The sequence below is a fragment of the Cervus elaphus genome, chromosome 12 (assembly GCF_910594005.1).
Source record: "Cervus elaphus chromosome 12, mCerEla1.1, whole genome shotgun sequence".
NCBI lineage: Eukaryota > Metazoa > Chordata > Mammalia > Artiodactyla > Cervidae > Cervus > Cervus elaphus.
The window spans coordinates 21540307-21684485 of record NC_057826.1 but is presented as its reverse complement, the minus strand read 5'-3'; the positions used below and the strand labels follow the sequence as shown (position 1 = coordinate 21684485).

General features: G+C 41.8%; 1 protein-coding gene and 2 non-coding genes across 5 annotated transcripts; all 3 read right to left on the bottom strand.

The window, feature by feature from the left end:
- Positions 1 to 878: 878 nt before the first annotated feature.
- On the bottom strand, positions 879 to 985 carry LOC122705986. The gene has a single exon (XR_006344254.1). It is a non-coding gene; the product is annotated as a U6 spliceosomal RNA (small nuclear RNA).
- A 44910-nt stretch (positions 986 to 45895) lies between these two features.
- On the bottom strand, positions 45896 to 137766 carry DCAF5 (DDB1 and CUL4 associated factor 5). Of its 3 annotated transcripts, none has more exons than XM_043918834.1 (9): positions 137344 to 137766; positions 112901 to 113044; positions 111135 to 111171; positions 110034 to 110170; positions 108112 to 108241; positions 87733 to 87946; positions 72047 to 72113; positions 56248 to 56375; positions 45896 to 50559 (listed from the first exon to the last, which is right to left on the bottom strand). In XM_043918834.1, the coding sequence occupies exons 1-9, from the start codon at positions 137555 to 137557 to the stop codon at positions 48790 to 48792; spliced, it is 2841 nt and encodes a 946-aa protein (XP_043774769.1). In that variant the 5' UTR covers positions 137558 to 137766; the 3' UTR covers positions 45896 to 48789. The 3 variants fall into 3 exon arrangements, with proteins under 3 accessions (XP_043774769.1, XP_043774768.1, XP_043774770.1); XM_043918833.1 differs by having other exon boundaries at positions 110034 to 110173; positions 137344 to 137765; XM_043918835.1 differs by having other exon boundaries at positions 110034 to 110173; positions 137523 to 137764.
- On the bottom strand, positions 59310 to 59416 carry LOC122705963. The gene has a single exon (XR_006344232.1). It is a non-coding gene; the product is annotated as a U6 spliceosomal RNA (small nuclear RNA).
- Positions 137767 to 144179: the final 6413 nt, after the last annotated feature.

Below are 144179 nucleotides of genomic sequence, written 5' to 3'. Positions count from 1 at the left end.
CTTAATTTATATAAAACCTCATTTGAAGCTCTCTTCCCAACCCATCCTATTCTCTGTAACTTCAGTCTGGAAAGACCTCTCCTTTCCACCCACATTATCTCCTCTCCTCTAAAATGCGACTCTCAGAACACCATACCTTCACTGGACCCTCTTCTGGGAAATGTCATCATTAATGCACGCAAAACAATGTGTCACACTGTATAGACTTAGGTTTAGGAACATTTGAGAGAGAATTAACTCTTTAATTTTTATTGGAGTATAGTTGCTTTAGAATGTTGTGTTAGCCTCTGCTGCATAGAAGGTGAATCAGCTGTATGTATGCACGTCCCCTGTTTTGGACTCCCTTCCCATTTAGGTCACCGCAGAGCATTGAGTAGAGTGCCCTATGCTACATAGTACGTTCTCATTAATCATCTATCTTCTAAATAGCATCAACTGTATATGTATGTCGACCCCAATCACCCAATTCCTCCCACTCCCCTCTTCCCTCTTTTTTTTTTAAATTTAATTTATTTATTTAAATTGGAAAAATAAAAATTGGAGGCTAATTACTTTACAATTTTGTAGTGGTTTTTGCCATACATTGACATGACTCAGCCATGTGGGTACATGTGTTCTGCATCCTGAACCCCCTCCCACCTCCCTCCTCATCCCATCCCTCAGGGTCATCCCAGTGCACCAGTCCTGAGCACCCTGTCTCATGCATCGAACCTGGACTGGCGATCTGTTTCACATATGATAATATACATGTTTCAATGCTATTCTGTTAAATCATCCCACCCTTGCCTTCTCCCACAGAGTCCAAAAGACTGTTCTTTATATCTGTGTCTCTTTTGCTGTCTCACATATAGGGCCCCACTTCCCTCTTGATGCCTATAAAAATCATGGAACACTTGACAAACTTGCACGTCATCCTTGTGCAGGGGCCATGCTAATCTTCTCTGTGTTATTCCAGTTTTAGTATATGTGCTGCCAAAGCGAGCAACATTTGAGATAAAATATAGATAACAGGCAGAGCAGGGTGAATGAGAGAGTCTAGAAAATCTGTCTTGAGAAGCCACTAGCTTGTTGAGATGTGGATGAAGAGGGAATTCATTTCAGATGGAAATTCTTTTAGTTCTCATTCCTTTGTTCTAATCCATCGCATTTTTGTTTTGTTTTCTGGACGAGTATCCCAGCTTGTGAGATCTTGGTTCCCTGACCAGAGATCAAACACAGGCCCTCAGCAGTGAAACCATGAAGTCTTAACCACTGGACCACCAGGGAATTCACTAGTCTATTACATTTAAAAATTTGCTAAGTGCCTTTCCATGTACTATTTCATTTAACTTCCTGAACAATTCTGTTAGGGAATTGAGAACTTAGTCGGATCTTTCTTCTCATTGGACAAAAAACTGAAACTTACAGAGGATGAAGTGACTTGTCAAACATCAGAGCAGGCCAGAGCCTGAACTCAAACAAAGAGGCAAAAATATTAAAGAGGAAGAATGGTTGATATTTGTGCAACAGTGGTGAAACTATCACATTTAGAGCTAGCTGGCAGTGTATAAATTAATACATTTTATAAAAATCAGGTTTTTAGTATGAAATACTTCATACATATAATGGAGCTTAAATACATATATATGATATTTAGAATAATAAAACACTGTATCTACCACCCTGCTTATGTCCAGTGTTCTAAAACAACAGGTCGCTTCAAGCTATAAAAATGACATACGCTTGGCTCAAAATTCAAATCACTCAGAAGATGGAAACTTTTTTTCTTTTGAAGATGGAAACTTTTAAGTCTCTTTTCTCATCCTGTCAACCTCTGAATCCTACTGTCCAAGGATAACTGCTGTCAACAATAGGACACAAAATCTTAATTACATTCATTCTGGAAACAATCCAGATATATATATATATATATATATCAAGAGTCATAAAAGTGTCTAACTTTTGGTTCCATCACCCCACTGTAGGCATTTATCTCAGGAAAAGACCTCCCAGGATGCCCTTGTTGCTTAGAAATGGCCAAGCTCATTCCCACACAAGTCCTTGCCCTTGTTATTTTCTCTGTCTGGAAGCCTGTCCCTCCAAATTTGCTCATGGCTGGAAGCCCTTCAAGTCTCAGCTCAGATGTCAACACCTCTGACAGGTTGCTGGTGGTCACCTCTCTAGACTGGTTCCATCACTCCACAGAATCAAGTGGCACAGAGTAGGAACATACATTCTGAGTTGAGAGGATAAATGTCCACTCATGAAACCACCTCTAGACTACTTAGATAAGGAGTATTACTTGACTCACTTTGGAACCCAGGAAGCTATTTCTGCAAAGAAACAGTCCTTGCCGGGGGAGGGGGGGGGGTGGGGGGGGGGGGGGGGGAGTGTTTCAAGACTTTTAAGTAACTGGCAGTGTGGGAAGCACCAGCCAGGGGCCATCCTGTCCTTTCTTCGAGCCTCAGAAAGGCTGCCTTTCAGATGTAGATAGTGCCTGGTGGGCCATCTGCCCTCCTTCTCAACCCTGTTCATTCTTGGCTTCTAAAACAAACAAGTGGTAAAGAAAATCTGCTGGGTGAGAGTCTCCGTCAAAACAACACCTAGTCCTACTTAATTAAGATGAATAATTTGAACACTCTCAAATCAGACAATGGAAACATTAAGAGTTTCCACCAAAACAGAAACTTGGCCAAGTGGGAGGGATCCCCAGAAGCCTCCACAGCATTCTGAGTTGGGGGTGGGGGGTGGAATTTCTTGCTTAGCCTGAGGGTAGGGAGGTAGGGAGAAAAGGTGAGAAAGGGAAGCCTAGATCTTAATCTAGCACCACAAACCCTCTTTTTTTCTCACAGCAAAGTAAAACATATTTACTATAGAGGAGTCAAAAGAAATATCAAACCTCACATAATCGGGTCATCCAGAAAGGTAATATTTTGTAGTGTGTCCTTGCGGTGTTTTGTTTTTTTTCAATATAATTATATTTTAAAAAACTAAAATGTGGTTATGTTACATACTTACTGCCTTATAAACTGCTTTTTTTTACTTCATAATATATTGTGAACATTTTCCCATGACATCCAATACTACTCAATGCTGTTGTTGTTGTTTTTTTATAGCTATTTAGTATCTCATTGTATAGCTGTATCATCAACCAGCACCCTGTCATTGGAGATTTAGGTTGTCCCCTGTTTTTATAGGCGGCTTGTTAATGGCTGTTTTTGTGATGCATCCTTGATTATTTCCTTAGGACTAATTCCCAGAAGTGGAATTTCTGTGTTAAAGGGTATGTTAAATTCTAAGAGTTTTTATATACAACTGCTGTGGACAACACATTTATATGTTGAAGAGCCTTAATAAATGTGGTTGACTACCTTATTTTTGGTCTCTTCACCTCTATTTTTACAGAATGTAATGACAGTGAGCTAGGAATAGTACACAAAGTTTACATTCAGATGGGAATTTCTGTCTTCAAAGGAACTTATATTTTAAAGAAAACCTTTTCATTTTTGATCTGGACAAACATGAAGCAAATCAATTAAACAGAAAAAAAATGATTTATTAATTGATCAGATAAATTAAAGACAGAAAATTAATGGGAGACCCTGATCTTCCTTGTTTTCTCTCATTAAATAATTACTTAACTAATTACTTAATTATTTAATGTGTTAACTTTGCCATATGTACACTTAGGTTTCATGTTTGCCTTTTATGGCAATGCTAATGACTGGTTGCTCTGTAGCCCTTTCCAGCCTCCTCTATTTTCTGCTTCCTACTGTGGACAATGAAAAAGCCAAAACATCCCAGACTCCCTAGCAGGAAAGGGTGACACATTTTTGCCCAATAAGAACCAAGGGGACATCTCTTGCAGGGATCTGGGAAAGGTTTTCCCCTGTTTGACAAAAGGAGAGAGTTCACAAAACAAGCTCTTATCACCTTGGCCCTGCACCCCGTTCCCTGTCTTTGAATGTTGTCATGTTGGTGCATAAGATTCTAGGAGCTGTGGCAGCCATTTTATAACCATGAGGCAGTAAGCATCAGAATTTTGAAAAAAAATAAAAACAACTCTAATAATGGTTAGTCCTCAATTATATCAGGGAGCCTGTTGAATATACCCTAGATTTAACTCTCCAAATAAATATCTTCTTGGCTTAAGTTAGTGGTTCTCAAAATTAGTGGTTAGATTAGCACATCAGAATCAGTTGGGAATTTTGTTCAAGTAAGACTGATTCCATAGGTTTGAGATTCTGTATTTTTATCAAAATCCCAGGTGATGCTGATGCTGCTGGTTCAGGGACCACACTTTGAGTAGCACAGCATCACCATTTCATTGGCTCGAGGCTTCTTAATTGGTACATCCTTTTTCTGGGTGCGAAGGTCACCCTCATTATTTCACAGGTGTGGCTTTGGAAACAATGAAATGGAAGGAAGGATTCTTTCCCGCTGAGGGTCCATTAGCCCCTCTGAATCACCAGCTCCCCAGTCAGGACTGGAGGATTCCTAAATTAATGCGACATCCAGGAGTGAAGTCCTGGGTCCTGAAGCTGTAGATAGGCTGTCTTGCACTTGCTGTCCTGGTCAGACAGGCTTTTCTGACCAGACCCACCTAGACAGATTCAGCCTTAGAAAGAGGGGCTGTAACTAGAGCTCACCCTTTCTTTCAGGACCTTCCTCAACCTGCTGCCATCTTGGCTCTGCTGTTCAGGTAACATCGTCCTCTTTGGTTGCTAAAGTCAGGCTTCTGAAAACAGTGATGGTAAAGCATAGGCCACAGAGAAAGAATGCTGGCAGAAACCCTCCACTTCCTTCAGGTTATCTACGTGTTTACCCTTTCCTCCCTCTTTCTTTCCAGTCTCAGGGAAGACGTGCCAGCCTCCTGCCTGACACAGCAGTCCCCAATCTGTCACCTCTGCTGCTCTGAAACCTCTCGGCAAGGTCATCAGTGACCGTTCCAGTTCTCCTTCTCCCTGCAGGTCCAGTGGGCTAGTTTATCATCCTGTTTCTCTATTCCCTTCTACAGCAAAATCCCTAGGGTATATTGGTCTGCCCTTGCACCTCCATCTCCTTCCCAGCTCACTTTTGTGAGGCCTAAGTCCCCATCACTCCTGCCTATCTCTCCACCCCCATGGTCTACCACACTCTGCTTCCCTCCGCTGGAGCCATCCTGGCCTCCTCATTATGCCTCAGACATGCCGAATTCCTTCTGTTGGCAGAACCTCCACACCTTTCCCGGATCCGCATGGCCCACCTCCTTCACTCAGGCTTCTGCTCACTGTCTTTATTTTATTTTATTTTTCTTTATTATTATTTCTTTTTCTTTTTTTCTTTATTTTATTTTAGGCCACACCACGCAGCTTGTGGAATCTTAGATCCCCAACCAGAGACTAAACCCAGGGCCATGGCAGTCAAAGCGCCGAGTCTTAACCTCTGGACCACCAGAGAGGTCCCCTTCACTGTCTTTACTTCAAAAGTCTTCCTTCGCAGGCTGGAGAACAAGATAGCAGAGGAGTAGGTGGACATGGAGTACATCTCTCTCCACAGATGCATCAGGAATACACCTTCAGACACAGAGGTACATGCAGAACACCAACTGAGAGCGGACAGGAGTATCTGACAAGTAGAAAAGCACACATAGAACCACACAAAACTTGGTAGGATGAAGGAACTAGGGGGAAAACAGGAGTGTTAGTAGGACTGGACCTGGCCTCAGAGGGTGGAGGAACTGAAGCAGGGGGTCCAATCCCCACATCGGGGCAATTGTCCGAGTTAGAAGAGAAACATTTAAGGCTGAGAGGAAAACAGTTGATCTGTGGCAGCCTAAGTGGAATGAGAATCGGACAGTCCTTGCCGCAGACATACATACCCCAGACAGGGATGCTGGTCCGCTGGAAGGTGCAGTGGCTGGGAGCTGGAGTTTAGGAATTGTGGAGCAATCCCAGGGCAAGGACTACTGTTGACTGCGGAGAGACGGATCTAGGGGATGTACGGGAGGAGATGGTGGTGGGAAATGTCTGTGGAGAAAAGTTGGGCAGCCATGGAAGCAAGGCGATACTGCCGAGTCACGTGTTGGGGGTGGAGCCACCACCATAGCCTCTCCCCACACCACCAGCATCTGCAGCTGAACGATAGAGAGGCTGGCCCATCAAACAGCTGATGCACTGAACTACAGAGTAGGACCCCAGCCAGGGGGCCCCTCTATGTGCCTGATGTGCAGAACAACAGAGAAAGCCCCAGGCGAGGGAGCCCTCTAAGTGCCTGAATGGGCGGAGCCATGGAGAAAGGCTGGCCAAAGAGGCCTTCTGAACACCAGCTACAAGGGGCTCGAAAAAAGACTCTGATAGAGCCATAACTCCTGCCACCAAGGCAGTTCGTGTCCCTGCACACTAGGCGCCACCAGAGTCCCCGCAAGCCAAGCAACTGAGCCACCTTTATGCTCAACTCTCACTGGGGCAGAGCTGCCACAGGCAAAAATTGTCTTGCATCTATGCATGAAGGGTCGCTTCAGCAGCGTCTGACTCTGCGACCCTGTAGACTGTGGTCTCTCAGGCTCCTCTGTCACGGTGGGGGGTTCTCCAGGCAAGGAAACTGGAGTGTATTGGCCAATACTGGTTGCCATACCCTTCTAGAGCCCTATATTTCCTGCTGCCCGAGCCGCCAACTCCCCTGAGTACCTGGTGCTGCCAGAACCCCTGCAACCCAAGCAGCTGCACCACCTCCACACCTGGCCCTCACGGGGGCAAACCCAAGTCCTCCAGGGCAGCCTCAGGAGCAAGCCCCAGTGGACGACCCACATGCAGAGGTGCAAATAAAACCACAATTGAAAAAAAAAAAACCAAACCACAATTGAAACCCAGGGGCAGTGTGGCTAAGGAAGAAGACACAAAACCTTCCAACCAACTGTACAAGCTGCAGATTAAATCCACACGATCAACTAGGCACTCCGTGTCTATGGAAAATATAAAAGGTCATTGAGAGCTCCCACAAAAGAAAATGCACTAGTTCTGATGGCTGTGGACATTGGAGGCAAGAACACACAGGAGTAGGACCAGATTAGAATCTGAGCTGCCCCCACAGCAGGTCCAGAGACCAGCACAGGGTTGGAGGGCATCCTCGGGAGGTGAGGTGGACTGTGACTCCCAGCGAGGGAAAGGACTCTGACAGTAGTGACTCAAGAAAAACATTTATTACTCTTATGATTTGACTTGTTCTGTAGATTCTTTTGGATATTTTTTTCTTTTTTATTCCCCTACTCTGTTGAAGTTGTCAATTTTATTGGCACTATGAAATCTAATTAAGCTTTTGAGCTTTTTTTTTTTTTCTCTCAGCCACATTTTTTATTGTTGTTTTAAACCTCTGCCTCTACGTTGGGCTTTTGCAGCTCTGTGGAATTTTCCTTTTTTTAATTTTAATTTTTTAAAACTATTATTATCTTTTCTACCTTTACTCCTTTGTCTTTCCTACTGTTCTTTTCCTCTTGCAGTTAATATTTAATGTATATAAATCTTCTTTATCTACCTCTATTTAACTTTGCATATGTATTTTTTCTTTCCTTTTCTCTCAACATATTTGTTACCTTTATATTCACTGCTTTATTCCCCAATTGGCACCTTGCTTTAGTTTTTTTCTCCAGTTTGTGCTTTAGTTAGTTTTGTTCTTAACTGGTAAATATAATTTTTGATTTCCTTTGTTTTCTGGGTCAATCTACTGTACTTTATTTTTGTTTGACTGTTTTGACTTTGCTCATAGGTGCATATGTATATGTGTATATTCCATTATTTTAATTATTATTTGCCTGATTTTGTAACTGTCATTTGTCTGGGGTTCATCTTTGGTTTCATCTTTGGTTTTTGGATATTTGTTTTAATCTTACTTAATGCCATAACAAACCACTTGTGGAATCTTCATTCCTAACCAGAGATCAAGCCCTGAGCCTTTGGAGTGGGAGCGCTGACTGCAAGACCCCAGACCACCAGAGAACTCACCCCGGGGAGCATCAGACAGTGAGAACTCACACAGAGGAAACCACCTGAATACAAGACCCAGCATCACCCAGCCACCAGTAGCGCCCTGTGCAGGATGCCTCATCTAAACAACAAACTAAACAAAAATACAAACCAATCATCAGCAAGCAGGGTTACCGCTTCACTCAGCCTTGCCCATCAGAGGAAAAACAAACAAACACAAACTCAGCACAAATCTCACCCTATGTGAAGCTTACACAAACCACTGGACCAACCTTAGGAGGGCAGAAACCAAAAGGAAGAAGGAATTCAACCTTGAAGCCTGGGAAAAGGAGAGCTCAAACACAATAAGATAAAAAAAATAATGAAAAGGCAGAGAAATATTACACAAATGAAGGAACAAATTGAAACACAAAAGTCCAAATAAGTGAAGAGGAAATAGGCAAACTCTGAAAAAGAATTCAGAGTAATGACAGTAAAGATGATCAAAAACCTTGAAAACAAAAATGGAGAAAGTGCAAGAATCAATTAACAAAGACCTAGAAGAATTAAAGAATAAACATAGAAACAATACAATAGCTGAAATTAAAAATACTCTAGAAGGAATGAATAGCAGAATATCTGAAGCAGAACGAATCAGTGAGCTGGAAGATAAAATGGTGGAAAAACCTTTTGAAGAGTAGAATAAAGTAAAAAGAATGAAAAGAACTGAGGATAGTCTCAGAGACCTCTGGGGCAACACCAAATGCACCAACATTCAATTTACAGGGGTCCCAGAAGAGGAAGAGAAAAAGAAAGGGTATGAGAAAATTTTTGAAGAGATTATACTTGAAAATTTCCCCACAAAGAAAAGGAAATAGTCAATCAAATCCAAGAGGCACAAAGAGTTCCATACAAGATAAACCCAAGGAGAACCACACCAAGACACATACTAATCAAACTAACAAAGACTAAACACAAAGAAAGAATATTAAAAGCAGCAATGGGGAAACAAGTGATATACAAGGGAAACCCCATAGGCTTAAACAGCTGATCTTTCAGCAGAAGCTCTGCAGGCCAGAAGGGAATGACAGGATATATTTAAAGTACTGACAGGGAAAAATCTACAACAAAGATTACTGTACCTGGCAAGGATCTCATTCAAAATTGGTGGAGAAATAAAAACCTTTCAGACAAACAAAAGTTAAGATAATTCAGTACCACCAAACCAGCTTTACAACAAATGTTAAAGGGACTTATATAGTCAAGAAATACAAGAGAAGAAAAAAGATCTACAAAATCAACCCCAAACAATTAAGAAAATGGCAATAGGAACATATATATCAATAATTACTTTAAATGTAAATGGATTAAATGCTCCAACAAAGACACAGACTAGTTGAATGAATACAAAAGCAAAACCTATTTATATATGCTGTCTACATGAAGCCCACTTCAGACCTCAAGACACATATAGACTGAAAGTGAGAGGATGGAAAAATATATCCCATGCAAATGGGAAGCAAAAGAAAGTTGGAGTAGCAATCCTCATACCAGACAAAATAGACCTTAAAATAAAGAATATTATAAGAGATAAGGAAGGACACTACTATTGATCAAGGGATCAATCCAAGAGGAAGACATAACAATTGTAAATATCTATGACCCAACATAGGAGCACCTCAATACATAAGACAAACATTAATAGACATAAAAGGAGAAATGGACAGTAACACAATAATAGTAAGAGACTTTAACACCCCACTCACACCAATGGACAGATCATCAAAACAGAAAATAATAAGGAAGCACAAGTCTTAAATGATACATTAGATGAGATGGATCTCATTGATATCCTTAGGACAGTCCATCCAAATGCAGAAGAATACACCTTCTTCTCAAGTGCACATGGAATATTCTCCAGGATAGACCACATCTTGGGTCACAAATCAAACCTCAGTAAATTTAAGAAAATTGAAATCATATCTAGCATCTTCTCTGACCACAATGCTGTGAGACTAGAAATCAATTACAAGAAAAAAACTGTAAGAAACACAAATACATGGAGATTAAACAACATGTTTCTAAATAACAAACAGGTTACTGAAGAAATCAACAGGGAAATAAAAAAATTTATAGAAACAAATGACAGTGAAAACATGACAGCTCAAAGCCTATGGGATGCAGCAAAAGCAGTTCTAAGAGGGAAGTTTACAGCAGTACAATCCTTCCTCAAGAAACAAGAAAAACATTGAATAGACCTGACTTTACACCTAAAACAACTGGAAAAAGAACAAAAAAACCCCAAAATTAGTAGACGGAAAGAAATCATAAAGATCCGAGTGGAAATAAATGAAAAAAAAGTGAAAGAAACAATAGTAAAGATTAGTAAAACTGAAAGCTGTTTCTTTGAGAAGATAAACAAAATTGACAAACCTTTAGCCAGACTCATCAAGAAAAAAAGAGAGAAGAATAAAATGAACAAAATTAGAAATGAAAAAGGAGAGATTACAACAGACAATGCAGAAATACAAAGGATTATAAGATACTATTATGAACAAATATATAGCAATAAAATAGATAACCTGCAAGGATGGACAGATTCTTAGAAAAGTTCAGTCTTCCAAGACTGAACCAGGTGGAAATAGAAATTATGAACAACCCAAGCACTAAAATTGAAGCTGTGATCCAAAATCTCCCAAAAAACAAAAGCCCAGGACCAGATAACTTCACAGGAGAACTCTATCAAACATTTAGAGATGGGCTAATGCCTATCCTTCCATAATTTTCAAAAAATTGCAGAGAAAGGAGCACGTCCAAACTCATTCTATGAGGCCACCATCACCCTGATACCAAAACCAGACAAAGACAACACAAAAAAAGAAAACTACAGGCCAATATCACTGATGAACATAGAGGCAAAAATCCTCAACAAAATTTTAGCAAACAGAATTCAGCAACACATCAAAAAGCTCATACACCATGATCAAGTTGGGTTCATTCCAGGAATTCAAGGATTCTTCAATATATGCAAACCAATCAATGTGATACACCACATTAACAGATTGAAAGATAAAAACCATATGATAATCTCAATAGAGCAGAAAAAGCCTTTGAAAAAATTCAGCATCCATTTATTATTAAAGCTCTTCAGAAAATCAGCATAGAAGGAACCTACCTCAGCATAGTAAAGACCATATATGGTAAGCCTAGAGCAAACATTAACCTCAATGTTGAAAACCTGAAAGCATTTCCCCGAAGATCAGGAACAGGACAAGGGTGTTCACTTTCACCACTATTATTCAACATAGTTCTGGAAGTCCTAGCTACAGCAATCAGAGAAGAAAAAGAAATAAAAGGAATCCAGATCAGAAAAGAAGAAGCAAAGCTCTCACTGTTTACAGAGGACATGATAGTGTACACAGAGAACCCTAAAGACAGTATCGGAAAATTATTAGAGCTAATCAGTGAATTTAGCAAAGTTGCAGGATACAAAATCGATACACAGAAATCACTTGCATTTCTATGTACTAACAATGAAAAATCAGAAAGAGAAATTAAGGAATCAATCTCATTCACCACTGCAACAAAAAGAATTAAATGTCTAGGAATAAACTTTCCTAAGGAGACAAAAGAACTGTACACAGAAAATTATAAGACACTAATGAAAGAAATCAAAGATAACATAGACAGATGGAGAGATATTCCATGTTCCTGGGTAGGAAGAGTCAATATTGTGAAAATGACTATACTGCCAAATGCAATCTACAGATACAATGTGATCCCTATCAAATTACCAATGGCATTTTTCACAGAACTAGAACAAAAAAATTTCATAATTCATATGGAAACACAAAAGACCCTGAATAATCAAAGCAGTCTTGAGAAGAAAGAATGGAGCTGGAAGGAATCAACCTTCCTGAATTCAGATTATACTACAAAGCTGCAGTCATCAAGACAGTATGGTACTGGCACAAAACCAGAAATATAGACCAATGGAACAAGATAGAAAGCTCAGAAATAAACCCATGCACCTATGGGGACCTTATTTTTGACAAAGGAGGCAAGAATATACAGTGGGGCAAAGACAGCCTCTTCAATAAACGGTGCTGGGAAAACTGAAGAGCTTTGTGTAAAAGAATGAAATTAGAACACCATACACAAAGATAAACTAAAAATGGATTAAAGACCTAAATGTAAGACCAGAAACCATAAAACTCTTAGAGGAAAACATAGGCAAAACACTCGATGACATAAATCAAAGCAAGATCCTCTATGACCCACCTCCTAGAGTAATGGAAATAAAAACAAAAGTAAACAAGTGGGACCTGATTAAACTTAAAAGATTTTGCACAGCAAAGGAAACGATAAGCAAGGTGAAAAGACACCCCTCAGAATGGGAGAAAATAATAGCAAATGAATCAACTGACAGAGGATTAATTTCCAAAACATACAAACAGCTCGTACAACTTAATGCCAGAAAAACAAACAACCCAATCCAAAAGTGGGAAAGAGACCTAAACAGACATTTCTCCAAAGAAGACATACAGATGGCTAACATACACATGAAAAGATGCTCAACACCGCTCATTATCAGAGAAATGCAAATCAAAACCACAATGAGGTATCACCTCACACCAGTCAGAATGACCATCATCAAAAAGTCTACAAACAATAAATGCTGGAGAGGGTGTGGAGAAAAGGGAGCACTCTTGCACTGTTGGTGGGAATGTAAACTGATATAGCCACTATGGAAGACGGTATGGAGATTCCTTAAAAAAACTAGGACTAAAACCACCATATGACCCAGCAATCCCACTCCTAAGCATATACCCCAAGGAAACCAAAATTGAAAAAGACATATGTATCCCATTGTTCATTGCAGCACTATTTACAGTAGCTAGAACATGGAAGCAACCTAGATGCCCAATGACAGATGAATGGATAAAGACGCTGTGGTGCATATACACAATGGAATATTACTCAGCCATAAAAAGGAATGCATTTGAGTCAGTTCTGATCAGGTGGATGAACCTAGAGCCTATTACACAGAGTGAAGTGAGTCAGAAAGAGAGAAAAATATCATATTCTAACACATATACACGGAATCTAGAAAAATGGTACTGAAGGATTTATTTACAGGGCAGCAATGGAGAAACAGAAATAGAGAATAGACTTATGGACATGGGGAGAGGGGAGGAGAGGGTGAGATGTATGGAAAGAGTAACATGGAAACTTACATTACCATGTGTAAAATAGGCAGCCAATGGGAATTTGCTGTGTGGCTCAGGAAACTCAGACAGGGGCTCTGTATCAATCTAGAGGGGTGGGATGGGGCGGGAGATGGGAGGGAGGCTCAAAAGGGAGGGGATATATAGATACCTATGGATGATTCATGTTGAGGTTTGACAGAAATCAACAAAATTCTGTAAAGCAATTATGTTTCAATAAAAAAAAAAAAAAGCCTTCCTTCCGAGCAAAACAGCTCACCTCTTCCAATCATCCCTCCACTCTCACCTCCCTCCTCCTCACACTGGGCTCTGGTGATGAAGGGCAGGAAGTGGCTGCTGGTGAGGGACATCACCCAGTACCAGGCCAGCTCTGGCGCTGGCTGTGTCAGGCTGGTTCAGTCTTCCTGGTAAACCTGCCAGGAAGGCTTGTTACAGGTGAGGAAGTGAGGCCCACAGAACTGGAGTGTCTGGCCTTGAACCCAGATCTTAAGTACTCTTCTGTCTCCATCTAAGAGCTATATAGGGGCAGAAACACGGCCCAGGGAGCCCCTTGAAGGCTTGGCAAGACAGGACTTGACCTAATTCATATTCAGGCCTCAGGACTCAGGTTAAAACTCTGTGCTAGGGCTGTTCCGATGGGAAGGGATGATCTTTGTACTCTGAGGAAATCAGGAAGTCACGCCCACAGAACCTGTCTGCTGTCCTAGGCCAGGATTAGAGTCTAAGGAGGGGTGAGAGCTGAATTACAGGGAAACCGTCATGGTAGAACCTTTGCCTTAATCGACATGATTAATAAATAACCTCTCTGAGCTCCCAAGATATGCCAAGCGTTTGACATACTTTGTCTTGCCAAGTTCTCCCAACAGCCCTATGAATTAGGTACTAATGTCTTCAGAGACAGTATCTTCATTCATTTAAGATTTTTTTTCCCCCCTTAGGCCACACCATTTAACATGTGGAATCTTAGTTCCTGACAAGGGATTGAACCCATGACCCTGGGATCAGGAACATGGAATCTTAACCTCTGGACCATCAGGGAAGTCCCATTCAAGACTATTTATTGAACTCCCACCATATGTTCAGTCTTTTTTTGAGAGCCAATCTAACACAATCCTTGCCTCATGGAGTTTACCATCTAGCTGGGAGACAGACTGATAGTGCATAGATAACACACAGATCAATGTATTAGAACACTTCTGGCCTCATGCCAGATTGAAGGATTTCAGGTACCCCTCCTCTTGCTATCATATAAAATAGCTCCATAAAATGTAAGTGAAACACTTGGAAATACACAACTGATTTCAAAAAGAAGAAAGGAATTCCAGAGATAGTGTGAGAACTCAAAGCCAGCCTGAGGAGGGAGAACTGAGCCTATTCATGGGGTTTTGACTAGATAAAGGCCATTTAAGTCCTGGAGCCTAGAGTTCTAAGGCCCGTTTAAAGATAGGAGGCAGCCCTAGGCTGTTTGAGGCAGGAAAGCAGGAACCTATCCCTCTAAACTTATCCTTTTAAGGCTTAGAGACTTAAAGGGAGAACCAGTCAGGAAAAAAGAAGGCTGGGAAAACTCTAGCAACCAGGCCTGCAGAAGGAGCAAAAAAATTTTCTCATTGTCATGAGCTTGGGTGGGAGAAAAGTTCCTGCGAAAGATAGAAGGTCCAGGCGTGCCCCACATAGCGGGGATAGCCACACTGCTCCCACTGTATCCCCTCCTTGGTGTGCCCTGGTCCTGGGACTCCTGTGCCAGAAAGTTAACTTAAAAGTTAGTCCAATGAGACAAGTTCTCCGGCCTGGTGCACTGGGAAGACCCAGAGGAATCGGGTGGAGAGGGAGATGGGAGGGGGGATCGGGATGGGGAATAAGTGTAAATCTATGGCTGATTCATATCAATGTATGACAAAACCCACTGGGAAAAAAAAATAAATAAAAAAAAAGAAAGAAAAAAAAAAAAAAAAAGTTAGTCCAGAACTTAGGGCCCTGACAGAAGCAAAATCTAAAGTACTCTGTGAGGATGTTTTCACAGACATCCCACAACAAAACAACTCCCACTAAAGATGAGATCTCACTCAAAAATTACAGTTCCCAGATGGAAACAAGCCACCATAAGAAATTAACAGTAAAAAAAAAAAAAAAGAAGAAGAAGAAGAAGAAATTAACAGTAAATACAAAAACATTAAAAAAAAAAAAAAATTCACCCCCTAAGAAGTGGCAATAATACAAAAAACTTGAAAACATACACATTTGAAGTGATTATTAAGAATTTTTTAAAGAAAAGAAACAATTACAAAGAATAGGATACTATGGAGAAAAAAAAAATTGATGGCACACAAGCCAAATAGAAGTTTTAGAAATGAAAAAGACAGTTTTAACAAATCATTTATTAAAATGGGAGAGATTGAACAGCAGAGTAATGCACAGCTAAAAAGAGACATTTAGCAAGTTGGATGATACCTCTGAAAAAAAATCACTCTGACAGTATTACAGTGAGAAAAAGAAAAATAGAGAACCAGCCAGGGCTAAGAGACACAGAGGGGAAAATGACAAGACCTAGAACACCTTAGCTAGCATACTCAGGAAAACAGAGCAAACAGGAGACAAGCAATACTTGAAGAAATAATGGCTGCTGCTGCTATTTAGCCACTAAGTCATGTCCAGCTCTTTGCGATTCCATGAACCCCATGGAGCTTGCCAGGCTCCTCTGTCCATGGGATTTCCCAGGCAGGAATACTGGAGTGGGTTACCATTTCCTTCTCCAGGGCATCTTTCTGACCCAGGGATTGAAACTGGGTCTCCCGCTTGGCAAGTGGATTCTTTACCACTGAGCTACCTGAGAAGCCCAAATAATGGCTGAGAATTGATCAAAATTGAAGAAAAACCTGAAATTCAGATAAGCACCCCAACCCAATTTCTGAGAATAACACAAATTCACACCTTAAGCACACAGTGGAAAATGAAGAGAACAGCAAAGCTAAGCAGATAATATTAGAAAATGTCATAGTTCTCTGAAGGAAGAATTCACAGTCCTAGAATAGCATGTAAGTAGGAAGTAGAAGAGGGCAGAGGGTGCTGATCTTGCCTAGAGGTCAGGAAAAGTGTGATGATTAATTTTACTTGTTAACTTGGCTAGGCTATGGCACCCAGTTGTTTGGTCAAACATCAGCTTAGATGTTTCAGTGAAGATGTGATTTAACATTTACAGGGACTTCCCTGGCAGTTCAGTGGTTGACGCCCCACTTCCACTGCAGGGAGCATAGGTTCAATGCCTGGTGGGCACACTGATCCCACAGGCCACAAGGTGTGGCCCAAAAAGGAAAAAAAAAACACATTTACTATCAGTGAATTTTAATGAAAACAGTACTTCATACTGTGGGTGGGCCTCATCTAATTAGTTGAAGCCTTTACAAGCACAGGCTGTGGTTTCAGAAGGAATTCTGCCTCAAGGCTGCAACATAGACACCTTCCTTGTCTGAGCTTCCAACTTGCCTCCCTGTGGATTTCGGACTCAAGACTGCCACATGAACTCTTGCGAGAATTTCTAGTTGGCCGACCTGCCCTACAAATTTTAGACTTGTCAGCCCCCACAATGTGAGCAAATTCCTTAAATCTCTCTACATGTCTGTAGAGATAGAGATGGGGATGACAGAGACCCTCTGTTTCTTTGAAGAACCCTGACTCATACAGAGGGCTTCCTCGGGCAGCTGGGGGTTTGAGTGGGTCTGAAGGCTGGAGACATATTAATTATTCAAGAGATGAGGGACAGAGGGAGAGGACGAACTTTGCAGGAAGAAGTGATGGCTCAGGCCCAGGCCATGCATCCAGGGATGGATGAGAGACCTGAAACATGATCACACCAAACCTCGAACATATCTGGGGCTTTTTCCTAGGAGCAGCCAAGGTCTGGGTGCAATTATAAGTGGTGGGTGCCCACAGTTACAGAGTAGACGTGCCAAGGCTGGGGTCTTAACCAGATGTCTCTGCCCCAGAGTCCATGTTGAAATTTCTACAGCACCACCCTCCTCTCACAGAAACCAGTTGAGGACTTTTGCTGTTATCCATCTGTCCAGCATATACTCTGCCCTGCTTTCGAAAGCAGCACCCAGATTTTCTTTATAGGAGGAATTTCTCTCCTCATGGGCATCTTGGTGGGGCTGTCACTCCAGCTCCCTCCCCCAGGAGTTTGAGCTCGGAGTGGAGCAACTGAAAGATGGACACGGGGCCAGAGTGCTCTGCCTGCAGTGGTGGGGCGCAGCACTGTCCCGAAGGACCTGCCATGGACAGCGTTGTACCATCCCTAGTTTAACAGGCTTGTCATTTTCCTCCATTTCCTATGAAATTACATGCCTAACTATTAATTCCCTGGAGTGATTCATTTCAGTTTGAGAATCGCTGAATGAGAGGAACGCAGGTCCTTAGGCGGAAGTCCGGGGCCTTCCAGATACCACCCACCCTGAGCTGACCACCATCTCACTTGCCACAGGGTTGACTCTACATTCTTTGAAGGGAAGCTTCTTTAGCCTGAAGAGTCTATGAAACATTTGCCATTTGCCGAGTCCAGGAGCCGACCTGAGGGCCCTACGTGCACAGTGCCTCTGCCCGGGACCCCAGGCAGTGACAGTGGTCTGGGTCCCAGACACTCAGGCACAGTGCCCTGGACCAGAACTAAACGACTCCTCCACAGCCTAGGACTGGGGCTGGATTCTGGAGAGAATGTCTCTTAGGAAAGGAGGACTGGGGACTTCCTGGTGGTCCAGTGGTTAAGACTCTGAGCTTCCACTGCAGGGGGCACAAGTTCAACCCCTGGTCAGGAAAGGAGGACAGGAGCTCCTGGGGTGCAGGCAAGGATCTGGAATCTAATGTCTTCAGCCTCTAGCATTGTCCCTGACACTAAGGCTCAGCCCACGATGCAAGGGCACAGGGTATAGAGGAAGGACAAAGAGAGGAGCTTCCTTACCTTCTCCTTCTGAGAAGATTGAAAATACCGGGATCCTTTGTACAAGGCTGACATGCAGCCAGAATGTGCCAGAATTATTTAAATACTGAGATGCTACCATGCTGGTTGGTAGGTAGCCACAGCCCTGAGCTCCCCAAACACCCTCAATGATCTGGTTGCCCCTGTCCCTCCCCAGAGGCCCTCCCCCACCTCCAAGACCCTGCAGTTCTGTTTGATCACTGCCCTTGTGTGCCAGTTCCTGTATGGCGTGTCAGCCTGCTCATGGGCTTTCCGTACACAAGACACCAGCTGTTTCCTGGCTGAGGGGTTTGGCATGGGAACTGGCAAAAAAAAATCCCAAACAACCCACTTAGCTAAGACCCATATGATAGCAGCCATGGTGAAACCTTGGCACTTTTATATAGGTTCTCATGTGCCGGGAATGGCCGGGGTGGGGTATGGGGGATACTGTACTGCCTGAGCTTTAATGGAAAAACCCTGGCCCTGGGTCCTGCTCTGGTTCTGAATATCCTAGCGGTGTGACCTTGAGCAATTTATTTAACCTCTCTGAGCTCCTACAAAATATCCATTGCACAAGGTTGCCAAGGAGATGAGCATATTGAAAACTTAGGAGCTCGGCCCCCCGCCTCAAGGTCCTGTGCTAAATCCAGACCTGTAAATATAGCAGCAGAGGACTGCCCCCGCCTGCTGGCTCCTGCGGTTCCCAGAAGTACTACCAGTCGCTGGTGATGGTTACCAGGACGCAGGCTGTATCCAGGTGCTCCCTTGGCTGAGAAGAGACTCCCTACCCCACCCCCACCCTACCCTGCCTCCTCTGAGAGCCTGTGGATAATAAGCAGGAAGCAGTTGGAGGGGCTGGTGGCCCACATGCCTTTTCTCTGCCCTGCCTGTTTCCTGGTGATCGGGGCTCGTTGTTGAGGGGTAGGGAAAGGTGGTCACCTCCCACTATGACTCATCACTGCGTAGTAGGTCTAGTCTTCCTCCAGCCCCCTCCCACCCAACACGCACACACACTCTACAGTCAGGAACACGTACACTTACATTCAGATAAACGCTCACATATTCATATACACTCACACATATACACAGGCACAAACTTACACTCAACTGCCATGCACCCACACTTAAACACACACTCATACATATTCATGTTTATACTCACCCACCCACAGATACCTTCAGATGCACACACATCTGCATCTGTTGTGGCTCGCTCACGTATTCACAAGAACACGAAAAAAGTGCAGTACATGAAATAGGTTGTTTGCACATTTAAAAAAAAAGTATGTTAGGGATTTGTTTTAATATGTAATAGAAAAATGACAAACCTATCAAGCTAGGGATTTCACAGCACAGATTGTTTAGGACAAAGCTAAAGAAGATAGGAAAAGATTTAAGTAAAAGGGAGTGAGTTGCTTTAAAGGGAAATGCTGAGTAAATCATGGCAAAATTTGCATGAATGATTCCCCAAAGCCTTAGAAACATGGTGGAGATGGGGGTAAAGGGTGAGGGCTCTGCATAAAGTATGTGGGGAGAGGGGGCATGCCAGCCATGGAGGGAGACTCAGGGACCTCTAGAAGGAGAGAGGAGAGAAATTTATCAGTGTTTTTTTGTTTTTTTTTTTATGGCTATTGCCTTCTGTACCCTATCTAAAAAAATCTGCCTGCTCCAAGCTTGTGAAGATAGTCTCCTATGTTTTCCTCCAGAAACTGTAAGTTTTAGCTTCTTATGTTTAGATTTGTGATACATTTTGAACTAATTTTTGTGTGTGGTACGAGATAGGGAGATTCAATAGCCATGAATTTGAACAAACTCCAGGAGATAGTGGAGGACACAGGAGCCTGGCGTGCTGCAGTCCATGGGGTCACAAACAGTCCACAAGTTGGCGACTGAACAACAACAAAACTGTTATTCTAGCACAATCTGCTGATATACCCACTGAATTGCCTTGATGTCTTTTCCAGAATCAGTTGACTGTATTTTGTCTGGATCTGTTTCTGGACTCTCCTATTCCACTCATGTATTTGTTTATCCTTTGCCAATACCACAGTCTTGATTATAGTTTTATCAAAAGTCATCAAATCAGCAATGTAAGTGCTACAATTTTTTTTCTTCTTTTGCAAGATTATTTTGTTTCTTATAGGTCCTTTATATCTTTATTCGGACTTTAGAATTAGATTGTCCTGATGGGGTTTTGATTAGAATTGCATTGAATGTATTGCATGGGATTTGAGAACACTGACCTCTTTACAGTATTGATTCTTTGAATCCATGAGCATAGCATATCACTCTATTTAGTTCTTTAATTTCTCTCAGCAGTGTGCTGTTGTTTCTAGTGTATAGGTTTTACACGTCTTTCATTTTTATGTCTGTCTCCCTCCCTTTCTCTCTTATTATTATTTTTAAGATTGTATGCATTTTTTACATGACCTAAATGTCATGGTGTTAAGGATCTCATTCAGTTTCTTAGTTTTTACTCTCCAGTCTCTATTTTAAGATCTATCTATGTTGCTGTGTGTACATTTAGTTCACTATTTGCAACTACGGCATTATGTGTCTGATTGATATTCTGTGTCTGCCCCTTCACCCTCCTCCTTCCTGCTCTGTGCTCTCTTACTCTCCAAATTCCCATTGGATTGGCCAACAGGGGGCACTATCAAGAGGTCAGAGGGCAGGAAGAGGTCGGGTATTTGCTGCCTGACTCCTTTCTTGCTAGTCCAGTTCGTCACTAGCTGCAATCTTCCATGGAAGCCAGAGCCTTTTGTCAGGGCTCCAGTTCCGGTTGATTCAGGTTGTGCTGTCCACTGGTCCCTCTTGCTAGAGACTGGGGCTTTCCCATTCATTCCTTACTGGGTTCCCTGAACCATGCCCATACCTTGACTGAAGACTGTCTTGAGTCACCCCTTTTGAAGGCTGCATCTGCTTCCTGCAGGGACCCAATTGATACAATCATCTATGGTGTAAACCACACATTACCTACTTATTCCATTGAAACAGACCTTCAGTGCTCCCAGTTCTCCATTATCATTAAACATTACTATGTTGAACTGCTTCATACAGTGTTGTACAAACTTATGCAGCAGTTTGAGAATTTATATAGGCTACTTGCCCAGGAGCAGGTCCTAGGTAGGTCTGTACCTCATTTAACTAGACACCGTGTGGTTATGCTTCAGAATAGTAGCATCGGCTGATACACTAACCCGAAATTCATGGGAGTTCCTGGCTACTCACATTGGATACTGATGCTGGGCATCACTCAGCTTTCTAATTTTGCCTGTTTCTTAGGTATAAAGGGAAATCTCATTACTGTTTTAGCTTGCATTTTTCTGATTACTCATGAGAGTAAACATCTTTTCAAGTGCTTTCTAGTTTGGGGATTTTCTCTTTCTCTATTTGTACACTTATCATTTTCCTCAGGGTTTTAAAATTTAAAGCACCACGCAGGCAGCAGTGGGTAGGCTGGACCTTGGGGAAGTCTGTTTGTGATCTTTACACTTGGCAAAGGTTTCCTCTGCCTTTCCTTTACCCCTTTAACCCTTACTCTCCAGTCGTTCCCCCCTTTGCTGTGCAACCCTCTCCTCTGACCCTCAGCATCGACCTTACCGGGACAGGTTCAGTCATTAGCGAAAAGTCACTCCATCTCAGACACTCAGCAGTTTTCATCTATAAAATGGAAACTGGCATAATTACTGTGAGTAGCTCATTTATTCATTTAAGTGAACTGAACACTAGACAGGGTTAGAGATACACACCCTTGAAAAGCTCATGGATAAGTAGATCAGTCAGTAAAGAATCTGCCTGCAGTGCAGGAGACCTGGATTCGATCCCTGGGTCAGGAAGATCTGCTGGAGAAGCAAATGGCAACCCACTCCAGTATTCTTGCCTGGAGAATCCCACGGACAGAGGAGCCTGGCAGGCTACAATCCATGGGGTTGCAAGAGTAGGCCACGACTTAGTGACTAAAGAGAGAGAGAAGTATAATCCAGTGAGGCTCATACTACGAAGGCAGCCTTGGCTAGAGGTGGTGGGTACAGAGAAGTCATTGTAAGATAAAATACGTGAAGTCATTTTGAATAATAAATAGAATTGCTAGCATTTAAGCACTTAGAGTGTGTCAGGTACCATAACAACTGCTTTACATACATTGTTTTATCTAATCCTGACAACAATTCTTTAGCAGTGATTCTAAAAGTGTATTTTGCTGGCCTCTGGTGGGGGGGGGTCCCAAGACTCTCAAGGGATCCTGTAAGGTTTAGAGTATTTTCATTATAATACTAGGATATTATTTGCTTTTTTTTTTTTAACTGTGCATTTATGGCACAAAAGCTATGGTGGGCAAGACTGCTAATGCCTTAGCATAAATCAAGGCAGTGGCACCAAACTGTACTAATGGTCACTGTTTTCTTCACCACCACACAGCTGTGAAGAGAAGATTTCAGTTTCACTGAAGAATGTCCTTGATGAAACAGTAAACAGTATTAATCTTATTAAATCTCCCCGAGTACACGTCTTTTTACTCTTCTGTGTGACAAAATGGGAAACACACAGCTAGCACCTCTACCGCCTTCCAAGTACAACCATTATCTCAGGGAAGAGTACTCATATGACTGGGCTGTGAGCTGTATTACCCACCTTTTACATGGAACATCATTTTTATTCAAAAGAATGCCTCAGAGACAAACCATGGTTATTCATATTTGAATGTTTGGCACATGTTTTGTTGAAAATAGACAAAAATGAGCCTGCTACTTCAAGGAAAACAACAGTATAGTAGAATTTTGTAAAACTTGTATTTATCACTATGATCTTGACAGCTTGTCATGCTTAAAGACTTTTCTGATGAAATCACGGATATTGTTAGCCATGTGGTTTTTCTAGGTCGATTAAAAAAATGTGTCAGCTTTTGGAAGATCTGGATATTCAATAAAAAGTACTCTCTAAATGATTAACGCACAAAATTGTAAAACCATGCATAGGAAAAAAAAGATCCACTTAAAGTATAAGATAAGTAAAGTCAAAGTCAAGTCACTCAGTTGTGTCCGACTCTTTGCGACCTCATGGACTATAGCCTACCAGGCTCCTCTGTCCATGGGATTTTCCAGGCAAGAGTACTGGAGTGGATTACCATTTCCTTCTCCAGGGGATCTTCCCGACCCAGGGATCGAACCTGGGTCTCCAGCATTGCATATAGACGCTTTACCGTCTGAGCCACTAGGAAGTCCAAAGTATAAGATAGACCCATGGATTTTAATATGACAGGCTATGAAAAGATTATTGAATAGTTTTTCTCAGTAAATTTTTTTGTTTTGGAAGGTACAAGTAACTTTGAAGAATTAAAAGTAATGTTAACATATAATGGATTGGATTGTTTGTTTTTTTTCCATTTATTTTTATTAGTTGGAGGCTAATTACTTTACAATATTGTAGTGGTTTTTGCCATACATTGACATGAATCAGCCATGGATTTACATGTATTCCCCATCCCGATCCCCCCTCCCACCTCCATCTCCACCTGATCCCTCTGGGTCTTCCCAGTGCACCAGCCCCGAGCACTTGTCTCATGCATCCAACCTGGGCTGGTGATCTGTTTCACCCTTGATGGATTGTTTTTTAAATTTTATTTATTTCTTTTTTGGCTGCACTGCATGTTTGTTTCTGTGAGCAGGCCTTCTCTAGTTGTGGCGAGTGGGCTCCTCATTGTGGTGGCTTCTCTTGTTGCAGAGCACGGGCCCTAGGGCACATGGGCTCAGTAGTTCTGGCACATGGGTTTAGTTGTCTCTTGGAATGTGGACCCTTCCTGGACCAGGGATTGAACTCATGTCCCCTGCATTGGCAGGTGGATTCTTTATCACTGGACCACCAGGGAAGTCCTGGATTGGACTTTAAAATTTTTATTTTATTTTATTGTTTTTTACTGACGTATGGTTGATTTACAATATTATATCAATTTCAGGTGTACAACATGGCTATTGCTATTTTCAAATGAATAAAGATGTTTTCATTTCTCAGTTTTAATGTTTAATATTGTAAATCTATGAGTAAATAAATATATATTATTTATAAATTATAAATAATTAGTAAATATATGGATATCTAAATACATAGCTATAAACTAAACAAATACAAGCTCTTTGTGGTCTTTCACACTCTGTGTTCATAGTGTTGTTTTCCTGGAAGTCACAGGTCCTAAGGCCAAACTGCTGCCTTTGAGGTAAAATTATTAACCAAATCTATGACTGAGGAAACTGAGATTTAGAGATTAAATCACTTGCCCGGGTCACATAATCCCTGGTTCAGTTCAGTTCAGTCGCTGAGTTGTGTCTGACTCTCTACGACCCCATGAATCGCAGCATGCCAGGCCTCCCCGTCCATCACCAACTCCCAGAGTTTACTCAAACTCATGTCCATCGAGTCGGTGATGCCATCCAGCCATCTCATCCTCTGTCGTTCCCTTCTCCTCCTGCCCCCAATCCCTCCCAGCATCAGGGTCTTTTCCAATGAGTCAACTCTTTGCATGAGGTGGCCAAAGTATTGCAGTTTCAGCTTCAGCATCAGTCCTTCCAATGAACACCCAGGACTGATCTCCTTTAGAATGGACTGGTTGGATCTGCTTGCAGTCCAAGAGACTCTCAAGAGTCTTCTCCAACACCACAGTTCAAAAGCATCAATTCTTCGGTGCTCAGCTTTCTTCACAGTCCAGTTCTCACATCCATACATGACCACTGGAAAAACCATAGCCTTGACTAGACGGACCTGATGCTGTGAAAGTGCTGCACTCAATATGCCAGCAAATTTGGAAAACTCAGCAGTGGCCACAGGACTGGAAAAGGTCCGTTTTCATTCCAATTCCAAAGAAAGGCAATCCCAAAGAATGCTCAAACTACCGCACAATTGCACTCATCTCACACACTAGTAAAGTAATGCTCAAAATTCTCCAAGCCAGGCTTCAGCAATATGTGAACCGTGAACTTCCAGATGTTCAAGCTGGTTTTAGAAAACCAGAGGAACCAGAGATCATATTGCCAACATCCACTGGATCATCGAAAAAGCAAGAGAGTTCCAGAAAAACATCTATTTCTGCTTTATTGACTATGCCAAAGCCTTTGACTGTGTGGATCACAATAAACTGTGGAAAATTCTGAAAGAGATGGGAATACCAGACCACCTGACCCACCTCTTGAGAAACCTGTATGCAGGTCAGGAAGCAACAGTTAGAACTGAACATGGACCAACAGACTGGTTCCAAATAGGAAAAGGAGTACGTCAAGGCTGTATATTGTCACCCTGCTTATTTAACTTATATGCAGAGTACATCATGAGAAATGCTGGGCTGGAAGGAGCACAAGCTGGAATCAAGATTGCGGGGAGAAATATCAATAACCTCAGATATGCAGATGACACCACCCTTATGGCAGAAAGTGAAGAGGAACTAAAAAGCCTCTTGATGAAAGTGAAAGTGGAGAGTGAAAAAGTTGGCTTAAAGCTCAACATTCAGAAAACTAAGATCATGGCATCTGGTCCCATCACTTCATGGGAAACAGATGGGGAAACAGTGGAAGCAGTGTCAGACTTTATTTTTTTGGGTTCCAAAATCACTGCAGATGGTGATTGCAGCCATGAAATTAAAAGACGCCTACTCCTTGGAAGGAAAGTTATGACCAACCTAGATAGCATATTAAAGAGCAGAGACTTTACTTTGCCAGCTAAGGTCCATCTAATCCCTGGTAGTGACATCAAAATCCAAGCTCTGTTCACTGCATTATGATTATTTAAAGGCATGGTGTACTCTAGCCATTCTGAAGGTCTGAGCTATGCCCCTGTCTTATATAACCTGTCTCCTATTTGTATAGGCTGACAGCTTGCTAATGAAGCATTTCTGCACAGGTTATTTAATTTGATCTCTGTGAAAACTGTGAGTGGGAGGCTGGGCAAGTGTCACTGTTCCATTGTACAGAAGAGGAAATTGAGGCTCCCAAGATTAAGTAAGAAATTGACCATTGTGGGCACTGATAACTTATGAGAGAAGGGTAGGAGGATAATTATTTTTACTTTATATTCTTTTATGCCTTTTGAATATTATACATATGCATGAATTAACTATTCAAACAATCCAATTAAATGGCTTTTGCAAATGAGGTCAAGAAACTTTATGAAGGTCCCAGAACTAGTAAGTGACGGCACACTGGGATTCCAGCTCTAGTCACTGGGCTCCAGAATCACATCTTAACCATAATGCTTTCTGGCCTCCTAGAATATGCTGTCTTCTGGCTTTAAACACTGTGAAGCATGGACATGAATGCAAAATATTTGTATCATCATTAATAATAGCACTAGACAGAGGGCCTTTTGAGAGGCTGAGACTTGGAACTGTCAGGAGCTGCTTTTGTCTAATGAAGTGAGTTAGGCCAGTTAAAGGGGGCAGGGGTACCATCCTTGGACACTGGGGAAGGACAGCTCCTCTCCAACCCAATGGTGATCAAGCAGAGAAAGCTGGTCCACTGAGAGAGCAGGTGAAAGACCATGGACCACTGAGATCCATGAAGGCGGGTCATCCAGTGATTTGCTGGTTCCCGAATCCAGATTCCCTTCCATCCTATTAACTACCACCTACAACCAATTAGGGCTTCCCTGGTGGCTCAGATGGTAAAGAACCGGCTGCAAAGTGGGAGACCTGGGTTTGATCCCTGGGTTGGGAAGATCTCATGGAGAAGGGAGTGGCTACCCACTCCAGTATTCTTGCCTGGGAAATTCCACGGACAGAGGAGCCTGGCAGGGTACAGTCCATGGGGTCCCCAAAACAGCTGAGCAACTAACACACATAGACAGAGACACAGATACACACACACAGAAACATACACACACATAATCAACTAGGTGATGGGTTTCTGCTCCTGGAAACTAACCCAGTCCTGACAGAGTCCATGCATTAGGCATCTATTGGCCACATACTTTGCTTTCACACTTGATCTGCTTCTCTGGCCACGATTATTATTACAGCCTCCCAGCTGGTCTTCCTATTTAAGGCCTTGCCCTCTGCTTATTGTCTACATAGTAGCACACACAGGATGATTCTGCTGAAATGTTGGTCAGATCATTTCATTCCTTTGAACAAAATGCCCTAGTGGCTCTATCTCACTCAGAGGAAAAGCCAAAGTCCTTTCTACAGCCTGTAAGACCCTAAACATTCCAGGTCTTGACTCCTCTGACCTCATCTACCATTACTCTTCCCTCACTTAACCACAGTTATATGGGCCAGAAAGAGTCCAGAAATAAAGTCATATATCTATGGTCCATTGATTTTCTATAAGATTATCAAGCCATTCAGTAAAAGAACTGTCTTTATAACAAATGGTGCTGGGACAACTGGACATCCACATGTAAAAGAATGAAGTTGGACCCCTACCTCACACTTTATTTAAAAATTAACTCAAAAAGGGTCAAAGATCTAAATATAAAACTATAAAATTCTTGGATGTAAATGCTTATGACCTTGAATTATATAGTAGTTTCTTAATTATGACACCAAAAGGCCACAAGCAACCAAAAAGGGAAAAAAAAATATTAGACTATTATGCATTAAAAAAAACCATCAAAAAGTGAAATGAAAAAAGAAAGTGAAATGAAAAGCCACAGAATAGGATAAAGTACTTATAAATCATGTATCTAATAACAGTCTAGTATTCAGAATACAGAAAGAACTCTTAAACTCAACAATAAAAAGACAAACCACCCAATTTAAATATAGGCAAAGGATTTGAATAGATATTTCTCCAAAAAGGATATAAAAATGGCCAATGTCAGTAATCATCAGGGAAATGCAATTCAAAACCAAAATGAGATACCACTTCACACCTACTAGAATGACTATAATACTTTTGTTTTAAAGAAAGAAAGTGGAAGATAATGAGTGTTGGCAAGGATATGAAAAATTCAGAAGCCTCATACATTGCTGGTAGAAATGTAAAATGGTGTGTATGGCCACTTTGGAAAACAGTCTTTGAGGTTCCTCAAGAAGTTAAAACAGAGAGTTACTATATGACCTAGCAATTCCGCAAGAGAATTGAAACATATGTTCACACAAAAACTTATACATGAATGTTCATAGTGGCATTATTTGTAATAGCCAAAAAATGGAAATAACCCAAGTTATTATTTATCCAGTCATTAAGTGATGACTGGATAAGCAAACTGTGGTATGTCCATACAATGGAGTATTACTCAGTAATAAAAGGGAATGAAGTCCTGATACATGATACATGTGGATGGACCTTGAAAATATTATGCTAAGTGAAAGAAACCAGACATAAAGGCCACACAGTGTACTATTTAATTTATATGAAATGTTCAGAATAGGTTAATCCATGCAAACAGAAAGTAGATTACTGGTTAACAGGGGATGGGAGAAAGAGGGAATTGAGAGGTATGGGGTTTCTTCTTGATGTGATGGAAACACTCTGGAGTTCAGTAGTGGAAATGGTTGCAAAATGCTGTCAGTATAGTAAATACCCAATGAATTATATACTTTTAAATGGTTTCAATGTTGAATTTTATGTTATGTGGAATTTATCTCAATATAAGAAAACTTAAGTAAATTGATTAAAAAAAGAATGTTTCCATAAAGAAAATTCCAGGTCCAGATGGCTTCAGTAGTAAATCCTACCTAATATTTAAGGAAGAAAATGTATCAATTCTACACAGAAAATGAAAATGAAAAAAAAAAGGAACACTTCCCAACTCATATTTTGAGTGAAGTACTACTCTGATACCAAATCAGAAAAAAATTTGATTATAAGATTGCAAGAAAAGAAATAAATCTCTAATGAACATAGACCCTTAACAAAATTCTAGCAAATCAAATCTAGCAACAGATAGAAAGGGAAATGAGGCATGACCAAATCGGGTTTATCCCAGGAATGGAAGGTTTGTTTACCATTTGAAGATTAATCAGTGTAATTCAGCATACTAGCACAATTAAAAAAAACAAAAAACACCAAACAACTATATGATCATCTCAATACAGTTGCAAAGTTTTTTGACAAAATTCAAAAGCTATTCAGTAAACAAGAAGTAGAAAGAACTTTCATAACTTAATAAAGGACATCTATGAATAATCTCCAGCTAACATAATACTTAATGGTGAAAGACTGAATGCTTTCCCCCAAAGATTGGGTAAAGGGCAAAAATGACCACCTTAGCCCTTGTTTTCAACATTGTACTGAAGGCCCTAGACAGTGCAATAAGGAAACTAAAACAAATAAAAGACATATAGATTGAAAAGGAAATTATCTTTATTCAAAGACAACATGATTGTCTACTTTGGAAGTCCTAAGGTAGCTACAAAAAGCTATCAAAACTAACAAATAAGTTTGGCAGGGTCACATGATACAAAGTCAATGAACAAAAATCAAATGTATTTTTGTATATTAGCAATAAATATTTAGAAATAAAAATATAAAATACCATTCACAATAACACAAAAACTTAGTATCTCAGGGATAAATTTAACAAAATATATGAGGAACCCTATATAGGAAACTATAAAATATTCCTATGAAAATTTTAAGACCCAATTAAATGAATGTTAAATGGACAGATACACCATGTTTATGGACTGAAAGCCTCAATATTGTTAAGATATCAATTCTCCTCAAATGAAGCTATATTTGAAAAGCAAATTGTTCTAAGAAATCCCAATAAGATGCCAGTTGGCTTTTTTCTTTTTTTTCAAAGAAATTGAAAAAAAGCTGACTACATCTATATATAAAATAGGTAAACAATAAGGTCCTATTGTATAGCGCGGGGACCTATATTCAATATCCTGTAATAAATCATAATGAAAAAGAAAAAAAAGAAATGAAAATTGAAAACGAAAAAAGAAAATAAAAAAAGAAAAAAAATGATTTATTTTGCTGTATACCAGAAACATGCACAACATTGTAAATCAACTTTACGTCAATTAAAAATTTAAGAATTGGGAGGGGACATGGGTAAACCTATGGCTGGTTCATGTTGATATTTGGTAGAAACCAATGCATTACTGTAAAGCAATTATCCTTCAATTAAAAGTTTATAAAAATGAAATAAAAAGAAAATGTATGTGGGAATAAAAAATACTTAGAATAACCAAAACAATTTTATAAAAATTGAAGAACACAGAGGGACTTCCCTGGCAGTCCAGTGGTTAAGACTCTGTGCTTCTACTGCCAAGGGGCACAAGTTCAATCCCCGGTCTGGGAAATAAGATCTCATATGTTGCACTAGTGCAGCCAAAAATTTAAAAAAAAAAGAAGAAGAAGAACAGGGAATTCCCTGGTGGTCCAGGGGTTAGTACTCTGTGATTTTACTATTGAGAGAGTGGGTTTATTTCCTGGTCAGGAAACTAAGATCCTACAAGCTGCGAAGTGCGGCCAACAAGTAATTTACGAACAAAGTGCAGCTAAAGAAAAGAACAAAGTTAAAAGACTTACTTTATCTGATCTCAAGACTTATTACAAAGCTACATAATCAAGACAATGCGGTATTGCTATAAAGATAGATTATAGATCAATGGAACATTATAGAGCCAGAAATAGGCCAATACATATATAATCAGTCAGATGTTTTACAGAAGTGCCAAGGTTATTTTATGTAGCAACAGCGTTTTCAACAAATGGTGCTGGAACAACCTGATATCCAACTAACTTCAACCCTTCCCTCACACCTTCTTATACAAAAGTTAATTAAAAAATTAATCCTAGAAATACAATTGATTTTTGTACATTGACTTTATATAGTATGACCTTGCTGAACTCACTTGTTAGTTTTGGCTAAGGAGATGGGCAGTCAGGATGGGGGAAAGTGGGGTGGGGGGCTCATGTGTGAGGCTGGCTAATTTAGAACAGGTGGTCAGGGAAGACCTCCTAGGAGAGGTGACATCTGAACAGGTTTGAAAGAGGCAGGGAAACCAGACATGGAGTTCTTTGAGAGGGGGAGTTGGGGGTCTCCCAGGGCTGCCAGAATTTATACCCACAACAGAGCTGGCAGCAGAATCAGGGGCTGAGCCCAGGTCTGCCCGTTGGAAAAAGTCTGAGAGAAGAGGCTTCTTTGGGGTGGGGGCAATGCAGCCAGTAACTCGAGACACAAAGACTGACTCAGGTAGCAGGCTGACTGCCTGGGGAAGGGAGTGCCTATCGTCTGGGTGGAGCGGTATATGGAAAGCCGTTTGTCACCTCCCTCGGGTGGCAGGGACACCAGCACTCTAGCTGGGGGGCAAGCAGCTTCCCCAGTGTCTACTTGGACAGAGCATGTGCCACAATGTGATACTCTACATATTCATTCACGTAAGTTCCTTGGTGGCCCAGTGGTTAGGACTCTGCGTTTCCACTGCAGGGGCCCCGGGCTCAATTCCTGGTCAGGGAACTAAGATCCCACAAGACAAATGGCACAGCCAAAAAAAAAAAGAAAATATATATTCATTTACTTATCTGTCATCAGTGTCATGAAAACATGAGCTCCATGGGGACAGAGACCGGCACAGAACAAGCAGGTGATTCACACAATTTCTTTGTGATGAGGGACTTCCCCGGTGGTTCAGTGGTTAAGACTCTGCACTTTCAATGCATGGGACATGTGTTTGATCCCTGGTCAGGGACGTAAAATCCCACATGTTGTGTGATGTGGCCAAAGGCAAAATAAAACAGATTCATGTGATGAGCAATCTGGCAAGCCCTCCATCCCCCTCTTAAGAAAGGAAGTCAAAGTGGAAGGCCAGATGGCCTGGCCCAGGGGTGGTTCAGGCTCTGGGAAAATACTTGAGCTGAGGGTGATTCATCATTCCCATCCCACACAGTGAAACCGGAGACTAGGTTGCTTATCCTTTACTTCGTTCAGGACTCACAAATTCCCTCTAAGGTAGATTATACCCTCACCATTCCCAGATGAAGAATCCCCGGCTCGGAGTTGAGATACGTTTACAAGTTTACATGGCTGACAGATGGCAAAGCTGATTCTCTCCAGGACCCAGAGTCTGTCTTTCCACGCTGAGCTTTAGAATGGGGTTTGAAGCCACAGGTGGTTGTTACGGTGATGGAGTGGGATGGCAAAGGTGAGCTCCAATAGGTGTTCTGAGTGACTGCTGGCATCTGTTAGACACCAGGAGCCCTTGGGCAGGAGAGGAGACTTGGGTCAGATCCTGCTCCACTCGGACAGCTGTCTTGCCCTAGAAACACTGAGCATCACACGACCTTCTGATCTGGCCAAGGGTCCCAGGTCCGAGGGTAAATACATTCAAATGGAGGGAGAATCCTGTGACAAAGGGGACATTACACAGGGGCCTAGCTTGTAGCACCTGTGAATTCACAAGGGGACCAGCACACCTAGTGAGTCATCAGGTCTAAAGTGCCTGGTAGTGCATCTGACACGCAGTAGGTGCTCAATCTTGGGTTGCTATTATTATGATAAAGACAATATTCTTACGCAGAAATTAGTAATAAATTGGAAGCTGAATTTCCTTCTGGGCTGAGTTGGAGAGCTCCCCAGGGCCAGGGTTGTGGGAACCAGATGAAATTTGTTCCTAATGAGGGTTCTGTGGAAGCTCAGCAAGTAGTTCTATCAAATTAACAGGCCCAGCGGACACAAGGGAGCAGATTTCTTCCTGAGCCTGGGTCCTGCCATCCCTCAGCCCTTGGAAATCAGATTATCGGGTGGGCAGGGCCAGGGAGGAAACTGAACTAAATACAATTACCAGCCCCAGCTTGTCCATCTCAGCCTGGAACAGGGCAGGCAGGAGGGGAAGGCAGAGGGGAGTCAGAGCCTTGCTCAGGAAGTTACAAATCCAAGGAAGTGGACAGGACAGGCCCATCCCTGCTGGAGGGCCTTGTCTCCATGAGCCCATCCTGGGATTAATTGTCTCATCCCCATGCTGTTCCCACAAAACACCAGTAACCCAGGCCTCCTCCCTTGGAGATAAGTGCAGTAATTCCTTTTATAGCTATGATCCCATCCAGCCTCGGCTTGAATCTCCCTAGTGATGGGGTGTTTGTTACCCAACAAGGTCTTCCGTCCCATTACTGATTCAAAAGCAGCCAACTGTAGGCAAAAGCCACTGATATCTGGCCTTAGATCTGACCACAAAGTCGATGTAGAACCGTGGGCGGGCTTGGCCACCTTTCCTCACCTGTGAGGTTTGTGGCCTCGTGGGAGGCGCTGCGCGCATGTGCTCCGTGGCCTTCCATGCTCTCCCATTGTGAATTGTGATTTCCCAGGTGGACTCTGACTCATCGAAGGACATCAGCCCATCACGGTCTCAGGAGTCGACCTGGGCATTTCCTTGGCTGTGGTGGTCCAGGCAGAGCCACCCCTTCAGACTTTCCTGCCATGACTGCCCGAAACTGCTCTTGCCATAACTCCAGATGAGAACAAGGCAGCGTTTTCTCTGAGTGCTGAGCACTACCCCGCCGCCATGGCGGAAGCCGGCCTGACACAAAGCAGACATACATGCAGGCAGAGCTGAGAGAGCTGCAGGGGAAACGATAGGGCCTGAGAAATGTCCAGTGTATCCCAGAACCTTTCGGTTATGGGGGAGCCAGTAAATTACCATCATTGTTCCATGCGGTTGGTTTAAGCTGCCTTTTCTGCCACTACCCATCTCTTAATGGGCGGAGACTCCTTTCAGGCTTAAACGTGTGGAGGTTTTTCCTATAAACCAGCTATACCTCAACAAGGAAAATAATAAATTTTATTTAAAAAGTGAAAAAAAAAAAAGTGTTGAGACTTTTCCTAATAGGAAACTGGCTTCTCTGAGTTTCCATTCAATGGCTGTGGTTACAGCACTGGCCATGTGCACTATGTTTCCACAGGAAGCGAGACCAGGGATCTGCTGAGAGAGTCTCTCATCTCCCACCTAGGTCAGTAGTAAGCTAGGAGAGAGAGTTTTTCTCAGCTCATCCAGAGAAAATGCATCAGAGGAAGAGGAGGAGGAACAGGAGAGGAGTCCCAATAGCTCAGCTCATTACTGAGCCACCGCATTCCCTTTTCAGCTGCTACCGAAGTTAGGTTTCTGTCGCTTGTATAGACATCTGACTCCTAAAACCATTCTTTCCATCTCTGCTCCCCAGCACCCAACACTGTCTGGCACATAAGAGACTCTCAGTTAAGATTATGACTTTATTTCCCATGATTTGGAGCCTTCTACTGATTTTGCCAAATTCAAGAATGTGTTAGTGTATGTGGTTGTCTCTTTGGAGGAGCAGGTTCAATTTTTGGAAGGCAGATTCAGCAAACGTCTCTCAAGTACTGTGCCAGGGGTTTTCACATATATTACTTTATCTACTATCCAAACTGCTCTAGGTAATTCTATGCCCATTTCCCAGAGATAGAGAAACTGAGGCTCAGAGCAAGTTAAGTAGCATTTTAAAGTCACCCAGCTAAAACTGACAAGACCGGGAAGAGAAGGTATGTCTACTTAGAGTGACACTGTTGACTGATGATAAACTTAAATCTACTTAAGAGAACACCAAAGGCCTTGCAGGTCCTTTTCAACTTCCACTGTGAGAAAGCCCTCCCCCACAGGCTGCCTGTGACCCTCTTTGGGCAGTGGTAGACATGGTCTGCATGTGGCTAGTCAGTCCTGCCCTGGAGTCAGCTTCGAGTCAGTCCCAGGGAGGCTTTGTCAGTGCTGGATTTGTGAATCAGAAGTTGTTCATTGTGTTCTTAGCAACTTCAATTTAGAAGCTGCTAAGTTGTGTCTGACTTTGTGCGACCCCATGGGCTGCAGCATGCCAGGTTTCCCTGTCCTTCACTGTCAATGTCCGTCGAGCCAGAAGGGCCAGAGGCAAATGTGCACGTTTGAGGGAAATGGCCAGCGGGCAGGGTTAAGGTAGGTGAACTCACCCAGTTCCCTGTGAAACCAGAAGCACAAAGAGGAAGAAGTTACTGGCAACCATGTGAGCATGCCCTCCCCCTCTGATTTTTCTTTCTAAATGTCTCTATTGAGATATAATTCACATATCATAAAACTGGCCCATTTAAAGTGTACAATTGTTTTTTAAATATATATATATATATGTATGTATGTGTGTATATATATATATATATATATATATATATATATACTGAGTTGTACAACCATCACTACAATCTAAGTTTAAAACATTTTCATCACTCAGAAAGAAACCTTATACCCATTAGCATTCACTCCCCATTTGCCCTCAATCTCCCTTCCCCCAGTGCTAGGTTACTCAATCCACTTTCTGTTTCTTTAGATTTGCTAATTCTGGACATTTCATAAAAATGGAATCACACATTATGTGGTCTTTTGAGCAGGTTTCTTTCACTTAACATAATGTTTTCAAAGGTCATCCATGTTGTAGCATGAATCAGTACTTTATGGCCAAATATTACCACATTGTATGGATATACCAACTGATATAGTCATCAGTTCATGGACATCTGGGTTGTTTCTACTTTTTGGTTATTAGGAATCCTTCTGCTATGAACATTCATGTACAAGTTTTCGTGAGGTTCTGGTTTATTTATATATTCATCTCTGTTCCCCATTCTCAGGTTCCTTCCCACATAGGTAACCATTTCAGTTTACGGAATGTTTTTTAGTTAATGTGTTTCTGATAAATGTGTATTCCTCTTGGGTGTGTGCATTTTTAATTTGCTCACATGGTGGTATTACATTGCAGTTTGTTTTCTGTACTTTTCTTTACTCAGCTCTGTGGTTTGGGGATCCATCTATGTTGCCGTGAGCAGCATCTGGTTCATTGTGCTGTCTGCTGTGGGTCCTCAGGGGTGGGCTACAACCACATTTTGGACCCCGACTTCCACTTTATTGTCCACTTTGCTGGCACCACGCCCAAACCCACAGTGGACATCTGGTATGTGTCCCCTTCAGAACCTGGCGAGAATGGCTAGAACATATGTCTGAGACAGGATTGCTGGGACACAGAATACGTGCATACTTTCTTTGAGTGGTGCCTGACTATGAACAGTCTCCACTGCTGGCAGACAAGACTGGGGCTGCAAGGAGTCGGAATTGTTCTTTTCATCCATTTTCCCTACACAGAAATAATAGCCTAAACAGATACTCGCCATCCCGACTTGCAAAGCCTCAGTCATCAGTACTGAGATGCACCATGCCTACTGAATGACAGAGATAGACACACCTTTTTATTTCCTGTCTCACATCTCTTTACTAAGTTCCTAGGACACTCACTACATTTATACCTCCTGAGATCATACAGTGAGATGGTTCTTTAACCCTTGTGGATAAAATTTCTGAAGAAAACCTGTTATAAAATTTTTGTTTTGCTCTTGGGGTGCAAAGAACTTTGACCCTATAACGACCTTCTTCTTTTTTTGCATCCAGGAGGTGAGTGGGAGGGGACTGGCTCCTTAAACTCTCCCAGCACTAGGAGCACCAAGGAACTGGGGAAGAGAAGGGAGGATTCAAGGGATCGGCTGGGAATTTTCCCTTCGGTTTCTGCTGACTTCCTAGAGAGGCACTAAAATCCTTATGGATAGTGGAAACTGTGAAATTTCTTCCCTGGGAAAATTTCCTACATTTTGGGAGGATCAACCATCTGGGCAAAGCTCGAAGTTAACACATCCCTTGGATGACTGGTTTCTTTTTGTTTGTTTGTTTTGGCTGCACTGTGGGGCATGCAGGATCTTAACTCCCTGACCAGGGATCGAACCCATGTCCCCTGCATTGGAAATGCAGCAGGAAGTCCAAGTGGTTTCTTTTTAAGGGACTGGCTCAGAGCTTACTCTACATCCCTACCCACAGGGGTGCATCTTTTCACAAAGCACGTGGGCGTCATCAGAAGTCTTTTGCAAAGAATCCATTTGTATGTCATGTGAATCCCTTTGTCCTCATTCTGGTTCCCTAAGTTTGGATTTCTCATAACTGGCTTTTCCTAAGTGAAGGCCATCCTCCTACTGGACAGACCAAATCCCTGTTGGACAGTCCCAGTGAGTCACTGGAAGGGCCTGGTGGACAGCTGGGAGTGGTTGCTGCGCCTGTGAGGGTCTAGTGCTCTCTCTGCCTGTCGTCACTTCTTCCCCCTCACTGGCTTCTGGTTTTCAAATTCTAGCTCTGTGGAGTGGCTTCTGTGGCTGGCTTTATTTGAAAGTATTTAGGACAAAGAGAGAACCCAGCATTTCAAAACACCGAGCTTCACTTCCACGTCGCTTTCTCATAAATGCTGAGAGGGAACAGATTAGGAAGAGGAGATGACGCCTTTGGAGAAGTCACCCTGATTTCCCACTGCCACTTGTCCTCAACATTTTGCTCAATACTGGCATCATAGACACGATGTCAAAGATCAGCAGGTTACTGGACCTGGAAGAAGACAAGATTATTATTATTCCTTAAAGCAACCCATTTTTAAAAGTTGTATTTATTTTTTTAATGTATTTTTGACTGCACTGGGTCTTTGTTGTTGCGAACAGGCTTTTCTCTGGTTGCGGGGAGCAGGGGCTATTCTCTAGTTGAGGTGCGTAGGCTTCTCGCTGCGGCCACTTCTCTAGTTGTGGAACACAGGCATGCGAGTGGCTCGCTGGCTCTAGAGAGGAGCCTCAGTAGTTGTGGTTCCTGGGCTTAGCTGCCCCACAGCATGTGGGATCGTCCCCAACCAGGGACTGAATCGTGTCCCCTGCATTGGCAGGCAGATTCTTAAACGCTGGACCACCAGGAAGCCCGGAGACAAGATCATGACGAGAAAAACAGTGGCACTCTTTATCCAGTGCCTACTCATGATGGATGCTGTGCTAATACTTGGGCCACTGGATGTGAAGAGCTGACTCATTGGGAAAGACCCTGATGCTGGGAAAGATTGAAGGCGGGAGGACAAGGGGACGACAGAGGATGAGATGGCTGGATGGGATCACTGACTCAACGGAGATGAGTTTGAGCAAACTCCGGGAGATGGTGAAGGAGAGGGAAGCCTGGTGTGCTGCAGTCCGTGGGAGTCACACGACTGAGTGACTGGAAAACAACAAATATATATATATATATATATATATATATATATATATATATATGTATCCCTTTCCCACTAACCGTGACCATATTATTGCAGGGTAAGCCTTATCTCAGCTTTATGTACCCTACAAACCCAGGCTACCCTGGACACCACTGTCTACCCCACCAAGACCCTCATCTCTCCCTGACTCACTCTTCTGCTATTCGAAGGTGACTGGGCTCTGACTCAGAGCATGGGAGGAAGGAGATTCCTTGGCACCAGGAAGGGGAAAGGGACGCAGGGCTGTTAGTTCCCTCTCTGTGGGACTGGAGGGAAGAGGCAGCAGGAGAGAAAGGCCCAGGAGTGGACAGAAAGGGGCAGAGCGGGTCTGGTCACCAGAAGGCAGCGATGGTACAGAAGCTGTTTCTCAATCTCGCTCTCTGACCCCTCAGCCCTTCACAGAGCAGGGCCCAGAGAGTGTCCCAGGGGGAGGGCTGAATAGCAGAAGCACCTGGGAAACCATGCAGCTGACCCTCTCCTAGGCCTTGAAGTCACCCTGAGGACTGAGCAGAGGATTCCCATGACTGTCAGCCTGGCACAGGTCATGGATGTGCAGTGGGCTCGGGTTCTCCCTCTTGCTCGCTTGTGCAATGACCTGGTCCTTGTGCTAAGGGCTGGTCAGGAGAGGGGAAGGAAGGGAGACCAGGGAAGGGAATGCTCTAGGGAGGGAGTCCACTGTGCACTTAGCATAGGGGCGAGGAGAGAATGAAGGAGGCTGGGACTCACGTGCCTCCTTTTCTGGACTGGGAGCTCCACTGGAAGGGGCCGACAGGACCACAGTGTGCAGCTGAGCAAATGGTGCCTCCCACTGCACTGGGAGGTGCCAGTCATGTAGACCACAGTGCAGATGGCAACCCTTAGGGTCAGGCGCTCCACGGGCTGCATGGCATAGGGGTAGTCCTGCCCTCTGCTAGTCGCTGTTGCTCAGTCACTAAGCCATGTCTGACTCTTTCAGACCCCATGGATTGCAGCAGGACACACTCCTCTGTCCTCCACTATCTCCCAGAGTTTGCTCAAATGCATGTCCATTGAGTCAGTGACGCTATCTAACCATCTCTTCCTCTGCCGTCCCATTCTCCTTTTGCCTTTAATCTGTCCTAGCAAGCAAGAGGGTCTTTTCCAATTAGTTGGTTCTTCGACTCAGGTGGCCAAAGTATTGGAGCTTCAGCTTCAGCATCAGTCCTTCCCATGAACATTCAGGGTTGATTTCCTTTAGGATGGACTGGTTTGATCTCCTTGCTGTCCAAGGGACTCTCAAGAGTCTTCTCCAGCACCACAGTTCAAAAGCATCAGTTCTTCAGTGCTCAGCCTTCTTCATGGTCTAACTCTCATATCCGTACATGACTACTGGAAAGACCATAGTTTTGACAGTATGGACCTTTGTCTGAAAAGTGATGCCTCTGCTTTTTAATACACTGTCTAGGTTTGTCTCTGTGCCTAGAGAACATTTTAGAGGCTACCGGCTATTCTAGACTTTGAAGATGGGAGCGCTCAGACTTGAGCATTGTCCAGGAGTTGAAGAAGCCTCCTGAAGAGGCCATCATCAGTCATAAGGTCAAGTGGTCCTGGCAGGGGCCTGGCCAGAGAGATCTTCCTGACTGCCATTGTCTTGTCCCTGGCCCCATAGGCACCCAGGACTGAAATGGCAGTCCTTGATCTTTCCCTGCATCAGCAATCACAAGAGTCAATCCCAGCTAAAAAGAGAAAGTCTAAATAATCTCGGGCACACATGAGCCAGTCCTCTAGAATGAAGACACAGTGTTGCCTCTTAGGCCTGCTGCTCCAACCGTTCCATCTATCTTCTAAGTTTGACTTCTTTCCAGTGGAGACCCCAGAGGCATGCTTGCCATTGGTTCTTTGCCTTTTCGGGTCCCCATCCCTCCTCCTGGATTCTCATCAGTAAAACTAGTATAGATGTTTAGTGGGCAGGGGGTCCAAACCCCACCCCTCAGGGATATCTCAAGTATACTCGCCCATCTTAGGGGGAAGCGAGGTTGCCCACTGGATCCCAGATGAGGGGACCAGAGATAGGAAGTCAGTAGTCAGATGGAGCTTCTCACTGGACTCAGTTGACCTAACAAGGAAGACACACAGCACCCCGATTCAGCAGGAGCCAAGCCTAGGGCGTCCTCTCCAGTCTCCCGGCAGAAGGAAAAGCTGGGAGAGTTGTAGGGTTTGGACACTGGTCTGAGCAGGACAAACTTGCCTTGGTGTCAGCTCTTGCCCCCACGGTCAGACAGATGTGAACAAGGCAGGGTCTCTGCCAGCTCTTCCACCTGTTGGGGCTGCCCTGCTGTCCCCAGACAGGCTAAACTAGGTGGCACCTGCTCATGGAATGCCAACCCAGGCAGGTGCTTGCGGAGCAAAGTGCTGGAGTTTCCTTTGAGCAGGGAAGTTTAAAACTGAGATAAAGATGAAGAGATCTGAACTGTAAGCTGCTTCTCACAGCTAGTTTAGGAAGAAGATCTTACCAGGACCCCATAGCCAAGAAGAGTACAGAGATTTGGACCAGTCTTCTTTGGTCTCCAACTGGGTAGATTCCATTTGAAATGTGTTCCTTTCTCTTCTGGTACTTGGGTGCTTATAACTGGAAAGATCTTCTCCCATTCTTGAGCGCCAACATACCTAAAACCTAATGAGCTTACATCAAAAAATCTACAAACAATAAATGCTGGAGAGCGTGTGGAGAAAAGGGAGCCTTCTTGCACTGTTGGTGGGAATGTAAATTGATACAGCCACTGTGGAAGACAGTATGGAGATTCCTTTAAAAACTAGGAATAAAACTACCATATGACCCAACAATCCCACGTAGGCATATACCCTGAGAAAATCATAACTGAAAAAAGTTACATGTACCCCAATGTTTACTGCAGCACTATTTACAATAGCTAAGGGCATGGAAGCAACCTGGATGTCCATCAACAGATGAATGGATAAAGAAGCTGTGGTATATATACACAATGGAATATTAATCATAAAAAGGAACACATTTGAGTCAGTACTCATGAGATGGATGAACCTAGAGCCTATTATACAGAGTGAAGTAAGTCAGAAAAACAAATATTGTATATTAATGCATGTATATGGAATCTAGCAGATGGTACTGATGAACCTACTTGCAGGGCGGCAGTGGAGATGCAGACGTAGAGAACAGACTTACGGACATGGGCACGGGGATGGTGGAGAGGGTGGGATGAATGGAGAGAGTAGAACGGAGACATATTCACTAATATGTGAAATAGATAGCCAGTGGGAATTTGCTATATGACTCAGGGAAGTGAAAGTGGGGCTCTGTGACAACTTACAGGGGTGGGATGGGGTGGGAGGTGGAGGGAGGTTTAAGAGGGAGGGGACATATATACCTAAGGCTGATTCATGTTGATGTATGGCAGAAACCAACACAATACTGTAAAGAATTATCCTTCAATTAAAAATAAATAAAAAACCTAATGACCATACTCTGATCCCTTTGATCTTTTCTTCCAGTCTCCCAAGATGTTTATTGCTCCCCTCTGAAATTCACCCAAGAGACTTGTTGACCTTTCTGGGCACTGAAACGTCGGGCTGGCACTCAGTAACCTACGAGCTGTCAGAGTTGCTGAGAGGTGCAGCAAGTCACGTCAGTCTGAGTGTAAGGGCCCTGGTGTTGATTTTCTGAGGGTGAGGGTGGCCCAAGCTCAGCAGACTCTGGTTTTCCTTTGCATAAGGCTCTTCCCTCCTCGCCCTGCCTCCTTACAGGCCATCTTCAATCCCTCACTAGGGCTGTATACTATAGTCAGAGCCCTGCTGGAGTCACACTGGGGGTGGGGAGACCAAGGTAAGTGCCCCACTTCCTCCTCCTCCAAAGAACTACATCTCGGGACAGCAAGATGTAAGGCAGGTGCCAGACTCAGAAGCCAGGCCAAGCCACTAACTGGCCTTGGGCTCTCCATTTCAGAAACGAGGGGGTGGACGGGACAATGCAGCTGCCCACCCCACTTCTTCAGGACCAGCCCTTCCTACCCTTCCTTCTGCTTCCCTTCTGGCAGATGTGTTTTGAGAAGTCCCCCGCCTCACCCAACCGCAGTATAATTCCACTGTCTTTTTCCACCAGCAGTTCAGATCCCTCCTTTCTCCTATTCCTCTGCCTACCCTCTCCAAGGGCCTGTGCTCTGAGCTCTATTCCAGATGTGGCCTGAGGCTTTAGTGGGCTCTGACCCTTTCCCCTCTCGGCCTAGTCGGACTTCTTTTGTTTTTTTTTATGGTTGAGCTTCCTCTTGAATTAGATGTTACAAAATATTTAACACACATACACATGTGAAACAATCCTGCATGGAAAACTCTGGTCAAAACTTTTCTTTGGCACAAACACAGAACATTTCCATGGCTTCCCACTTTCTTGATTCTCCAGGGCTGGCCCATGTCCAGGTGGAGGAATTTTGGCTCTCAAGGCCAGAGAGAGGTTTGCTGTCCCAGCTCCTGAAGTCTGGGTCATCTCTAGTACCACCATATTAAGACTGTAGTTTAATAAAATCTGCCAGTATCCCCCACCCCCTAGCCCCAAAGGCTTGCTAATAGTTAAGCAAGGATCTATGGGCCCTGTCAGCCAAGTCTGGTTCTTTTTTAGAAGCTCTTAGACAAAGCCTTTAGACAGCTGTCTCCCAAGTTGGAGGTAGTGTCCAAGGCCTCAAACTCAGCTTTAGTCTGGTCTACTATACTGGGGAAAATTTACTCTTTTCTATGATTTCAGAGTAAGGTTTGCTTTTGTTGAATCTGTGTGCATGCTCAGTGTACGAATTTTTGCGACCCCATGGACAGTAGCCCACCAGGATCTTCGGCCCATGGAATTTTCCAGGCAAGAATACTAGAGTGGGTTGCCATTTCCTCCTCCAGGGGTTCCTAACCCAAGGAATAGAACCCATGTCTCTTGTGTCTCCTGCATTGGCAGGTGCATTCTTTACCACTAGCACCACCTGGGAAGACCCAAGGATTGTTAATAGACAGTAAATTCTTTCTCTGAAGGAGAACTTTCTATATTCCTTGGCAGACCCCATTCAAAAAAGTCTTCTTCGTGGTTGCTATCAACAAGCAATGGGGGCAGAATAGAGAGGATATGCTAATGACTGCAAACACTTTAGTGCTTTCTATACATCAGGCTCTAAGGCACACAAATACGCATGCACCCATGCATGCCCATGTGGGCACGTTTTATCCTTTAACAACGTATTGGCATTTCCCCCCACTTTACAAATGAGGAGCTTGAGGTTCCGAGCAGCTGTATACTTACCAAAGATTTTGGCTCACCGGTAGGTTCTGGTGGGCACCATAGTGATGTCTCAGGACTGAGAACTCATAGGAATGGGATGTAGACAGTACACGGAATTGTTAGGGGAAACACCCTGACTGAAACCACCCACCCTGGCCAGGCACCAGAGTAATCACTTGCATGTTATTTTATGATAGGAGGTCCTTGTAAGGAACACAGAGCTAACCAGCTACTACCAACCAGAATTCAGGAACAGTCAAAAGCAGATGTCACGTGTCCTGCCACCTCCTGGAATCCTTCTCGCTGGCATCCATCTTGGCTGAGCAATGTGCGGGGTACCAGGAAGGACCCTGAGTTGAGTGATTGGCCAGAGAAAACCCAGAAGTTAATCCCAACACAATAAAAATGGAAGCGCCAAGCCACGTGACTGAGCAGTCCTCCTGGGTACCCTTACCTTCCTGCTCTCCACCCAGGTGCCCATTTTCCCAATAAAGTTTCTAGCTTTGTCAGCACATGTCTCCTCAGACAATCTCCAAGAGCCCACTCTTGGGCCCTGGAAGGGCCCCCCCAACTTCCTGCAACAGGATGGAAAGAATGACATTTTAGAGTTGGGAGGGACCTCGATTGTACAGTTCCCAAGATCTGAGTGATCTGCCCAAGGCTCATGAAGCTACTCCACTGAAGAATCAATACAGAATCCTCTTCTTTTGTTATTTCAATACTATTTCCATCCTGCTCATCCCTTATGAGGAAGGGAAAACAGACATTAGCTTTAGCAATTTAAGGTGGGGTCTTGGATAGACTAGGAATGTTAAAAAACACTGACTCTGAAAGAAAAAATAAGTTTAAGAAGTGGTAAGGGGAAGCCCCAAATAGTGTCACTGACCATAGCATCTACGAATAGTCCAACAGGGAGATGTTACCCTCTGAAAGCCTATACCAACCACCATCAACTGCATACTCATCTGTTTTGGGTACTTGTTTCAGTGTGCTGGTTCTCAGGATTATTTTTTCTTGGCATGTATGCATTCCAGCCAAGCGAATTTCTCCCAAACCAATCCTTCACTTTTACTGACTTCCATTATAAATTTGGCAGTTTTCAAGAATCTTGATGACCCAGTGTTTGAGGCCAAACTGTGGCATGTTCAACGCTAGTTCTGTGGATCTGGAAAGCAGTGTGAAGGTACCTAGCATTTCACTCCTTCTACTGCAGCCTTCCTATTCTTCCCTTCAAACATCTTCCATGCCAGCTTCCCGACCACAAGAACATCTCTCATGGCTAAAGATCTGGGTTAGCACCCAGCTATCTTTCTGTTTTACTGCCTTTCTCCAGCCTTAGTGGAGGTACTGACAAAGTCAGATACAGGAAGACTTGAAAGCTAGCCTTCTACATTTCAGCTGGAATATTCCATTAGCTCATGGCTTTGGGCTCCAGAAAGGAGTCATTTCCCAGCAATTTGAAATACTAGATACCCGACTTCCTTACAATGTGACTGTCTTGTAGATAAGCACTGTGGGCCCCTGCTCACAGCTCAAGTAAACTCTGTTGAGTGAACAGGACTGACCCACTCTTCCTGCAGTCCCTGGCCATGTCAGCGCTGGCCCGGTGAAGTTTATCTTTGCCTTTCAGCCTCCTTGCTGAGGAGCATCTTACCACCTTTGTGCTAAGAGTGAAATGCAATTAGGGTGCAGATGGCTTAGATTTTCTTTTCATATACATTTTTCTTCTGCTGCATGTGGGAAGCACTGTACTTTGAAGAAATTCAAAATTACTCCCAAGACACTTAAATGTTATTTTTACTCCAGCATGAGTGCACAAGGACAAATGAGCGCTTAGACTGAAATATCCCGCCTGAGAGAACCACACAGCTTGTCCAAAGCCCTTATCCTGATGCTGTGGGCAAGTCTGGACTCATCAAGCCTTACTTCACCCTGGTATTTCAATTGCTGGCACGTTGCCTTGCTTAGGTCATAAGGGACGGATAGTCTTCCTTTGGCAGTATAGATTTTCCTCACAAGAATTTTGGTTGGCAAGAACTTTTCAATTAACTGAAGGAGGCAGCTTTATAGGCAGGAGATATATGATGGGTTGGGTTTTTTTTTTTTTAAATTTCTGTTAGAAAAAGTTTACCATGCATGTCTGGGACAGGGCAGGAAAAGCAACTTGATATTTGGAAACATCAGAAAACATAATTCTTTGGAGGCTATTTGCAATGTCACTTTGCTGCATCTTTCCCTCAGTTCTGACTAATAAAAGGGTCAATTCCAGGATTTCAGTATCCTGAGTCCATCTAAGCCTGGGAAAGGATATCAAGTAGATACTTCCTCCAACTCTAAATTTTGTGGTCCTAATGTGACCTTTGTCCCAATACCTAGAAATGACCTTGACCACTGGCATCGAGGCAGTGTACCACAGCTTTTCTTCTAGTATTCAGGGTGGCTTTGAATCAAGTTTCCAATTAGGCAGGAATTGAAACAGGAAAGGAATAAAGGAGGAGGGGTGTCTAAGCAACCAAGTCTTCCCTGGAAGAGAAGAGGAAGCCATGAGAAGTGAATAATAGGTTTATTTGCATATACATAAGAGAAGAGCTAGCGTTGCTGGGAGAGAGGCAGGGCTTGTGAGGAGGTAAGGCTTCAGCAGAGGAAGGCACCTTGACAAACAAGGACTCCGGGCTCAGTAAACCAAGCACAGTTGCAACCTTCTTTTGCCCCAAGCCCACTACTCATTTAACTCATTTACCTGTTGTCAGAGAGACATGGGAATCACTTACAAAACCAGGTGGAAAATAAAGTGGAGGGAACCAATTTTATAAATTTGGACCAGCCACTTAAAACTTTATGTACAGGATGCAGAAAAAAACCCATAAGAGGCACCTTTGAATAGTTCAAACCTAATCAAGTGCCATCTGCCCTGTTAGTAAAAATAGCTATCACAGAAGAATCTGGGGATTAAATGTGCCTCCAAAGTTGGGGCCTCAATCCTACAAGTTTAGGCAAAGGGACCCTAGAAGTGGAAGTTCCTGCCAGGTTTGCAGGACCATGATCACAGACAGGAGATCTCTGGGGATCAGAGTGGAATGGCTACAGAGACACGCATTTCTCAGCTTGCTTCTGTGGGTACACTGTGGGGCCGAGCTCCTGGGAAGCAGAATCTGGGGTGTCTCCCAAGGATGGAAGGCATCCTTGCTAAAAACATCTTTTCTTGGACTCTAAAGTTGAACCAGAATGAACTTTGACTTCTCTTCTGAGTATCCAAATGAGATAAAGGCTCTTAACATGAAAAGATCAAGTTCTGCATTTGGGAACAGTAACTACCAACTGGCTAGTTCTCAAGAGAACTTTACCTACTTCTTCTTCTCCAGGAAGATATGTGGATTGTCCTTAGAGAAGTCAGAAGTGGCCAGCTACTGACTAGATGCAGTAATATAAAACAAAAAGATTGGGCATGCTGACTAGGAAGGGGAAGAGAAACACACACTGAGTGATTATATCTTTTTTTTTTTTGTATATAAAGGATTAAAAAATTCCAATTTAATAATAAATTTTGGAAAAGCAAATGTAAAATGACTTGGGCTTATAAAACCAGAATTTACAATTATCTGTGTATAGTCAAAAACAAATCATAGAACCGTTCTGATTACAGATTAAAGTAATTCTACTGGTTACAGAATCACTGACCCACTCCCCGGTGAGATTACAGTTGTTTAGTTGTAAGCATCTCCACTGCTACTCACACTCCTTTGTCTCCTCCTCCTCAGTGTTTTCACACCCAAGTCATGGCACACACACCAGGCACGTCTTTCTTTTCACAAAGCTTAGCAAGATGATCCCTCCTTCCGGCTTAGATCAACAACCTTCCTTTATAAATAACCCCCCTTCCCCTGGTCACTAAATTCGTCCACGTCTTCATCCTCCACAGGCTCCCTCCCCTTGGTCCCAGTTCCAGTAGGACATGTCCATTCCTAAAAAGAATGCTGGATTCGTGAGGCCACACCAGTCACAAGCTAGGACCTCTCCAGGCCAATGGCATTGGGCTCCTAGCTGTCCAGCACCTTTGTGCTCAAGAAAGCTATAGTGTTCTCTCTCCCTCATTTCTTCCCAGCATTCTCCTGCCCTTTCATGACATCCATGCCAACAAGCTATCTGTCATTCTAGGTTTCCCTGTCTCGTACAAGCCTTCATTAATAACCAAGTGACTGTAACTACCACGCAATGCTGAAAAGATCCTTGTCTTTTCCTCTCAATCTTTATCTACCTTCATGAACAGAGTCTCCTCTAGAAGCCACTGACCCCTCTTTCCACACTCTCTGCCTCCTGAGAGACCTACTCAGTAAGAATCTGTTACTCTGAGATGCCTACTCTGCAAGATCCAGTCACAACACCACAGCCTCTGTGGACTGCAGGCCGGAGGGAAGATGCCAGGCCCACCAATTCTGATTGATCATTTCAGGTTAAATTAAATGAATGCAGTACCACACTCTGCTCTTCCCTACACTTCTTCATTAACACACCTGTAACATCCACTTTAGTAGTCTGAGCACAAAGCTCTTGAGAGCTGTCTCTCCCCTTCTTTCCATAGGCCGAGATGCCACCATGTGGGGCCAAGAAAGTGCCTGCTGGCCTTCTGAGTGCCTCTTAGGAACTAGCACCTAACTTGTTAAAGTGTTACCCACAACTAGTTATATTTTACGGCCCCCTACAGTATGGTGTTGCACCATTGCTCAATTTGCAACCAGTGAACTTTATCAGGGATCTATGTTCTCTCAAATCTGATCTTAAGTGCTAACCTCTCATTAGCATGAAAAACGCTCCACTTTTAGTACACCTACTTTAATGCTCAGTGAAGAAGTGCTACTGAGAAAACATGGAAGATTTCTTTAAGAAAGGAACCATGCTTTCCTTTCCAGCAGCCAGTGGGCTGAAGGCCTGTTTCCACTTGTCTCCATTCTTTTAGCGTAAATCCACTACTCACTGGCAACACAATCTGATTTAGCAGGCACTCAACGTTAAAACCAGAACACCTATGGCATGTAAACGAGGTGAGATGGCAAAAAACACAGATCCATAGAGCCTTTCTGACGGAGAATGGAAAGAAAAGTCTGAGACAGTGAGCTCACGCGTGCCAGTGCACACACATGAGAACAAGTCAAACATCTCAACAAGGATTTACTGTAACAGAATCTGCACAGGTACACTATGCTCAAGTCTTACTAGAAAGGACTCACTTGCATTTTTTCCCTTTCTTAACGCAGCACGACCAATGGCCAGCTAAACATCAGACCCATTGTTGAAGAGAAGGGAGCAGCATCAGACACAAAATTTCAGGCCCTGGTTTTACGTGCCTTTAATACTATTTTTCCTTTCCTCTGTGTTCACTAAACAGGATTTAAAATTTTTGTAAAGCTACTTTTCATAGCTTTTGGTTTTCCCTTTGTATTTATCATGTTTTTAATTTCTTCTCTGAGGAGGAATTCTCTGAATCTGTGTCTTCCAATTCGATTCGGTGCCTCTTGAGGCCACTATGGCCATGAACAGCCCTGCTGCTGTCTGTGTCTGGGGGATCAGTGGGGTCCTCTCTCGTTCCAGCACTGGGGGACTCACAGGCCATTTCAGACCCACAACAATCTTTGTGTAGGAGTATCCCTGTCAGGGACAAGTTATCGTGGTCAGTGTCCACACATCCTGGGGACGAGCAGGCCAGTGCCTCCAGCTCCGCGAAGTTCTGCCCATTGTTGTGGGGGTGCGGGGGGCGGGGGTGCAAGCGTCCATTGTTGTGGTTGGCACAGATGGTTTCGAGGCTCCTCTCCTCACTGTCATCAGACTGGGTTCTGAGGCAGTTGCCAGACCCGCTGCTCAGAGTGGAGCCAGATGCCTTGGGGACAGGAGGGGAGGGTGGCTCCTCCGCCCGGCTGCTCAGGGCCTTGCTTAGGGCCTTTCCATTGAGCTTCTTGGTTTCAAAAGTGTGTTCTACAGTGCCACCATTGTTGGAGTCCTGAGAGGCATCCTCGGGTGCCTCTGCCCAAGGGTGGCCACTGGGCTCAGGGCCTGGGCCATGGCTGGGGCTTATGGCAGAAGTCCCTTCTTTAAAAGCGTCCTTGCTGCGGCCTTCCGGAGGCAGGTCCTGGGTCCTCTGGGCCGTGGCCGCGTTTAGACAGGCTTCCTTGCTGGAAGAAGGGGCTGGGTTGTCCTTGTGGCTGGTTCCCGCCCTCCCTTCATCGGCCTCCCCAGACACGAGCGAGCTCTCTCCATCTTTGTTGTTTGAGTAGGAGATGTAGGAGTAGCGGAGCCACTTGTAAGCTTTATAAATCTTCCGCTCAACTGACTCTATGTCGGAAGTTGGCGATGCTCGGCTTGGCTGAATCTCCAGAGTGGACGCGCTCCGCTCAGGGGAGGAAGTGGGGGAGGAAGAGAGGTCATCTACTTTGATCTGGGGGTAATCATAGTTGTCTTCGCCGATGTAGGTGTCCGTGGGCTTGGGTGGGGCGCTGGGCCTCTCTTCTCGAGGCGTCTTCTGCCGGCGCCGCATGGCGTTCCGCTGCCGGGTGGATGCGCGCCGTTCGTTCAGCTCCTCCTCGTCCTCGGAGCTGCTGGAGCTGCTGGAGCTGCTGGACTCGTCTTCGGGGCTGGGAGACCGTGGCCGGGGGAAGAGGTCTGTGTCCAGTTCCACCTCACAGGCATTCTCTTCAGAGTCAGACTCGTTGGAAAGGGCCAGGAGGCGTTTGTCCTGGTAGCGCCGCAGGGCAGACAGGCGCTGCTGGCGAGACGTGGCATCCTCGCATGAGGGCAGCGGCGGAGTGGACGCCACCACGTTTGTGGCGGTGACCCGCAGGGGCCCCAGGTGGAAGGCGCTGTCGGCAGACTCATCCACTGTGGGCGGGGGCGAGCGGGGCAGCGAGGCCGAGGACTCGGAGTCGGTGTAGCCCGAGCGCTCACTGACCCCTGCGTGCAGCTGGAGGATGGTGCTCTCGCTGAGGTCACTGTCCGAGTCAGAGCTCCAGCCCTCGATCTCGCGACGCACCAGGGAGTCAAAGAAGGCCATCATCCGGGGGTCTTCCTGCACAGACTGGTTGGCGTAGTCGTGAGACAGGCCACTCCCACTGTTCAGCACAAGGCTGATGTACTCTTCGTGGGTATAGAGACAGCGAGAATCATCCTCAATCCGACCATCCAGATCTCCGGTACATCCTGGCTGCTTGTACGGGCTCCAGATCTGCACAGAAGGTGAAAACAAAACCAAGGAAGCCTGGTTGGAATGTATTCTAAAGCTGTTGGTCATAAAGAGCTTCCCCAGACTCTCCCTGTCATTTAGCCGGGACTTGCTAACCAATGTTAGGCCCAGGATAAACACATACCATGACTCCCACTGCCCGCCTGCCTCCCCTTTAGCTTCCTCTACCAGTAGCCTGGAAATCACAATAACCCCCTTCATAATCTCAGAGGACAGAGGATGACTTGAAGACTAGCCAATGTGTTCAAAACTCTCAGAAGATTGGAGAGGTACCACTTTTCCAAAGTGAAAACAGACCTAGCAGTCAGTCCTCTGCAACAGTTAATATTTCAGCCTATAACTACTTCTCCCCAAATGCAACATTTCTATTTTTAACTAATGGGAATTGCTTACTGGAGCTTGGTAAGAATAGCCAACTGCCTACACTGCAGTTCCCTCTTGGACATGCAGGCATCAGTTACCCAGGAAACTGGGTTCTCTTAACCAGGGATCTGCTGGCTTGCTCCCCAACTATTCTGTTAGCTATTGGAATAGGCAGGACTCACCCTCCAAGCCCACAGACCCATCTCTTAATACCCCTCCACTCCACAGTCAGACATATGTGCTCATAGCCAAAAAGTAGCAGAACTAGGATTCAAACTAATGTCTGTCTGAATGCAGAAGCCCAGCTTTACGAGCTGAATTAAGTTATGCAAAAGTGGAGTTCAAGGTAATTAAGCTATCACTGCAGATGAGAACGATTAGCTTCACCTGACTCTGCCAGACTGGTCCTGAGCAGCACAGAGAAGCTCGGTTCTATCAGCTGGTAGTTATGGCAACTCAGATGAAATTCCAGGTGATTTTCTTGCTTTAACAGGCTGGTGTCTATCTTTAGATGGCACCCAACCCAGAAAGTAGTGGCTTCTCGTTCCCCGTCCTCTATCAAGCCAATGGCTTCGCTTCCCCAAAGTTATCCAAGGACAAATTTGCCTTCCTGTGAGCATGCTCCTGAGGCCCACTCCCTCCATGCTTTACTTTGATCTCCCAGGAGGCAGCATCTCTCAGGAGGATCCCAAGTTCAAGACAGGCTGAAGAACCCTTCTAGGCTAGGTCTCTTCACCAATTCCCAATTCAGATTCATTCCTCCTTGAACTTTGTCCCCTGCCTACAACTCCTCAGATGTCCTCCCACCCCCAGCTTCACAATCTCACCCAGGGGAGTGTTAAGGCAGTGATTCTCAAACTTTGATGTGAACGTGAATTACCTGAAGAATAATTAAAATGCTGACTCCTGAGCCCCACCCTCAGAGATTCTGATTCAGTAAGTCATGGGGAGGTTACCAGGGCTCTGTACTTTTAATAAGCACTCGAGGAGTTGAGAAAGTGGAGGGACCAACTTTTAAGAAACACTGGAATATATTAATAGTTAGCATAAAATAAGTTGCAAAAAATAAAGGCTTTGTCTGAAACAATTCTCAAATTCTTTGTGAGACTCAATGTTTGGGAAACATTTAGATATGGTCTTTAGCAACAGGCTCAAGCTATAAATGACTGTCTTTGCAAACAGATGTCTCTGGGAATAAAAGTTTGGTGGCTTAGGAAAAAACTGAAAGGTTCAACAAGCAAAGCCCTTATGATGTTTCAGAGTCGTAGTCTATACGCTGGGCTAAATCTCACTCCCCCAGTTAAAAATGGAAAATGTTACTAGCCATGTTATATAATATGAAGATAAATCCTTATGTACTTCCCAGAAACTCAGAATTTAACAGAAGAACAAAACATTCATGGTGAGATGCTTGCTGGCTCAACTATCCAACAAGCCTGGGTTTTAGTCTATTACCCAGCCCCCTACATCTTCACTTCAGGAATGAAAATCATAATACTGAAAGTTGGCATTTATATGCGCTCTGGAATGTATTAAGCTGAGGTAGACTTTCATTCCTGAAGCCTGGAGTAATGGAACAAAATGCTGGATCAGAAGGCAAGAGGCTTGAGTGCGGGTTCCCACACAGCTCTAGTTTGCTCAGCTAGCCATCTAAACAGTGAAATTAGACGGGTCTCATGCAACCCAAAGATTCAGAGCAAAACAAAAGATCCATCCCAGACGGTCAGTCTCCAGTCCTCAAGGGACCTAAAGCACAGAGCTGTGGGAGAGGCAGAACAGGTAGGAACCTGGGCCACTCACATGGCCCAGAGCAAATGACTTTACCCTTGAAGCCTCTTTCCTCAGTTGTGGACATGAGAAGGATGAAATGATGTAACATATATCAAAGTACCAATAACTATAGTGCTTCCTCCTTCATTTGGCAAACAAATACCTCAACTAGAGGTTTTAGACTCATCCTCAAACAGACTTCTGAACACCAGAGGCACTGACCATCCCAATTATGTTAATCCTTATCCTTAAAACATCAATTTCAAACATTTGTGAAATTATCTTTTTAATACTGAAAGTCAACAACTCAGAAGTGAAGCAATGAAAACACAGCTTCCTGTTGCATGTGAACTGTGGCTAGATATCCCTCTTCGTGGGACAAGGTTCATGAGAAAAGGAGGAGGGTGTACAGCTTTCTCTTGAAGCCCAGTGACAGTGACAAGTTTAGCTCAAGAGGCTGTTGAGCAAACAGATGCAGTTCAATTCTTATTAAATCATCATCGAAATGGAACGCAATTTCAGTAATAAGTGTTCTGACCCACACAGGTGACCGTGACATGCTTGATGTAGCAACTCTAAACCCTTTTCTCTCTCTGCACTACTATACTAAATTCAGACATTTGGCCACCTACCAAGAAAAACGACACAGACAGAGACTTAAGTTGTTATTCAGGGGTGCTTCACACTCTCTAATCTGGATTCCAAGACTCCCTGGGCCCACCTGTGGCCTACACCTTCCCAGCCTTACATCCAAGCCCTCCCCTTTCTGTGTTCTTCATTTTGGCCAAATGATCATTTCCTAAACAGGTCCTACACTTTGCTGCTTGTGAGCATTTACTCATGAGCATACTACCTGGAGTGTAGTAGGTGATCAATAAATATTTATTGATTCAATAAAATAACTAAACATCCAATCTCTCTCTTTAAAATGGCCTTCCCATCTTATTCCTTTCTTTTCTTTTGCAGACTTTTTCCTTCAAAATCTAGTTCAAGTATTACTTGAGATAGTTCAAGGGTACTGAGATTACCCCAGATGGGGGAAAAAAATCTCTGCCTCCCCACACTGCAATGTTTCCCTTATGTACTTTGCATTTTTTGTTAATTTCTTTTCTCTCTTACTGGGTTATCAACTCCTATGGGGACCTGCATTACCTATCTTTGCATTCCTCACAGGGCCTAACGCAAACTACACACAGTATGTACGGTTCACAAATACTGGGTGAATAGACAAATATTGGTCTTTGAGGGAAAAAGAAAGCCAGTAATTGTTCCATCTTTCTCTCTCTTATGTTTAACTACAAAATAACCTCGTTTTTTTGCTAAGTGTGGGCATTCAAAGGGATATAAGATCCGTTGTGGGTGAGAAGAGGCTGGCCCTGACTCCTTTCCTCCAGGCTAGTAAGGCACCAGTAAAGGACAAGTCAGGGAGAAGGTGGAGCAAACAGAGACAGGTGGAGAGAGAGGCTGGCTGGATTCAAGTATGGTGGAATGATGCTCTTTGAGCCACTGACCCTCTCAGAAAAAATACAAGAAAGATAGATTTTTTTAAAAGATTTCTTTTTTTTTTTAAAGGTGGACCATTTTTAAAGTCTTTATTGAATTTGTTACAGTACTGCTTGTTTCATATTTTAGTGTTTTGGCCATGAGGCAACTGGGGTCTTAGTTCCCCGACCAGGCACCAGACCGGCCCTCTCTGCTGGTAAAATCTGGAAGGTAAAATCTTAACCACTGGACTGCCAGATAAATACCTGAAAGTGACTTTTATTAAAATAGAAACTGTCAGGCACAGGTAACCTGTAAGGCACTCCTAGGTGTCATTAACTTGAAAGAAGGGAGACAGACTCGAAGAGCTGCCCAAGGGTACTAACTGCACTGACTTAAGGTTTCCAGTGGCTAAACATGCCTCCTGGTGGGGCAGGGTTCAGACCCCACTGGAACCTGGAAGCAATGAGTTCTACAGTTTAGTTGGAATATTTTCACAGAGAAAATATTTTCTCATTTAAGAACTTGGCTAGTCTCCAACCTCTGACCTCTCGGGTAAGGACTCCAACTGACTAAACAATGACTGGGAGACTTAGCACAGAAGCATCCTGGGGTGTCAGCCAAGCAGGAATCTCTCTTCTAAAGGAGATGCTCAAGCAGAGCTCCCTGAGAAAGAGTATGATGTCAACAGGACTACGGAGGACACGCTGCTGTGCCAACCTGTGAGTCACAGGCTAAAGGAAAAGGGAACGCAATGCAAGGGACAGGGCGGTTCAATGATCACCCAAGTGAAGGACTGCTGAGATGAACAAATACGGCAGGAGCACCAGGCCACCTGCTGCCTTCCCACTAGCATGGGAAGGGTGCCTAGACATTGAGAAGAACAAAGAACAGGGCCCTGTGCTAGCCTTACCACTACTAGCTATATAATTAACCCCAAACAGTAAATTTATAATTTACATCTCATCCTCTGCAAAAAGAAAAAGTCAATAAAAACAATCTATGTCTAGGTCTAGCCCTGTTTATTTATGGGTAAATAAACGTATGCAATCATGAAAGTCAGCCCTGACCAATAAGACCAACAAAACCTAAATAAAGGGAGTTGGAATAACGACAAATAAAAATACTGACGGATATTCCAACATTACATTTCTGATAGTTTCCTCTGCCTCAGACATAAGTTGGATAGTTTTTTCAAAAAGAACAAAAGAAAATGAAAACTATCCATTTGTTACAAATCAATCTTCACATTTCCCCTGAAATCTCCCTCAAGTTTTCAACTATTATTTTGGGGGAAAGTGAGGAGTTTTATGTTTTGCTGGGGGGAAGAGGGAGGAGAGATCACTTATCCTTATTTAAAAGTCAAGTTATCACAGGGTCCTCAGGAATTCATCATTTGCCTTGAGCCCTCATTTTCTCAGCTGTGGATAAGGGTTACTAGCAGTCCACTGGAATGTGAGTGATGGGCAGTGGGCCATCCTTCCGTGGACACAGGCCAGGCTGGGTCTCTCATTTACAAGCTCTAAAAATATCCCTTGGCAGGGTTATGTTCATTCAGTCAATGTGCAGTTGATCCAAGTGTTCATCCTCAATCACAACCACATGAAGGGGCTTTTGATATGTCCTGAGACAAGTTAGCTGTGGTTCTGGCAGTCACTCGTTACATCTGTGCCATATGAGGACAGCAATTAATGCAAAGTGCACACCCAGTAACTAAGGGGATGGTAGCTTTCTCCAGATGGGGTTTGGAAAGCAGAATTCAGCAGACTCCAGATCAAACGCCACCGGAAATACAGCAGCATACAGGTAGTATCTGGTTTCAAAGCCTCATGACTAATTTTTAAGAAAAGAGTCCCTCCTGAAAGGAGGGTTTAAAAACCACTCTATTTATTATAATATCAATTTTTCCATATTTTGTAATATGTCAAAATAATTGAGAATTCTGATAGACCTTTAGTATGTTTAGCTATGACGTGCTACATACATTGTTTTGTTTTCTCCATTTATGAACTTTCAGTAATTTCTCTCAAAGGACAAAAGGGGAAGGTGCCTCACCTTGATAATCTTTTCTACACCAGAAGAGCAGATCATGTAGGTGTGGGGGTTAAATCGGACCTGGTTAACAATAGACCGATGCCCTTTCAGGACCATGAAGGCTCCGTTGACCACCCTACCAATGCCACCTGGTAAGACAGAAGGAAACAAAAATCAAATGATGAAACAGATGGAAGTAAACAGGCTACAGTAATGGCAAACAAACAGTTCTGAACCAGAGTTGAAATTTTTTACTAACTGTATCACCAGCAGAATGCTTAATCTTACAGATAAAGTTGCTATGGAAAGAAGGAAGATGAAATATCTCTCAGCATATGTGCTCTTACCCAGAGCCTTTATTTAGCCTTTAAGCATTGCCCACACCCACCCACTGCAATTCCATTGTCAATGAAGCTACAGCCACTTAAAACATTTCTCAAGTTTTTGATCCCTAGGATAGAATCCCAGTGTTACCTTAGAAAAGACCAGTCATAAGCAAAATGAGACTGATCTGCTTGGGAACAGTTAGGCAGCTAAGTCAGGGACATGCAGAACCAGAAGCATATAATTACTTAAGTGTACCCAAAACATCACTGATCCAGTTGCCCTGATCCAGTTGCCCTCAGTTTCTATGATGAGAGTAGCAAACAAAACATAAAAAAACCTCTGGGAAAATAATGGAGAAAATTCTTTCTTCACTCTGATAGGGAGAACTAAGGATAAAGCAAGGAGATACGGGTCACCTTCATAATAAGCAGAGTCCACGTATGGAAAATTACAGAAGGTGGGCCTTGAAGACATCATGTATGGAGGCCACCGATAGAAAGCGGTATCTTATGGACCACCCTGTAGGCTTTCTTTTTCAATGATGAGAAAAATACCAGACGCCTAGAACTTGTAACACAGATGAAAATGTCATCATTTATGAATGTGGGATAATCTTAAAGGTTCAACTTCACTGGTAAGGGCATCATACTCCCACAGGACACATGCACCCATGTCTTGAAAAAGGTCACTAAAGCAGCCATCAACAGCTCAGTACACACAGACTGACATGTGCTCCTGGTCAACTGGCAACATGTGATGCATACAGACACAGACAAATGAGTGCTCATTTATTTCAGCGGGGAGAGCCTTTGCAGACCTTGTCAGGAGCATGGCATCGCTGGGGCACAAAGTACCATGAGTACCACCTCAGCTCCTTGTGCTCCATCCCAGGGCCAACTTCACTCAGTTCAAACATTCCAGCCAAACATTTCTCATCTCACTATCTGCAGGGAAAATGGCTAGAACAATATCCCTTTTCCAGGGATAATCTGGTTCTGCAGAAGGTGTCTTCTGCTTTTGGCCTCCTGACACAATTCCTTTTACCTCTCCTGCCTCATGAGATATTCCTCTCTACTGACATGTATATACATATCTTTTTTTTTTTTTTTTTTTTTTTTACAACAGCAAGAGGTTGGAGACTGCACTGATTTGCTTCTGAGTGGTGTCAACTTGGCTAACACCAGGTGCTTACTCTACTTGCCGAGTGACAAAAATGTCCTTTCCCTAAATTTTGCCCCATGTCTGACATTATTAATATCTGAATAACTCAGGATGGACAATACACTTACAGCTATTCATATTTCAGCCCAACATCATCACATTTGCTAATAAACCATAAAAGAGAAGAAAGTAACTAGGACATAGGTGTGTTTTTATGGAGACAAAAGAGTCAGGAAAGGTTTAAGCATCAAGGTAGGCTGCCGTGATGGCAACACCTAGGCATCCTGGGTGCACTAGGTTCCTAAGGTGGAGAGGGAAGAGGGGAAGGTAATCTGAGCCTAGTCAAAACAAAAAGAAACTTGAGAGAACTAAGAGGGATACATGGGAATCTAAAACAGTTGTCTCAATACACCCTTAAAGAGTTCCTTTGGGTCTGTTTCTTTTCTATAAATGGTTGATTCAACAAGCAGCTGTCCGGCTCACGGATCTCTTCTCAATCCTGCATTTCAACAGCCCACTCCTATCCATACCTCCACTGGGGTGGTCACCAGCAAAGAAACTTATGCTTGAACCTAGTACCAATCTCGTTTAATCCTTCTGCTTCTAAGAAAAGGAATTTAAGTGACTCAGAGAATTTCAGTGACTTCTTCCACCTAGCTTGGCAGAGCCAGAATTTGAACCAGAGTCTGTTTGGTTTTAATGCCCAATATCCTTTCCTTAAAGTGGCCTTTAAGAGATGAAAAGGTTTGAATAGGGATAGAGTCAGAAGGTCATAACCAATTTCTAAATCCTTCTGGCAGTCATCATATAAGTTGGTTTTCATTTTAAGTCCTAAATTTAATAGGGGGTGGGGTGCTTCCCAGGTGGCGCTAGAGGTAAACAATCCACCTGCCTATGCAGGAGACCAACAGAGGCGGGTTCGATCCCTGGGTTGGGAAGATCCCCTGGAGGAGAAAACGGTAACCCACTCATGTATTCTTGCCTGGAAAGTCCCATGGACCAGAGGAGCCTGATGGGCTACAGTCCACGGGGTTGCAAAGAGTTGAACATGACTGAACAACTGAGCACACGCAAAAGTGGGTAAGGAGAAGATTCTATCCAATGGTATCCTGAGTGCAAGGTCTATGGTATCAGCACAGGACATTTCATCCCACTGCTAACACCAAATAGTCTATGAAGTAGAATTGGATCTCGTGTACACCTAGAACCTGGAGTGCAATGCCTGAACTAAAGCAGGTACTTGCTATAACTAAAGCAGGTAACCACTGTTGAATGGACAGTGTTTCAGGAGAGGGCAATTCTAGAATAAGTACCACCAAAGGAGGACAGACAGAAGGTCTCATGTCTTAAAGAAACAGCGACCATAGAACCAAGGTTTATTAACTAAACCAATCTTTCTGTCAAAGATGACTTAGAATACAATTACACTAACTTTCAGATCTAAAGAATAATTGAAGGGTATCAGTGCTTGAAAAATTCAGACCACGGAAAATCTTTCTACTGCTCTTTCACATGCTGTGACCTCATTTGGTTTCTCTTCTTTGGCAGTAATTTTATTTTTATTTTTTTTTTCTTTTTTTTTTTTTTTCTCTTTTAAAAATATGGAACGCTTCACGAATTTGCGTGTCATCCTTGCGCAGGGGCCATGCTAATCTTCTCTGTATCGTTCCAACCCCAGTACATGTGCTGCCGAAGCGAGCACTGGCAGTAATTTTAATACAAGAGTTTCTCCTTCCTACCCAAACGTGTACCCAAGAAACCTGAAAAAGAGGAGGAAGTCAATAAAGCCAAGAGACTGAAGGTGAAAATAGGTTCAGAAAGAATTACTGCTGCCACCTGCATAAAGTAATCCAGGCTATACACAGAATCACAGCAATGAATAGGCTTCAGAGAGGTTCTCTATAGTCCCTCTCCAGTTTTTAGGTTTCAAGTGATTGAAAACAGCTGCTACTGTACAATTTACATAGAATGAGTTTAGAGAAGAAATTTTTATCAGTTCTGGAGATGTGTATAAATCAGATAGATTCCTTGTGTCTCAAATGACTAATGTCAAGATGCCAATACCAGTAAGAACTTGGGTTCTCCTCTCCTCCATTATCTAACCAGAGCCTGCCTATCAACAGCAAAATCAAGCTGAAAATACTTAGGCAGGGAGTATTTTTGACAAGAACTACATAATCTACATAATCTCCCTTTAGGGTCATCACTCATCTGTGGGTAAGAGGCCTGGTAAGGATCAACTCCACCCCATGGTTACTAAGCCGGGTCACAACACTATTACTAATAATGGTACCAATAAATAAAACAGCACATACTCAAGAATAAGATCCTTGGTCATTCTTGAGCTGTCATTTGTTTATAAAGTTCTGTACAAACCAACGGTCATTTCTCTAAACCATCTGCTCTGGCTGGCTCAGCGAAACATGCTGGTACCATTTTGTAGGTTTCTTTTTAAGTTGAGGTCAAAGTTTCCACATACCCATCTTTCCTTTGTTTCAGAAGGGATACTAGGGAGGTGGGGAATGTTATATCTTATCTGTTCTACGTCTCTATTCTACTGCAAGACCTCAGAAAAGAAAATGAGTGAGAGGGTCATCTCATAAGATTCCAGCATTAGTGATTCACTCACTATCTTGGGATTCTAGGAAACACAAGGGGCTCAGAAAAAATACCTTGTTCAGAACCCTGATAAAGACCTTTCTAAAATGCCATGGCCAAATGTTCCCACAGAGAAGACAAAGGACTAAGCCTAGATGTGCTCACTGCCTTCTTTTCTTAACTATGCTCTTTTCATAAGATTCAGCCAGAGATTTGTCCCCTCAAGCCTCTCAAGAGGGTCAGGACACCACTCCCACTTCTTGCCATCTTTAGTTACTTCTGTTTCTTGTCAATTTCATTCATTTTCAACAAAGTCCTCCAAGAATGAGGATGTTTTCAACTCAAAAGCTAAAAGCACCCTGGGCAGGATTTCTAGATGCTTTGGTTTAAACAGAAACTCATCTATTGTGCCAAGGCGTGATCCTCAACAGCACTTGGGACTGACTACAGAACAGGACACGGAAATATTCTGTTCTGAAATAAACTCCGAATCAAACTGGGTAAAATGGCAGTATTAATTTTCTTGTTACAGTCTTGGGATTTTCCACTCCTTCCTAATAGTCCATTAATTAATGGTAGGACAAACACCTCTGTGAGAATGGGAAGGAGAAACAATGGACAACACAGAGATTAAGAAGGCGGGGTCTGAAAGCAAGAGTGAGGAACCAGGACCAGGGACTAGATGACTGGAAGGGTCTGTTGGAAGATAAGACATTTAGGACAGCAGGAGATAGATTTGTGTTTCAAAAAAAAAAATGAGAGCACTGGGTCCTCATGAAGAGGGTAAACATCTTTGATCGTCCAAGGTTTATATGTTGACACGTCCAAGGATAATAAGAGCTGGGCATATAAGGACTTAACAAATGACTGAGATTAGTGGAGAACATGGTTAAGAGTGGTGCTTCTCAGGTGGCTCAGTAGTTAATAGAATCTGCCTGCCAATGCAGGAGGCACAGGAGATGCAGGTTCATTCCCTGGGTCGGGAAGATTCCCTGGAGTAGGAAATAGCAAGCTATTCCAGTATTTTTACCTGGAAAATTCCATGGACAGAGAAGCCTGGCAAGCTGCAGTCCACGGGGATCACAAAGAGGTGGACACAACTGAGCACTCACGTGTGTACTGTTAAGAGTGGTATTTAAAAAACTTAATACTCAGGTTAAAAAAACACAGATTATGGTCCAGGAAATGCTTTCAGCATTTCATGGGAGAACTTCATTGGTAGCTCTAGAACACACTGATGGGGCAAGGTGGTAAGCAAGGACATAAAAGAGTGGTACTATTTTATAGAGAAAGAAGTTGAAAAATCAGGTAACAATGGTTATTTCAATGATGCAACTGACTTCAAAACTCTGTAATTACCTAGGTCCTCCCCTAAGCAATAAGACTTGGACTTGGTGTTTTTCACCAAAGAATCCAATGGTTAATTCAGTTTTCATCCTACTCATCTCATTTGACTTACTGGCAAGATTCAACAGAGCTGCCTCCTCATGTGATGTTTTTTTCCACTGTCTTCCTAGGATCACCCTCTTTTGGTTTTCCTGCTACTTCACTGGTCACTCCTTTTTTTTTCTTTTAAATTTTCTATTGAAGGATAATTGCTTTACAGAATTTTGTTGTTTTCTGTCAAACCTCAACATGATGGTCACTCCTTCTTGATTTCCTTTTTGGCTCTTCTCCCTGGCTTCTTGACATTGGACTGCCTTAGGTCTGTCTTTGGTCCCTTTCTCTAACTAGTTATACTCACTTCACCCACTGCTGACCTCATACAGTCTGTGGCTTCAGATACTACTAATGTCGTACCAAAACTTCAGACACTACCTATGATACCAAAACTCAAAATGTTATCTCTAGTCCAGGTCTTCCTTCAGCTCCATACCTCTATATCCAAACTGTTTATTCAACATCTCTAGAGACATCTCAAACTCTACCTGCTCACCTTTTCTCCCAATCTAATGAATCAGAAATTCTGATGCTTTACTTTCAAAACCTATCTAGACTCCAACCCCTATTACCTTGGTTCAAACCACCATCACTTACTCACCTGTATTATGAGAGAATCCTATTGGTTCTCCTCATTTCTATCGTTGGCAGTCCCACTCCCAACATTTACCCTCAAAACTCAGTAGCCAGAGTGATGCTGTTAAAACAAGTCAGATGAAGTCACTCTTCTGCTCAAAATTCTCTAATGGCTCCCACTTCATTTATAGGAAGAGCCTACATGACTGGACACCCCTATATCCCACTTACCTCTATGACTAAGCCCTGTTCTTCTCCCCTCTCTCATTCCGCTTCAGCACATTGATTTCCATGCCATTTCTCAAACACAACAGGCACACTCTCACTTCAACACCTTCATGCTGGTTCTACCTGAAATGCTCTTACCCTGGATTTCCTCAATGCTCCCACACCATCATGAGGTTTTATTCAGATGTGACCTTTTCAATAAGGACTATATTGAATATCCTATTTAAAATGACATTTCCCTGATTCCCTTCCCCATACTACTTCCTATCTCCCTCACTCTGTTCTAATTTTTCCTTTTCCAAAGCACTTCTAACCTTTTACACATACTATATAATTTATTGTATCTATTGTTCATTGTCTGTTTCCCCCACCAGAATGTAAGCTCCATTCTAGCAGGGCTCTTTTGTTCTTCTGCTGTATCCTAGGTTTTTAAAACAGTGTCTATCTAGCACATGATGAGTTTTCAACAAGTATTTGACGAATGAATGTAAAGGCATGTGTATTAGACTTTGGAATATAAGAACGCAGGAAAAGAACCCAACCTCCACTAGTGGGCTTCAACACCCAACATGCGGGTTATCCAAGTGTCTCTCTCCATCTTCCTGCTGTCAATTTTGAATGTTTCTTTTATAGCATTTTTGACTACAGTAGGAGTAGAGAAATAAAGAAGCTAAGATTCTATTTACCCTTCATGGTCCTTTGAAACACTAATTCCATAAAAACTTGACTGATTACCCAAATCTGTTCAAGCTCTCCTTGATTATCTTTTTTATAGGCCTTGGAACCCATTTTAAAATTTAGCATGCACACACACACACACACACACACCCTTTTCTCATCTCTCTTGGACTAGAAGTTCTTGGAGGGCAAGAAAGTGTTTATCTTTCAATCACCCATAGGATTTGCATAACATTTTATCTAAGGGTACTCAGTAAGTGAACAAATTAAAGTAAATCTCATTATTTTCTCTGGAACAAGGCTTGAAGGAGAAGGCTAAAGCTATTATCTACTAAAATGAGGTCTGGTAAGTACCTGTTCAAGCAATTAATCTATTTCATTCCTGACTCTACCAGCAGAAATTAAGAAGGGCTGTGAGGGGCAAGAGACTACTACTTTTCCTCACTATATCTAAAAGAGTTGTCCAAACAATCTCTTAGTAATTCCAAAAAGTCTGCGTGAACATTCCCAGGGCTCCAAGTTTCCAACCGTAAAGAGAAATACAATCAGGGTACTGACAATACGGAGAGAGCAGTGGCTGCTTCCTGGGGATCATGTAACCACTTAAGAGCTAAGAAAAGCCAGATGGGGAAAGTCAGTGCTGTCAGTAAAGCTCAAAGAGCCCCACAGACAGCAACGCTTAATTGTACAAAAAAGTCAATTACACTAAATTCTTCTTTCATCATCTGTGTTTCACATCTGTTTGCAACCAACTACTTGTGAACAATTAAAAACAGTTGTTCCACCAATTACTTGGGAGGAAAAAGCAGATGCCCAGGTCTGACTCCCTGAGAGTAAATGCATCTATGAGAGTAATGAGAGGAGAGACAGAGTATGCACACATATGCAGGCTCATGGAGATGCATCGACAGCTTTTCCAGCCTATTTCCTCAGCCTGCTGGAAGTGGGAGTGGCTGCAATGAAGAGGGGTATGTTTCCCCCTCCATTCAAGGAAAAATCTGTCATAGAAATCTCCCCTCTTAAACTACCAATGAGTCAAGAGCAACCTTCATGCAAGAAAAACGGAACTGACCATTCAGGAGGGTACCAGATAAGGCCCATGTCTTGGTCTCTAAGGAGTTTTTTAGAGGAAAGTTAAAAAGGAGAAAGCTTCTGAAATGAAAAACAGCAACACTTATTTATTATAAATTGCAACTCAGTAGCTACTGAGTACACTTAAAATATCCCTAAGAAACTAGGTATTATTATTACTGTTGTTATCATTTGCATTGTTAATATTCTTATCTTACAGATGAAGAAAGTTTTGGCAAGATTAAACAATTTTTCCAAAGCCTCCAAATAGAAGATGAATGTATCAGAAATTTTAAGCCCGGGCCTACCAACTCTATTACACTGTGCTTCTTTCCATAAATAGTACGGTCTTAGTGTAGAGGCATATCTGAGCGGAAGCAACTCTATCAGTGAAAACCCTAAAGCCCTTTCCAACAAGAATTAGGAAAAAGGGAAGGAGAAGGCCATATAAATATTTTCCAGAGACACCCACCTCTACCACATGTTATCAAATCCTCCATTACTTCTATTACCTAAGTTACTACGAAGCAAATACTTTGGAAACTATGGACCTATGAGCACTGATCTTATCCATAGCGGTAACAATGTCTTCCATTTGAACACACCTAGTTTTTAGAAAGCCTCCAAGACTGTTAAATCATTCCATGATATGAGATGGTAGGGTGAGGGGTGGGGGTAGCAATTTTACAGAAGAAACTCAGACCCACAATTGCTGTTACATAACCTGCCTAGAATCAATCAGTTATTGGAAGTACTGGACTTGAATCCAGGCATGATTTTAAGCCTAATGCTCCTTCCTATATACCATGCTGACTCTATACATAACTGTCAGTCTGTTTATCTTCAGAACTGTCACATAAAAATAGATGCTCTTCCTACGTACTTCAGAGGTGTAAAACATATTCTCATCGGTTTTTTTTCTTTGCGACAGTGAAATTTCCAGTTCTATTCCTTCCTCTGATTTTTAAATGGGTTTTTAGAAATGAGTTGTTATTTGAAATCAATTGAAAAAATTGAGCCTAATCTTCCAGGTAAGAAGTTTTACCCTGAGTATTAGGTCTTACATCTTGAAATTATTTCCTCAACCTACTAGGAAGCCCTATGTGAATTACTTAGCCAATTGGCTAATTCTTTTTATATAATAATACTAAATTCTGTTTATATAAATTTATAAATAAATTTCATCTCTTTGGCGTTTGTGTAGCAAAAACATCTCCCCAGTGTTTGTCAGTCTTTCTGAACAGGAGAGTGGAGAAGAAAAAGATGCCCTTGTTCTTGGCTCACACTTAGCACTGCTCTCCGTCTAGTTCTCTCAGCATTTGGCATGCATTGAGAAGCACACGGCAGGCATTCAATAAAAAATGTCGACTGCGTGTCATCTGATTATGCCATTAAGGCATACAATAGCAAGCCAACTTCCCCACATAGCCTGCCTCAGTATCTTACTTTGAAATGGCATGAACAGAGACAGCAACTCAGCCCCATTCCAGATCTGTTAAGTCAAAGAGGCAGTAGATTAGATTAGGAATTTCCTGACAGACTTTCCATCATCTAAGCATTCAAAGCTAAAACTCAAGGCCACTTCAAGCCCTTATATGTTATGTCTGGCTCACTGAACCTTGCTAAATGTTTCTTAAAACTACAAATGGCCAACAGTTAAAAATAGAGAAATTACATAGAAGAAACTTCTGATCACTGGAGCTGCCCTGGGGCAACAAGCATGCCGTCACAGTGGGGAACCTAGCAGAGGGTTCCGGTTAAAACTCCTCAGTAAAAGTGCACTTGAATATATGGTAAGTCATAACTCAAAAAAATCATTGTGGGGATGGGTATGTGAGCAGAAAATCCTATAGACCACTGATCTGTGCTAAATAAACTCCAGCACGTAAATGCCTCTGCTGGGATATCATGTTTTCATTTTTATTCATTTAATAAAATTTTATTTCTATTGTGATTTTTCTTTGACAAATGTTTATTTACTAATTTTTTATTTCTTTTCATCAAGGAATAAAAAAAGGATACTGAAAATAGCATAAAAAGTATAAATTAGGGCTTCCCTGGTGGCTCAGTGGTAAAGAACCCACCTGCCAGTGCAGGAGACACAGGTTTGACCCCTGGTCTGGTCTGGGAAGATCCCACATGCAACTGGGCAACCGAGCTCACGCGTCACAACTATTGAGCCCGTGCTCTAGAGCCCAGGAGTTGCAACTACTGAAGCCCCTGTGCCTAGGGTCCCATGCTCTGCAACAAGAGAAGTCACATAATGAGAAGCCTTTGCACCACAACTAGAGAGTAGCCCCTCCCGCTCGCTGCAAATAGAGAAAAGCCCACACAGTAACGAAGACCCAGCACAGCCAAAAGTAAATAAAGGAAAACCATAAATTAAATAAAATTTTAAAAAGTATAGCTTCATGAAATTTTGTAAGATGAACACCTATATAACCAACACCCGGGTCAAGAAATGGAATTTTTCTTGGCCATTCAGAGGCCTCTATGTGCCTCATTCCTATTACAACCTCTTCCCTTCCCTAAAGAAATCATTATCCTGGGACTTCCTGGGTGGTCTAGTAGTTAAGAATCCACCTGCCAATGCAGGGGACATGGGTTTGATCCCATATGCCGCAGAGCAACTAAGTCAGGGCACGGCAACTACTGAAGCCTACACGCCCTAGAGCTCAGGCTCCATAGCAAGAGAAGCCACCAGAATGAAAAGCTTGCACACTTCAATGAAGAGTAGCCCCCACTTGCCATAACTAGAAAAAGCCCACACTCAGCAAAGACCCAGTGCAGACCAAAAAAACACCCCACAAATACATCATTACCTTGACTTCTATTCTTTTTCTTTTTTTATTTTTATTCTTTTTTTAAATTTTTATTCTTTTTTTTTGCTTTTTAAAATAATTTTTTATTTATTTTAGTATACATTCCTAAACACTTTTCATTTGGGGTGGGGGGAGGGGGGCGGTGGGCACACCACACAGCTTGTGGGATCTTAGTTCCTCAACCAAGAATCAAACCCGGGCCTTCGGCAGTGAAAACGTGGAGTCCCTAACCACTGAACTGCCACTCAATTTCTCCAGGGAATTCCCTCCTAAATAGTTTTGCTTGTTTTTTGTTTTAGTTAATATATCTTTTGGATTTTTTATACAATAGGTTACCCCGTCCATGCTTTCTTTCATCATCAGAATGTATCTGTTGAAGAACACAAGACCATTTCACCTACAGTCTCTAACAGTCTGGGTTTTGTGGATTGTACCCTCACAGTGTAGTAGTACTACAATACAGCCCTCTGTCCTCCGTGCTACCTGCAGATTAAAGCTGGACCCTGAGGTCTGATCAGATTCAGGGTTTCTCATCAGCACACTCATAATGTCTAGCTGCCTTTCTTTTTGTAATGCAAATAACCGGTCAATGCTCAATGTGTAGACGTATCAATTCATGAGGGCTGCAAAGTAATTATATAAAAACTGTAATTTCTTTTTTAAAAATGCCTTTTATTTTACCTATATTTTTGAAAGATATTTTCCTTGTGTATAGAATTCAAGGTTGGCAGGTTTTAATTCTTTAAGCACTTCAGAGATATCGTTCTATTACAGTCTGGCTCCCATCGTTTGATCATCAATCTTATTGCTGTTTATTTACAGGTAATTTGTCCATTTTCTCCGGCTGCTTTTAGGCCTTTTCTCATTATCTTTTGCTTTCAACAGTTTGACTTATGATGTGCTTAGGTGTGTTGTATTTACTCTGCTTGTTTGAATCTACATTGTTGTGTTTACTCTGAGTTTTTGAATCTGAAAATTGGCATATTTCATTTGTTCTGGAAACTTTCAGCTATTATTTCTTCATGTATTACTTCTGCTTCACTTTCTCTTATCCTTCTGGGATTTCAATTTCATATGGATATGTTAGATCATCTATGTCCCTCTTGTCTCTTACACTCTGGTTTAGCTCTTTCCATTCTCCATTCTCATTGTCCTTCAGTTCAAATGTCTTCTATTGACCTGTCTTCGATTCACCAAACCTGTCCTTTCACAATTAAACCCAGCCAAAAAATTATTAGTTTTAGACATGTTTTTCAGTTTTAGAATTCTACATGATTTTTTTTTCTAAGTAGATTCCAATTCTCTGTTGAAATTTTCCATCTTTTAATCAATTTTATCCATCTTTTATATTTTATCACACTTACAATATTTAAAGTTCCTGATTATTTGACTTCAATATCTAGATAACATTGTGGATTGGCTTCTTTTGATCCCTGACCACATTTTCCTGTTTCATAACTTTTTTATTGCATGCTGGACATTGAGGATAAAGAACCACAGTGACTGTTATGGACTGAACTGTGTCTCTTGCAAATTCATATGTCGACGTCCCAACCTCCCAAAGTGACTATTTGGAGACAGAGGCTTTAAAGAGATAATTAAGGTTAAGCAAATTATAAGGGTAGGACTCTAATCCAATAAGACTGATGTTCTCATAAGAAGAGGAAGGGACATCAGCAATGAGACATTAGCAAGAAAAGGCCATGTGAGACCACAGACAGAGGACAGTCATCAGCAAGCCCAGGAGAGAGGTCTCCGGAGAAATCAAACTTGCCAGAACCTTGATCTTGGACATCCAGAACTGTGAGGAAATACAGTTCTGCTGCTTAAATAACCCAGTCTGTGGGATTTTGTAATGGCAGCCGTAGCAGACCGATACAGAGATGAAAGTCACTTCCTCCATCTAGCATTCACCCATTCTACTGCTTTTCTCAAGAAGGTAAGGGGCTGGCCACCCTCATCCAAGCAGGAGGGCCAGGCAGGGCTGGGCTGCTTCTTTAGTCAGACTAAGTCTGCTTCTCGTTTCAAATCTCTCAAAGGCAAGACCTGTAGCCCGCATGTTGCAGGTATCTTCCACCAGTGGGAGTTTGTATTCTACATACCAGGAGATTGCAAGAGACTACACTTTGCCTTTCTGGTCCAGCTCCATCCTCGAGTGTAGCCTCTTGGGCTTTTGATGGAGAGCCTGTGAAACCTCTGTTCTCTGCTTCTGTCCTTTGGAGGTTTTAAGCTTATCTCTTTATTATCCTTTTCCAAGCAGGTTCAAAATACCCTGTGGAGCAGACCCCTCCCACTAGGGGAACTCCGTCTCCTAAGCCCTGTATACCATAGGCACTTCATTCTGCTTTCCAGTCTAGTCCCCTAGCTCCCAGTACAACCCCAGCACCCAGCAAATGTCCTACAGAGAAGACTGGTCATGTTTGGGGTTCCTCTGAATCTAATCTATCCCATCAACCCAAGTGGCTGTTGAAAACTGATTTCTTTTGACCCTGGTAGAGGCTGTCCATGGCAGCTCCACTGACAACCTGGGCACAGATGCCATCAGGACAGAGCACAGCCAGACCTTCTGCTCAGTTGGGAAGGCTCTTCCTTCTTCAGAACTTTAGTTCTCACACACTATTACCACAGCTTTCTGACATCTTTAAAAAGGTGGCTTTTGTAATTTGACTTTTGTACTTATTGCAGTGGGAACTACCTACTGCATCCTATGTGGAATCTGAAGTCTAACTATTTTTAAATAGAAATTTTACATCATTCCTTTTCCCTCTTTGAAATAACATTTCTACTTTACTTACTTTCCCCCAAACTTCAACATAATATATTTTAATAAAAATTCTATCAGAATCACCAACAAAACTATAAATACAAATTCAGATTTTTTTTATTTGCTGTGACTGTAAGGCTCTAAGTGTTAACATTTTGGTACTGTATCGGATTAGAGTTACCATTACAATTCTGTTCAGTCGCTCAGTTGTGTCTGACTCTTTTGTGACCCCATGGACTGTAGCCCGCCAGGGTCCTCTGACCATGGGACTTTCCAGGCAAGAATACTGGAGTGGGTTGCCATTTCTTTCTCCAGGGAATTATAATTCTTACTGGAACACAACTGATCAAAACAGATATACATTTAATGTTTTATAAAAACCAATTACTATAAAAATAAGCAATTTATTGCATAAGAAGATAGGGGAGAAGGGAGGGGGTGGGTTGGGCTATAGCCCTATGATTAAAGAATCCTTCAGTTGTTTTTTTGGCCACCTTAAGAGATTTTTATACCTTAAGGGCAATGCACCATGCCAAGGTTCAAGTGGTCAGATATTTCTGGAATATTTCTGATTTTCTGGTATTTTTTGTTTATCTGTTTGCTTGCTTCTTTTTCTGTAAAGTGGGAGAAGGACAAAGGGGAAAGGGGAAGTGGGAAAGGACAATACACATGGAATTTAAGAATCTAGAAATGGATTCCTTTAAACTAACTGTGCCTATACAACCCTTGGAAGGTCCAGGCACCCATTTCCCAGTTTCAGTATTGGAGTCCTAAATCAGTTCTGAGGGTCCCTGCCAACCCAGAGAGCGCATAATCATCTACGTATAAAGGCAGCCTAACAGTGGCCCATACCCTAAGCCAGTACAGAAATCAGCAGGTGAAAAAAATCTACAATACTACTGATAATTCTTTCCCCTTCTCTCAATACAAACATGAAAAAGATTCCAGAGAGCAGTCCTAGGAGAGGGAAATTATCTACCTTCCATTTTGAAAGTCACATAGACTTAATAATGAAGTCTTCAAGATCATGTAAAAGATACAATTAAGCCCAAAGATTATTTCTCAGCTAATCAATCCAGGATTCATGGGGGTGGGAGACTTAATACAGGATTAATTCTAGAGATAGAACATCATTTTTTGTTCAGATAGACTGTTGCTGTCCCATCTGGTTGTACGTCAAAAGTAAGATGCTTCATTCATACTTTCCAAATTCCATAAGGGGAAAAAGGCCTTTTGTAACTTGTTTAGTAACCAGAGCATAGCAATAGGATAGTTTTTCCAAAAGTAAGCCTCATCAAGTTCTGAAAGGCAGATGTTTGGTAACAATATTGTTAATTCAGCAATAGGCAAGCCAACAACTTTCCTCAACTCTAAGACCTAGACACATTTTGTGTAACATTATCAGCACAGTCCTCTATTCCTTTCCTGCCATTTTCCAGTTTGATGCCATGTGTCACCTGGAGCAGATGGCTGTATTGAAGTGTCCCGAGAATAAAAAACAGGTATTTTTCTACCAGTAGGAAGCCACCAGTGAAACACTCATCTGAGCACATGAGGACACTAGTATCAAGAATGATCCATGCTGTCTGAAAGCTCAGATGGCCTAGATCCAAACTCATGGAAAGCTTTTTCAGAATACATCTCGAGCAAAGGCAGAAACATTTCTTCCTAATTTCTCTCATGTCTGGGATCCGCCAAACTCCAGGGAGTACATCTGTCCATTAATAAAGAAAGCTTCCCTTTAGTTAACATCACCAGGGAGGCCAAAGGGAGGGCAGAGGCCCTAACAACTGTTTGTAGAGGAACACGCGGAGCAGGAATGCACACCGATAAAGGAAAAGCAAAGTAAAAAACACTCCAAGTGTGAAACAGGAGAGAGGACAATGAAGAGGAGGCGACCCAAGAAGTCTAAAGAAAAGTTCTTAGGAGAAAAAATCTGAGCATGATTATGTCAGATAAGGGTATGCATGAAGGTTATAGCTAAATCTGGCTTCTAATTTTTATTTTAAAGTTTACTTTGGTCACTCTCCAATAAATTTATTATATTAAAGGAGAAATACCTTCTGTTTCTACAGATCTGCCCTTTCAGGGCACAGCATGCAGAAGGTCAATAGCGCCAATATTAGCAGCAGGTTCATATTAAGGATATGCTCACCTGCTTCTGGATCTGCAGGAATTCTCCACATGTACAGGTTGAAGTCATCAGAGCCTGAAAGGATATACTGTTGAAACAAAAAAAATATGTATTTATTACTTATGTGCTGATTGATAATATATGTATCCACCTATCTATACAGGAAAAGGTTTTTTAAAAATAAACAAGATAAATGAACATATAGTCATAAGGCACAGCACAGCACTCTCTTAAAAGTATCTACAAATCAAAAGACTAGTTGGCTAAAACTCAGCAACAAACAACCAAACTGATTTAAAAATGGGCAAAGGACTTGAATAGATATTTTTCCAGAAAAGTATAAAAATAGCCAATAACATGAAAAAATGCTTAACATCACTAATCATTAGGGAAATGACAATGAAAACCACAATGTAGTACCACTTCACACCAATTAGGATGGCTGTTACGGAAAGCAAATGGACAGAAAACAAGAGCTTGTGAGTATGTGGAGAAACTGGACCCAATGTGCACTGCTGGTGGGGCTATATAATGCTGCAGTCACTGTGGAACAGAAAATGGAGGCTCCTCAAAAAGTTAAACACAGAACTACCATACAACCCAGAAATCCCACTCCTAGGTATATACCAAACAACTGAAAGCAGGAACTCAAGCTATCAGTACACTAATGTTCACAGTGTAATGCTCACAACAGCCAAAATGTGGAGACAACCTAAATGTACATCAGTGGATGAGCAGACAAATAAAAGGTGGTATATATACATATCCATACAATGGAATATTATTTAGCCTTAAAAAGAATTCTGACACGTGCTACAACATGGGTGAAAACTGAAGACATTTTGCTAAATAAAATAAGCCAGATACAAAAAGACAACTGTTGTATGAGGAACAGAGAGTAGTCAAATTCACAGAGACAAAAAGCACAATGGTAGTTGCCAAGGACGGGGAGGGAAGAGAAATGGGGCACTACTGTTTAATGAGTATAGAGTTTCAGTCTAGAAAGATGAAAAGGTTCTGGAGATGGACAGTTGTGATGGTTACACAACAATGTGAATATACTTAATGCCACAAAACTGCACAGTTTAGATGGCTACAGTGTTAAGTTTTATATTACATATACTTTATACCACATTTAAAAAAAAATTAAAATTTAGGAGCTTCCCAGAGACCTTTTATGCAAGCCCAAGCATCCTGAACTTGCCTGTTGTCATCTGACATCATTGAGTAGGAAGCCACTGTCAATCCAGCTATGAGTTAGCGCCCCTTTCATGGGGTGGCTTCAAACTGCCTGATCTCAAAAAGGCAGGTCACTAAGCCAGATCTATTCTAATTAGAACTCATAAGAGCATTGTCTAACACTGTCTAATGGCAACCAGTGAGCAATTCTGTGAGTTCACTTATTTCCAAAGATTAACAAAAGTGCTCTACCTTACATTTAGCTCAGCATTACTTTCTGCCTTTTGGTCCCATCTGCTTATTTACCTAGAAAAATAAAGGCCTACAGTTTTCTAATGAAAATTTCTGACTTAAAAATGACACTATGAACATTCAAAAAAAGTAAAAGTCCAATACAGGCACAACCTCGTGCCTAATAAAAATGTTATTAAATACATTATAATCATTAAAAATCAATTTACCAGTCTTCAAAACACCAGTAGTGACATGATAAAGGAGATACAGAAACTTGTATTCAAAGATGAAGAAAATGTTATCCACGGGGACTAGGTGATTTGGCCCAGGGTACAGTGGAAAAAGAAGTGGGTTCAGTTTCCTCATCTGGTTGCTCGTTGCTCTGGTCTAAATGTTTGTGTCTCCCCAAATTCACATGTTCAAATCCTAATGCCTAATGTGGTAATATCAGAAGATGGGGCCTTTGGGAAATAATTGTGTCTTGAGGGTAGAGCCCTCATAAATGGGATTAGCACTCTTTAAAAGAGACCCTACAGAGCTCCCTAGCCCCTTCCACCATGTGAAGAAACAATGAAGTCAGCTGGCTGCAACCATGAAGACAGCCTATACCACAATCCAATCAGGTTGGCACTCTGACCTTGGACTTCCAGCCTCCGTAACTGTTAGAAAGAAATTATTGAAATTATAAAAATTATAAGTCACCCAGTCTGTGGTATTTTGTTATGGCAACCAGAAGAGGCTAAGGCTCCTTTAGTTCTAGGATTCTATGATTACCCTGTGAAGGAATGACGGAAGCCAGATCAGGGCTGAAAGTCCCTAAACTCCTGGCCCATGGTTACTTGACAAGTCACTACGTAAGTATGCTCAAAATAAAGAAACTCAGTCTAGTCCTACTACACTTCAATTAAAAAGTTTCCTCAACAACAAAAACCAAAGATTTTAAAAATGGGCAAAGTACTTGAACAGACATTCTCCAAAGAAGAAACATATAATGGCCATATACAAATGGCCAATAAGCACATTAAAAAAAAGCTCAACGTCACTCATCATTAGGGAAAGGCATATCAAAACCACAATGAGATACTGTCTCACACTCATTAGGATGACTACTATCAAAAAAAATAGAAAACAGTTCCTCAAAAAATTAAGAATAAAATTACTACATGAGTCATCAATTCCACCTCTGGATATATATCTAAAAGAACTGAATGCAGGATCTCTTAGAGATATTTATATAACAATGTTTATAGCAGTTTTATTTATAACAGCCAAAGAGGGAAGCAACCCAAGTGCCCATCATCAGATGAATATATAAACAAAATGTGGTGTATACACATGGTGGAATATAATTCAGATTTCAAAAGGAAGGAAATTCTGACATGAGCTACAACACGGATGTATCCTGAACATTGTGTGTTCATTACAAAAAGACAAATACTGTATGCTTCCACTTATGAGGTTAATAGAATAAGTGAGTAGTCAAATTCATAGAGACAGAAAGTAGAATGCTGGTTTACCAAGACCAGGGAGCAGGGGAGAGTGGGGAGCAGTGTTAACTGGGTACAGAGTTTCAGTTTTTGTTTTTTTTGTTTTTTTAAGAATTACAGTTTTATAAGATGAAAAACTTTTAGAGACAGATGCTGGTGATGGTTACAGACCAATGTTAATGTATTTATCACCACAATATTATACACTTAAAATTTTTCCCTTAAAAATAAAAGAAAAAAAGAGAAGATGAATCCTCTTTGTCCTGATTTAAGGTCCATTCACTAACTCCCTGCAGTTTATGACACTATCTTATTTGAAGTTAGGAAGCTGGAATTCAAGAGCCCAAGTCTTTCCTCTCACAGCCTGTTTTGCTAAACTACCTAGTAGTTAGGGGGAAAAATTCATTAATTACACAAGAGCCAAGCACTTACATGCCAGGCACTCTGATGTTTACAAAGAAATATAAGGTAATATCCAGATTCCCAAGGAGCTTAATTTAAGTAGAAAACATACACGTAAGTACACAACTACCATGCCATTAAGTAGACATCACTAGGTGCTGTTATGAGAAATAAGGTGCCTGGTGAGTCACAGAAGTCAAGGCAAGACAGATTTGAGCCCTGAGCCACCCCCAGATAAAGATGTGGTAGAAAAAGGATAAAGCAAAGAGCAAAGATAAAGCTATGGTACTCACGTCGTTTTAACAGAAAGCGGAAGCACGGGTAACTCCCTCCTGCATACCCGGCTCATGTCCCTCATGCCTTACTGCTCAGTGTACCTGACTGCCAAGTGCCAGTATTCATCTCTCTCTATCTAAAGTATTCTCCAAGGCCCAGGAGGCTGCAGGCTGCTCTAGGGAACGAACCTCCTCGGGAGCAGGTTCCCACAATGACTCAAGGAAGCCGGCACATCAATATTCTATCTACCTTGTTCCCAGGTAGAACAGCCTGAAGCGTGTGTCCTAAAGGATTTCCTGGTGGCTCAGTGCTAAAGAATCCACCTACCAATGCAGGACAAGCAGTAGATGTGGGTTCGGTCCCTGGGTTGGGAAGATCCCCTGGAGGAGGAAATGGCAACCACTCCAGTATTCTTGCCTAGAAAATGCCATGGACAGAAGCGCCTGGTGGGCTACAGTCCACAGGGTCATAAGAGTCAGACACAAGTCAGTATGCACACATGTCATGTGTTCTATACCCCTTCCCCTCAGGATCAAACTTCAACTGCCCACAGTTGTAGCTGGCTCACTAAATCATCCTTCCTTTTCCTATTTCTCTTTTCCACTCCTATGATATTTCCTGCATTTCCAAATAAACTACTTGTATCTGATATCTGAACCCAAATTAAGACACATAGGAGAGGGGGGACAGAACACAAAAGAACTGTGCACTAATAATTTATATATAAAATACACGTATTATTCAACAGCTCATCATTTCATGTTCTGTGTTTAAAAGAGGCTATAAAACTTCACACAGAGAATTCCCTCTACCCTGTGCCCACCCCCATACTTTTCCCAAACTAAACAAACAAAAAACAAATATTAAAAAAGGAGTGAGCTGAGGCTGGGCTTTTCAGAGGTTTTACTATTAACACATCACTGCGAAGGATCAGTGCTTCCCTCCTCTGTTCAACTATTCACCAGGGAAAGCCATAACAAGTTAAAGGGGACTCCCAGACAGAATGCTGACTCAGAAGATTGCCTTAGAAGGAAGAAAACTCCCGCAGAGCTAAGGCCTCTTGGATTTAATATGACAGCTCCAGAAATACAGAGAAAATGAGTACAACGTACAGGCTTCCTCTCAGGGATAAGGGCAATTCCTGACCCTTTTTTCCTCTTGCAACCACCACAAGGGAACAGTTCGGGATAATTTCCAAGGAGGGGGTCTTGACCCACTGCCGTCTAGTCAGACCGTTTAAGTGTTCACACACACTAGAATCACATAACTGCCCTGAGGAATTCATTTATGGCATTTCTTGCTTGTCTGCTGGGCCCCTTCCAACATTAAAAGTTGGCTGCCTGGGATACTGCTGACTGTGGGAGAGTAAAATAAAAATGAGTTCATCCATTTATTCATCAAACAAATATTTACTGAATGTCTACTATGTGTTGGGCACTGTCCCAGGGAAAGGAGCACAGTACTGATCAAAAAAGACCCTGTCCCTACCTTCATGTGAGTTACATTTTATTGGGTGGGAAGAGGAAAAGAATTTTACACATATATACTGGAGAGTGAACAGGGGGGAAAAAAGTTTAAATATATATATATATATATGTAACATGTCCAGAAACAGTGTTACAGAGAAAAATTAAACAACAGCTTAGAGCATATAGGGAGTGCTGGGGGTGGTTAGTTCCATTTTACATAGGGTGGTCACAGAAGGCCTCTCTGATAAAACGGCATTTTGAGCAGAGCCCCAAAGGAAATGAGGGAGCAAGTTACGTGGATATCTGGGAGAGGAACATTCTAGGAGAAAGGCTAGAGCCCTGGGCTATTTTAAAATACAAGGAAGCCAAAAGAGATCTGTTTCTTCTCTTTTCCCTTTCTCCCTTACTTTCTGTCTCTTTCTTTCTTTCTCTCCCTCCCATCCTCCTTCCCTTTCTTTCTCTGTTTAAAGCTTTGCAAAAATAAGCATCATTTCAAATGGGCTGAATCCAGAGATACATTTAACATCATCAGAGCAGTTGGAAAGATCCCTCTCCTCCCAGGTTGAGGGAGGGTGAAGCCTCTGACTGAGGGGTGAGTGACAAATTAAAAACTCAATTCCCATGAGTGTCTCCCCTTGTATCCTAACACAGACATATAGGGCAGGGTTCCAAAGGCGAAACAATGTTTTAGGGAATCCGTTTTTTAGGCAATAGAAGTCCCACTTCCTAAAATGCTGAGTTATGGGGGGGTGGGGGAGGTGGGAGACCCACAGGCTACTTCAGATCAGCGAGTAGAAGACATACTCAGTTTTAACTTGGCTTTGTGGGTTAAGACAGGTGATACCAATGCAAAAATGAGCATAAGTTCTTGTGTGGATGCACACCATCCATAATCCTTCTCAGCTGGCCACAAAGCTTCAAGGTTGGCTACACTTTAACCTCATCTCTTAACTGTTCATTCATTTCACATCCCAAGAGGAAAGCCTGTTTACTGATCTTAATGCAACCCAGTCATCTTAAGCAGAGTTAACCTGAGGCCAGTGCATTTTATCTCACCCACTGTCAGTATGGAGATACTAATTTGTTCAAGCATACAAGAGCAACAATTGTTCCTCCTAACAGGTTCAAGGAACCACCAGCATGACCACCATCACCACCAACCACCCCACCCAAGTCACCATACTAGCACTCTGTCACTATTTTATTCACCCACATGTCCTCTGTCAATCTATTAACCTTTAGAGAAAACAGGCACTCACAAAATACCCCCTCTTTTGGTAGACTGCCATAATGCCCTCCAACAACTCCTGCCCCTTTCTTCATCTTTTAGCATTCTCAAACCAAGCCTACAAACCAAGCATGCTCTCAAGAAAGACTTTTTCCTACGTGCAAAGGCATTTTGCTAGTTGAACTCCCAGAGAGGCCCATGCCTCTAAATATAAAGACCACCTTGGTAGAGTGACCTAAATCACAAGTAATTGTTAATAACTTGAAAGTTCAAACAAGGATCTAAATATGGCCTGCCATGGCAAAAATGCCTACTAAATAGAAGCTTACTGGGAAAAAAATTATTTATTAGCCATCTTCAAGCAAAGCAATAATTTCTTTTTCCCTAACATCTTTATTTAAGCCTTAAGGGTATGGAAAACAAACTTATGGTGACCAAAGGGGAGATATGGTAGAGGGAGGGATGAATCAGAAGCCTGGGATGAACACACACGCACTACTATTTGTAAGACAGAGAGTCAACAAGGACCTCCTGTATAGCACAGGGAACTCTACTCAATATTGTGTGACAACCTATAAGAGAAAAGAGAATCTAAAGAAGAATGAATATGTGTACATGCATAACTGAATCACTCTGCTGTACACCTGAGACTACTACAACACTGTAAATCAACTATACTTTAATAAAATTAAAAAAAAAGAAAATGCATCAGTAAAAAATTTAAAAATAAATAAATCTTAACAGTTAAACAAACCAAATAAAGGGACAAATTTGGAATATAGATAACTCCCTATCAATCATATTTTAAGGCCTCCCTGGGTTTAGAAACAAACAAACAAAAAAAAAACCAAAAAAGCCCCCCTCTTCACACCAACCAAAATCTATATTAAAAAGAGGAAAAAGTTCTTGAAGGCAGGAGGAACAGACCATCTACCTGATACACTCCAAAAATAACCCAGAATATGTCTTAGGTTCTTTACTAACACAGAAATCTCTTTCTGCTCAATTTCTCTGCCCTACTTCTCTCTCAAAATGTATACACACACACACACACGATGTGTATGTTTAAGTGTAAAGTGTGTGCATACATGTGTTTGCACAGTATTTTATATTCCCCAATATCTCCTAATGCTGGGAGTGGTTGGGGGTATGAGGAGAAGGGGACGACAGAGGATGAGATGGCTGGATGGCATCACCAACTCGATGGGCATGAGCTTGAGTAAACTCCAGGAGTTGGTGATGGACAGGGAGGCCTGGCGTGCTGCGATTCATGGGGTCGCGAACAGTAGGACACGACTGAGCGACTGAACTGAACTGAACTGAACTGAATATCTGCTAATGGATAAAGAAACATCAGTCAGCTACTATTCACTGAGTACTGATCAGTTTACACAGTTCTAAGGTTCTTCCCATAGTAATTGATTAATTGTTTCTCCAGTAAATGGCATCCTGTCTAATTAACTGTATTGACTAGGACAGAAAAACCAGATGGCTCTCTGGCCTGGATTAGCAAGAGCAGAGAAACTGCTACTAACATTTAAATCAAACACAGTTCTCATTTCTCCTTGACCTTTGTCAGAAGGGAAAAAAAATGTGACTGAACAATTCTGTGATGTGCTCTCTATGAGATTATTTTCAGTAAAAGGCTTGCCTATTGGTATATAATATACCTTTGATCATATCATTTATACTGAGTGCCTGCCACAAATACCATCTAAAGCAAACGAGAAAATTTTTCTTTAGAAACGGCCAAAGCCATAGGTTTATGTGATTTTATTTGGTAAGAGAAAATAGAGGTCTGGTGGCTCTCAACAAAAGCAAACAAATATGCATACTCATAAGATTAACACTATTTTTTGCATGTGAAGTGATATGATTTTTGCTTCTTTGGATCATTTGCCATGTCAGCTCCACTAGGCTCCTGGAATTCTTTGGTTTATTAAAGTAACTAACATTCATGGTTCTGAGTAGGAAAAATTCTATTAACAAAGAAATGTTCCATAAAGACAGCCAATAATTGTGAAATAATCAGTAGGAAAGAAATTTTTAAAAAAAGCTCTAAATCTCTAACAGCTGCTTGTAACAAAGTAGCCTGAATTACTTAAAGATGAATCTTTGGCAAAACTCTTTTGGAAACCTGGGCAAGAAGATGTGTCATCAACCAAATGGCCTTCAGCAATCAATTTCTCTTCTGTGGTAAAGCTACTTAACGTAAACTCTACAAGGAGAAAAGGGCAAGTAGGCAGGTTATACTCTGTTCCCATTATTAACATCTACCAGGGATTTCCAAGTGGAGCCCAGACTTCTAGTCAGGAACTATACATTAAAGGAACACCATCATGCTGCGTTAGCAGATCACATCAATTCCATTTGTTCCTAAGAAGAAATCAGGTCACCTAGTGTTCCTTTTCAGTTTAACATATCTAGTAGGTCTGCATACACCCCAAAACCTTTTAAGCTTTCTAAGTTCTACATCAGTAAATGAACCAAAAGATGGTTTAATCCTTGAGTTAAACCTTAATTCAGGATTGCTAATACTTGAAACCCCTAGTTTTCAGGAATTCCATAAACTCCTTAACATTATATGCAAAACTATGTGCGTATGTACATTTTTCTGAAATGAGTGTTCAAAAGCTTTTAGAATTTCAAAGAGGCTCAGGATTAGAAAAGAATTATAAATGGCTGATTTAACAAGTTATTTTCGTGCTACTTTCTCTTTACAGAATAAAGTTTCCTAAAATATTCACCTAAAAAATACATACAATAAGGAATTCCTCGGCCACAATATTCTGTGTTCAGCTCTTTCTCATCAGCCCATGGAAAAGGCTCTATCACCACTTGATTTGAAAACACAGGTGGCAGCATGCCTATGAGGAAGAGGGTACAACACCGACAAGGGACTGAGTCTAGTTCTGGTTCAGCTACTGACTAGATCTGCAGTTTCAAACCACTCTAGAGTGTCACATGGGCATCAAACCTGTGCAACAACACCCAAAGGTCGCTGGGAGGATTAGTATGACATGAAAGCACTTTTGAAGCTAAAGTGACAAAAATGTGTGTGTGTGTGCTCAGTTGCTCAGTCATGTACCACTCTTTGCAATCCCATGGACTACAGCCCACCAGGTTCCTCTGTCCACAGAATTCTTCAGGCAAGAATACTGGAGTGGGTTGTCATTTCCTCCTCTAGGGGATCTTCCTGACTCAGGGACTGAATCTGCATCTCCTGTATTGGCAGGTGGGTTCTTTACCGCTGTGCCACCTGGAAAGCCCAAAGGGCTAAAAATATATGACATAAAAGAAAGGCAAGAAGAAGAAAAAGCCGACACAAAACAAGTCAAAGGAGACAGAACCCAAGAGTTGAATCTCCCCTGTTAAAAGGGTGCCTTTATTTCAACTGCAGGGGAACATATGGCACACTAGGCCCCCAAGTGAGCTTAATCAGAGTTTTTATTGTTGCTGTTGTTTAGTCGCTCAGTCGTGTCTGACTGTTTGCGACCCCTGCAACACGCTAGGCTCCTGTCCCTCACTGCATGGAATTATTAGGGAAAAAGAAAAAAAGCAAAGCTCTTAACTCTCTAGGTTGCTTTACTGGCCTGGATTGCACTTTCTGCAAATTCCTATACCTCTGCTATGCCCATACAGTGTCAACACAGAAAGGTTGAGTGGTGATGTAACGTCTGAGGCCAAGCCAGGTATACAAGGCTGTTTTGTTGGCTTCACAGGGTACAAGTCAGAAGATGAGATATGATGATTTAATTGTCATGATTTTAGGGGTTCTGCCATCTATCAAGTTCAAAAGACCTGTGTGAATGATACCAATGTTCAGACACTCAAGGGCTCAGCCCTTTCAAGAAAACTTTATTCCTTCTCCCACTTTCAGCAAGATGTAGGGACTATCAGGTCAGGTGTTAAATGAGACTAAAGCAAGAGAAGATTTTTAAATTACCACACTGTCCATCTCCAAGCCACACAAACCCATTAGCCTGAAAGACTTATTTCCCAGAAGCCTGAGCTACTCCGCTGGACTCTAGCAATCTAGGGCAAGAGCCATTTAAGGAATTGTGAAAGAAAAGGAACAAAAGCTGAGTGCTGTCTTAAAAGTGAGTGCCAGAAAAGCTAGCAGGTGGAAAATTGGCCTTCTTTTTTAACCCTGTTAAGAGACTGACTCACTAAGTATACAGAGGGGAGTATGAAGCTTGGGAGACAGAATGTACCTAGTCAGGCTTCAGGGAGAAAAGGGAAAACAAACAAACAAAAATCCAAGTATGACACAAAAGCAAGGAGGAGAATCCTTTAGATTTAGGCAGCCTCCAGAGGAAGGAATGCTATTTGTTTGCTGTTTTACTGAAAGATTCTTCATTAAACTGCAAAACTGGAAGGTAGGCTGCCTTAAAAAACAAAAAAAGTTAAGGCTCTATTTGGGGCTAATTGTTCCTGTAGATGCCCAACCAATCTGAGTCACTTGTATCACCTTATCTGATAACAGAAGTTATCAAATTTGAACAATAAGATTGTGCTTACTCACTCAGTTGTGTCCAGCTCTTTGCAACCCCATGGACTGTAGCCTACCAGGCTCCTCTGTCCATGGGGATTCTCCAGGCAAGAATACTGGAGCAGGTAGCCACGCCCTTCTCCAGGGGATCTAACCAACCCAGGGATTGAAACCAGGTCTCCTGCACTGCAGGCAGATTCTTTATCATCTGAGCCACCAGGGAAGCCCTATACTATTATTATTATGTATAGCAATAAATAAACCGTCTATCTTTAGCCAAAAGTGGGGGTGACAGAGTGTATACAGGGCTTTGAATGAAAGTCTCAAAGAGGATACAAACTGGCAGTCATGTAAATGTGTCTACCACAGCATCTGGCACACAGTAGATGCTCAGTAAATATCTGTCTTCTTATTTTAAAAGATGGAAGGGGGAAAGGGCATGAAGTTAGGACAAGTTCAGTAGGAAAGAGGAAAAATGGATGTTTTCCTGCTGAAGCAGAGGTTTGAAACTTGTGGCTCTAGAATAGAACACGTGTTATGGTGCACCTGTTCATTTAATTCATACAATGAAGTATGAATTTGCTGCAATACTTAGAAATCAAACTTCACATCAGTTTGTCAGTCAGTTCAGTCGCTCAGTTGCATCTGACTCTTTGAGACCTCATGGATTACAGCATGCCAGGCCTCTGTCCATCACCAACTCCCAGAGTTTACTCCAACTCGTGTCCACTGAGTCGGTGATGCCATCCAACCATCTCATCCTCTGTCGTCACCTTTTCCTCCCACCTTCAAACTTTCCCAGCATCAGGGTCTTTTCAAATGAGTCAGCTCTTCGCATCAGGTGGTCAAAATATTGGAGTTTCAGCTTTAACATCAGTCCTTCCAGTGAATATTCAGGACTGATCTCCTTCAGGATGGACTGGTTGGATATCCTTGCAGTCCAAGGGACTCTCAAGAGTCTTCTCCAACACTACAGTTCAAAAGCATCAATTCTTCGGCGCTCAACTTTCTTTATAGTCCAACTCTCACATCCATACATGACTACTGGAAAAACCAGAGCTTTGACTAGAGGGACAGAAAAGGAAAGATATACCTATTTGAATGCAGAGTTCCAAAGAATAGCAAGCAAAGATAAGAAAGCCTTTCTCAGTGATCAATGCAAAGAAATAGAGGAAAACAACAACAGAATGGGAAAGACTAGAGAGCTCTTCAAGAAAATTAGAGATACCAAGGGAACATGTCATGCAAAGATGGGCACAATAAAGGACAGAAACATCATATAACACATCTTTACTTCTGGTTTCTCCTGAAAAAAACCAAAGGCCCTCTTGGCCACAATAGGCTGAAGCTGAGTCAAAGCTTCATTTACATGGCATTCACTTAGATTTAGGGAGGGTAAATCTAAGTCATGGCTATAGTCCCCACCACTCACTACTGCTTACTTCTAGCCCAACTCATTTGTCTTTGCTGCTTGCCTTGCTTCTGTTGGCATTAAATTGTGACCTTCTTACAGCGAAAAGGAGCCTCTATTGAGAGCTCAAAAATCTGGGTTCTGGTCCTACTCAAACTTGTGTGTCTTAACTTGTTTTAACTTAACTCTCTAAGCCTGTTTTCTCACCTGTAAAAGGCCCTCCTAGGGATTGTACAAAATTTCTAAAAGCTCTATAATTAGAATTGATCCACAATGGTGGCCATGAGCATGTAGAAGACATAAAACACTATTCAGTTTTACACTTTATTCCAAGTCCAAGATCTTGAAAAGTTAGTTTCATTCTGGGCCTAATGAATTACCTAGTGAATCTAGGATAGTCTAATAAGAAATACAGACTCTCTTGCATAATGTTTTGATTTGGGTGGACTGCGTAATCTCATTGTAATGAAAAGCCAGAACACTGTCTCAGATAGATAAGTCACTCACTGCCTTTCCTGACCGTGTTCATTCCTATTATGGAAATTCTCAGATTCCTCTCTGGGATGGTTACTTACCCAGCCTATGACTAAATGAAGAGTTGCAGAGCACAGAACCTCAGGCTGTGGGCGTTCTTAAAGTATACAAGAACAAGATCAAATATAAAGACCTGATATAAGGAAAGAGTAGGCTTTGGAATTTGAAAGCAGCTAAAAAGATCCTGTTTGAACTAGTCAGAGTATCAGTCCTACAGATCATACAGTAACTATGGTAGCCGCTGCTTCAGCCCAAAGTGTATAAATGCAGAGCCTGTAAATCACCTTTGAGAGACATGTTTCAGAAATGAGACAATAATTTTGGCCTCCTGTGTAACACTTAGAAGTATAAGCTCAGCTGATTAGTTTCACTGAAAATCTATTATTTAATCATCCTCCTAAAGCTCCTGGAAGTTGAGCAAGAAAACAGGTATTATCAGTCCTGACTTACAGTTAGACAAGCCTTAGGCCTAGAAAGCTAAAAACCACACACTGACTAAAATACTTAAGATTCACTTCAACAAATATTTATTGTGCTCTCAGTACACCAGGCACTGGAGACAAGATAATGATGAATTAGCTACATTTCTTAGTCCCTAAGGGGTGAAGAAAACAGCCACACATACATCTCTGTCTCATTCCCTAGGTTATATACTCTGATAATCTATATGAGGAATATAAATAGATTTTAACTCCGAAATGGATCTGAAGTAAGATTCAGTGACTTCCCATCCTCCTCTATCCATGGCGAACCACTTAGCCCATCTAAAAAACAGCCTAGTTTGTCAGAAAGGATACATTACCCACAAACTCTTCCCATAAGACATACATAACCATCAAATCTGAACACAGAAAATCAAAAGCCATCCACTGTTTTTATCATTATATATAACCTGAAAGGCAAAAAGCACTGCATCCTGTCAATGCAGGTAACCAGGACCACCACAAAACAACTCATGTGTTTCTGACTATGGTAATACCTGTACTTGACCCAGGAATTGAACCGGGGTCTCCTGCATTACAGGCAGATTCTTTACCTAACTAAGCTATCAGGGAAGCCCACTTGTCCCTATGTATCTCGTGACTGTAACTTAGGTCAAACGTTCTCACCTGGGGCAATTCTCCACCCAGGAGATAAACTGGCAATGTCTGGAGACATTTTTGGTTGTTTGGGGGAAAGCTGGGAGAGATAACACTGGCACCTAGTGGGGAGAGGCCAGAAATGCCGCTAACTATCCTAGAATGCACAGGACAGCCCCTCACAGTGAAGAATTATCTGACCAAAATGTGGACAGTGCCAAGCTGGAGAAATCATGGCCTAGGTGCTCTTACATCTCGGTTCAAGGACTCCATGCAGACAGGTTCCGGCTGCTAACACAGGAACCGACAGAAAACACAGCACCCATTCTCCTTCACCTCTTTTCTCCTTTTCTTCAGGCCCTGTGTCTCCAGTAATAAAACCTAATAAACCACTTCATGAAGTAGTGCCTGTTCTTTATTGCTCAATGAAATAAAATTCACATGCATAAGAGGTTGACAGAAGATGGAAAATCAACAAAAGCATGGAAAAAAGGTAGAGAGAGAGAGGGAGGAGGCGCTTGGTTGTCATTTCCACAGCTAAATGAAATTAAATCAACCATCTGCAGAGCAGAAAGCTACCTGTTCTATCAAGAGTCAGTTCATCTCTAGAAACTGCTTCTTTCCACCCAAGAAACAAACTGCCTAATAAAAACTAAGTCTATCAAGAACTGTGGTCTCTCAAGGGAAATTTATCACTTATATAACTGAGGCCACCTAGTGCTTTTAAGTGTAGATCACAGCTAAGTAGGCCCTGACTTGAATATAAATTCTGAATTTAGACATACATTCTCTATTTACAAAAGGGGAAATCCCTAGTCTGGGCAACTTAGAAGATATTCTCAGCTTCTTTAACAAGCAACTCTAATTAAAAAGCTTTATTGTGTTCCTACTATATATGCTAATCTTTAAGCTATGATGTTGGAGAGCCTCTAGCAACCTCAGCTAGGGAGAAAAATCCTAGCTACTGCTTTCAAAAAAATAAGATCTTCACAAGTTCTCAACTAACTATTTCTTGTATGCCCCTTGCCCACAAATAACTTTAAAGCAATGGAATACAGCATGTGAGAATTTCGACATATAATTCTGACATAGCTGATGGATCCAAAGAGAACACGAAGAATTAGCAAGAAACTAAGGTTTCTTTTCCCAATCTAGATGTGCAACAGCAATAAGATTTGTTGTGCTTCAGAAGAAGAAGGAAAAAAAAACATTATTTGATCAATCTTTCTTTATATTTGTCTTTACTTAAACTTGGTTACTCAGACCAGTCCAACTGGTCCATTCACTGACACTCACTTCAGCACTTCCATGGCCAAGACTGACAAGGTATAGGTATGTTTTTAAACTGCCAGCTCTAAGTCAACACCAGTATTTGGACTCCCAGTAAGACTGTGAAAAGGCAGGAAACTTCACAGCTTCGTTCTTCCCAGTCGTGGTGCTGGTTATATAAAGGAGGGAGTCAGCATCTGGCTTCCTCTCAAAGTTGCACAGCCCATTTCATCCAAGAAAAAGATGCCACCCAAAAGGGCTATTCAGGATGTATGTCTCTTAGCTTGTACCCACAGTGTTTCACTGATACCAAAGGAAAAAAAAAAAAAAAGGTATCCTTTTTGGCAGGCTAATTTTCTATGGACTTCCTCCTCTCTTCTGAAATGACACACTCTTAGAATCTTAAAATCTCTTCACAAACTTGGCAGATGTAGGTTGCTCAGAACTATATTGTGGTTTATGGTGTGTACCTCATATTATCCAAAGGCAACTCTGATGAAGAAACTCACTGGAATGTCTCCAGACACTTACTGTTTCCCTTCAACTATTTCTACCTGACATGGCTAAAGGGAAATAAAGACCAGTACAGAAAAAACAATCTGAGAGGAAAGCATGAATCTGGGATGCAGGAGGCAGAAGGCACGTACCTGGTCACGATCTCCTGCAAAACAGCAGCTTTTCATGGTGCAAGAGTTGAAGTAACCCTGATTGTCAAACTGGAACACAGGCAGGCGGGAGTGGATGTCATAGAGCACAGGGGGCAGGCGACGCCTCAGGGCCAGGAGCTGGGTCCCATTGCTGTTGAATCGCACACTCATGGCACTTTGGAGGGACAGGTTGCCCCCATACCGCAGAAGGGAACTGGAAGGCAGAAAGCACAAGGATCAGGCATGAGGCAAGCAGGATGAGAGCCTGCAAAAAAAAAAACACTGCATTTCATAACCAGGACCTCCCGTCAGGCTTGCACATCAGAATTCTGGCAGAAAGGTATTTCTACACAGTGGGCTAGAAGGTAATAAAAAGGACAGAGATGACTCCTTGATTACATTAAAGCAAGTTATTTAACTTGGCAGTTCCTCTCTTCAATCTCTGAAAGTTGAAGTACCAGTAAGTTTATAGGAATAGGATACAAGAATCTTGAATGAAAAGACATATTAAAATGATTAGTTCTTTTATTTACCTGAGCTACATAAGCAAATAGTTACTTGTCAAGACCCTGGGAAGTCAGTGGTGTCCACTCTAACTGACCATCATGGATGGTATTTAAGAAATACATCTGTCTTTTGAATTAGAGACATAGAAACCATCAGCCAGAAAAACAAGATACTCTAGTTTATTTTGGATTTTTAAAAATAATAATCACTTTATTGCTTATGCACTTATTTTTTAATTTTCAATCTGTTCAGAGAATTTTTATATTCCATACGGCATAACTCAAGAATAAATACTAAAGAAAAATTTAAAATTAAATACAGAGCCAGCAGTAACAACAATTACAAAAGCAGGATGACTTGCTTCCCTTTACAATTCCCAATGAGTTTATATTTAGCTTTAAAATATACTTTGACTAATACATATAATTCCATTTATCTATCTTCTACTAGAGACTGGTATATTCTGATTCACCCAGTATTCTTTTGTAGCTTCATAATATTCATAACATTTTTTTTTCATAACATTTTTAAAAAGTCAGATGGTATGGTTCAAAATTATTTATTATGATGACTCAGAAGATACTTTCAATTTTACAGTTAACTAGGATGACCATGAACATTAACAGTTATACAGTACTAGAAAACTTATCTTTCTAGTAGTCAGTCTCCTTGACTACCTGGACACTGTTTTATTATAGAGGGATGACTATTCATTGTCCATACATAACCAAATTACTGGTAAGAAAGTGAGATTACGTACTGATTATGTGCATTGGAAATGAGGGCCACATTAGTGCTATTAACTCACTCTGTTTCACAAGACATTGTGATCTTGCAAAGAGAGTCTAGTAGTTTAAGAAAAAAAGTTTATACATTTAAGGAATCAGAGCTGGAAAGGGCCTTGAGACATCTAAATTAGAGCCTGGAAGATTTATTTGAAATTTATTAGTATTAGGATGTTTGACCATTTGACATAATTTAATTCACAATTTTAGTTTTTTCAACATGCTGTTTTACTAAACATAAATCCAAGTAGTCACCTTTTCTCTGAAACTCTGATATTAACTTTGGTTCTGAAGACTCTTTAATACAGTATTTATATACAATTAAATTTATTTCATTATACAGATATAATAAAATGGTATGTGGTACAAAACTTTGTAACTAAGTGTTATACAAATTAAAGAGACTACTACTTTTTTTAAAAAAAAAAAGAAAGGAGTCCCTGGACCACAGTGCAAAGGAATTTGCCAACCTGTCCTGATCGTAAAACACATTCTGCACCACTGCTAGCCAGTCAGTCCTTTATCCCCCCAAGGCAGTCTTTTCACCACAGGGAAGAACTCTAGTACCTCAGTTATGTGTGGAAACAAGGCTTGGGCAAACATACTTTAATCCTGTTAACTGTGAAATGGAAGGAAAGAAGTGACTTAGAAAAAATGGTCCCTAAAACTCCAAACATCACAGAGAAGCAGCCTAGTCCTACTGTAGGCCCCAAGTAATAGTCCCTACAGACCGATGTTCTTAAACGTCCTGAACACTGGCCACACCCACACACATATCGGGAATGAGTGACAGGGCTGAGTTCAGCCATTTCCTTCACAGCTGCCACAGGCATGCGGTGTTATCTGAACACTAAGCTCAAAAACAATGAGAGCCTTTCAAATTCAAGATCAGCCTAGAGTGTGCAAATAAACCAGCATCTGTATACAGGACTGACAAGAAGTTGGGGGTGGAAACAAGACTCAACAAAAAGAAACTTGGCCAACCCCACCAGCCACAGCAGCAGGGGTTTGCATCTGCTGAGGCAGCCCTGACGGAAAGCTGGGGCCTCTGGCAAAAGCCCTTTGCATCTGCTAACAGCAACTTCCTCTGCAGGTTCCAGGAGACCTGCAGGCCAGGCATCTGGGCCCATCCCATTCCCACTCAAGCTCCTACGTCTGCCACTCTCCAGGGGTCTGCCTGTGGGCTCCCCAAGAGTCACGAACTTTTCCCTCAGCTTCTGGGCAGGGGACTCCTATCTCTCACACAGAAAGGGTAGGTACATAGGAATCTTGCTCCTAGAATGTTTAAGAATACAGCTGTGGTACATATACACCATGGAATATTACTCAGCCGTTAAAAAGAATTCATTTGAACCAGTCCTAATGAGATGGATGAAACTGGAGCCCCTTATACAGAGTGAAGTAAGCCAGAAAGATAAAGAACATTACAGCATACTAACGCATATATATGGAATTTAGAAAGATGGTAACGATAACCCTATATGCAAAACAGAAAAAGAGACACAGAAATACAGAACAGACTATTGAACTATGTGGGAGAATGTGAGGGTGGGATATTTCAAAAGAACAGCATGTATACTACCTATGGTGAAACAGATCCCCAGCCCAGGTGGGATGCATGAGATAAGTGCTCGGGCCTGGTGCACTGGGAAGACCCAGAGGAATCGGGTGGAGAGGGAGGTGGGAGGGGGGATCGGGATGGGGAATACGTGTAAATCTATGGCTGATTCATATCAATGTATGACAAAACCCACTGAAATGTTGTGAAGTAATTAGCCTCCAACTAATAAAAAATTAAAAAAAAAACAAGAATACAGCTACAAAATAACCCCCCAAAACAACCAAAACTGTAGCAGCAGTTACTAAAACTGAATACTTCATGTTTGGGGGCAAGAATCCTTTCAGAGGGATAGACTGACACCTGAAATTCAGAAAGTGAGCTACATTAACTGTAATTTCTCAGCAGGGGTTCTGCTGCTGCTCCTCCTATTGAGAATGTTAAGAATGATCTACTTCATCAGGAAGAAAAGGCTTAGAAGTAGTTTCCCCTCAAAGTCAAGATACAACGTCAAAGATCCTGTTGTTTATGATTCCAACTGTAAGATGCATGATAAATCATCTGGTACTTTTTCTCAAATGCAGATTCTCAGGATCCATATACAGATCTAATTCAATCTGAGAAGTGGGCGCAGGAATCAGATTAACAAGCAACCTTAATTAATTATAATGCATGTGACTTTCAAACCACTCTTTGAAAAACATGGTTCCATTTCAGAATTTGGGGTGAGTGTGAAAATAAGGTGGAGAGAAAGCAGATTACTAAAAGCTAAATGAAAAGCCAACTACACAATATGGCACTTCTTTTTACAGCCCAATGCTTAACAGGAGAAAGGACTCCAATTCCTTTTAAGATCAGAGTTCCACTCTACCCACAATGCCTGAAATGTTTTCTTCCTGCCCTCAACACTTTCCCTGAAGGAGAAGTTTCTTGTTTACGGAGAACTCACGGTACCTACACACAAGAATGCCTTAAATCTGACAGTGTCTCCGCTCCTCCAGAGAAGTGGCTACCATTACACACCCAAATGAGATGAGCGCTATCTTGAAGGGACTAGCAACAAGTTGAAATGAGTTCAAATCAAAATATCCCTATAAGAAAAAGGAAAGCAAAAATCAATTCCCGGCCTATCTTCACACACCGCTTCCCTGGTGGCTCAGAGAGTGAAGAATCTGCCTACAATGCAGGCGACCTGGGTTCGATCCCTAGGTTGGGACGATTCCCTGGAAAAGGGAATAGTAACCCACTTCAGTATTCTTGCCTGGAGAATTCCATGGACAGAGGAACCTGACAGGCTACAGTCCATGGGGTTGCAAAGAGTCAGACATGACTGAGTGATCAACACTTTCACTTTTGACCTATCTTCAACCAAGAATTTGTCACAAAATGCAACAAGAATGGGACAGGAGGTGATCCAAGGATCAGCATGTAAAAGGCCCAGGACAAAAAGCAAGAGAACCTCAGAACATCAGGAAAATATTCCTCATTAGTGTGCTCCTCTGTTTTTTGGTGTGGGGTTTTTTTTTGCTTTTTTTGGTGTTTTGGCCCCTCAGAAGTAGTCAATTGGATTTCTTTATTGCTTTGGCAGGATAAAAAGAACATTTACAAGAAGTCTTTCGCCAAGGCTAAAGTTTTGGAACAGAAGAGAAATAAAACAAGGCTGTTTCCAGAAAAGTGACTGGGAATATCACATTCAGCACAAGATACAGCACCTGTAAACATTCCAAGATCTGGCTTCATGAACCTAGACTTCCATAAATCTACGACTAAGTAATTCATCAAATAGTGCCAACAAGATTTTCTAAAGCCCACTGGCATGTATTTCCTCAGAGTTACCATGTTAAAGTTTCCTAACACCTGTGAAATGGCTGGAGTCAAGGCACTGCTATTCCAAATCACAGACATCAGAGCTGGTGCCAGTCAACCAGAGAGGAAAATTCAATGTCACATAGGTAGGAAAAACTCTCTCCCCTTCTGTTTCTGCTTTAGGACAGGATGACCTGTAAGGAATACAGGTGGCATTTTGTACTTTCTATAACACAACACAGAGAACATGATAGATCCTAGAGGATACTAGAATTAAGTAAAAAATGGACAAGTTAAAAAGTTACAGCCTGTATCAGTTCCGTTCAAGTATATTCAAGATCTTGGTAATCCTGTAAACTTTTTCTTTTTAAAAAAAAAATCCACTTTAAAAAATAGTTTTATTTATTTCTTTTTGGCTGTGTTGGGTCTTCCTTGCCGTGTGGGCTTTTCTTCAGTTGTGGTGAACGGGGGCCACCCCCACGCGGTGCGTGGGTTTCTCATTGCGGAACCCGTCTCCAGGGCAGTGGGCTCCACAGCTGCAGCTCCTGGGCTCCAGGGCGGGCTCGGCAGTTTGTGTGCTCGGGCTTAGCTGCTCCACAGCAATGGGGATCTTCCCGGATCAGAGATAAACAGGGGCCTCTTGCAATGGCAGGTGGACTCTCCAAAACTGAGTCACCAGGCAAGCCTTCTTTCTTTCTTTTTTTAATTGAAGTCTAGTTGATTTACAACATTGTGTTAGTTTCTGGTGTGCAAGCAAAGTGATTCAGTTATATATATGTGTGTGTATATATATTCTTTTCCATCATAATTTATTACAGGATATTAGATATAGCTCCCAGCGCTCAACAGCAGGACCTTGCTGTTTACCTGTTTTATATACAGCAGTTTGTATCTGCTGATCCCAAACTCCTAGTTTACCCCTCCCCTACTCCCTTTCCCCTTTGGTATCTAAGTCTGTTTTCTATGTCTCTGAGTCTGTTTCTGTTTTGTAAGATTCCACACATAAGTCATATCATATGGTACTTGTCTTTCTCTTTCTGATTTACTTAGTATGATAATCTCTAGGTCTATCCATATTGCTGCAAATGGCATTGTTTCATTCTTTTTCATGGCTATATGGTATCCCACTATATATACATTATATACACATATACATAATATATACATATACTCCTCACATCTTCCTCTCTTAACATTCATTTATTTATTTTAAAAATGATCGTGCTGCACACACTCCTGCAGGATCTGCCTTCCCCAGCCAAGGCCTGGATCGGGGCCACAGCAGGGAAAGCATTGGCCTGTCAGGGAAATCCCTAGCACATCTTCCTTAACCGTTTCTTCTATGCGAGTTAGAAGGGGAAGAACCTGGGCTTTCAGGTACTGCAGTGCCTCTAATCACCACCTTCCAGAACAGGGGCATCTCGCCCAGAGCTGAAGTGATCTACAGCCCACGTTTTTGTCTTTGGCTCAGGGGATCCCAAAAGCCACATATAACCAACCAAGATCTCAACCCTATGCAAGATCCCAAAATGAATTAAAAGGCAGTGCCATAACAGATTTGTCCTAGGACACTCGTGATTTTTCTGTAGAATTAGGGACTCAGCATTTAGTCATCTCAGTTTATCAGATGACCTGCTTATTCAAAAAATCCCCCTTTACTGCAAGCTGTGGAAAATAGAGAAGGGTTTTATAAGCAGTCATTTAATCTTCATCCTAAGTTATTAATGGCTCTACCTTCTGACAGATGTTACAAAGCATCAGCCCTGACCTCACAGTGTAGAAAGCTGGAGAGGGAGAGTTTAATGAATACAGGTTGGCAGGAGGAAGAAAAAAGTCAGGGGAAGGTGGGAGACTGAGATGGCAGTTGCCACAGCAACAGTTAGGGTGCAGAAGGAGTGGGTGGGAATACAGGCAGGTAAACAGGCAGTCCCTGATGGCAGAGGAAACTAGGTGGGTGTGCTGACCGTCAGGGAACAAGGCCACAAAGCCAGAGGGCTGTTAAAGGGGAAAGAGGCAAAGCCTAGAAAAAATGCTAAGCAGAAGAGGGTTTGAAAACAAAAATCACAATTTGATCCCTTCTACAAGAACACTTATGCAAAGAGTGGAAAACAGGAGGAGAGATGAATGCAATGGGAAGGCCAAAGTGCTGACTGATGAGACGTGATTATAGGAAGGCAGCCTGTTTCATACAGGAGCCGCTTACTGAGAGTGTCCAAAAACCAAAGTCAGTTCTAGCTGGCAAAAATACAAATGCCTTAAGATAATGGTTTTCAAACTTTTTTATAGTAACCTTTTATAATAAGCTTATTTTATACTGTATTCCAGTACACCCAAATTTATTTAGCATAAATTCTTTAACAACTTGCCATCTACTGTGTGCAGTGCACTGATTTTCCATTTAATAAATACTTGTGACCACCTAAATCAATTCCACGGCCCTATGGATTACTGAAAGAGTTTCCTACCTTGTCTTCATGCCTCTACTCTTGGCCCATACTTTAGTTCATCCTGAATATGACAGCCAGAGGGATGCTGAACCATGAGTCAGACTGCATCATTCATTTGCCAGTGGATTTCAACCAGGTTAAAACTCAAATGCTTTATAATGCCAACAGAGACCCTAGACACCTCTCTCCACCAACCCCTCATGAATCTACCTCCTAGCACTCTTTTTCCCCTACCCTACTTCAGCCACATGATGCCTCTTTAGAACACATCAAATATCTGCTTCAGGGTCTCTGTGCTTGCTAATCCTGAGGGAAATGTTCCTCCCCAGATATGAACATCGTTCATTCATTTACTTCTTTACTCAAATATCCTCCTCAATTAGCCTGTCCTGATACCCAATGCAAAAATGAAACTTCCCCAATGCTCCCCGTCTCCTGTTTAGTTTCTACTAATGAATCACCATCTTACATACCATTTATTTTGTTTCTTATTTGTCCCTTCCCACTAGGCTATTACCTTTTATATCGCTTCCTGTGCATTCCAAGTGCTTAAACAGTGTCAGACATGTAACAGCATTCAATAAATAGATGCTGCATGATCTAATGGATCATGAGCAGCGATCTGAAACACTCTGACTTTAGAACATTAAAAAAAAAAGGCTCCACAAAGGTTTACCTGGCTCCTGACATTTGTCTGCTCAAAAACCCTAATCTTGAGAGGCAAGCAACAGAGCAGCAGAAAAATCAAAGAAACAGCAGGAGGCTTGGAGAAAATCTAAGTCAAGGTTTTCTATTACAGGCAAAGAACTGTGGCCCAGAAAGTAAAATGACTTGCCAATAACCACTCAGGTCTTCTCTGCACTGACACCACCACACATCCTTCAAATGAGTTAAATTTACCTACCTGCTAATAAGCAGTCAACAAGAAGGAATAGTTTAACAGGTCAACACGTATCTTAATTATATTTTGTACTTTAAAGCAAGTTTCTGGTATTTGTAGAATAAAAGTTCAAAATGAAAATTAATAGTCAAACCTTAGGAAGTCAATAACAAGCTGAAAAAAAAAAAAAGAAAATTCATTTACCCATTTCCAGAAAGTAGACAATGAATTCTATAGGCTTTGAACACGTGCCCTACCCAATCATATCTAAAATTAGATAGTGATAAACATTTAGTTTGATGAATATACTGAGACCAACAAGAAGATATGTCAATCAAACTACAGCATTTAGTTAATTTATTTTTATATCTTTCACTTTATTTTCCAAGTTTTCCTACAATGAACATAAACTTCTGTAATCAGAAGAAAATATGTTATTCTAAAACATCATCTCAAACATACTCCTTCTTTAATTAAGGGGCGATAGAAGACAGCTTTGAGAGAAGTACAAGAGAGCGGAATTTAAAGAGCTTAACTGAAACTGCAGACAATCTGCTTTCCTACAGGATTCTGGTGTAGACGCAAATCTGAAATTAAGCCATTGTTCTAAATGTTTTAAAAGACAGTTAAAAATTTGCAAAGGATTCTACAACTACCAGTGTCCCTCACCATCCTTCTCAATGAAGGCAAATAATATCCCTCCTTTGAAAGGATTTTAAGTAATAAACAGGCCCCACCTTGGTTAGCACTGGACACAGTACCAGGTTAGATCTGAAACTACATTTAGTTTGGTTTCTCTCTGCAGATACACCATCCCACTTCCTCTCTCTGCAGATACACCATCCCATTTCCCAGGTACCTCTAAATAAATGGCAAAGCGTATTATTGGAATAAAAAACCAATTCAAAGTGCAAAGTATTTTATGTAGAATCCAGAAACATTAGCAAGGTTCCTGGAAAGTCTTCCATACATGGCTAAAGTCATGGATAAATGAAGCCAAGATTATTAAGAGTATACCAAGATATCCCTGTCTAAAATATGTAACTCACAACAGATAAAGTACAAATGGTCAAACCTAAGATCACAAAATAAAAAGTTCAACCTATGAAGAATTCACTGAAGGAATCAGATCACAACAGATACCCTTGAAGAAGCAACACGTTTTTCATTAAATTTAATTTCCAAAATGTTTACATGTACATTGTATCAATTAACCCTTCAGTTCAGTTCAGTCCAGTCGCTCAGTCCTGTCTGACTCTTTGCGACCCCATGAATCGCAGCACGCCAGGCCTCCCTGTCCATCACCAACTCCCGGAGTTTACTCAAACTCATGCCCATCGAGTCGGTGATGCCATCCAGCCATCTCATCCTCTGTCGTCCCCTTCTCCTCCTGCCCCCAATCCCTCCCAGCATCAGAGTCTTTTCCAATGAGTTACAATAACCCTATAAGGTGGATAGTGAAGGTAACATTATTTTCATCTCAAACTGGAGGAGACCTAGGTCCTAAATGTTTATATGACTTGGCCCTGACCATACAATAAATAAGAAGCAGAAACAGGGCCAACAAGTTGTTTTCTGCTTCTTGGTTCAACAAGGATTCACAGCCTACACGGTGGAGATTAATTATTCCACCCAGCAAAAAGAACAGCATCAGATGACAATGCATCAAGGCCAGAGGATTCATCTAAATAATGAACTTCATATCCTTCCCTGTAGTTCAGTAACTCATATATGCATGCCTTTACTGAATAACCACTTACTGAAAACCTGCTAACTATTCTAGATACTATGCAAAGCACATGGATTTAAAGATGAAATAAGATGGAAAAGACATCTTCAAGAATTAATGAGGGACAAGAAAGCCATCAGTTTCCTTCTATAATATGAACAATGCTGTAATAAGGGGAATATGTGCTGTGCAAGACATAGGAAGAATATCTATCCCTCCACTGGGAACACAGGAGAGGAGCAGTCCAAAAGACTTCCTAGAAGAAAAATCTAAGCTGACTCTTCACAGAGAGTCAGAGATGACTCAAGTTCTTAACTGGCAAAAGAAACAAGATAAATCTGGATATGTGAATACATGGATAAATTCCCCAAACATACTGATGGGTGAAATAGTCAAGTTGTAGAATAACTGCATAGCAGTACATCGTTCGTGGGAAACACATACCTCCATATAGAAACAAAAATCATGTATTTTCTACAGGTACATGTATAAGCATATAAAACCAAAGAAAAAGTTCTGGAAGCAAATACAAACTCTTAACATTCATTACCCTCAGGAAAGGGGGCAGAAGACCAGGACTGGAAGTAGTGAGGAGGAATTTTAGCCTTATTCATAGTTTTAAAAGGAGAATGCTATTATGTATTACTTACATTTAACTTTTTATTTTGAAATAATTATAGATTCAGAGGAATCTAGGGTTTCCCTGGTGGTTCAGATGAAAGAATCTGCCTGCACTGCAGGTGACCCAGGTTCAGTCCCTGGGTCGGGGAAGGAGAACGGAATGGCAACTCAGTCCAGTATTCTTGCCTAGAGAATTCCATGGACAGAGGAACCTGGCGGGCTACAGTCCATGGGGTCGCAGAGTCAGACATGACAGAGTGACAGTCATCCTCAGAGGAATTTGCAAAGAAATTTTCTTGTAAAAAGAGTTTGCAAAGAATAAAAATCATATGATCATCTCAATAGAGATGCAGAAGAAGCTTCTGACAAAACTCAACAACCGTTTATAACAAATTCTCCAGAAGTGGGTGTAAAGGGAACACAGCTCAACATAATAGAGGCTATATATAACAAACATACAGCTGATATCATACTCAACAGTGGAAAGTTGAAAGTATTTCCTCTAAGATCAGGAACAAAACAAGAATGGCCACTCTTGCCACTTTTATGCAGCATAGTTTGGAAGACCTAGCCACAGCAATCAGAAAAGAAAAAGAAATAAAAGGGAATCCAAATTGGAAAGGAAAAAGTAACATAGTCACTGTTTGCTAATAATATAATACTATATATAGAAAATCAAGAAGATTCTTTGAACCCTTTACCCAGACTCTCCCAGTGTTACCACCTTGCATAACTATAATATGATATCAAAACCAGGAAATTTACATTGGTACAATCTATAGAGCTTATTCATATTTTGTCAGCTATACATGCACTCATTTGTGTGTGTGTGTGGGTTGCTCTATGCCATTGTATCACGTGTACAACTTCAAGTAGTCACCACCACAATACTTCTGTGTACCATCACCACAAGACTTCCTTTTATAGCCACATCCACCCCTTCTACCACTAACCCTAACACCTGGCAATGACTAATTTGTTCTCCATCTCATGAATGTTACATTAGCTCATAAGCTTTATATAAACGGAAGCATGCAGTACGTATCCTTTTGAGATTGGCTTTTTTATGTAGCATAGTTCACTTAAGCTTTATCCAAATTGTTGCATGTATCAACAGTTCAGTTTTTTGTTTTTCTATTGCTGAGTAGTATTCTATGGTATAAATGCACTACAGTTTTATTATTATTTTTTAAACTACTTACAGATTGAAAAACATATGGGTAGTTTCCAGCTTTTGGCTATTATAAATGAAGCTGCCATGAACATTCATGTACAAGTTGCTATATGAAAATAAGTCTTCCTCTCTCTTGGATAAACACCCAAGAGTGCAACTGCTGGGTCAGATAATAAGTTCATTTTTAGTTTATAAAGGAACTACCAAAACATTTTCTAGATATTTTGTACTATTTTACATTCCTACTCACAATGTATGAATGATTCAGTTTCTCCACATCTTCACCAGCATTACTTGTATTTTAAAAAGCTGAACTGAGAAGTCAGTCAGTGTATTTTAAAACAAAAGACAAAACCAGACATTTTTGGTTTCCTTATACAACCCCCTCCTATAAATTATTTTTGTAACCCCCGCCAAAAAGAATCAAACCTAAAACTATTTCAGTCCCTAGACCTAATACCAATTTATGAAAAAAACTGAGATAAGAGGGAACATGCTAAATGATGATATAAACATGCAATCAGTACAGCTGCCCCTTGGCATCTATGGGGGATTGGATTCAGGAACCCCACAGATATAGATATAGAACCCAAGGATACAAAGGGCCTCCTATATAATCGAAAATGTGAGAAATTCCATAAAATAAATAATCCAGTTCCTTTAACAAATAAGTTACAAGAGAGAAAAATGAAAGGCAGTAGTATCCATAGACTTAAGAAGCCGTGTCAACTAATTGCTTGGTACAGACCTTATTCAAATCTTGATCCATAAGAACCAATTGTAACATTCAGGAGGCAATTAAGGAAATGTAAATATTAAATGTGCAGTGGTATTAAGGAATTATTGTTAATTTTTTAGGTATGATAATAATATTATGATTTTTAAAAGAATTATCTTTTCATGGAAAGTAATATGGCAGCTCCTCAAAAAGTTTAACATAGGATCACCATATGATTCAGCAATTACACTCTTAGGGATGGAACCAAAAGAACCAAAAACAGGTACTCAAATACTTATTCATAAATTTTAGTAGCACTATTCACAATAGCCAAAAGGTAGAAACAACTCAAATGTCCATCAGTAGGTAGATAAGTAAAATGTGGTATATACATCCATACAATAGAAAATTATTCAGCCATAAAGAGGAATGAAATACTATACTGATACATGCTACAATGTGGATGAATCTCAAAAACTTTATGCTAAATAAAAGAGGCAGACTAAAGGTCACAGCCATAACATGTAAATCCACAGATACAGAAAGCAGACTGGTGGTGGCCAAAAACTAGGGGAGAAGTATTCTGGGAAGTAACTGCTTAATGGGTATGGGTTTTATTTTGGAATGATAAAAACGCTTTGGAACTAGATAGAGGTGGTAGTTGCACAACACTGAATGAACTAAATGCCACTAAAGTTTTCACTTTAAAACAGCTAATTTTATATCGTGAATTTTTTCTCAATTTTTAAAAAAGAATATCTTTCAGAGATGCATACTAAAGTATTTACAGAGGAAATAATACAAAGTTACACAGAAATGGGAGTCATCTCAGTGGAAGAATAAATGAAGTAAGATTGTCCATGGGTTAATTATGGAAGCTGGGTGCCAAGGTGTAATAGAGTTTATTTTACTATTTCTCAGTGTGTGGGTGAGAGAGAGAATTTTTAAACATAAAAAGTTTTTTTAAAAAGAAAGAGTCAAGACTTGATTTTAAAGTAAAAATGTCTACTGGATTTAGGGGTGTGGTATCACCTCCCCCTGAGTAAGAGGAGTTGGGAAGTATTAAAGGGAGGATATGAAGTGGAACATGCTTCCACAACTCCCATCCATTCACCAGGCATTCCGCAGATGCTCTGGTCTAAAGCTAAGCCTCTTGCTATAAAAGGTACATTTGTGTTTGGTGAGGATGAATAGACACAGGGAATCTCTGGCCTAAAGCCGGAAGACCCTGAATCCAAATGAACACAGCAGCAAATTCAACACAGATCCCTGAAAAATCACAGCTTCCACTTTGCAGGATAAGCAAAGTTGCCAAAATCGCCTGGGGTATGTATTAAAAAATGGCAGATTCACAGGGTCGGCCCTGGATCGACAACTCAATCTCTGGGTCTGGGCTCCAGGAAGCAGCACTTTAACAATCTCCCCAGGTGATTCTGATGCCCTCTGAAATTTGAGAATTACTGGGTTAGGATAATGGGGCCCTGGTGTCTTCTTGCAGCGAAGCTGATTCTAGAGCTCCACCTTGTGGCCCAAACACTAGAAAGCAACTTTGCCAGAATTCTTGACTTCCTTACAGCGCTAATTTAACTAATTGACAACCGTTCAAAGCCCTGCAAGAACCCTTACAACCTCCTCTAAGGGTTTATTCTCTACAGATGACATTTTGATCCATGCTATTACACTCAGGGAGTTAATGAAAACATTACCAGAGAGCTAGTTTTGAAAATACATACTATTTGGGGATGAGTGTAACACTGCACTCACTCACTATTTACTGAAGGTCATAACTTCTAAGCATTGTGCTAGGCAACAGATATAAAACATGGCCCTGTCTTTAAAAATCCACAGAAAAACATGAAAAGTTAATAGTACAGATTAAGACAAGTGCTTCCTTTCTGAGAAGCAATTCCTGAGCACTAGAAAGAAAAGACATAATCTTTTATCTGGAGATAAAACATAGTCATAGTAAAGATAATCAATGATGGCAAAAACGGTGACTAAAAGAGTCGGACACGACTGAGCGACTTCACTTCACTAAGACATGCAACATGAATGACACAGACCCTAAGCACTTTACAGAGGCTCTGGATAGAGTGATCCTTTCTGCCAGAAGCGAGGGAAAGCTTCATGCATTCAACACGTACTCTGCGCCAAAACTGGGCTAGGTGCTGGGGACACAGCGAGTGAAAAAAGGAAGGACGCTTTAAGAGAATGTAACAGGGAGATACAGCAAGCAGGTCTGCACTGATGGGCTTCCATTTGATCTTGGACCTTGAAGGGTAACTAGAATTTGAATAGGAAAAGAAAAGATAAATTCTCCTTTACATGTATTTGTATGTAGAGGACAAGCTACAAGGGGAAAAGGGACACTGGCACCAAAGAAGGGGTTGACTGCTTGCTTAACAAGTTTTCATTTTGTCCATAAACTAGGTCATCCATTCAATTACTCAAATAAAAAATCTTTTTTCTTGGAGCATCCCACATTACTGGTTCTGGGGAATATGGCCATAAACAAAGATAAGAAGCAGCCTCTAGAGCTCCTGGGTGGGGGAATGGCAGAAGTAAGTTTAAGGACACGTGCTGTGTGCCAGAAGCAAGAGCAAGTTAAGAAGCCAGCCAACACCTTAGAAGTCGGCCCCTTGTGGAAAGAGTAATATGGGCCTGAAATAGGGCAGAGGCTTCAAGAACTGAGAGAAGTGGCCAGCACTAACACAGAGCAAGGCTGGTTATGGCACAGGGAGTAAGAAACAGAAGAGGCATAGGGGACTCTGGGATTTCAGCCAGTATCATTACAAGAGTGATGATGACATTAACAAAAATAAAGAACTTAAGGAAGGAATACAGTTTTACGGAAAAAACAAGCTTTTATTATGGGTTTCAATAGATGGAACATTTGCCTGAGCACTGGATATGTTCATATAAAAAGTAAAGATGAGTGAGTGGGAGAGAAGAGAGAGAAAGCAGAGCATGAATGATTTTTTTTCCAGCCTTTGAAGCTGAACTCTTGGGCTCTATTTTCCCACAACACTATGAGCAGCCCTCAAAGGCAATGTGGCAGAGACTGCCCGGCTGTTCAGAAGACAGAGTTGCACTTAATTTGGTCTCAACAGAAGTAGGATTGGCACAGGCCCAGAGAACAGATATTTAGGCCCCAAAGCCAGGTGAATTACTAAGAGCAAGCAAGTCCTTTTTGACAGCAGGAATTTGCATTTATTGCCCATTTATACAACACGTAGAAGCACCAGCTTATGAAGTAAGTCTACAGGAATTCCTGGCTTGCCCTAGTTTTATTACTGAGTGGGAAAGAACCACTCTCTTTATTATCCTTGTCAAAGCAAGACATTGTTACCTGTCACATAACTAATAGTTCCTGACAAAAACTGACAGAAACTATAAAGACACGAGAAAGGAGAGAGGTAGGTGAGTGAGCAGACAGCTAACACAGGCAATGAAAATGGTGAGACAAGGAGAGTAACAGCTGGGGACACTTCACTTTTCCTTAATGCTTTGGATGTTCAAGGAGCTCAGTTCTGAAAACTGCAATAGACCAACCAAGACATCATAACTGGGACATTGGCAGTGATAAAGGAGAGGATGGTTGTGAAAAGATTCCAGCAGAAACAATTTACATGAAATGAATGAAACTTCATCCAAACCTGCAATTATACTTCTATATGTGAAGTTTTTTGTTATCCAGTCATTATACTCAAGTTACCTACCCAGGGTCCACTCATTTGCACTAAAATCCCCAAAGCAAACCTTCAAATTCCAAAGATGACAGGGTCAGGGAAGTAATATAGATGAAAGGAAACAACCTGGGTTAAGACATGAAGGAGTGGTGGAACCTGTAACACTTCCTACAGGTTTTAAGAGGAACCCGTGCGTGATTCAGCTTCGGCTGTTGCCACATGAGAATAAAGGTCCAATGATTTCAGGTCTTTTGACTTTTTTTAAGAGATATTAGAAATTTTTGATTTTTTTCTGTGTAATTTTCTAAACACTATTACATCATGTAGGTCAAATAAAACATCCCTGTGGGTTGAATATGGCCTATGGGCAACTAGTTTACAACTTCTGTTCTAAAACTTTACAAAGAAAAATTAATAGCATGTTCAGATTTCCAGGGTTAAGAGAGCAAAAAACTTGGAAAGTCGTGTGCAAACTGGGGCTGGGCCATAAGACAGTGAAAAGTGAGGCAGAAAGTCTAAAGGATTCAGACTTTAGAGTTGGATAGGTCTGTATTAGAAAAATTTGAGATGAATTTTGACAAAGTTTTATATCAAGGAAGCACAGATGAAAGAAAACTAGGATATACAGGGTCCCTAATTGATTTAAAGGGGGGAAGGAAATAATACACATATACACACGTTATTTCACCTCTCTGTATGTACCCTGACTTCTTTATCATTAAAATAGGAATATGAAATGTTGTGAAGTAATTAGCCTCCAACTAATAAAAAATAAAAAAATTAAAAAAAAATAAAATAAAATAGGAATAACAGAATCGATTTAATAAGGCTGTCATAGGATTAAATAAGGAATTATTCATATAACTGTCATTATCCCCAGCAAGTCATGTTTAATATATGTTAGCTATTATTTATTATTATGAGGCACTGAGAGGTAAAGTAACATGCTCAAGATCCCATGGCCATTAAGGTATACTGCCTGGCTTTGTATCCAGGATGTACTTCAGATCCTACTCTCTAAACCATCAAGCTCTTCAGCCTCCACATTTAAAATCTGTAAAATAAGTAAGTCAGATCAGAAGATAACTGAAGTCCCTTCTAAAGCTGACACTTTATTCTAAATGCCAGACCTCTAACCAGCTTATTTCAGGGCAGCAGTGGGACAAACGTGAACCTGTCCACACTCTTATGGGCCACCTGCTGAAGTGGAAAGACACAGCTCAGGCTTGGGGTAAGGCAGGAAAACCATTCTAGCATGGAACTAACCCTATGGTAAGGTAGGAAGGAAAAGGTATTCGATGTGAGACCCCTTTATTGTTCCATGGAGATATATTTGTTTCTAGGAAGCAGTGGGCCACTCAATTAGGCCCAGAACACACAGATGTACCCAAGCTACTACAAGCTGAAAGTTACTGAGAAGTCAGCTAAGGAACCACAATAGGCTCTAAATCAAGAACCTTTAGAACGCTGAGCGACTCATCCCCTTGGAATTCAAGGGTCTCTGTGAGAACCTGGTAAAAGCTCTCCTCGTTCCTAGAAAAAAATGCCACATGTGCTCACTCAGATACACAAGCACACAGCTTTTTACCTGCAATTACAAGGGGTTCACAAATTCTCGAAAATCTCTCCCTAGACATTAAAGTACCCCTGAACTAGATCATCTCTCCTGTTTGAGGCTTGTCCTTCCAGGTGATTCAGAAGTGTCCCAAGATTTGGGGGCTGGGGTTTCTAGGCAGCTGTGTTAGGAGACAAATCATCCATTGCAACACAGCATAATTAATCCCGCATGGAAAAGACAAAGGGCTGTCTCTTTTTCCCCATACCAACTTGTACTGAGAAAGTTCAAACAGAAAAGATCCGCACTTTAATCCCCAAACACTAGAGGATGTGGAGAACAGGACCCCAAGAATATTTCATAGCTTTTCTCTGCCTCGTATCCATAAAATCACATAGAACCTTAGAAAAGACGAAAGAAACAGGTAAAAACATCCTAGTCTCTGCTGCATTGTGCTCTCCCTTTTACTCCAAGAAAGCAACCAGTCAAGAATGCCAATTAGCTTTACTAGATGACTTCTCCCACATGGGCTTTGAAAACTACAGGTTACCAAAGAAACCACATAACCTTACGCATAAATGAAGTAGTCAAAACTAGAACATAGTACTTTCCCCCATAAGACTTGTAACAGTTTATGTGTTAATGAAGGACGATTAATGAAGGACTACGTGTTAATGAGATATATGTGGTCTTGTACAGTTGACAGGTTTATAAATCAGTGTAGCCTTTCTTGGTGATGGGAAAATTTGACAATTTTTATTTTAAAATGATGTAAAAACATCCATTCTTTGTTTGATGCAGCAATTACCTAGATATTTTGCAAAGGTAGGCCAAATATGTGTGACCGGGTCAGTGAAACATAGTTTATCCCGGCCCAATAGGAAACAAGAAGTCTGGTTGTTGGGTATATCACATGAATGGAATACCAAGTAGCCATCAACAGAATATGTTAGATCTGTTACGTGCTGATGTGAAAAAAGCTGCAAGACATATTATTAATCGAAAAAAAAAGCTGAAAACAAGGTATTATTATGTGGTCCTTTTAGTTTAAATTCTTCTAAGGATATGTATTCTTTATGCTAGTTATATGCATTAAACTTTGTTCTTGACAGATACCTAAGAAACTGTTCACTGTAGTTATTTTTGGAGAAAGTGACTAGAGACCAGCAAAGAGAAGAACTGTACTGACACAAAGCATTTAAAAAACACAAGCAACAAAGATCGGCTTGAGATAGGATCTTCTTTTTATCTTTTTCTTTACGTTTGTCTGGATACAGACCCTAAATTTAGTAAGTGTTACTATAAAAATATAGCAGAAATCTCACTTAGAATTTTTTTTTAAAGAGAAAGAAGCCATGTTTAGTGAAGGGATAAGTAGAAAGGGAAGGAGGGCCCAAATACAATGCACAGTAGGAAGCTGGTGGAGGAAACTCGGGAGAAGCATTAACATTCAACCGCCCTCTTCTCTCAAGACACTGCTGCCATCACGAGCTTCTCAAGCTTCCCACTGGGGATGAATAGCTCAGGCCTCACTCCCGTCGCCAGCCATTCATTCTCAGCACAGGAGATAGCAGGCTGGGAGAAAGCTGGCATCGTTATTCCAAATTCTGCCTTTTGTGATATGGACAAGGCAGAACAGTTGCTCCTGAAGAGCGCAAAGTGGAGAGAATGCTAAAGCTAAACACAGGAGACTGTCTTCGTGGCAGAGGACAGGCCTCCCTAAGCACACGGTGCAAAGGCACCACAGCGGTCCTGCCACTACACGCATTCCCGTCACATGGAAAAGGAAGAGCCAGGTGCACATGCAACGGAGAGCAGGGGAAATCTCTGCTGCCTGACGGAGCCTCAGGGATGCCCGCTCAACACCAGGGATCCCCTTCTGGGATCCCACAGTTCCAACCTCATCAGACTGCCCCATGGAGAGAATTAGCTAGGACTGAAAAATCACCAAGGAAGATAATCCTCTGTACTTAATTGCCCCTTTCACCTGAGGCCCATGAAATAAACCATTACCTTGTTTACTCTGCATGATACTATTCTGCAATAGTACCTTAAAGTGGGAAGTTACTGCCATGTGGAATTTTCAGAAGAGCTAGCAATGCATGCGAATCTTTCATAAAGCAAGGTTTGGCTTTATGTGCCATAAAAGGTCATAGGTGCCATAAAAGGTCATCTCTCCCCCGTGGGATTTAAGAAACATGAAAGAGGTTCCTACTTGCCCCATCCACATATTTCTCTTAATGATGTCTGAAATTCCCCCATAAGTGATTTCAATCATCAGCTCAGAATTGTCCTAAGTGTACTCTTTAATAGTGCAAACACAAGGGGAACACATCCCCTAACACTGCAGTGGTAGCTCTTAACCTTTACTGTTGTAGTCACTGGTCCTTTTGAGAAACTGAAAGAAAAAAAAACAAAAACAAAAACTTCCTCCTCACAAAAAACACACTTAGTTGAATACACAATATAATTTCCATGCAATTTGGGAGTTCACAGTTCTCCTGAAGTTCATATCTCCTTCAGTCTGGGGTTAAAAATCCCCAGTTCAGTAGTAATGAGTTTAATAAATCACTATAATTCCCCTTCCATGCATCTGGGGAACTGTGGACCTAAAGATAGAAGGTAGTGCTAAAGCAAGGCTTTCCCATTGCAAAGTTTGCCTAGAACTGATCCTGTCTAGAGCCCAGATTACAATTTATGACTCCTTCTTAGCAAGGAGTGTGGATATCTCACACTGCCTGCCCCTTGGGAATAGAGTTCTCCTGGTTTCAAAGAAACCAGGATACGTTAGGAGATGTCCAACTGAGATCAACTGCCAACCAGGTTCCCACAACACGTGCTGGCTGATTATATTTCTTGAGAGTTGAGGCAGGGAAAAGCGTTAACACCTTCTGAATAAAAGGAGCTCACCTCTGAGGTTTTCGAATATCCCAGAGTCCCACTCCTTCCTTTGAATTGGCTGTGGCCAATAACCTGGGCTCCACAGGGTTAAACATGACACTGTGAAAGGCTGATGGATAGTTGGCCAGGCAGAAGGGCTCTGTGAAGAGAAAAATTCTGATCAGTCCACTTCAGGCACTTCTGGGCCAATGGCAGGTAGACAAGGAGGACTGTGAAGGCAAGGAGGAGCACAGCCTTTAACAACTACCCCCGGAGGCTGGAACCCAACGCAGTACATCATCCCACTAGCATGCTTACTGACAAAGTCCCCACGAGTCCTGGCACATACCCTCTGTACACAGAAAGTCTGAAAACAGCAACTTAAACACATATGCACAAAGTTTAAGCTATAATACTGAGAAATACACATAGCACCTATTTAGATCCTGTAACAAAACAAAAATGGTCATTGTAACCAGGAAGGTAAGCTGTTTCACAGTAAGTAAAACTGAATTCCTCATGAGCTAAAAAAAATTCACACTCAATTACTGGTAGGATTATTATACCTTAATCCAAATTTAATCAGCTTTAGAAATTAAGTTTTATAACTATATAGACTTAAAATAACAGTGCAGTTGTTCCTTCTGGTAATATTGCTCCCTAAATTGAAAAGAAAATGGCTTCAGTCTAGAATTTTAAGATTTCATTTCCAATGTTGGAATTCTTCAAAAAGAAAAAAAAGAGACATCTAATACTTGAACTTCTCTTGCATCCAGCCAGCTCCTATGTATATCAACTTCCCCTAGAAACCCTGCAGCCTCTTGCATATACTAGCTGGTTCCAGGTGAGGAAGGAACCACTCTGCTGCCTGGGAGGACTCAATCCTGTGGAAGCTGTTTAGAAGCGGTAGGCGGAAAGCACTCCTCAGTCTGTGATTCCGTACAGGATGCATCACAGGCCTCTGTGTGGGGAGAGGGCATAGGGAGCGCTCCATCGTCTCAGCCAGGAGGCAGTTCAGACAAAGGAGAATTCCATCCGGGAAGCAAACCATTCCATTCAATCACAGATGCTGCTGTGGCTACCTTATCTTCCTGACCCTGAGAATAAGCTTCTCCTACAGCCTGAACCTCAGCAGTGAGCACAGACCAACATATGAAATGCTCCGCATATAGAATAAAGACTCAGAGCCTGCCAGACGAGGCAGGCAGGATGGTAACTCGGGTACAAAGCTACGGTGCTGACACAGCTGCACCCAGAGTGGGGCTGTGGGCGGCACTGAGGCTGTGCTGGAGAAAAGGGCCTTTGAAGACAGAGTGACTGAAATCTCTCTGCAGGAAATGAGCTGAAAAGGTGAATTTCCTGAAGAACTTCAGAGAAAGTCAACAAGACAAATTCTTCATTTTACATTTCAGAGATGCAAAGAAAACATTCAGAAGAGGAACTCACCCAGACAATCCCCCTTAAACAGAGTGTATCTGCTATCATTTTAAGTTTCTATACACAGTTAAGGTGAGGGTCTGTGGTTCTTCCAGCAAAACAACAACCCTGGAACTAGGATGCAACAAAGCGCACAACACCCCCATTCTCTTAAATAACCCAGAACGTGTGCATTTCAGCACCGCGCACCCACGGCCCTTGTGGCTACCCTCCACAAACGAGGCTCCACACCTTCTGTTCCTTGGGGCCACTACACAACAAGATACTGTGGTGTTTACACTCGTGCAAAGGCCCGCGGGTCACAAGTGGCTGGAAGACCACTGGCCAAGGAGCCTCACTGACTACTGGGGGGCAGCACAGGACCTCCAGAGACACACAGTTATGCCCCCGTGTGAGTTTCCTCTCCCTCTGCAGCACTTCCGCCCAGGTTCCTCAAGTCATAAACTGGATCCCTGCTGAAGCTGACGTCAAACTCTTTGAAGCACAGTCCAACTACTTTGTGCACAGGGCCCTACCTCCATGGGGGGATTCCCGGATGTCCCAGATGAGAACCCGGCCATCATCGGAGGAGCTGGCAAAAATGTTGTCATTCACAGGGCTCACTGACAAGCCATACACCGCATCTTCATGAGCGAACACATCTAAGGTCTCACTGCTGAGAGACAGAGCAGAGAGAGGCACACAGGCATACACATTCACACAAAAATAGTGCAGAGTCCCAGCCCTCTAGTTCCTAAAATGAAGCTTTTCATTTCCAGGAGAAAATCAACCCAGCTAAACCCCAAGGATATTACATTTACTAAAAAGTAAAAAGTAGTATTCAACTTTCAGGTTAAAAGAAAAAGGTATTATTAAAGAGACAAGACCTCACAAGAAGATTGTTTTTTGCACTAACTGAGCGTATTTAAAAGTGACTCAAGGGAATTCCCTGGCAGTCCAGTGGTCAGGACTTGAGGCTTTCACACTGCCAGGGCCCAGGTTCAATCCCTGGTTGTGGAACTAAGATCCCCACTGTACTCCTCCCCACCACGTGCCCGCCAAAAAAAAGTGACTCGACATATGAGTTTCATGTTTTGACTTACTATAGAATGCATCTGCTTGTGTACAGACTTGGGGAGTGGTGCTGGATTTCCAAGAAGTGAGGGCAAACAATAAAGCAGCCCTGATGCCAGCAAGGGAAGAAGAGGAATTCCTGATGTCTGGCATGTGACAAAATACCTGGCCCCAAAGCCAGGCTGCCTCAGTTCAGATCCTAACATCACTTGACCTTAAGTTACCTAACATCTCCATGCCTCAGTTTCCTAATTGAGATCATAACAGCATTGCCTCATAAAATTACTGTGAGGGTTAAGTGTTTCCTTCCCTTCTAACCTCTCTAACCTCACCCTTTAAAATTTCACCAGGAAACTATAATTTTATATCAACTTTGTATATCTTTTTATAAATCAAAATTTAATTTGAAAACTATTACTGAAATCTTTTTTTTCAGCAAAAGACAGTTGATTTTATGCTATTTACTTCAAAAAAAGAAGAACTATTTTGGTCTAAAGAGATATCTGCCTTTCTTCATATGAAAAACAGAGTTAATCACTTTCACATATCAACAATCTATTTACCTTTCAACATCATGGAGGATAACTTGCTCATCATTTCCTGTAAGGGAAAAAGCAGACATTTGACAATTCCTGCAAAGTGGTCCCATTCATATTACAATTCAGTATGTTAAAGATTTCAGGGAAAACAAATGGACAAAGTCAGTGTTAATAAAAATTAAGAGTGCTAATTAGAAGAAAGTTTATAAAAATCATTAAGGATAGAATATACTTATAGAGAATTTTAAAAAACGTAATAGCAACTAAAAATAACAAAAAGCAATCTCCAAAATGCATTATCCAATGAATGATTAAAAAAACAAAAACAAAACAATGGCTCTTCAGGAAAAGAGTAAGTGATTATTGGCAAATCAATCAACTATTCCAAGCTAGTGTTGTTTTTTTTTTTTTTAAAAAACAAAACATTCATTTTATCCATGAGACCTGGAATAATATCTGTAACTTTTCCATGTCTCAGGAAAATAGGAATAGTTGTGTCTACTTCATAGTAATTGTGAAGATAAAAGTGTTAAAGCATTCAGATTAGAACTAGGCCCCCCCAACAAATATTTGCTACTATTCACATCTTCATCATCTTTTCAAAGAAAACTTGTATAACCAATGAGTAAGGAGATACTGGTAGCAGAAATCACAGAAGGACACTACAGTAGTCTAGGCCAAAAATGAGAACCTCAATCAGAGCAGTAGGTACAGCAACAGAACAGAAACTAAAGGATGAATATGAGGCTTTCAAAATATTAATAGCTGGTGACTTACAAGATGTAAAAATGACAGAAAGGCACGTTTGACACTGAATTTGAGATTTCTATTAGATTGAACCATGTTAAATTGTCATTTTTATAGATTGAAAATGCTTCAATGTCAGCAGTTCCTTAAAAGTTAAACCTAAAAATTTAGATAAATACTTGAATGGTGATAATAACTGAGAAAGGGAATCCATGAAACAAGAGGAAATATTTGTGCAGGTGAGAAGAACTAAAATCTTAGTTTTAGATCTGCTGCATTTAAACTACATTTGGAACACAAGGTAGATATCCAGTGGGGAAATCTGCAGTGCAGAAGAGAAAGTGTTAGTCGCTCAATCGTGCCTGACTCCTTGTGATCCCATGGATTGTAGCCTGCCAGGTTCCTCTGTCCATGGAACTCTCCAGCCAAGAATACTGGAGTGGGTTGCCAGTCCCTTCTCCAGGGCAACCAAGGAACGGAATGCAGGTCTCCTGCATTGCAGGAAGATTCTTTACCGTTTGAGCTACCATGCAAGCAGAAGAGAGGTTAGGCCTAGAAATGTAGTGGTCAGAGAGGAGTGTGATTAATGGATGCCATCAAGAGGCTGGCTTGCCGGCAAGCCATTCCAGTTATACCCCAACATAACATGTTTTCATGGAGCCACTAATGGGTCATAATACCGACTGGAATCACAACCTTTAAAATCTTTAAAAACAAAATAGAATAGAAAAAGAAAAATCAGAGTGAGTCACACATAGTAAAATTAAGTACTCTTTCTAATATGTGTCTGTGTACCAGACTGCAATGTGAAGTTTTCTACCGAAAAAGATAGAAACAAGAGCAAAAGAGAGAAAGGACAGACAGACATTAGTCTGATATGTGTATCTAATCTGCTATCATACAGAGAAGACAAGCTATAGGAAACCAATATTTCCACAACTCAATAGGCTGAAGGAAAGAAAATTAGAAGTAATTTTAGCACTCCTTTATCTGAAATCCCAGCCACAGTCAATTTCCCAAGGGGAAATCACCCTTCTGCTCACCTCCAGAGAATACTTTGGTGTTCCCACTGTTGAAAGCCAGGCAAAAAATGTTGGAATGATGCTCTCCTTTCAGCTGTATGGGCTTAACTCTGGAGTGGATAGCTTGTTCCATGTGCCATAGTAGAACCCGGCGATCATCTCCTCCTTGAGAGGGGAGCAAGAATCTAGGGTTAGAACAGCTGGTGTTTCAAGGCTGACGTTTCATTTCGCCAGCCTGAATCCCATACCTTTCAAAACTGCATCTCCCCACCTCCGTGAGACTCTGATGAGGCACATAAACCCAGGACTCTACCCCATTAATCATCAGTGGACATGTGACCTCTAAGTCACTCACTTTTCCCCAGGAATTACATCTTGAACAGACACACAGAAATTCCTGAATTTCCAGAGACCCAGTCATTTACACATTTCTTCATCTGCTACCTAAAATTCTTCCACTAATGTTCCCCCACTTTTTTCTGGTCTAGCAGAACCTGAGTTGCTTTCTACTGCTTGCAATCAAAGAACGCTAAAGAAATTTCCCCAAAATTTAAAGCGTAATAGTTTCCAAAGCACTCTCTTTGATGAGATATCATTAACTATGGGACACCAGACAAAGGATAACTGAGGAATTGCCTGTCACAGCAGCAGGATCAAGACAGAACTTGGCTCTCATGAAGCTCAGTCCAGCTCTTTCCTCTGCACAACTCTCTACAGTCTGAGTAGAATGAGCAATATTCTACTGCATGGGCCAGCTCCTAGAGAATGAGAAGATACATGTTCTACATATTCTTTATTTTTGCAAATGCATTATACATGTCTGGAAGGATGAACAATGGACTGTTAAAAAGGGTTTACTACTTCCAGTGAGTAGGATTAAAAGAGAGGTAGAATACATGTTAGAAAGCTTTTACTTTTATAGATTTGGCACGGCTTGACTTTTTATAATAAGCCTATATTCAATTCCTAATAAAAATGTAACTTACAACAGGGCAGAAAAATAGTAAGTTCTATACTTCTGCCTCCTCTTCTCCATTCAATATAATAGCTACAAACTGTATCACAATCATACAAGAGTGTACCACTAGATGCAACCACTGAATCAGTAAGTCTATAAGAACTAACACAGAAAGATGACCAAAGGTCTCTGTCAGGGGAAAAACACAAAGTGTAAAACAGTATGCATACCAACATCCTTTTGTGTAAAACAAATTTTTAAAAAGCTCCATGACAGCAGGAACCTTGTCAGCTTTGTTCACTGCAGAATTTCTAGCACCTAAGTGAATGCCCCAAAGAGTAGACACTGACTTAACATGCTTATGCTTGCACGTCTATGCCTGTATTTGAATATCTAGATGACTGTACAAGAAGTTGTTTTCAGTGGACACCACTTCTAGGCTAGAGCTGCTGGGAGACTTTTCATTGTGATAAAATATATATAACAGAAAATGCAGAATTTTAATCATTTATGAGTGTACAATTCAGTGTCATTAGGTATATTTGCAGTGTTGTGCAAACATCACCATTATCCATCTCCAGAACTTTTACATCATCTCAAACTAAAATTCTGCACCCAATAAACGATATCTCTTCCCAATGCTCAGTAACCATCATTTTACTTTCTACCTCTATGAATCTGATTACTCTAGGTACTCCCATATAAATGGAATCATATAATATCTGTCCCTTTGTGTCTGGCTTATTCACTTAGCATAACATCTTGAAGGTTCATCCATATGGTAGCACATATCAGAATTTCATTCTTTGTAAGGCTGAGTAATATTTCATTACACACATACCATAATTTTTTTTAAGTTCATTCATCCATCTATAGATATTTAGATTGTTTCCACCTTTTGGCTATTGTGCATAGCATTGCTAAGAGCATATGGATGTATAAATATTTGTTCAAGCCCCTACTTTCTGTTCTTTGGTTATATACTGTAGGTAAATCATTATGTTTTAATTATTACTTTATACCTTCCTTTACTACTTGACATTTTGCCATAAACATATTTCCTCTTTTAGTTAAAAAAAAAAAAGAGTAGAAAATATAGTAGCCAAATCAAACTTATTCTCCCTCCTCTAGAAAGAAGCTGCCTTCATTCCCTGAGTTCCTTTGTTTCTTGGGATTCTTCTTCCTTCCATTGTTGGTCAAAATCAAGTTGTGTCCTCTTCCAAAGTATTTCATTTGTCTACCAGAATGATCCCTTAACTAAGACCCACGATGTTCTTTGTTTATGATTTGCCTAATTCAACTAGGCTGGCCTGGGATGGTTATTTAAATTCCATCTCTCTTATAAAGTCATGAAAATAAAGTTTGGGGTTTTGTTTGCTTTATTTTAATGAAAAATGGCATAAAGGGGTTTTCCTCCCTATTCATAGATTTGGACAAGCCATGGGCACTTTAGTTCTACATAGTTTCTACTCTTTCTGTTTTCCCCCACCACTTGAGGCCACAGGTCAGGGACTTGGCACTGTTTTTGCTACTTTGTATCTTAGAGAAATATTTTTCTGTGCCCACTTCTCTATCAAAAGTGCAAATTAAAAGATAAAGAGGCCCACATATTTCTTCCACATACTCATGTTTCTAATCTAATCTCTCTGATCAAATACATACCTCGGATCGTAATAGCTCTACTCTCATGGGTTTTATGAACTATAAAGTCGACTACAAGAGGAGTTAAGTAACTTGCCAAGGTAACAACAGTAAATAAAGTGGTTGGTTAAGTCACGATTCAAAGGGCTTCCCTGGTGGTTCAGCTGGTAAAGAATCCACCTGCAATGCCGGAGACCTGGGTTCGATCCCTGGGTTGGGAAGATCCCCTGGAGAAGGGAACAGCTACCCACTCCAGTACTCTGGCCTGGAGAATTCCATGAACTGTACAGTCCACGGGGTCACAAGGAATCAGACAGGACTGAGCGACTTTCACTTTCACTTTCAAGATTCAAAAGGAAATAGTTAAAAGACTCCATAGTCCTCATTTTCTTAACCACTATTCTAGCTTGTTTGCATTACAAAACGAAAAACAAACCATAACCAACAAAGCAAATTCAGTTGATGGACAACTGAAGGGATTCTCTGCCTTGGTAGCACAACTCAAAACCCAGTAGGTAAGAATAAAACAAAGGACCACAGGAATAAAAACAGAAATCAACTTAACTGGAGTTGAACAGAGGGAGCAGAGACAGGGACCAAGAAGGGACTGCCTGAAATGATAAAGATTCTAGTAGCAACACACGAAACTGATCATGGCTTATTTTGAAGAATACACGAGAATTTTTACAAATCAATTTTGAAAACCAGTAGGAAAAGAGGCAAACATGACAACTCACAGAAAAGGAAAATCAAATGGCAAACAGATATTATAGAGGATCTCAACCTCTATAGTAATGAGAGAAATATAAGTTATAGATCTCTTCTTTCAAAATGGCACAAAGAAACGTACAAGAATGTCCACTGCCTCACTGTTCATAATAGCAAAGAAAAAAATAGATAACATAAATATCCATCGATATATAAACAATAAAAACAATTAGGATGAAAATACAAATGAAATCTAAGCTCAGTGGAACCACTACACAGCATTTAAAATGAGCTAGGTACATGTACCAAAGTGAATAAACTTTGAAAACCTAATTTTAATAAAAACAGGTTTCAGAAGGATATGTAAAGGAAAACATTAAGTATATATAAATATGCAAAACGCTACCATATTATTTAAGAATAAACACAAACAGTAAAAGGGGACCTCAAATGTATGTGTAAAATTTTCTTTTTTAAAAAACTAAGATTAGAAGCAAATTTACCAACGAACCAATACACTGTCAAATTCATTATCTCTCTTCCTATTTAAATATTGCATGACACTATTATATCTTTTAGGTATAGTAATGGTATTGTGGTCATGTTAAAAAAGAAAAAATACTTCTTATCAGTTAAGGATGCATTCTCTAATGGGGTTAAGTGGTGAATGTCTGGAAGTTCCTTTAAAATATTCCAGAAAAAAATGGAGGTGAATAGGTGATAAAATGTTAATTGTTATAGATGGATATACTACATTTTTGTATATGCTTGCACATTATCAAAAAATTTAAAATATATATAAAGGTGTTTTTTTTTGATGTGGACAATTTTTAAAGTCTTTATTGAATTTGTTACAATATTGTATCCTTTTTTATGCTTTGGTCAGGGGGCATGTGGGATCTTAGCTCCCCAATCAGGGATCAAACTTCATCCCCTGTATTGAAAGGTGAAGACTTAATCACTGGACCACCAGGGACGTCCCTATATATATATATATATATTAATGTTAGTGATAGAAAGAGAAAATAAAACTCTCCAGGATGTGCTGAGATATCCATAGAAAAGAAATATAACTGAGGGCACCTCTGTGTTTCACTAAGATATGAATACGCAGGATGCTTGGGGCTGGTGCACTGGGATGACCCAGAGGGATGGGATGGGGAGAGAGTTGGGAGGGGGGTTCAGGATGGGGAACACATGTACACCCATGGCAGATTCATGTCAATGTATGGCAAAACCAATACAATGTTGTAAAGTAAAATAAATAAATAATTAAAAAAAAAAAAAGATATGAACAGGCAGCACAACTTCTCTCTGCCGGCAGCACCACCTCTTTTGAACTGCAGTAGCATTAAAAAAAACAAAGTTCAATAAAAAAGGAAATAATATCTACACCTATGCACTCAAAGTCATAACCATTCTCAACGAAAGAACCTTCCCCTATCACCCAGATTTATCGTTAATGCTCATTTTGGATTTAATTTTACAAAATAAATACTCGGTGATTTAACATGAATGGTTATTTGTAGAGTGCCTTGGGATCATTTAAAATGATGTGTCCTTAATACCTAAAATGATAATGGCAGCCCAAGTCCACAGGAGATTGGAATCACTGAGGCAGAAACTATCATTATGACAGGCCTGCTTCCTCTGCTTGCCCTCAAGGTCAGTGTCAGAAGATGCAAGGTGCACATTCTCCCCCACCCGGCCCCATTTCCTTAGGCAAGGTATTAAGAGCCCTGTACAAAGATAACACTTTTCAACCATGTGTTGGCAAAAAACACAAAGGATACAAACTGAACCATCATCTGAAATTGTTGGGCTGCTTTTTAGCCAGTAGAGGGAGCAGAACGGCTGTGCCCAAATTTCTGACCCCAAAAAGCTAAGGAGAGCTGATGAACCGAGGATGCGTCAGTTTAGAGCATGAAAACAGCTCTACGGTCTCCACATTTCTGTCTCTGTGAGTCATCTGGCCAGTTCAAAAAAGGCAGAGATTGATTGTCCCACCTATGTACCTTTACACAGGTTATGTAACCTCTCTAAATTATATCCTCTAATCTGCAAAACTGAGAAAATAACTCTACCTATTGTCTACAGTGTTACTGGACTTCCCTGGTGGTTCAGATGGTAAAGAATCTGCCTGCAATGTGCTTGATCCCTGGGTCGGGAAGATCCTCTGGAGAAGGGAATGGCAACCCATTCCAGTATTCTTGCTGGCAAATCCCATGGACAGAGGAGCCTGGCGGGCTACAGTCCATGGGATTGCAAAGAGTTGGACATGACTGAGGGACAAACACACGTTAGGAATAATCTGCATGAAGGGCTTGGCCCACTGCCTGATAAATAATACAGGTAGATAAATGTTAGCTAATATGTTAGCTAATTATTATGCTATTTGAACTAAAACAATAGCTAACATCAGTTAAACTTACTCTGGGTGAGGGACTATCCTAAGGGTTTTACATGTAGTGAATCTTCTAATCCTCTTAGTAACCCTATGAATCAGGTATTATCCTTATTATCCAGATGAAACTACAGAAAAACTAAGTAACCTGAAGGTACAAAGCAACCAAAATTGTGAGCTGGGATCTGAATCCAAGTAACCTGTCTCCAGAGATGGTGCTCCTTACCACTTACCACAGTGCAGCCTCTTAGTATACAGGGGCCAGTCAGCAAAGCAAATGAGAAAAACTTGCCAGATTAAATAGCAGAGGAGAGATTACACAACCTTGTTTAAAAGAAAGCCACTACTCAGCCAGAGGAGTACAGGCTTAAGTCAGCCATATCTCCCAATGTTTTCAGAGAAGACAGCACCTTGATTTTTGCAGGCTGAGCGCAGGCTTCAGTGCAGGCTGCATGCAATTAGACCACGGAGAAGTTAAAACTGGGTGATTTGTCCAAGGTCACAAAACTAGGGTCTAATGACAGTTCCTAAATTAGAGAACTCTTCCAACAATGCAAGAGAAGACTCTACACATGGACATCACCAGATGGTCAATACCGAAATCAGACTGATTATATTCTTTGCAGCCAAAGATGGAGAAACTCTACACACTCAGCAAAAACAAGACCGGGAGCTGACTGTGGCTCAGATCATGAACTCCTTGTTGCCAAATTCAGACTTAAATTGAAGAAAGTAGGGAAAATCACTAGACCATTCAGGTATGACCTAAATCGAATCCCTTAAGATTATACAGTGGAAGTGACAAATAGATTCAAGGGATTATATCTGATAGACAGAGTGCCTGAAGAACTATGGACGGAGGTTCATGACACTGTACAGGAGACAGGGATCAAGACTACCCCCAAGAAAAAGAAGGCAAACTGGCTGTCTGAGGAGCCCTTACAAATAGCTGTGAAAAGAAGACAAGCAAAAAGCAAAGGAGAAAAGGAAAGATATACTCATTTGAATGCGGAGTTCCAAAGAATAGCAAGGAGAGGTAAGAAAGTCTTCCTCAGTGATCAGTGCAAAGAAGTAGAGGAAAACAACAGAATGGGAAAGACTAGAGATCTCTTCCAGAAGATTAGAGATACCAAGGGAACATTTCATGCAAAGATGGGCACAACAAAGGACAGAAATTGTATGAACCTAACAGAAGCAGAAGTTATTAAGAAGAGGTGGCAAGAATACACAAAAGAACTATACAAAAAAGATTTTCACGACCCAAATGATCATGATGGTGGGATCACTCACCTAGAGCCAGACATCCTGTAATTCGAAGTCAAGTAGGCCTTAGGAAGCATCACTACAAACAAAGCTAGTGGAGGTGATGGAATTCCAGTTGAGCTATTTCAAATCCTAAAAGATGATGCTGTGAAAGTGCTGCCCTCAACATGCCAGCAAATTTGGAAAACTCAGCAGTGACCACAGGACTGGAAAAGGTCAGTTTTCATTCCCATCCCAAAGAAAGTCAATGCCAAAGAATGCTCAAACTACAGCACAATTGCACTCATCTCACACACTAGTAAAGTAATGCTCAAAATTCTCCAAGCCAGGCTTCAGCAATATGTGAACCGTGAACTTCCAGATGTTCAAGCTGGATGTAGAAAAGGCAGAGGAACCAGAGATCAAATTGCCAACATCCGTTGGATTATCAAAAAAGCAAGAGAGTTCCAGAAAAACATCTATTTCTGCTTTATTGACTATGCCAAAGCCTCTGACTGTGTGGATCACAACCAAGTGTGGAAAATTCTTACAGAGATGGGACTGTCAGACCACCTGACCTGCCTCTTGAGAAATCTGTATGCAGGTCAGGAAGCAGCAGTTAGAACTGGACATGTAAGAACATTACAGCATACTAACACATATATATGGAATTTAGAAAGGTGATAACGATAACCCTATATGCAAAACGGAAAAAGAGACACAGAAATACAGAACAGACTTTTGAACTCTGTGGGAGAAGGTGAGGGTGGGATGTTTCAAAAGAACAGCATGTATACTATCTATGGTGAAACAGATCACCAGCCCAGGTGGGATGCATGAGACAAGTGCTCCGGCCTGGTGCACTGGGAAGACCCAGAGGAATCGGGTGGAGAGGGAGATGGGAGGGGGGATCGGGATGGGGAATAAGTGTAAATCTATGGCTGATTCATATCAATGTATGACAAAACCCACTGAAATGTTGTGAAGTAATTAGCCTCCAACTAATAAAAAAATTAAAAAAAAAAAAAAAAAAAAGAACTGGACATGTAACAACAAGCTGGTTCCAAATCGGGAAAGGAGTAAGTCAAGGCTATATACTGTCACCCTGCTTATTTAACTTATATGCAGAGTACATCATGAGCAACGCTGGGCTGCGTGAAGCACAAGCTGGAATCAAGATTGCCGGGAGAAATATCAATAACCTCAGATAAGCAAATGACAACACCCTTATGGCAGAAAGCGAAGAACTAAAGAGTCTCTTGATGAAAGGGAAAGAGGAGAGTGAAAAAGTTGGCTTAAAACTCAACATTAAGAAAACTAAGATTATGGCATCTGATCCCATCATTTCATGGCAAATAGATGGGGAAACAGTGGACACAGTGGCAGACTATTTTTTGGGCTCCAAAATCACTGCAGATGGTGACTGCAGCCATGAAATTAAAAGACGCCTACTCCTTGGAAGGAAAGTTATGACCAACCTAGATAGCATATTAAAAAGCAGAGATATTACTTTGCCAACAAAGCCCGTCTAGTCAAAGCTATGGTTTTTCCAATAGTCATGTATGGATGTGAGAGTTGGACTGTAAAGAAAGCTGAGCGCTGAAAAACTGATGCTTTTGAACTGTGGTGCTGGAGAAGACTCTTGAGAGTCCCTTGGACTGCAAGCAGATCCAACCAGTCCATCCTAAAGGAGATCAGTCTTGAATATTCATTGGAAGGACTAATGTTGAAGCTGAAACTCCAATACTTTGGCCACCAGATGTGAAGAACTGACTCACTGGATCAATGGAAAAGACCCTGATGCTGGGGAAGATTGAAAGTTGGAGGAGAAGGGGACAACAGACGATGAGATGGTTGGATGGCATCACCGACTCAATGGACATGAGTTTGAGTAAACTCCGGGAGTTTACTCAGGGTTTACTCAGTTTACAGGGAGGCACAGCATGCTGTAGTCCATGGGGTTGCAGAGTCAGACATGACTGAGCGACTGAACTAAACTGAAATTAGGGAGAAAAAAAAATCAAATGGCAAGTGCAGGCAGGGGTGGAGAGAGAAGGTGGTATCACATGAATTTTGCTGTTCACTATAAATAAGTAGCCACAGGAGAAATACTTCTGCTATTACTCTGCTCTTATCTAGTATCTTTATCCTGAAAACTATTCCACTCATCTGCTGATTATCTCATTTTCCCACATATCCAATTAAGTAAGTAAGGCAGAAATATTATCCCCATTTTAAGCATGTGAAGAGTAAGGCACTGGTTTGCCTCAATGAAGGAAGCCTTGACTCCTAGTTTGAAACACTTTACACTAAAGGAGAAGCAGAAATTAAAGTGGCAGCAACAACTAAAGAGACAACTAGAACACTGGGAAATAAAATGGTTTCTCTAAAGTCAGATGACTAACAGCAGTGGAGTTTAATAGAATTAGGATCTTTAAATCCTAAGCCAGCACACCAATCCCTAGAAAATGTCTCTACTTCCTAAACAGAAATAGAGGGAAAAAATCCATATCAGAATCACAGAATAGAGTCCGAAGACACCCAACAGATCATCTTCTCCAATATCCCCATTCTGCCAAGGAAGAAACTAAGGCACAAAGAGGTAAACTCACCTGTCCAAAAAAACACACCACCAGTTAGAGGCAAAGTGGGATTCAAATCCAAGATGTCTGAGTCCAAAGCCCCTGTTTCTCCTAAAGTATAGTAAGCAGAGGCCACTGGATGATTTCAGACAGTAGAGAAATGACTTTAACAATAATGTATTTTAACATGTGTTAGGTGGGCTGCCGTCTCTGGGGTCGCACAGAGTCGGACACGACTGGAGCGACGTAGCAGCAGCAGCAGGGAGAAAAAACCTAGCATATTAAACCTGTGATTTCATGGACATTATAATAATATAAAGTTTCCTTTCAAATACTGTTTTAAGGCATCAATTGAGAAAAAATGTTAAATAGCAAGGTGATATATGAAAAAAAAAATTAAGAAAAAAACATAAAACAGCAGGGGTGGCCTAATTTCAATTTTATTTTTTTAAATATGCACATATAAATATAAAGACTAAATAAAGCATGTCCCATATGTCCAAAATGGTCATCCTGAGTAGGTGTGATACTTCTTTCTTTAAATATCTATTTCCCAAATTTCCCATATAATACATGACATTTTAAAAACATGAAGTCTGTCTTATAAGTGCCATAATCTGATAAATTGTATGATTCAACAGGAAATTCTCAATAGTAAAGTATGGAAGTGGTGAAATGTCAAAGGACAAAAGCTCCTCAAGCAGAGCTGTTGAGTGCTCAGTCACTCAGCTGTGTCTGATTGTTTGTGACCCCATGAACTGCAGCCCACCAGTGGAATTTTCCAAGCAAGAATACAGGAGTGGGTTGCCATTTTCCTACCCAGGGCTCTTCCCTACCCAAGGATGGAACCTGGGTATCCCGTGTCTCCTGCATTGGCAGGAGGATTCTTTACCACTACAGCCACCTGGGAAGCCCCAAATAGAGCTAGGGCAACACTAAAAACAGATTCTCAGGGCCTCAACAACAGTAAGAATTTACAGGGAATTTATGAGAGTGGACAGTGCATTCATTTTGAGGTATTCCCAGACCACAGACTGTCTTCATGTCCTGTCTCATTTCTGCCATAGAGAACTAACCTGGACAACATGCTTTCCCGATTCAAGCATAGATGCTCCTCATTCATTCTGGGAAGTTTCTTATTTTTACATTTTTCTTTAAGTAAGAAAACTGCCTGCCTAACTTTTGCAGAATTCCTTGCATAACCAACAGTAACAACATAATAAAGCTTTCTTTTACCCTTCATAGGCAATTTCTAACAATTAAACCAATGTAGGCACCAATGCTTAGTCCCTCCAGGAAGGTAAACAGAGAGGTCAACTCTGAGACTAAATCAAGTTGACGGTGATTGCCCAAACATGCCAATTTCAGTTGTTTCTTGCCAGTATGTCTAAGGCAAAACATGCTGCAGCCACCTATGGCAGGAAGCCATAAAATATTAGTACTAGGCCATCAAACATAGTTAAGAAATCTACAAAAAAAAAAAAAAAAAACAAACCCAAAACAATCCTCAGAGACTCCAATTAGTCACTTGGCTTTAAGGAGTAATGCCAAATATACAAACAGGATTTAGATACAAGACTAATGAAAATTTAGAATGAGGAAAGTTGTATAACAAGATTTTGACAGGTATCTGGATTTGCAAAAAATTCCTCCTTCTAAGTAATGTTCTTGGAAGACTTAAAATAAGGAAGTATAGGCAGGCTAAGAATTAAAACTGAAGAGTCAACCAGATTGACAGTCTGCCTCCACCCTGGAAAATCTCTACTACTCATCTGCAAAATAATGAGGCATCACCAACTTAATCAAAACAATCCTTTTCAGAGACAATAAAACTTCAGATAAAATGTACTGGTGGAGTAAGCCACTTTGAGGAAGTCCTTTATAGATGCAGAATCTCATATTTTCCCTACTGAGGGACCACGTCAGAAGACCTAGATTTTAATCTTGCTTGTACTGCTTACTAGTTGTGAGCTACTGGGCTAATCATTTTACCTCTTTACTCCTTCATGCTCTTACATGTAAAATTAAAGGGGTTCGGTTAGATGATCATTAGTTCTTTTCAGCAACTGCATGATTCCACAGGGGCAGAACATCAGCAGCCTAAGATCACAAGATGGGTGAAATCAGGCCTTTAACCCAGGTCTCTTAAACTTCTTCAATGATGACATTACACGGCATCAAAGACACTAGACAGCCAACTGCCCACATACCTGAAAAATTACAATACCTGAAAACTCTTCACAGGGCCAACCTATACACTTGAAAGAGTAAACTTTTATTCCAAATGTCAGTCAGTCAGTCAGTTCAGTCGTTCAGTCATGTCCAACTCTTTGCGACCCCATGAATTGCAGCACGCCAGGCCTCAACAACCTAAGAATTAGTTTTCAGTTCAGTTCAGTCACTCAATCGTGTCCGACTCTTTACAACCCCATGAATCGCAGCACACCAGGCCTCCCTGTCCATCACCAACTCCCGGAGTTTACTCAAACTCATGGCCATCGAGTCAGTGATGCCATCCAGCCATCTCAGCCTCTGTTGTCCCTTTCTCCTCCTGCCCCCAATCCCTCCCAGCATCAGGGTCTTTTCCAATAAGTTAACTCTTCGCATGAGGTGGCCAAAGTATTGGAGTTTCAGCTTCAGCATCAGTACTTCCAATCAACACCCAGGACTGATCTCCTTTAGAATGGACTGGTTGGATCTGCTTGCAGTCCAAGAGACTCTCAAGAGTCTTCTCCAACACCACAGTTCAAAAGCATCAATTCTTCGGCGCTCAGCTTTTTTCACAGTCCAACTCTCACATCCATACATGACCACTGGAAAAACCACAGCCTTGACTAGATGGACCTTTGTTGGCAAAGTAATTACCTGGAGTTTGATAGATCATCCACAAAGCTAAGCCTTTGGCATGGTTTTAAAATCTATGTCACATCACTTTGGGTTAAAAACACCTCAGGAAAAAAATCCCAACTCAGTGGAGAATCATTCGTCAAAATGCCTTTCCTCAAAATCAACTCTGCAAAAAAACCAACCCACAGGAAGAGTTTTTTAGAAAAGAAAGGAAGGGGACTTCCCTGGTTGTCCAGAGGTTAAGAATCCACTTTCCAATGCAGGGGACACAGGTTCGATCTCTGGTGGTGGAACTAAGATCCCGCAGGCTGCAGGGCAACTAAGCTTGAGCACCACAACTAAAGAGAAGCCCGCACACTGCAAATCCTAAGCCCGTGTGCTCTGGAGCCTGCAAGCCACAAACAGGGAAGCCTGCAGCACTGCAGTGAAGACCCAGCACAGCCAAATATTAAAGAACAAAAAAAGAAAAGAAAAAAGAATGTACAAGTGAATAGCAGGACAAGAACTATAAGAGGAAGTATATGGAAAGGAGGAGGTAACTTAGCCTCTAGATCTAGCATTTTCTTAATGGCTTTAGCCTGTTTTTGGAGGGGGAAGGGGGGTGGTTTCTAGGACAAGGAGAAAAATGACTACCCAACCTCTTTGCCTCTCAAACTTATACCTTCAAAGTGGCAGCTGAAAGACCTGACATGGGGAGAATGGAGGCTTGGAGGCTTTTCCAGCAGAGGCATTCAACAGTGAATAGGAGGAATGAAGAGACTAAGGCTTTGGTTCTACCAGAGTGCCAGACAGCTCTTATGGTCATGAGTAGGTGGCCATATGACTTATCATCCAAACCAGGACCTTTTTAGGAATGAAAGAGCACTAATAATTGTATTACGTCTATGGGGAAACTGGGTCCCAAGTAAATCAGTTATATGGTCATCTGAGGTTTTAAGGGCCCCCAGCAAAGGCAGGGGTGCTTCCCCGGTGGCTCAGTGGTAAAGAATTCACCTGCAATGCAAGAGATGCGAGTTCAATCTCTGGGTCAGGAAGATCCCCTGGAGGAGGAAATGGCAACCCACTCCTGTAATCTTGCCTGGAAAATCCCATGAACAGAGGAGCCTGGCGGGCTACAGTCCATGAAGTTGCAAAACAGTCAGTCATGACTTAGCAACTAAACAACAACAAAGCAAAGGCAGGGGATCTACAGAGTTAGCTGATCGACCATATAACGAAATCTTACCTCACCTTATCAACCACAGGAGCCCCAGCAGAGGCAACAGGGAAGATGGAAATCAGCCTTTCAGCTAATATCATCTCTGCTCCTTGGGTACAATATAAACTTGTCAGCTACCTCTGGTGCCATTTTCTCATTGATTCCTACGTGTCCTGGCCCTCTGGAATAAACTCCTTTAAGATTGGTCCTAACAGGAAAACAGTACTCAAAGCACACAGACCTGATCTCCAATGCATATCAACTCTGCATCCCAAGAGGTACATGACAGAATCTCGGGTATCTAACACTGCAAAGTGCAAGGAGTGAGCAAGGTGACAAAGGAAGCGTGAACATGAAGGCATGGGAAGAACAGGTATCTAAAGTGACAAACTGCTGTTGTCAATTCTTCCCCTTAATCCCTGACCTATAAAAACTGACGTAAGGGCAAGTGGAATCCAAGATCAGAACCTGAAGAGTAACCCTCCTTTTTCACCCAATCAGTGAGTAACTCTGGAAGGAACCAAAACACCTTCTTTTCCACAGAAACAGAGTGAAGCTGCTGGTGACAGAAGTAAACCTAACCTGCAAGAACACCATACTCGTTAGTGTTAACAGTGCTTCCAAATGACTTATAGTCATTTGGGCACTCTGGGCAGATCTCCCAAGTTGCATTGCTTAAACCTTCTTCCAAAAAGCAATTTATTCTGAAGCACATTATTTATCTCTGCCCCAGGCATAGATATTTTCTCCCCATGTATAATTATAAGGAAATACACTTATTTCTGTTGGCTGGAATTCAGCCAAACATATTCAAGCAGCATACTTTCAGCAGAAATCAAACTCAAATCACAGGCTCAGTGAATACATATATATTGTTTGTACTTCTAGTGAGGTAAATGGGGAATAGGAACTAACTTGGTAACCAGAGTATGTATACCCACTCCTATTCAGACTAAAGCAGGTGAGTTTAACCCAGTATGAAGTTAGTCACATGGTTTATAGAAGCAAGCATGAAACATGCAGTGTTAGGAAAGAAGACTTTAGAAAACTGCCAAAATCAAAATCCATGTAAAGTTAAGTTTTAGTCCTGAGAGAGATCTTGAGAGGTGAGAACTGAAGCTGTGACCAGAACTGTGCCTATTATTGGCTCCAAGCCCATGATCCATCCCCTCAACCCCAACCCCTTCCTGTTTTCACATAAAGGGGAAAAAAACCATTCAGCAAACCAGAGTGATAGCATAGGGAGATGAGAATATAGGGGAAAGGTCAAATCCTTTTAAAATGTATATAACATTCTAAAAATTTCAGAGCAGTTAGCAGCATGTCTCAGAACTCATGCAGACCCAGGCGGGAAATCCAGCTTCACCACAAACTACAGGTCTCACAAGTTACTTAACTTCTCTAAGCTTCAGTTTATTGTCAAACAATATTTTCCTCCTTCTTGTTTTTGACACCACTGCAGTGGGATCTTAGTTCTCCATCCAGGGATGGAACCTGCACCTCTGAGGTCAAAGTGCAGTCTTACACTGGACTACCAGATAAGTCACTGTTGAACATTTATTTTTATAAACAGTAATATCTCGAACACCAGATGAACCATTCCTACTTAATGTGGTAGACGCTGGAGAGCACTGTAGATTTTTGAGAGATCAGCAGGGGATATAAGATAATGAGTTAAATTTTAGGGAGCTTATACTATGTTGGCAGTGGTGAGTAACAAGTATTAAAGCTGAAAAGAATAAAAATTTGGGAAGCAGCTATTGGAATCAAATTCTCTACAAAGATTAAGGTAATATATAAGGTAGTAAAAAAAAATCTTATTTCATTCCTAGAATTCTATTTCATTTTTTTTTAACAAGAGACAATGAATTCCAGTATCTATTTTCCTACTAATGCCCTGAGTGACTGAGTGAGTGTTAGTCGCTCAGTCACTCTGACTCTGTAGGAAGGATCATGTGGACTGTAGCCCACCAGGCTCTTCTGACCATGGAATTCTCCAGGCAAGAATACTGTATTGGGTAGCCATTCCCTTCTCCAGGGCATCTTCTCGATAACCCGGGCCTCTCACATTGCAGGCAAACTCTTTACCATCTGAGCCCCCAGGGCAGCCCACTAATGCCCTACCTGTTCTCATTACAGATCCTCAGCAGTCATTTATCAGTGTCCTTTCTTGATTCTTTAGTGCTTAGTTATGACAATTAATAAAAAACCTTCAAATCCCCCATCTTTCTAGATCATAAGTAACACTGGCTATTCTGTAAGTGGCAAATAAGACATACAAAGTGCTTAGCAGAGGGCGTGGCAAACGTGTGTGCATTTTCACACACTATCTAAATAAATGTTTTAAAAAGTATCTCAGAGCTATTATTGAGATTAAGGAGGCAGACATAGTGTGTTCTCAGTAAATATTTTAAATGAATAAACATAACATACCTATTTGAAGCAAGTTATTTACATCAAAACATAGCAATACAATTTATCATCTAAGAGGAGCAACTAGAGTTGGACATGTGCTCAGAAATTGCTAACATTCAGCTTTCAGTTCTTTCGAAGAGCTCCAGAAAAGGTCGCCTGCCTGATAAAAAGGGGCAAAAAATTATTATAAGGTAACCTATAAGCAGCTCTTGCCTAGGAGCAATGAGCCCTACTTAGTCCTCACTGCCAAAGACTAACCAAGCACTCTGGGCAAGTCACCTTTCTACTTTTCCACTCCCTCTCCCATAAAATGAAGATCTTTCCATCCCTCTGATTCCATAAGAAAGAAGGACGAAACCAATAGGTTTTCTAAAGTAGTATTTCCCAGTCAGTCAAGATCAGTCAAGTTTTGATTTTTGCCATAGCTACATAACACAGCCACTATCATTTTTCTTTAAAAGAACTTTTAAAACTTTAGCCTCACCTTAAGCAATAAATCCATGAAAGCTATTTTATACAGGTTAGTTAACTTTTCTAACCTGTATAAAATAAATGTACTAACTATTAAAATGTAAATAGTCATTCAAAGATCCCTTAAAGTCACTTTGGCAAATAGTAACCCAACTATTATAGGTTACTTATAACTTAAAAAGCAAAAAATTTAAAGAACACAAATTAAGTAAAAAATAAATGTAATTTCGTGTTTCCACAATAATCTAAGCATTAATCTTAACAAATCAATATTCAGTTCTTAAACTATAAGAGATAATACTTTTAATATAATGTGGGTCACCAAGAATTGAAAATAGAATTGATTCCTTCTTAACCTACATAATCTTCATTTGAATTAGGATTTTGGTTCCTTTAACCTTAAAAGGCTTTAATTTCACCCTTGAGTATTTAAATTCAGACTAAAACAATAAGAAAAGCAATTACTTCTTTCTTGAAACCATGAAAAAGAAAACAAAAAGATCAAAATTAAACACTGTTTATAAGCAATGAAAGTGCTCTTCACCTTGCTCAATTCATGAGAAAACAAATGAACACACTTAACTCAGAATTCAGAAAGCAGCACTCCTGGGTCTCAAGTTTTACTGGTCAATAAAGTGTCCTTGATCTAAATGATTCCAACTACTTCACATCCAAATCTATCAGTAATCAAATGAATGAGCACACACTTGTACCTGGCTGACACCTCTCTTCAATGTGTGGCGAGGATACACAACTGAGGGCCACGGCTCTTCAGAACTCTTAGGGATCAAGAAATGTACTAAGTTCATTGATGATCTTCTGAACAATAATGAACATAAAGAATTTTTTGATGTACTTATAATGTCTAATGAAATTGGTGGCCATCAGTTAAAACTCACCAGGTTATTTTAAAGCAAAAGTGACAAACCCAGGCATAATTTTAAATTTGCCAGTCTTTGATAGATAGCAATTAGTTGACTGAAAAATGAGTAGGAAAAATAATGTGTATCTATAAATATCTGTGATACCATATCCTTGTGACATGATCTCTAAAATTTATCATAGCAGTGTTCTTAAAGGCCATTTCTATGAGCCATCTTTTTTTCCCATTCAGGCTAACAGACAAGGGGATTTTTGCTATATTAAACACTAAAAACCAGAAAAAATCAAATATCTATTAAAGTATCATAAAGCAGAAGAGAAAAATTTTAAAGGGCCACACACTGTTACAACTGAGAAATAAAGGTTCCGCAAATGCGAGCTTAAGAGTATGATTTACACCTGATTCACCATCTCTGTGCTTCCCATAGCTCCTGTCTGATAAACAGCATGTGCTCAAGAACTATTTGTGGAACCAACAGACCAAAGAATAAAATTTAACACCTTCACAGCAATGAATTATCAGTAAATAGAAAAGCCCAGAAGAAAATCCAAGAATTCTCCTAATCACCATGTCAAAATGTATGTAACTAAAAAGCTTAGTCAGAAATCTGGCCATATTTCTCCTAATAAACTAACCACTGGATCAAGCTATTCATTCTAATTAAACATGTGAGAAGTTTTAATAAAGTCCGAATTCATTTAACTGGCTAAAGCCAAACACTTTGCCTGTACGTAATATGTTCTTACACGAGTTAATTTACAGAAAACTGATTCTATAAAATGAAATATAGGGACTTCCTTGGTAGTCCAGTGGTTAAGATGGCACATTTCCTCTGCAGGGGCTGTGGGTTTAATCCCTGGTCAGGGAAGATCTAAGATCCCTCATACCTCAAGGTACAGACAAAAAAATTAATTAATTTAAAAATAAATAAATAAAGCTTAATTACATAAACTTAGTAGCCCAGCCTAACCGCCCCCCTCCCCTAGAAGAAATACAACCAGTGATTGGGCAACAGGAAATGATCATCAGTTAAATAGGTTCCAATTAAGCATGTAGTTATTATCACAGCTATTATTTGATGCTTAAAATTATGCTGTGACAATAGTATTGGGGTTAAGCTTATTCATAAAGCGTTTCTAATAGTTCCCCTCACTGAGATCATTCTTAATTTTTCACACTGTTCTGTGCCATTTGCAATAAATGTTAGATGTTGAGGTGTCCCTCTCTTAAAAGCTTTTCTGTGAGGTTCAAGTTAAACAACAACAGTAACAACAACTGCAGCAGTAGCAGCAACCAGGGTAACAGCATGGTCTAGATCCTTGCTAGAAAAACTTTACAAGTATTACTTCATTCAACACTTACCACAACCCTGTGAGATGCATCGCTGTCCTTATTGTATGAACACGGAAACACAAAGGATGAGTGACTTGTCAAAGGTAACCCAGTAAGCAAGCAGTTTAGTTGATTTTCATCCCTAGGCACTCCCAATCCAGAGTTCATGCTCTTAACCTCTATGTATAACTGTGGATACTTATAATGATAAGTAAAGTCAGAGACCCACAGAAAACAGAAATAGGACTAAATAGTGAGTTCAAATCTAAATATTATGACCAAGTAATTAAATGCCTCTCCCCATTCACAGCTCCTACTTAATTAACACTTTGAAATAGTGCAGTTGCTGATGGTATCTGAAAAGGTTCTGAAGGTGCTTTTTCTACATTAGGTCATAAGGGTTAAAAAAGAGATCATAATCTCTCACTATAACTCAAAACTTCACACTATGGGCTATTAATATGCTGGTGCTACAAGTTCCAAGGTCTTAAGCATCAATTCAGGGTAAATGATATTACAGCAACTCTTATCCCAAAGAGCTGAATATTTTTGTTTACTGCTAAGTCTGTTTATACAAACCATTTACAAGATACAAGAAAGCAGAGATATATATATATACAGAACTACATTCATTCTTTTTTTTTTTTTTTTGGCTTCCAGGATCTCAGTTCCCCAACTAGAGACTGACCCTGGCTCTGGCAGTGAAAAATGCCCAGTCCTAACCACTGGACCGCCAGGAATTCCCCCAGAGCTATGGTCTGATTGGTCTTCCAATCAGATCCCAGGAAGATGTTCATCTTCTTCCCCAGGAGAAAATAAAAAGACTTTGAAGTAAACATATTTCCATTCGAGGGAAAAGGAGAAACATAAGAGGAGGCAGGGCTTCCCTGGTGGTTCAGCAGTAAAGAATATGCCTGCCAATGCAGCAGACTTGGGTTCAATCTCTGGGCTGGAAGATTCCCTGGAGTAGGAAATGGCAACCCACTCCAGTATTCTTGCCTGGGAAACCCCATAGACAGAGGAGACTGTCAGGCTATTGTCCAAGGGGATCACAAAGACTCAGACATAACTTTGCAACTAAACAACAGCAACAAAGAGGAGACACTGGAGGCAATTTAAAAAATCAGATGCAAGCAGACTCAAAAGATAAACCTAGGCTATGCCCTAAATAAGTGCACTAGCATAAACCTCTTTGATGGTGTTAGGATCTCTCATAAGTACCATTTCAATATACAATTGTCGTTCCTCACCTCTCTCAAAGAATTAACACCCTTAAATATTCTAAGACGAAACCTGCAAGCATCAAGCATAAACTGTCCTTCATAGACAGTAATGTTCACTCAAACCTATGGAGTTTGCAAAGTACCTTCACATACGACATTTCACTGAATACACCTCCTTGTTAGGTAATGACAGTAATTTGATAATCCCAGTTTACTGATGAGGAATAATTAGGACTTGCCTAAATTCAAACAATTTGAGACTAGAAGAGCTTCCAACATCATGCGACACCAAATTCCAGACTTTTCCCATACCATTCCGTACCTCCTCATTCCACATCAAAAAGTCACAAAACTATCCTATCTGCCCCATTTGCACATGTTCATTACCAGCACTCTAGGAACAATTGTCAGCTAATTACGACATCATGAATAAGTACAAAGGGGAAAGAAAACAAACTCAGCATTTTTTCTGAGAGGCCTGGCACTCTGTTCATTACCCAAGCTAAACCTGGCCTAATGCAGTTGTTACAACAGCCCTTCAGGTGGGTGCTGGTATTCCCTGCTCACATCAGGAAAGAAAGGCTTAGCAACTTGACTAAGGTCACACATTAAATGACGTGCACTGTGCTGCGCTAAGTCGCTTCAGTCACGTCTGACTCCTCGACCCCGTGGACCATAGCCCACCAGGCTCCTCTTATCAACTGAATTAGCAGTGATTTTAACCATGTGTATGCTGTACCACACTGCCTTACGTGATACCACAGTTAACACCCTTTACAGTAATAAACAAAAATATTTTTTAGGTTAAAGCACTTTTGTATTTTAAAATGTCCAAAAACCACCCTCCTACTCATTGCTGTCCTACATTCACTTCCCAGCTGAGCACCTTTTCTCCTTCTTGGTTTTCTCTGCTTTACTCTTAATATCTACTGGACTCACTGTGCCCTGGAAAAGGGGTTAGCTGTTAGAACAAAAAACCAATGATGTGTCCTTAACAAACAGAATTGTTTATAAGGCCACAGGATTCATGCAAGTATTTTTGCCCTAGGTCTAAGTTAATTCTATCAAATAGTATGTGCCAGGGAATTCCCTGGCAGTTCAGGGGTTAGGACTCTGCGCTTTCACTCCCACAGCCCCAATTCCTGGTCAGGGAACTAAGATCCTATAAGCCTCCCAGCATGACCAAACAAAATTTAAAAGAAAAAACAAACAACAAAAAAACCCCACACAAATAGCGTGTGTCAGTTAAAAGAAATGTGAGCCTGCCCAAACAATTGAAAAATAAAAACAGTGAACAAACTAAGGCAATCTATCATTTTTTTAAAATTGTTTTTCTTCCAGTTTTATTGAAATATAATTGACATACAGCACTGTAAGGTGTACAGTATAATGATTCAGCTTACATATATCATGAAATGATAATCACAGTAAGTTTACTGAATGGTCCACCAGCTCATATAGATATAAAATTTAAAAAATAGAAAAAAATTTTTTTGTTATGAGAACTCTAAAGAGTTACTCTTTAAAAAAAAAACAATTACTCTCTTAACTTTCATATATAACATACAATAGTGTTAACAACTGCACTATACATTTCATTCCTAGTACCTGTTTATCTTATAATTGGAAGGTTGTACTTTTTGACTGCCTTCACCCAATTGCTCACTGCCCCCTCACCCGACCCCTGCCTCTGATAACCACATATGTGATCTCCTTTTCTATGGAACATTATATCATCATAATCATCATATTTGAGGGCTTTAACCAATCCAGACAAGATACAGGAAGTACAACATGATGCATAAAAGTAATCTCATCTGACCTCTTACCACATTTTTGGTGAAACATTAGGAATAGATAGCATTAGCCTCAAATACCTTGTGCTCTTCCCCTCAGGTGTTAACTGCTAAAGAACAATGATAGATAAAATGTAAATATGATACCTTAAATAGTTTTGAATTTGGGAAGATTACTGAAAGACTTCCTAAAACAAAATTTAATTAGCTTTAAGAAGTGAAGGTGTATTTATGACTCCCAAAGGGGGTTTCCTTATCTGAAGCAAACAGGAGGAACTTTCTGTTGTGTAAGTTGTATTCATAATACACAAATAAGCTAATAAGGCTATTAACCAAAACTCTACCTACCTTCTGGGAACAAGTAAGAAAAGCTAACACTACCTGAGCTAAACTGGAGGAGCAGGAAAAAGCCTACTACAAGACTCGGAAAGGGACAGGAGTATATAAAAAGCAAACAGGAAGGACTGAGCTAGAGGAACTGTGAGGGGGAGGGGGAGTAAGGGGCAAAGAAAGCTGGAACCCAGGAAGTACTGATGGAGATGGACTACTTATGCCTAGAACCAGAAGGACCACCAGAGCTGCCCTGTGGAAAGGGTCCTGCTCTTCTATAGACTAAAATTAAGATAAAGGAAATGAACTGGTCAAGTCTAGAGAAAATGGGGTTCATGTAAGACAAAGGGGAACATACAACACAAGGAAAACCGGTAAAGAAGCTTTTATCGCCTTTAAAAAAAAAAAAATTCTAATGAACTTTAAATGGATGAATTGTATGGCATGTGAATTATATTTTAATAAATGTTATTTTTGTTTTTTTAATGTTATTTTTAAAAAGCGTGTTAAATTGAGCAATGTATGACTGCATTTATCATTTAATCAACATGCTTAGCTCAGTCTGTAATAGCACCTCCCTGCCGCCCTCCACCCCCGACAAATTCCCTCACCCTGTAGGGTACATTTACTTGGGAATATCTCTGTCCGAAAACATCAGTCTAGGAAGGAGACAGACTATGATGAATACAGCAGTAGCAACAGGGGAAAAAAACTGTTAACTCTTTTAAGAGGTCTTTCCCTCATTTTTGCCCTGTGAGGGAAGGAAGCTTTTGTTTGGGGGTATGCCTCGAAGTGGAATATCAGATGTCTCCATGAGATGATCTAGGGCCAAACTCTACCTAGTCAAAGAGAAAATGATACGAGGTGGAGAAGTGAAGTCAGCCCTGGAGAAACCCCAGAAGGCTTATCGTGAAATGATCCCAAGTCTTATCTCTGCTACCCCCAAACTGGACGGCACGCCCCGTGCCACTTCGCGAGGAGTTACTCGCGAAGACGATGGATGCTTTGCCAGGATCCCAGAAGTTTCTGGCGAGTTGCCCACTGACGTAAATTAGAAAACCATTCAGGGACCGGGCTGGGTGAAGCGAAGCGCCACGTCCAGCGCAGGGCTCCCCCTTCCTCCCTCTAGACGTAGGAAAAGGGATGGGGTAGGGAGGGAAGGCGGCGAGCGGGAACGCCAGATCAGCCGTCTTCGCCCTCCTACCCTGGGCCGGGTTTCTGGGAGCCGCCCCCAGCGTACCCCATTCCCACTCGCCCGCCTTGGGCCCACGACCCCCCGAGATGAGGGCGGCGGCGAGCGCCCCCAGGGGCCGCAGGCGCACCTCCTCCGGGGCAGCTGTCGCCACCACCAGCCCGGCCCCGGCCTCCCCGGGAGCAATAGGCTATCGATTCAGCTGCCTGTCGCTAGGAGCCCCGGGAGAGCGAGGCCTACATCGCCCGGCCGGAGCCCCGGCCTCGATTTCGCCACCTATCCCACACCGGAGGGGGAGCTGGGGGAGTTGGGGGGGGGGGGGGGGCAACCAAGCCCAGGTGGGCGGGAGGAGGAGGCGCGGAGACCACCTGCAACGGGCAGGCGCGGGGGAAAGGGGGTGCGGGCTCGCGGCTCCCGCCAACCAGCCTCCCGGGGTCGCCCCCCTACCCCACCCCCCACCCCCTGCCCTCACAAGTTGCGCATTCACAAGTTCAGGCCGGTGCCCCTTGGCCTTCCAGAGTCCTCGGCACTCCCGAAACCAGAAAAAAAACAAGACACGGAAGAGGCCACCCCCAGGACCCGAGGAGATGGCGCTGGGGCCCCTGAGGGCGCCGAGGGGGGGCGGCCCACAGGGACCCGCCCGTCACCTCCCCTCCGCTCAACCGGAGTCGCAGCCCCGACCCCTCCCAGCGGCCAGCCCTGTCACCGCCCTGCCCCCGGCCCCCCCAAGGCCCCTTCCCAGGACGCCGACGACAGGGGCTCGAGCTCCCCCTCCCTTCCCCCAACCCCGGCCTCAGGCGCGCCTCGGCCTCCTCCCCCTCCAAATCGCCCAAAGGCCCCCCGCACCTTTTAAAGTACACGAAGGAAGAGTTTCCCATCAAACTTTGTCAGGCCGTAACCTCGCCCGCCCCCCCCTCCTCGCCGACCCACACTTCCAGTCATCAGGACAGATCACTTTACACTCGGGATAAAGCGAATTAAGGACCTGTCAACCATTTTAGGTCTTTTTTTTTTTTTTTAAATAGAAGACATCCTCTTCTTCCCCCTTCCACCCTCCCCCTGCCAGGGTTTTAATCTGACACCCACCTTCCCACCGCCGAAGAAGGAGGGGGGGTGGTGTGGGTTGAGGAGAGAGGGGGTAGGGACGGAGAGCAGGAGGAGGGTGGCGAGAGAGAGAGAGAGCGGAAAGGGGAGGCTGGAAGGGGGCCGGGAGGCGTGGGGAGGGGAAGGGGGTTGATTTACCTGAGACCAGCCACTGGCCTCCATTGTTGGAGAATTCAATGGCATTGACACAGCCGAAGTGGCCGAGGAGGTCCTTCTTGTAGAGGTTTCTGCAGCCTCGCAGGCGTCTCCTCTGAAAGTCCTGAGTGAGCAGGGGGTCCCCATGCAAGCCCCGCTGGGACAAGAAGCCCACCACTGACCTCATGCTGCCCCCCAGGCCAGCTCTCCTCTTCATGCTGGAACCGCCGCCGCCGCCGCCGCCGCCGCCGCTCGCTCGCGCCGCCGCCCCTCCCTCGGCCTCACGCGCGGCCGCCGCTCTCCACCACCACCCCCCCACCCGGCCCTCCCCCCGCGCTGCGATCCGGCTGGTTCTTTTAACCAGCCATAGCAAGAGACAGAGCGAGGTGTGCAGACACTCGGTGGCGTTCGCGGCTTCCTGACGGTCCCCTCCCTCCCCTTCCCTCCACCCCCCACCTCCCCTAGACTCCTCCCTCTCCTTCTCCGCCTCCTCCAGCAGCTGATCCACAGCTGCGGCCGCGCTTCCGCGATGCGCGCGGCCCTTCCGCCGGCCGCGGGGGGCCGGGAGAACGCTGGCGGCGACGGCCCCTCCCCCGCCGCGGGCTGCGGGGCCGGAAGAACGCGGGCGGCTGGCCTTGAGACCGCGGGCGGCGGCTGGGGCTTTCGCACCACAGCTCCTCCCCCGTGCGAGGACCCGGGTCGCGCTGGGCGGAGGCTGGGCTGCACCCCACCCGCCCCCTCCCTGAGCGGTGCACTCTGTGAAGTTGGAGGCGCGCAACAATCAAAGTGGTCGCGGGTATGCGGACTCGCCTTCCTCCCCCGGCGGCCCACAGTCCATCGCCGCCCCGATACCCGGCGGGTGCCGGGACGAGTATGCTCCCCGCTCTTTTTTTTTTTTTTGCCTCCGGTCCGGAAAATGCCGCCCGAGGTGGCACACAGGTGGAGGGAGGATTGCAGACAGAGGCACCGGTCTTTCTCCCTCAGTTCGCCTCATCCTTGGGCCTTCCGAGTCCTGTCCAAGAGAATGGAATCAGGAGTTAGGAATGGACACTTGGGAGTAAGTGAAAGTCGCTCAGTCGTGTCCCGACTTCTGCGACCCCATGGACTATATAGTCAGTCCATGGAATTCTCCAGGCCAGAATACTGGAGTGGGCAGCCTTTCCCTTCTCCAGAGGATCTTTCCAACCCAGGGGTTGAACCCGTGGCTCCCGCTCTGCAGGCGGATTCTTTACCAGCTGAGCCACAAGGGAAGCCCAAGGTTGCTTGACGCCGCGCCCCACCCCCCCCCAAAGGTATTTTTAACACCACCCTTCCCCTCGTTAAATTCCCTAATTTTCCCTTTCTCCACCCATTCAGTGAAAAAGGCTGAACTGGGTTCCATCGGTTAGATGATAAAGTGGTATATTGGGGGGGGGGGGCGGGGGAGAGGAGGGGGACATAAATTTTTCAGATCTGGTAAGAAAATTGCCAAAACCGAGTTGAGAAAGGTCCAGGTGAGCAGAAAGGACTTCTGTTCATTAGTTCCAGGTACATCTGCAAAACACAAGACCGCGTTATTCGAAAATAATACTACATGTTATTTAATTGGGAGTGGTGAGGTCCTCTTCAAGGTCTTGAGTGTGGAGCTCTGAGGCTGTACAGCTGTTAACTAGCAGCTTCCTACCAGGCCGGAAGCAGCTGCATTTTAGTGGCCTGGAGCCTCTGCAGTGACCCCAGTGAGGAGAGTGTTAAGTGCTTTGGAATTTTATCAGATACTGTAAAAAAAAAAGTCACCTTATTCAGTGCATTGTATTAGGTTAGGGCAAAAATAATTGTGCTTTTTGGACCATGAATTTTAAATCATAATTACGCTCAAACTCATTACTAGTCAAAATAGAGGCTATTACAATCAACACACTTTTGCTAACAAAAAATAACTTTGTTTATTCCTGTAGCATAAAAATCTATGCTTTGGGATATGAGGAACTTTTGGAAAGCATTTCTGCATCCTGCTGGTTGTGAAAGCGTTTTCCCTGCAAAAGGTTATTGAGATGCTTGAAGAAGTGGTAGTCAGTTGGTGAGAGGTCAGGTGAACATGGCCGATGAGGCAAAACTTCATAGCCCAATTCGTTCAACTTTTGAAGCATAGTTGTGTGAGGTGTGGTCAGGTGTTGTCATGAAGAAGAATTGGGCCCTTTTCTGTTGACTAATGCTGGCTGCAGGCATTGCAGTTTTTGGTACATCTCATCGATTGGCTGAACATACTTACAGATATCACGGTTTTGCCAGGATTCAGAAAGCTGTAGTGTAACAGATTGGCAGCAGACACCCCCCAAACAGTGACCATGCCCTTTTTTTGTTGTTGTAAGTTTGGTTTTGGGTTGTACTTTAGGAATCACTGAACTAAAATGGACTGGAATGGGTGAATTTACTTAAAATGACCATTATATGTATAACTGTGGGCAAGAATCCCTAAGAAGAAATGGAGTAGCACTCATAGTCAACAAAAGAGTCTGAAATGCAGTACTTGGGTACAGTCACAAAAATGACAGAATAATCTCTGTTCGTTTCCAAGCCAAACCATTCAATATCACAGTAATCCAAGTCTATGCCTCAACCACTAATGCCAAAGAAGCTGAAGTTGAACAGTTTCATGGTGACCTACAAGACCTTCTAGAACTAACACCAAAAAAAGATGTCCTTTTCATCATAGGGGACTGGAATGCAAAAGTAGGAAATCAAGAGATACCTGGAGTAACAGGCAAGGTTGGCCTTGGAGTACAAAATGAAGCAGGGCAAAGGCTAACAGAGTTTTGCCAAGGGAACGCGCTGATCATAACAAACACCCTCTTCCAACAACATAAGAGAAGACTCTACACATGGACATCACCAGATGGTCAATACCAAAATCAGATTGATTATATATTTGCAGCCAAAGATGGAGAAGCTCTATACAGTCAGCAAAAACAATCAGGAGCTGACTGTGGCTCAGATCATGAACTCCTTACTGCCAAATTCAGACTTAAGTTGAAGAAAATAGGGAAAACCACTAGACCATTCAGATATGACCTAAATCAAATCCCTTATGATTATACAGAAGTGACAAATAGATTCAAGAGATTAGATTTGATAAAGTCCCTGAAGAACTATGGACTGAGGTTCGTGACATTGTACAGGAGGCAGTGATGATGACCAGCCTCAAGAAAAAGATGTGTGAAAAGGCAAAATGGTTGCCTGAGGAGCCCTTACAAATAGCTGAGAAAAGAAGAGAAGCTAAAGGCAAAGGAGAAAAGGAAAGATATACCCATCTGAATGCAGAGTTCCAAAGAATAGCAAGGAGAAATAAGAAAGCCTTCCTCAGTGACCAATGCAAAGAAACAGAGGAAAACAATAGAATGGGAAAAACTGGAGATCTCTTCAAGAAAATTAGAGATACAGAGGGAATATTTCATGCAAAGATGGGCACAATAAAGACAGAAATGGTATAGACCTAACAGAAGCAGAAGATATTAAGAAGAGGTGGCAAGAATACACAGAAGAACTATATAAAAAAGATCTTCACTACCCAGATAACCACGATGGAGTGATCACTCACCTAGAGTCAGACATCCTGGAATGTGAAGTCAAGTGGGCCTTAGGAAGCATCGCTACAAACAAAGCTAGTGGAGGTGATGGAATTCTAGTTGAGCTATTTCAAATCCTAAAAGATGATGCTGTGAAAGTGCTGCACTCAATATGCCATCAAATTTGGAAAACTCAGCAGTGGCCACAGGACTCGAAAAGGTGTTTTCATTCCAATCCCAAAGAAAGCCAATGCCAAAGAATGTTTAAACTATCACACGATTGCACTCATTTCACATACGACCAAAGTGATGCTCAAAATTCTCCAAGAGAGGAGGCTTCAATAATTCATGAACCAAGAACTTCCAGCTGTTAAAGCTGGATGTAGAAAAGGCAGAGGAACCAGAGATCAAATTGCCAACATCCATTGAATTATAGAAAAAGCAAGAGAGTTCCAGAAAAACATCTACTTCTGCTTTATTGACTATGCCAAAGCCTGTGTGGGTCACACAAACTGGAAAATTCTTAAAGAGTAGGGAATATCAGCCTACCTTACCTGCCTCCTGAGAAATCTGTATGCAGGTCAAGAGTTAGAAGCAACAGTTGGAACTGAACATGGAACAACAGACTGGTTCCATATTGGGAAGGACGTACGTCAAGGCTGTATATTGTCACCCTGCTTCTTTAACTTATGTACAGAGAACATCATGTGAAATGCTGGGCTGGATGAAGCACAAGCTGGAATCAAGATTGCCAGGAGAAATATCAATAACCTCATATATGCTGATGACACCACCCTTATGGCAGAAAGCAAAGAAGAACTAAAGAGCCTCTTGATGAAAGAGGAGAGTGAAAAGGCTGGCTTAAAAATCAACATTCAAAAAACTAAGATCATGGCATCCAGTCCCATCACTTCATGGCAAATAGATGGGAAAACAGTGGTATCAATGACAGACTTTATTTTCCTGGGCTCCAAAATCGCTGCAGATGGTGACTGTGGCCAAGAAATTAAAAGACGCTTGCTCCTTGTAAGAAAAGCTATGACCAACCTAGATAGCATATTAAAAAGCAGAGACATTACTTTACCAACAAAGGTCTGTCTAGTCAAATCTATGTTTTTTCCATTAGTCATGTATGGATGTAAAAGTTGGACCATAAAGAAAGCTAAGAGCTGAAGAATTGATGCTTTTGAATTGTGGTGTTGGAGAAGACTCTTGAGAGTTCCTTGGACTGCAAGGAGATCCAACCAATCAATCTAAAGGAAACCAGTCCTGAATATTTTTGGAAGGACTGATGCTGAAGCTGAAGCTCCGATACTTTGGCCACCTGAGAGAGTATGTAGAATTGACATTGGAAAAGACCCTGATGCTGGGAAAAATTGAAGTCAGGGGGAGAAGGGGACGACAGAGGATGAGATGGTTGGATGGCATCACCCACTCAATGGACATGAGTTTAATCAAGCTCCGGGAGCTGATGATGGACAGGGAAGCCTGGCGTGCTGCAGTCCATGGGGTCGCAAAGAGTCGGACATGACTGAACAACTGAACTGAACTTGGAGCTTCTTCTCAGTCCAATCACTGAATTGATTGTTGCTGGGAGTCATATAAAATCTGCTTTCATCACATGTCACAATCCGATCAAGAAATGGTTCATTTATTGTTTCATAGAATAAGAGAAAATGACGATTATTTTGATTTGAAGTCAGCTCACGAGACTCCCATTTATCAAGCTTTTTCACCTTTCCAATTTGCTTCAAATGCTGAATGACCATGGAACAGCTGATGTTGAGTTCTTTGGCAACTTCTCATGCAGTTGTAAGAGGATCATCATCAGTTATGCTCTCAGTTAGTTGGTCATTGTCAACTTCTGATGGCTGGCCACTGCACTTCTCATCTTCAAGGCTCCTTTGCAAAACTTCTTGGACCAACACTGCACTGTACATTCGTTAGCAGTTCTTTGTCCAAATGCTTTGTGGGTGTTGTGAGTTGTCTCCACTCTTTACGACCCGTTTTGAACTCAAAACATCACTCAAATTCGCTTTTTGTCTAACATCATTTCTGTAATATAAAATAAATATAAAATAAACAGCAAGTAGTACAGAGTTGGACATGACTGAAGCGACTTAGCAGCAGCAGCAGTAAGTTATTTGCTGGGAAAAATTGAGGGCAAGAGGAGAAGGGGGCGACAGAGGATGAGATTGTTGGATGGTGTCACTGACTGAATGAACATGAGTTTGAGCACACTCAGGGAGATAGTGATGGACAGAGAAGCCTGGCGTACTGCAATTCATTGAGTCACAAAGAGTCTGACACAACTTAGCGACTGAACAACAACAAGTAAGTTATTAGCAAAAATAAATAAATAAATGAGCCCATTAAAACGATGTATAACATGACCACACTTAAGAATGTATTCCAATATCAAATGGGAAAGTTCAACAATGCAAAACCGCAATTACTTTTGCACCAACCAAATACTTTCCCCAGAAGTTATCCACTGTGTTTAAACAGTAATAAACTACAAGAATAGGCAGATGTCAGTTTTGCCCTTTTAGTTTAGCAAGAACTATATCCTCTGTATCAGAGATAACACATAGGCAGTCAAGTATACCACCATGAAAGATGAGCTGAAATGAAAAATACACCCATCAAGCAAAATCACAGACTTCTACTTTTCATATAAGGACAATGATAAGAAATAATACTAATAACAAAAGTGCAAGTAAATGTTTAATTTAAAAGTCAGCATTATAACAAATGTTGCAAACGTAACAGAAATTCTCCAAATTCCAAAAATTATGGTTTTAATGGAGTATTATTTTCCTAAACAGAAAAATGTGTAATACTTTCTTTTAAAAAGTTTAATTCTAAAAAAAAATAATAAAAAGTTTAATTCTCAGGATGCTTCATAGTGTTTATTCATTGTAATAGCACCATAAAAATTAGTAGTGGTATGACAGCTTGTTTGGGCTTCCCAGGTGGCCCAGTGGGTAAAGAATCTGCCTGCAGTGCAGGAGAAGTGGGTTCAGTCCCCAGGTCAGGAAGATCCCATGGAGGAGGGCATGGCAACCTACTCCAGTTTTCTTGCCTATAGAATCCCATGAGCCTGGCAGGCTTACAGTCCATAGGATTTCAAAGAGTTGGGCATGACTAAAACCTCTGAGTATGCATGCACTGACCAGCTTAATTATAACCAACATTTTTTTCTTCACATCTACCAAAACTTTTCTTCATAGCAATGTCTTAATAGACAGTTAAACATGAGTTTTTGGGTTATATCAACATGTTCCCCCAAAAGTT

Coding starts and splice junctions, on each gene's coding strand:
- DCAF5 (XM_043918833.1), bottom strand. CDS start 137,557: ATGAAGAGGAGAGCTGGCCTGGGGGGCAGCATGAGGTCAGTGGTGGGC. Junction 110,174..111,134: donor ATCCTCCATGATGTTGAAAG/GTAAATAGATTG, acceptor TCTGTCTCTCAG/CAGTGAGACCTTAGATGTGT. Junction 56,376..72,046: donor TCCTGCAGATCCAGAAGCAG/GTGAGCATATCC, acceptor CTGTCTTACCAG/GTGGCATTGGTAGGGTGGTC.